Source organism: Podarcis liolepis, assembly GCF_965112155.1.
Source record: "Podarcis liolepis genome assembly, chromosome: 1".
Lineage (NCBI taxonomy): Eukaryota > Metazoa > Chordata > Lepidosauria > Squamata > Lacertidae > Podarcis > Podarcis liolepis.
In genome coordinates this window covers 14,803,460-14,947,638 of record NC_139554.1, presented here as the reverse complement: position 1 = coordinate 14,947,638, position 144,179 = coordinate 14,803,460, and the positions used below count along the sequence as shown (strand labels likewise).

Below are 144,179 nucleotides of genomic sequence, written 5' to 3'. Positions count from 1 at the left end.
TAAGATGAGGCGAAGGAGTGTATAATAAAGACGGTGGTCGCCGCTGCGCGTTTTATCCAGGGTTGTTCTCTTCTCTCCCCCCCCCCCCCCGTCGCGGGTTGCTCCACAAGATGGCGGCTGCCAGGTCTTCCGCGCCTCCCTCCCTCGTGATGCTGGGCGGAGGGAGGGGCGGCGAGGGAGACGCGGTGGTTGGGGAGAGTGCGCGCTCTGTGGCGCAGTTCCTAAACCCGCAGCGCCGGGAGGGTGGAGGAGGGCGAGGGCTCCTTTCTCTCTGTCCGTCGGTCTGTCTGTTTCTCTCCCGATGCCTCTCTTTTTCCCGGGTTCAGAGAGCGACGCGGGGCGGGGGAGAGGAGAGCGGAGGGAGGGGAAAGGAGGAGAAGCGCCTGCGCGGCACGCTGCCTCCCCTCGTATTTAAGGCTGACTCAGTGCTTAATTGCTGCATTTCTGAGTCATTCCGACGCCTGGGTGAAGGGGAGGTGGGGTTTTTTGGGCTTTTGGTTTTTGTTTTTTTATTAAACCAAAGGGAGGGAGGGAGCGGAAGTGCTCTTTATACGCGAAGGCCTCGTGGCGTGTGAATGGCTTTTCTCCCCAGCAGGTAAAAGCATCACGTTTTCTATTTCCTCCAGGTTCCAAAGTACTTAGTATAAGGGTTTTGTCCCCCGTCCCCCCCGTATTTTTCTTCCTTTTTTTTACTTCGGATATTTTTGGGGGGAGGGTCTTTTCATGCTTCTGCAGGCACGTGTTTAGGTCATGTGGTGGAAAGGGTGGGAGAGCAAAGTTCCATGCCTGAAACCGTATCTGCTGTGTTACTGGTTGTTTTGGCGTAAACAGCTTTGATTCGCTTAAATAAGCACAGGCAATTGTTCTTTATGGCAGGGGAGTTGTGTAATGAGGTGGTTCAGATAAATTTTAGTGGTGCTGATTAAGTAGGTATGGCCCCACTCCAACATTCGCTTACTAGCACAGTATACCCTTGAGGATACAAGAGACTTAAAATATGTAGGAGGTGCCTTTCATATGAACTCCCACTGAGAGCAAGTGCAGGTTCAACGTTAACATTAACTGGTAAAGGTTTAATGAAAATATCCACCTGCTAAATAGGTGCAGAGTGACTATGCAATGGAATGTGACAAGTTATTACTGTTGCAAAGTAAACTTAAGAGTCAACGTGCAACATAAAAAGCTTATAATTGTACCAAGTTCACAAGCAGGCATAATTCATTCGTGTTACTTTTACAATTGTTTAGTTTTAATATTCTATCTGCCCATTTTTGTCAAGCAGCTTAACCAAATAGAGGATTTATATATATAACTTAGATAGTGTTTAATATTATAAAAAGTTGTTCTTCGCATATGATCGTTTAAAGATACAAAAGGTTCAGTGGACTATTTAGACTTGGCAATGCTGTGTTTTAAGAAAAAACAACAACAATGTAGCCTTTGCTCACACATACTTTTAATTCTGTCTTGGGTGTCAAATGGAAAAAGTTAACAAATGACATTTTGCTAAAGTTGACCTAGCCCCTAAAATGGTTTCCAAGCACTATCTATTGGCATTGACTGAGTTTTGCATGAATGTTATCCAAAGTGCTACAGAAACTAAATCTTGCTTTTTTAATTTGCAGAGCTGTTGCGCAGCCATTGGTACCTGTATTGGGGAAATATAGCATACAAGCAAGAACCTCACAGCCTCGGTGGCGAAAAATTTTTCATGTCAGAGACCGAGAACTCTTGCAGTCGTTTATGTCATCACGTCTTCTCCAGACAGAAGATACCAAAAAGTTGCAATCAAAGATCTCTCCATCTTATTGATAAAGCTACTAATAAGCCAAAATGTCTGTCAATGTCAACCGCAGTGTTTCAGATCAGTTCTATCGCTACAAAATGCCCCGTCTGATTGCCAAGGTAGTTGCTGCAATATTTAAATTTCTTAAGGCCTAGCTTGAATTTTACCTTATTTAAAACTCCTGAAACAAAAGAATTATTGCTTGAATTGAACTGGGTTGAATAAGTATGTTTAACAAATCTTCTCTTCCTAGGTTGAGGGCAAAGGAAATGGGATAAAGACAGTTATAGTCAACATGGTTGACGTTGCAAAGGCGCTTAATCGGCCTCCTACGTGTAAGTTGGTGCATAGACATTTTACTCTGCCATCCCTTCTTCTTCTACAAGACACTAAAAACTTGCATATGTCCTTTGTTCTAACACTGCACAAATTTGACTTGCACAGAAAAATCAGGCCTTGCTCAGATTGCTCCTGTCTCAAATTTGTACATTCCAAGTGTACTAGTAATTGCCATGCATCAGCCAACATACATAACCTTGTCTTTTTGTCTCATGAAGTCAGTAGAAGCCCCTAAGGCGAGAAGGCAACTGTAAGGAAACAATGTACCTTGACATAATGAACAGTACTTTTAAGATGACACAATGTTTAGTTTCGTGCTGCCTTATATTTAACAAATAGCAGTACTGAGCTGGTTATAAGCAGCGCTCCTAAATGATGCTGTTGTGGGGAGGGAATTTTGACACTGGTCTTCAGATTGATAGTGAAACATGCTGTGGTTAAAAAAGAGTTCCAACTTTTCTTACTGTTATTAATGTAGCAAGAGCCTGCTAATGTTTTAAACATAAATTGGGGTGGAAGAAAAGCCATTGCAGAGGCGTAATAACTTTTTTTCTTTTATTAGATCCCACCAAATTTTTTGGTTGTGAGCTGGGAGCGCAGACCCAGTTTGATGTTAAGAATGACCGTTACATTGTCAATGGATCTCATGAGGCGAATAAGCTACAAGACATGTTGGATGGGTTCATTAAAAAATTTGTTCTCTGTCCTGAGTGTGAGAATCCCGAAACTGATCTGGTAGGTACTACTTTTAGAATGTTCACAGGTGTCTTTTAAAGACTGACAATATCGTTTGCAATGCATTGTCTGAAAGTTGCTAATGCTGGAATGCCACACATTTGTCTAGTCAGTGCCAGGATAGGAGGCTGCCTGTAAATCCTATCTGCAGTGCCAATAAGTTATTTAATTAAAAATAAGAAATGAAGTAAATATACAGCTGAGCTTTCACTGGAGGTTTCCTTTCCTTGCATAGCTTATGCTTCAGCATTTGTACCAGGGGACACAGTAATGTGAAGTCATTGAATACATGACATTGCAATCGTATAGTTGCATATATAGAAGTCTTGCTGAACTCACTGGGCCTTTTGAATAGACATGTATTAGGATTGTACTGTCAGTTCTGAATTTTGAGTATGCTAGTTAAATTTTGTCAGATTTCTCCTCCTTAAGAATAGAAATCACACAAACCTAGCAAATTCTAAGTTAACTGAATTCCTTTGCATAGAACAATTGGTTTTAGCTTGCTGTACAAGGGGCCAGTCCAAATGGAGTAGGGGTTTGGGGGGCGTGTTTGCGTGCCTCATTCATGTCTTGTCCTGGAACATTGGGTGCTTGAAAAGTGAAATGCAGCACCTTGAACTGAACCTAAAACTGCATTGCCTTCCCCAACTTGAAGTTCTGCTGAGATGCCTCCTTCTTGGGGGGCAGGGGAGTACCAGCACTCCCAAAACTGTATCTCCCCATTGACTACTGCGCAAAGGAGCTTCTTCTGGTGTGTCACCATTTCAAGGTCTCGGAAACTTCCTGTTTCCTGAACCTCAAGACCTTGCTGGGGTTACTACACAAGAGGGAGAAGGGGCTCTTTTGGAAGGTAATAAGACCTTTTGAACGTTGAGTTTTCCTTCCCCTCCAGGCTTTTAGAGTAGCAATGAAAAATTCTTACTTTGCATTTAGCGCCAAGGTAATTGGGAAAATGGCAGGCATTAAAACTACTACTTTTTTTTGACAGCATGTCAATCCTAGGAAACAAACTATTGGTAACTCTTGCAAAGCCTGTGGCTATCGAGGCATGCTTGACACAAACCATAAACTCTGCACATTCATCCTCAAAAACCCACCTGGTAAGTGAATGAATTCCTCTGGCTTTGGTGCACCAAAGGACAGGTCATAAAATAAGCTGGCAGGCTACCATTCTTTGAATCTATTTTATGCAAGCAACACTCTGTGGCAGATAACTAGTGGTCTGCTTCAATTTAAGCTTGCTATAGTAAGCATAGTCTGACCTATTCCAGTGGCCTCTGTAGGTGAGGCCATCTGTTATATAGACTCTTGACATCCTAGCCATTGCTATTCTCCATGAGCAAATTCTGTACATCCTTGTCTACATGAGATGAGAGCACTGCCTTCTAGTTTTCTATATTGTCACACAGAGTACTTTTTCTGTAACTGCAAGTAGCTGGTCAACCATTGTCAACACTTCGGGTTATGCTGGATCTAGAAAAGTTTAGTTCTGTAACACACACAATTAGTAGCACTCTGAATGTTCACTTAGAGGTGATTGGTTTTGGTATTTCTTTTGGTGTCTGACTCAGAGTCAGGTGTTTTCCATGTGTCTTTTCTAAAAGGCAACCTCACAGTGTTGGCTTGAAAAAAGCTATTGCCCCAAAAGACATATTAAGCAGTCTTGTCAGCCCCTGGTTCAGATGAAACTAAGATTATGCTCACCTGAAAACAGTGAAGTAAAATTTCATAAGCTATATTTAGAGGTGTTGGGACAGCTGTGACTGAAACTGAAACGTCAGATGAAACTGTTTGAAAGCAGCTATTGAATGAAGACTTGTTAATGTTTGCAGAGAGCAGTGAGACTGGTACAGGCAAGAAAGAGAAAGAAAAGAAGAATAGAAAAGGCAAGGATAAAGAGAATGGTTCTGTGTCTAATACTGAGACACCATCCCCACAGTCAGCAGCACCAGAAGAGCTTAGTCCTCCACATGTGGTAAGTACACATGGTCAAATTGAATGAGAGAGAAATGTCTTGATCAGAACATATTCCAGGTCATTGCTTACCTATATGTGAGAGGTGTGTGTAAGTGTGTCAAAGTGGTTCTTTGTGTTACATTTATGTTCTCACTTGTTGCATTAACCACTTTTCAGGATGATGATGATGATGACTGGGGTGAAGACACAACCGAAGAAGCCCAGAGGCGCAGAATGGATGAAATCAGTGATCATGCAAAAGTTCTCACCCTGACTGATGACCTAGAAAGGACTATTGAAGAAAGAGTTAATATACTATTTGACTTTGTTAAGGTAAAAAAGGATATTAGTGTGCTCCTGTTGTGCTGAAATGACATAACCTTTTAACTAGAGTAGCTGGCTCATTCATTAAGTGAACTAACTATTAAGGAATGCAGGTATAGCCAGCATGGTTGCAAGTATAGTAGCATGTTTTTTATATTTTCAGAAAAAGAAGGAAGAAGGTGTCATAGAAACATCTGATAAAGATATAGTGGCTGAAGCAGAAAGACTGGATGTCAAAGCTATGGGACCCCTGGTATTGACTGAAGTCCTCTTTGATGAAAAGATCAGAGAGCAGATAAAGAAGTACAGGCGACATTTCTTGCGTGTAAGTTCTACCAGTGATTTATCATACGCCTAAAACATGGTGAAACGACAGCGTTTAGAACTCAAAATTAGAGTGACATACCATCAAGCTGCAAGTTGTATTCTGTTTCAACAATTGATTTATTTGCAAAACTCCAAAAAGTTAGTTACACATACCTTCCCTCGTTAGCCGTCTCGTGGTTTCTATGCTGGGCAATGGCCTGTGTGTCTGGTATGGAAATACTGTGGGTGGTTCAAATTGGATGGAGTATTCCATGCCTCTGCAAGCAGCCCACTGATTTTCATCACTGGATGTGGAGAAGGCAAAGCATCCTCCAGCCCCAAAGTAAAATTCAAGTGTTCTCTTGCTACAGCTTGCTGGTTGGTTTGGGTAAACCCTGAGTTGTGTATTGCAGTCTGGAAAGTGGCTAATAAGGCTTGTGTATGCAAATGGATTTCTGTTCCCTAATCCATCCCAATTCATTTCACAGTTCTGCCACAACAACAAGAAGGCTCAAAGATACCTTCTTCATGGCCTGGAGTGCGTGGTAGCCATGCATCAGTCTCAGCTGATTTCTAAAATTCCGCATATCCTGAAGGAAATGTATGATGCGGATCTTCTGGAAGAGGAGGTCATTCTGAGCTGGGCGGAAAAGGTCTGTATTATATAGCAAGATAAATCTCACAAATAATCAAACTTGTAAATATACACCTGTTTGAATGGCAGTGGTGGCCTTTATGAATTGTGTGATTATGCAGCAGGATTTTGCTCTTCAGTAGATATCCAAGAGTACAGAGGGAGGGAAGATGGTAGCCTGGGAAGGGGGATGAGAAAACTTGTACATTGGTACATTGGATCCTCCCTTGCAAAGTTTGGGGGTAATAATTCAAACATTAATATCTCATGCATGTAGAATTGTATGCACTGACTGACGCGCTCCTCTGTCACATTTCCAGCCCAACTGCCCTCCATAATATGGGGAGAAGCAAACCTCAGCAACATGAGGCCTACTGTATTCATAGATATTCTCCTTTCATCTGTTTGGCCCCCTAGCACATTTTTTGTATTCTTCCCCCTGTTTTTTTAAAGAACTGGTGAAGCTCCTACTTTGGATCCCATATGAACTTAAATACATTAAGTCCCAAGTTGTTCATTAAATGTTGAGGTAAGGAAACAATGCAGTGCATAGAATTGACATCAGTCTTCTCTTGTAGGCCTCGAAGAAATATGTCTCTAAAGAGCTTGCCAAAGAAATTCGTGTCAAAGCAGAACCCTTCATTAAATGGCTGAAAGAAGCTGAAGAGGAGTCATCTGGCAATGAGGAGGAAGAGGATGAAGATGAAAATATTGAAGTATGTGTTAAACTCAGCTTTGAAAAGTTGGTTAAATCTATCTTTAAAAAATATCTGTAGCAATAACCTAATGGCAACTAAGTCTTTGATTTGAGACAGGATTTTGTACTCCCATGCAGGTATATTTACTGTAGTAGCCAACTACATTTAGAATACCTCAAGCTTGTTGACTTCATTGCACTAATGAAACCTACCTCTTTGTGCAGGTGGTGTACTCCAAGACGGCCAGTGTACCTAAGGTTGAAACTGTGAAGCCTGCAAACAACAAGGAAGAGGACATTGATATTGATGCTATTTAAAGTGAATCAATCTAGTTTCCAGTGTTACAGTGCATATCTCTCTGCATCTCTTACCGGAAGTGCAACATGTGTCCACAAGCTGTAATAGCTAAACATCGTGCTACACTTCTTGAACTCAAAATGTATCTTACCATGACTGGTATTGTAACTAAGTTTAACAGATGAGAGGAGTTAATACACCAGCAAACTGATCAAAGTTTGCTGTACAGCATGTTTCTTTTAAACTTTGTCTTGGACATAAATACTTGGAGCACATTTATACAGTTGTGAAAAATAAAGGATTTGGTTTTGGAATCTTCAGTTATGACACATTCCTGGTAGTTCTTCACGGACAACATTGGGTTAATGTGGCAAAGAAACACATCTAGAATGGGACTCAGTGGGGTGGGCTTGATCTTGCTTGTTGTATCATTGGGTGAGGTTTGGTCTACCTGTACAACTCGTTACTTACATTTGCTGCCAAACCTGCTGTGGTGGAGGAGAACTACTGTTGTGGGTGGAACAAAATTTTCACCACCATCCTGACACTTGAGCACCCTTCCTCATGTCATCCTAATTTCAGTTATTGGGCCCATTCAAAATGAATACTTCCAGACTCTTGGAACATTATGTAAAAATGGATTGAAGATAAAAGGGATCAGTGGAAAGGATCACAACTGACATGTAGAAAAAAATATAGATCTCTTGAAATGTCTGTCATGTAGCCTGTAAGTAGCTATTGATTTCTCAGATTAGGCAAACAATCAGGCCTGCTACTGTTCCCTTTTTCTTTAAGAATGGGAATAGGTCCCTTTTTGAAATTATTTCCCCCCAAAACATTTCAATGTTAACTGAATAAGGACTCATTCTATGTTAGCAACACAAATCAAGGGTGCTTTTTTAAATGAGAAGAACACTAGTTTCCTGAAAAATATGAATGGAAAGCATAAACTACTTTGCAGCTGCTGCACTCCTAGGGATAGTATTTTGCCCTCTTGGGGAGTGCAAACTTGAGTGCCAGACCTCTTCCAAACATGTGGGATTAAAACTGGCTTCTGGGGAAATTCCTTGTTCTTTAAACAAGTCTGCACATGTCCATAAAACCAACACTCTACCTTGAAGTTTTGGTTGTCTCCATTTGTAGTGGGATGGATGCTAGTATTCAGTCAGAAAGAAGTTTGTCTTCCTCCTGTTCCCTTCATTGTTGTACAGGTGCTATTTTAAACCCAAATAGGTCACTACAATATGTCCACTAAGGAACACATTTTATGTACTACAAGTATCAGGTTCACATACATCAGAATATGTCTTATTAAAGCTTAAACTAATGTCAGTAGATTTATTTAGCATTGCACTGTTAAAAAACATTTGGAGATCCAGCAACTCCTTTACTAAATGTTCTTGCAATTATATATTTGCTCAAAAGTTTTGAGGAAACACTTCATTTAACAAATTGGCCAAAGGGCAATCGTAGAATTGTCCAGGTGGAAGGTACCTGAGGATCATCTAGTCCAACCTTCTGCAATGCAAGGAATCTCAACTAAAGCATCCATGACAGGTGGCCAGCCAACCTGCTTAAAAATAGGAGAGTCCACCATCTCTTAAGGGAGTATGAGCTCTTGCCATCAGAAAGTTCTTCCTGATGTTTAGAAACAAACTTTTGAAAATTATTTTTAGCCTCTTGCAAGCCTGAGCTCATTCTGAGTGTTGGCCCGTCTGACCTCTCTGAAACTTGGCTACTCGTGTACACCCTTCGTGATCTCTCAATTCTTCCATTTCTTATAATGCCTTTAAATCTCTGCTCATTTGTAAGCTGCTTGTGGAACCACACCAGTTTCTTTTAGATGCCTCTCACTTTTCTTTATGGAATTCTCTGCATTTGTGTCTTCGGTATTTCACCTTTAGGGATGCGGGTGGCGCTGTGGGTTAAACCACAGAGCCTAGGACTTGCTGATCAGAAGGTTGGCGGTTCGAATCCCCACGACGGCGGTTCGAATCCCTGCGACGGGGTGAGCTCCCGTTGCTCGGTCCCTGCTCCTGCCAACCTAGCAGTTCGAAAGCACGTCAAAGTGCAAGTAGATAAATAGGTACCGCTCCAGCCAATAAAGCGAGATGAACGCCACAACCCCAGAGTCGGCCACGACTGGACTTAACGGTCAGGGGTCCCTTTACCCTTATTTCACCTTTAAGAAACTAACTCCCTTCTCCTGAGCATTTACCATGGAATCTTGCCCAGTAGTTTCTTAAGCTTTTTGAAAGCAGCCTAAAAGTCCTGAGTGCGTGTTTGACTATACTCTGCTTTCCCTCGCCTGTGTATAATGAAAACGCATGACATGATCGCTTCCTCCCAAGGTTCCCAGTACAGTGTTACCTCGGGTTAAGAACTTAATTCATTCTGGAGGTCCGTTCTTAACCTGAAACTGTTCATAACCTGAAGCACCACTTTAGCTAATCGGGGCCTTCCACTGCCGCCGCTGCGTGATTTCTGTTCTCATCCTGAAGCAAAGTTCTTAACCCGAGGTACTATTTCTGGGTTAGCGGAGTCTGTAACCTGAAGCGTCTGTAACCCGAGATATCACTGTACTTCGTTGATCACTTCCTCCCCTTGTTGCTTCTTCCAGTTTTGGGGAAATTGACTAGCTCAGCCATACAAAGTTTCATCAAAATCAAGAAAAAGGACAATTAAAAATGCCTCAAATGAAAATTTCACTGTTCTGGGACTGTAGAACAGTGGCAGGATTCAGCATATATTTCTATCTTTTGCCAAAAGAAAAAAAGAGATCTGCATGAAATGTGCATGTGCCTATTAATAGATGCAGATTATTGGGAGGGGGGGTGTTAAAATAGCACTACAATGCTTACCATAGCACAGGGGTGCCCAAACCTTTTTCAAAGGGCCAGATTTGATGAAGTGAACATGTGCGTGAGGGCCAACCAAAGTCGCTGACCTTTTTTAGAACTGAAGTTGTTGAGCTTTTTGGGGATTTTACCCCAGGAAATAAACTGCCACAGGGGGTGGATTAGGCCCCCAAAACAGACTTTGGACATGCCTGCCATAGCAAGAAAAGCTGTGGCCAGGTGAGCTGTGTACCTGCTCAATCTGCTCTCCATATGCTCACTGTTGACGTGGAACTTTCTACATTTTTTTTTTACCAACACCCAAAACACAAACAGTGAAACCCCCCAGGCGGTTGATACATTGGGTATACATAATCAATGATAACATATTCAAATCAACTATATGTACAATTCTATATACCTTAACACTCGTACCTCCACAATATTTATTTAACTTTTAACATTTTTTTTAAGAATAATTTTTTATTAACCGACCAATCACATCAAATCAAACCAAATTACATAAATTCCAAATTACACAGCCAAATTTTAAATTTTTGTTGGGGGTACCCATATTTCAAGTTCCGAAGGGATCCAATCAACTTCTTGCTTCTTACTGCTGTTTTAATGTCCATAAATCTAACCTTATGATGTTCACAGTACTATCCAGTCCTTTCTTATTATTTTTCCACATCTCTTGTTGTTATTTTCATATATTTTTCCTTTCTCTTTGTGACCTCTGATAGTCTCCGCAAGCTGGTTAGAACAGTTTGTAATCCTGCGTGGATATTTTTTATTTTATCCAGTAGCCATATCCAGACGTTTTCCATATAACATCACTTCCATACATCAAAACAGTCTTAGCATCATTAATCTTCACCAATCTGCCTCCTTTCTCAAAACCTCTGAGGAGATTCACTAGGAATGCAGTCTGAAAACAAATCCGTTCTTCCTCCCGGCTGTATATCCTTTGGCAAGATGGCGACTCCGAATTAATTGCTGCGCCATTCCCAAAAGCTCTTATTGCTTCTTGGTCTCCATAAAGCATACTTTTGGTTAAAGTTTATCTCCACACAGACCTTAATCATCCTGCTTGGGTCAGTTCAACCGACGATTCTAATGAGGAGGGGTTCTTGTAAATCACATAGAAGGAAAGTAAAAAAGGTCGTCCCCCCCCCATTCAGCCCCGTTGTCAACATACCCCGCCTTTGGTGTATCTTCATCGTAAAATATTCCTGTTTCTCCAGCCCGTTGTCTTCTTTCGCAGAGGTCACTTAAATTAGCAGACTTCACTCCCCTTCTTCACTTGAAATATGTGCATTTGCTTCTTTTGCAATTAATTATTCCAAATTGCTGCAACTAGTGCGCAATCAGAGACAGCGTCCAGGAGAGCCGATGTCCACACAGGGACATTCTGCCTAGGGCCCTCACCCCCTTCTTTCGAATTAGGGGGTGATTTATGGGCACAGCAGGCAAGGGCAGTGTTCCCCATTTCCTTGGGGCAACAAGGGAGGCTGCCTACTCCCATAACAGCCTCTTAATTACCCCGTGTGGGTCGGAGAGATGGTATTGTCGGCCATCTTCCAATGCGCCCCCTAGTGGCCCCCCTAACTTTTAACATTTTAATTGTCCCAAATTGTTCAAACCTGCCCAAATAATTCAATATTTCTCAAACTAATCCTCCTCCTCCTCACTGACCTTAAACCCTTCCATTTTATGTATCTTCACAGATAGTCTAAGATTATAATATTTGTCTATTTTTCCCTCCATTGGTTCACCCCCTAGCTCTTCTCCATTTTCCCAATTACTCGCTATAACCTATCAGACAGGTTGATAGGGAACTTAAAGACCCATTTTCTCTCCCTTTTGAGGGTCCTTCAAACAGAGGACTGTCCCCCATAAAGCTGGATACATAGCCACTCCAGAGAAACTGTCAAACTAAGCTGCTACTTTTGCATCCTGAAAGAAGACAGGAAACTTCTACCTGACACAGATACACATTTCAAGACCCTCTTACCGCTTTTTGAAGTTCACTTCGGCTGCAAGATAGAATCTTCAGGCAGCTGAACAGCTTCAGATCCTATAAGTGACTGAAGCTTCAAAGAGACCTGGAAGGGGGGAAATCCAGCTGAGCAGATCTCTCTCCTGATTTTTTCCCCCCAGCTAAGCAGGTAACACAGCTATATTTAAATATGCTGCACAGAATTATTTAGACAGGTCTGCCTGAAGCACTAATTAGAACTGGATTTATAAAATGAACTGAGCTCCAGAGAGGCTGGAATAGGGATCTTACTGACCACAGTGAACAGTGGTATGGAGAGAGACTGTGTTGTCCAGTGGATAAAGCAGCCACCCCCAAACTGATGCTCTCCCATGTTTTGGATTGCAGTGCTCACTCCAAAACACCAGGAGAGATTGATGTTGGAGAAGACACCAGGAGAGATTGATGTCAGGAGTGCTCTGATGGTGTTTCCTGCTTGGCAGGGGGTTGGACTCGATGGCCCTTGTGGTCTCTTCCGATTCTATGATTCTATGATTCTAAGACGAAGCAGAGTATCAGTCAGACTAGTCTAAGAAGACCAGGAGGATTCATGTTCCGTTCCTAAGACATGAAGTTAACTACTGGCTTTTGGCTAATCACTCTATTTCAGTCTAATCTACCTCACAGGGTTGTTGTGAAGATAACATTCACAGGGTGTGGGTAGAGAGAGACACAAGATGTGCCAGCTTGAGCTTCTTAGAGGCAAGGCGGGACGTGGAAATAATAAAAATCATGCTGCCTGCTATTCAGCAAAGATGGAAATGCAATGCAAATACAGTGGTACCTCAGGTTAAGTACTTAATTCGTTCCGGAGGTCCGTTCTTAACCTGAAACTGTTCTTAACCTGAAGCACCACTTTAGCTAATGGGGCCTCCTGCTGCTGCCGGAGCATGATTTCTGTTCTCATCCTGAAGCAAAGTTCTTAATCTGAAGCACTATTTCTGGGTTAGCGGAGTCTGTAACCTGAAGCGTATGTAACCTGAAGCATATGTAACCCGAGGTACCACTGTAGAGTTTGTGATTAATCAAAGTGCATAATACTGGTTTGAGTGTTGATGGAATACATATCTACTCACAAGTAAGTGTCCAATCAAGGGATATCATAACACTGCTCTATTCTGCATTGGTTAGACCAAACCTGGAGTACTGTGTCCAGTTCTGGGCGCCTCAATTTAAGAAGGATATTGACAAGCTAGAACAGGGGTCAGCAACCTTTTTCAGCTGTGGGCCGGTCCACCATCCCTCAGCCCATGTGGTGGGCCGGAATATATATATTTTGGGGGGGGGGATGAACAAAATCCTATGCCCCACAAATAACCCAGAGATGCATTTTAAATAAAAGGACACTTTCTACTCATGTAAAAACACGCTGATTCCAGTACCGTCCATGGGCCAGATTTAGAAGGCGAATTGGCCAGATCTGGCCCCAGGGCTTTAGGCTGCCTACCCCTGAGCTGGAACACGTGCAAAGGAGGGCAACCAAGTTGGTCAGGGGTCTGGAAACCAAGCCTTTTAGGGAGCTGAGTATGTTTATAGCCTGGAGAAGAGGAGATTGAGAAGAGATACGAACATGATAAAGGTAAAGGGACCCCGGACCAATAGGTCCAGTTGTGACCGACTCTGGGGTTGCGGCACTCATCTTGCTATATTGGCCGAGGGAGCCGGTGTACAGCTTCTGGGTCATGTGGCCAGCATGACTAAGCCGCTTCTGGCGAACCACAGCAGCGCATGGAAATGCCGTTTACCTTCCCGCTGGAGTGGTACCTACTTGCACTTCAGTGTGCTTTCCAACTGCTAGGTTGGCAGCAGCTGGGACCGAACAACAGGCGCTCACCCCGTAGCGGGGATTTGAACTGCCGACCTTCTGATTGGTAAGCCCTAGGCTCTGTGGTTTAGACGACAGCGCCACCCGCATCCCTATGAATACGATAGCTATCTTCAAATATCTAAAAGGTTGTCACATGAAAGATGCAGCAAGTTTTTTTCTGCTGCTCTGAATTCAAGGCAATGGCTTCAAGTTACAAGAAAGGAGACTCCCACTAAACGTTCAGAAAAGCTTTCTGACAGTAGGAACTGTTCAGTAGTGGAACAGACTCCCACGAGAGGTGGTGGACTCTCCTTCATTGGAGGTTTTTAAACAGAGGTTGGGTTGGGTGGCCATCTGTCATGGATGCTTTAGCTGAGATTCGGGTTGGACTAGATGACCCTTGGGGTCCCTTTCCACTCTTACAATTCAATGCTTCTATGAGTCCAAAAGTGCTTACTCCTAGGGAAATGGGTTTAGGATTATTGAACGGTGATCATGTCTTTTGCCTGTCAGGATGGTGAGATACGTGTGTGGTGCATTTATGTTTGCGCAAAAATCTCTAGCTTTTGCTTTGCTCAATTATAGACCACTGTCAAAAGGTCACAGCCATTGCTCTTCCCCCCTTCAGCCTTTGGCCCTCGCCCCTTTGCTGCTGCCCCTTCCAACTCTGGCCTGCAGCTCCCAGAAGTTGCCCCCACTAGCGAGCAACCTTCAGACTGAAAATGATTTCTGTATCCTGCTTTGACCACCAGCTGCCAGAATTTAAAAACCTGGAGAAAATGCCAGCCCAGATTTCCTTCCCGCAGATGAATCACACCAAAGGTGTTAGAAATATAAGCTGAAAGGATGGAGAATTTTTACTTTGTACATCACGGCTTGTAAGCTCCACTACGAGGATGTTGGAAAGACTGAGAGTGATCACGCCTGAGCTACAGGGGAAAATAGTTGCACCTGGTGACTATCTCTTAAAGGCAGAGCTATTTTTCTAGAAAAAGAGGTACTGGAACTCACCATGAACGCCTCCCCTGTTCTCTTATAACGACAATGGCACCCACCTGAGTTGTGGTGAATTATGGCTAAAAAAAGAGGCCTTCTTAAAGGTATACAAGGAGGACAATGAGAAATTAGCAATACAAAAGCCAGCAGAAGACAGAGAAGGAAGAGTTGGTAAACATTTCATTGAGAAGAAAAGTCCTAATTAATATTGTTGAGAAATAATAATAATTGGTTTGTTTCCTTTGACTACTTTCCATAATAAACTGCTATAAGCCAAGAAGGCACTAGGGGGCGTGCGTATGGCAAGAGACTTTTATTTGAGTTTGGAAGATGCATTGGAAGCAAATTTGGGCTAGGGAGATGGGTTTTAAGGCTCACACTCTAGTCTGCTGTTTGTTTTTAAACAATTGTTTAATTCATTGTTTGAACTGCAGTTTCAAACTGCACTTTTCTCTGTACTTACCCTGCTTTTCCTCTCTTTCTTACACATACATAAAAATAATTCCAAGCCACCCTTCATCCAAAAGAATGGATTCCAGGGCAATGCACTAAGAAATTTAAAATGAAAGAATTGCAATAAGATTAAGAGGGATAAAAAGTATCCAGCCAGCTAAAAATACAGCAATATGAAACGCACAAGGGATGAGAAGGCATTTTATCCCATTGTTTAAAAGAATGCAGGGTCAGAGCCAAGCAAACCTCCCTTGAGAGGGCATTCCAGAGTCGGGGTGCCACCACAGACAAGGCCCTCCATTTTATATATGCACATTGTCCTTCTGCTAGAGAAGAGAAAGGCCTCCTGACAATCTTAGTATGCAGGCAGTTTAGTGCACGAGGTGTTATGTTCTGGTTCAATGCTGGATGCCATAGAAACAGGGTTCTTTGTTTCTTTTCCTTTTGTTTGCTTTTCTTTAATACAGTCATACCTCATGTTACGTTCTTTCAGGTTCCATCCCGTGGCGACCTGGAAGTACCGGAAAGGGTTACTTCCGGGTTTTGCTGCTCGCGCATGCGCAGAAGCGCAAAAATGACGTCATGCGCAGAAGCAGCGAATTGCAATCCGTGCGTGTGCAGATGCGCCACTGTGGGTTGTGTTTTTTTTGTGTTGCGAACAGGCCTCCAGAACGGATCCCGTTCGCAACCAGAGGTACCACTCTACATCTGTAAGTTTAAAAATCAGTTAAAAATAGCCTGCAGATTTATCCATCTTTATTTTTTGTAACAAACTGTGTATTCTGTGGGACAACTGGCCTCAGATAACCAACATGCTTAAGCCTAATTAATGCATTAAGGGGTTAATGCCATAGAGTAAGCTGTCCTGTCAGGCTTAACTCACCTTGGGAGGAACTAGGTAACCAAGCCTTTGTTCACAGTCTACCTGTGTAACGCAATGTGGCTCTCATCGGCCATTCTTGAGTTCATATACCAATAATTTAGGAACTTTCATCACATTGGAACTAGACTAAATTTTACTCCCTGTGCAACCTTTCTGACTGATGTGTGGGAAAGCACATGTCTCTGACCTTTAGAGAGTTTGTAAGTAAACTATTTTTAACTTACTAAATGTGTGGTCTTTTCCTATCCTGGGGGAAGAGGGGACTATTTTGGAATGATATAATTTAAAGGTTTAACAGCCTAGATTTCCATACTTTGCTTTGCTGCATATTTTGTGATGATAGATCTCTGGTAAGGTTCTCTTACCAAAGGTTACTTGCCCTTGAATCCTGGCATCCAGGGAATTTGCCTTTCTATATTTTTTTCCTTAAACCAACACATTATCTGATTCTTTAAAAAACAGCTTCCCTGTGACAGCCTGTGGCGTTTGCCCTCCTAGGTGTGTGACATCGTACTGGGTTCATAGGGAAAGGGTTAACTAATTGTAAAATGACTAACCAATGGGAACCCAGGGGGCAGAGTTAACTGTGTATAAGGTTTAAGCATAGAGGGTTTTTTTAGAGAGTTAGAGTTGTTGAGAAGACAGTCTGGAGTTAGAGACAGATAAGAAAAGTCTGTGGGTTGGGCTAGTCTGGTGGAAGAGAGTAAGAGAATTTGTTAAGAGGAGTCAGTCAAACAGTTGAGATAATCAGTCAGAAGGTATTAGGAAGGTATGAGGAGTCTCTATAGGAGTATATTGTATTTTAAAATGGGGTTTCAGAGTTTTTAGGGGTTTTTGAATGTCTTATGTAGATTTTTCAATTTCATTGTTCTGTATGGGAGAATGACAATAAAGATATTGTATCGTATAGGTAAAGAAACTAAAGTTAAGATACTGACAGGAATATTATCTGAGAAACCATCAACTTGTTAATGTTTGTAAAATAAACTTGGTTTTTTGGTTCACTCTTAACAATTGATTGGACTCAGTGTTTTACTAGAGAGTATCTGGTTGGTAGCAGCGGGGAAGCGAGCACAGTGGTGGCACAGGGATCAATATACCATTAAACATCCGGGGACCCTGTGTGATCGCCACACAGCCCTTCAGATATTTGAAGATGGCCTATCTCCTCTCATCTCCTCTTTTCCAGGTTAAACATACCCAGCTCCTTCAACCACTCTTCATAAGGCTTGGTTTCCAGACCCTGGATCTTCTTGGTTGCCCTCCTCTGCACACGTTCCAGCTTGTCAACATCCTTCTTAAATTGTGGTGCCCAGAATTGGAAACAGTATTCCAAGTGTGGTCTGGTGGGTGTGAATAACTTCTGGAATCTTCAAAGTCTTTGATCGGCAGCTAAAGCAGGCATTAGCAGCAAAATGTGTACACCTTTGTAAAACTGTGTATCCCAGTCTATAAGTTACTAGACTTGGCGCCGAAGCTCGATTTCCCTGCATCTTGTCTCATTTAACATCTAGATTACAGTATGGCTCATCACAGGCAACTAAAACAGATTGCTTCTCTGCACCATAAAACTGGAAATGAAAGACGGTGCCTTCGTTGTTTTAAAGTTCAGCTCTTGGCCTTCCGAATGGTGCCAAGTGTTAGTCATGGTTGAAGCGATTGCTTTTATGTGTCGATAATTCTGGAAGAACGGTGAATCGTCTGCTTCTTGGAAAGCAAGTCTGACATCTGCCAGAGGCTTTGATGATTTATGACACACTGGGAAAGGGGTGAGTCTCTCCGAGACGCTTTCTCCAGACCACATTGCCCTGGTTTTTCTGCTCCTGCTATGCAGTTTGCAAACCAGCAGTTTCCTTGCTGCCAGAGGTGGGGCCCCAGCAGAAGACCTTTTGCTCAGAGACCCCTCAGACCTGGAACCACCCCTGTAGATTTAAATGTCTGGTTGAATTTTTTTAATGTTTATTTTAAACATGGTCAGTGTCTGTTTGAAAGGAACAGGGAATCTCCACAAGGGGAACACCCAAAAGCCTACGCGCCCTGCCTACTCTGGGCCTCCCTTCTTCTTCCAACAGGTTTTTGGGAATTGACTGTTTTTCATGAAATAGCTCGTGCTATGCTGGTTTTATTGTAATCAGTTGTATGTTTTAAACAGGCTTTTTGGTGTACAGTCGTACCTTGGAAGTCAAACAGCTTGGTTCCCAAACCCGGAAGTGAGTGCAGGAGCTCCCTGCAGCCAATCAGAAGCCGTGCTTTGGTTTTCGAACGTTTTGGAAGTTGAACGGACTTCCGAAATGGATTCCGTTCGACTTCAAAGGTACGACTGTATATCGTTTTAATTCTATTAATTTTTGGTTGTTTTTCTAATGATTGTGGGGTTTTTTCTATGTTTTTAGAGATTTGTGTTTTTATCTGTAGGCTGCCTTGAGTCCCATAAAGGAAAAAGGTGGGACATTAATAATAATAATAATAATAATAATAATAATAATAATAATTAATACCCATATAATCATCCCTATCTACATTTTAGGTTGTGAACCGCCCTGAGATCTGCAGATGAAAGGAAGTATACTACTACTACTAATAATAATAATAATACATGACATATGGGCTCCATGATCACTGCAGATGGTGACAGCAGCCGTGAAATTAAAAGACGCCTGCTTCTTGGGAGAAAAGCAATGACAAACCTAAACAGCATCTTAAAAAGCAGAGACATCACCTTGCCAACAAAGGTCCGTATAGTTAAAGCTATGGTTTTCCCAGTAGTGATGTATGGAAGTGAGAGCTGGACCATAAAGAAGGCTGATCGCCAAAGAATTGATGCTTTTGAATTATGGTGCTGGAGGAGACTCTGGAGAGTCCCATGGACTGCAAGAAGATCAAACCTCTCCATTCTGAAGGAAATCAGCCCCGAGTGCTCACTAGAAGGACAGATCTTGAAGCTGAGGCTCCAATACTTTGGCCACCTCATGAGAAGAGAAGACTCCCTGGAAAAGACCCTGATGCTGGGAAAGATGGAGGGCACAAGGAGAAGGGGACGACAGAGAATGAGATGGCTGGACAGTGTTCTCTCGAAGCTACAAACATGAGTTTGACCAAACTGTGGGAGGCAGTGGAAGACCGGAGTGCCTGGCGTGCTCTGGTCCATGGGGTCACGAAGAGTCGGTCACGACTAAATGACTAAACAACAACAACATCAGGGATAGGAAACTTGTGGGCCTTCGAGATGTTGCTGGACTCCAGCTCCAATCAGCCCTAGCCACAGCTTCCCCAGGGAAGTGAATGTAAAAGGAGGGATTGAAGAAAATGGCATGTTTTCTGTGGTGGTGGCAGACAAAAGTTGGAAGTTAAGTGTGAAGGGGAGAAGAAATTACAGAAGATGAGTAAAATCTCCAGGTAGGCCTAGCAGCCTGACATCTTGGAGATCTGTTGCTTAGCTTCCCCGCTCCCTGTGGGATTAGATGTCATCAAATATTTTGAGAAGAAGTTGGAAGTTTCCATTTTGGAGAATCCAATGCATGGAGAGCTGAGGTAAACGCAAACCCACATTTTACATGTCCCCCAGCGGTGCAGTGGGTCTGGCTGTTAACCAGAAGGTTGCTGGTTCAAGCCCACCCAGGAACAGCTGTGGGCAGGATTCTGGCATCACAGGGGGTTGGACTAGATGATTCTCAGGGTCCCTTTCAATTCTGAAATTCTATAATCAAGCTTTTCCATCAAGACTCCTCCAGGACCGGCCCTGTCATTAGGCAAACTGAGGCAGGCACCTCCAGCAACTGGTTTTGGGTGCCTTGAAAGGGCAGAAAATGATGAGTTCTTTAATTTGTTATTGTTTAGTTGTATTGTTAGTTCTTTAGTTCTTTAGATTATTTTGATTATTTTTACTGCCAGGGAGGAAGAGAGGTACTTATGGCATTTTCTGCATTGGGTCATAATAAATTGGGCAGCTTTATATGACGGTACAGTGTGTCTTGCCTTCTTGCAAGGGGTGTGTTTGTGGGGGGGACGCACTGCCCTTTGCTCTTCCGCCTCAGGCAGCAACATGTCTTGGACCAGTTCTGCAGCCTTAGTGAGCTAGCAGATAAAAGAAGAAGGAGAAATCAAGTTATTCAGGTTCATGCTGAGCTCCATCTTCTCTCTAATATGGGGGCAGCAGAGGGGGATCACTGACTGAAGTTTCAGCAAACTAACTCCCTAAAGAAATTACCACAAAATATATAATCATATTTTGCTCGGGGCTGATTTTTTTATATATACTGTATAAAGAAAACAAACTTGCACTCTTGCAGGGATAAGTACCATGTTGGTCCAGGTGCAATGCAACTTTCTTCCATTCAAAAGCAGTAATAATGATTTATATAGCCTGGAAGCTGGTCTTAAATCACAAAGAATTTCCAATTTCATTGCAGAAAATGGGTTTCGGAGGTGGGAGGGGAGAGAAGTCCATTCCCAGAGGACTGATGGCAACACTGCAAAATTGCGAAGCTACTGGACTCTAACTTGTTCATTTTTATTTGTTTAAGAAAATCACCCTTCTCTCTCTCTCTCTCTCTCTCTCTCTCTCTTTCTCTTTCTCTCTCTCTCTCTCCCCCCGCCCAATGGAATAATGACTGTGATTCACTTCTGCTTTTAGAAAGAATCTTAACAGTCCAGAATAATTGCAGCAAACCTGCTTATTATCATCCCTAACTGTGTTTATCAGCCTTGCAATTAGATTGGACAAGTGGGACCTGCTGCAGCAAAATGTTGCAGCGTATCATCGCTTCCTAGCTGGAGTGTGCCTACTTGGTTTCCAGCCAGTCAGCTCTGCCCTCCTTCAGGATATTATAAATTATACGGAGATCAAACCCTGTACAGTATTCCCCTCCTTGCACATTTTCCGCTCCCTGCTTCCAAAGTTACATTCAGCATTCCAGGGCATACCCAGGGTGGATCCACACACAGGAAAAAATGCTATAAATAAGTCGTAAATTAAATTGTTATAATGAAAGGGGGGGAAATTGCTATGTAAAATCGCATATAAAAGTTCTGTGCTCTACAGCGCCATCTAGTAAATAAATAAAAATACTTAACTAAAAGTAGAAATAACCAGAATAATTGGCAGGGGAGCTATAAATGTGTGCAGAAAAACTGCATTTGGAAAAGGAGGAATTTGAGAAGAAAGGTTTTCAGCAAATTCAAGAAAACTTGTTTGAGTTTAGATTTCTTAAAACTAAGATGAAAAAGGCGTGTTATTTGTAATTTTGCAAAATAGACTCATTGACTGCCTGAAAGGTACTCCCCGATGTTAATTTTTTATATATATTTAACTTCCTAGTTTTCAATGACTGCAGATTTTTCCGAGCACTTGAGGTCAAAAGAAAGGTCTGTATTTAACTCGAATCTAATGCTCACCTGTTTCGGCCAAATAACATTCCGAAAATTGCGGTGTGCATTAGCTTTGATGGCACATTTACATTCGCCAGCAAATACTGTACTTCTTTTGGTTTCAAGGTCCTGAAAATTGAGGTGCATGTTAGATTTGATGGCATGTTAGACTCAAGTAAATACGGTAATTTAAAACAACTGTTGTTGCGACATTTCATTCCGAACCTGCTAGGCAGAGGAATATCAAGGATCAATATCCATGTGTATCCTGGGCCCCTCAGTGTGCTAGAGACCTCTGAATATGTGAGCACAGCTTGGAGACCCCACCCCTAGGGGGTGCTGGAGCCCTGCTTCATCTATTCAGAGGCCTCCAGCATGGCAAAGAGGTCCGTGAGGATAATAATAATAATAATAATAATAATAATAATAATAATAATAATTTATTTGTACCCTGCCCATCTGGCTGAGTTTCCCCAGCCACTCTGGGCAGCTTCCAATAAAGATTAAAAATACATTAAAATGCCACACACTAAAAACTTCCCTGAACAGGGCTGCCTTCAGATGTCTTCTAAATGTCAGGTGGTTGTTTTTCTCTTTGATATCTGGTGGGAGGGCATTCCACAGGGCTGGTGCCACTACCGAGAAGGCCCTCTGCCTGGTTCCCTGTAACTTGGCTTCTCGCAGTGAGGGAACTGCCAGAAGGCCCTTGGCGTTGGACCTCAGTGTCTGGGCAGAACGATGGGGGTGGAGACGCTCCTTCAGGTATACTGGGCCGGGGCCGTTTAGGGTTTTAAAGGTCAGCATCGATACTTTGAATTGTGCTCGGAAACGTACTGGGAGCCAGTGTAGGTCTTTCAAGAATGGTTTTATGTGGTCTCAGCGGCCGCTCCCAGTCACCAGTCTAGCTGCCGCATTCTGGATTAGTTGTAGTTTCCGGGTCACCTTCAAAGGTAGCCCCACGTAGAGCACCTTGCAGTAGTCCAAGTGAGAGATAACCAGAGCATGCACCACTATGGTACGCAGTCTGCGGGCAGGTAGGGTCTCAGCCTGCGTACCAGATGGAGCTGGTAAACAGCTGCCCTGGACACAGAATTAACCTGTGCCTCCATGGACAGCTGTGAGTCCAAAATGACTCCCAGGCTGCGCACCTGGTCCTTCAGGGGCACAGTTACCCCATTCAGGACCAGGGAGACCTCCACACCTGCCCTCCTCCTGTCCCCCAGAAACAATACTTCTGTCTTGGCAGGATTCAAACTTGATGCCAAACCTTTGCTATGTTGGGGACGGAACCAATGATCCCTATCTTTTTTGGGGGGGAATGCTTGTTTGACCTGGAGGTAGGCTGTATGAATTGTGCATTGCTTTGTAATTATTTTAGGGTCTCTGGACCATAATAAAAATTGATTGATTGATATTGGGGACCCGCAAGGAAGCCAGGCAGGCTTCATCGACCTAGGCTGTCCCCAGCCTGCACTCCTCGCATACTGGGAGCTGCCAGAATGCTTTAGGTCTGAAAAGCATTCCAGAAAGGCTTTCACCCCAACTGAACTTGGCCCCGGGAGCAGAGCTTTGCCACTTTTTAAAGAAATTGCAAGGCAGGCGTCAAGAGCTGGCATTCCTGGGCACCTGCTGAGGCCCGCAGACCTATTTCTCTGGAAAGGACTACGGTAAGAAAGGAAAGTGAATCAAGCTCTACATGAAGGAGCGAGCCTCCTGCACGCACTGCGCAGGTTTTGTTAAGGCACAGAACCGTGGAATTGTAGAGTTGGAGGGGACCCTGAGGATCATCTGGTCCAACCCCCTGCAAGGCAGGAATCTCAGCTAAAGCATCCATGACAAATGGCCATCCAACCTCTGCTTAAGAACCTCCAAGGAAGGAGAGTCTCAAAACATGTATTAGCAAAAAACCGGTCTGTAGGGGGAAACTATCAGTGCTCAAACGTCTTTTAAAGGGGGTGGTGGGAAACAGCTTGTTTTGGTCATAGTTGCATCTTGAATCGCAGGTAAATTTGAAGTGAAATTGACAGATTCATTTATCCCTAGGGCTGGCATTGGATAGAATTCAGAATAGAAGCTGCCCAGAGTGGCGGGGGCAATCCCATCTGGCTGGGTACAAATAATAATAATAATAATAATAATAATAATAATAATAATAATAATAATAATAGCAAAAAGTAAAGGCTATTGGGATAGGTTTATAGAAGCCAGAAAACATGTTTCACCAAGAACAATGCCCCCCATTGCTCAAGCTGCATTGAACTAAGTAGCACCCCAATATTGCAATTAAACTTCGCAACTGTGAGGACCAGATACTTTGTTGTTTTTGCTTAAAACTTTTTTTCAGAAGCCAAGTTCTGTTCTGGTACTCATGTCCCACAGAGTAGCTGAAATATAAGGCATTTTCACTGCCTTGCATTTCGGTTATCTGCATGGAGCAGTCCCATACCCTCCAATATTTATCCAATGAAAATAGGGACATCCTATTCCATCATGCGGACACAAGTGGCGCTGTGGTCTAAACCACTGAGCCTTGGGCTTGCCGATCAGAAGGTTGGCTGTTCAAATCCCTGCGATGGGGCGAGCTCCCGTTGCTCGGTCCCTGCTCCTGCCAACCTAACCCGAAGTACAAAAGGAAGTACTTCAACATAGCATAATAGCGTATAGCTACTAAATGGTATAATTTGCTGCCAGGGATGTGAGTGAAGACAACCAACACTAATAGCTGGTTGTGTACTACTTCCAGGATGGAAGGCTTCTGAATAGCCATTGCTAGGCAGAGACATCACCTTGCCAACAAAGGCCCCTATAGTTAAAGCTATGGTTTTCCCAGGAGTGATGTATGGAAGTGAGAGTTGGACCATGAAGAAGGCTGATTGTGAAGCTGAGGCTCCAATACTTTGGCCACCTCATGAGAAGAGAAGACTCCCTGGAAAAGACCCTGATGCTGTGAAAGATGGAGGGCACAAGGAGAAGGGGACGACAGAGGGCGAGATGGTTGGATAGTGTTCTTGAAGCTACCAGCATGAGTTTGACCAAACTGTGGGAGGCAGTGGAAGACAGGAGTGCTTGGCGTGCTCTGGTCCAGGGGGTCACGAAGAGTCGGACACGACTAAATGACTAAACAACAACAACAACAGGCAAACTAAGGCCCGGGGGCCGGATCTGGCCAATTCGCCTTCTAAATCTGGCCCATGGATGGTCCAGGAATCAGCATGTTTTTACATGAGTAGAATGTGTACTTTTATTTAAAATGCATCTCTGGGTTATTTGTGGGGCATAGGAATTCGTTCATATTTTTTAAAAAAATATAGTCTGGTGCCCCACAAGTATTGGAGCCTCAGCTTCAGGATCTGTCCTTCCAGTGAGCACTCAGGGCTGATTTCCTTCAGAATGGATAGGTTTGCAGGCTTCTTGCAGTCCATGGGACTCTCCAGAGTCTCCTCCAGCACCATAATTCAAAAGCATCAATTCTTCGGAGATCAGCCTTCTTTATGGTCCAGCTCTCACTTCCATACATCACTACTGGGAAAACCATAGCTTTTACTATACGGACCTTTGTTGGCAAGGTGATATCTCTGCTTTTTAAGATGCTGTTTAGGTTTGTCATCACTTTTCTCCCAAGAAGCAGGCGTGTTTTAATTTCATGGCTGCTGTCACCATCTGCAGTGATCATGAAGCCCAAGAAAGTAAAATCTCTCACTGCCTCCATTTCTTCCCCTTCTATTTGCCAGGAGGTGATGGGACTAGTTTGCCTACCCATTACCTAATCCAACAGGGCTCTTCTTATGTGACTCCCCCCCTCTAAAAATAGAGGTGATTCCTGCGAAAGGCTTAAATGCTTGGGGACTTCTATGCACTTTCTGCTCTTTGCTCCCTCATCGCCCCATAGAATTGTAGAGCTGGAAGGGACCCTGGGGGTCATCTAGTCCAACCCCCAGCAATGCAGGAAAATGCAGCTGTCCCATACGGGGATTGAACTTGTGACCTCGGTGTGATCAGCACCAGGCTCTAACCAACTGAGACAATCCAGACAAAAAGCCACACAAAAATCCCGCCAGAGTTCTACTATTCAACCCTTCAAAGGATGTGCAATTGCAATATATATATATATCAGAATAATTCTGTACAGATATTATTGCTACTGCAGTTTGTTTAAGAGTCACCCCCTTCATTCTCCTGTCAGCTGCGGGTTGTTGAACTCGGGTTTTCTTCTTCTCCTCCAAATAGTGACATTTGCAACATCCTAGGATAATTGCACGGTTTTAACTATAAGGTTCAGCTCCTGCCTGCCAGAAATAGCATTTTCTCCTTTCTGAGGGACACTGTTTACAGTGCTGGAGTTGCCCTCATGTGCTTCTAATTAACAGCCTGCCCCGTTAGCAGCTGCTGCTGCACAGCTAATAGCAAACCTCCCCCCCCCCCCCAATAGCAAGAGGCAGAAGCCTTGTGTCAACTTGCAGTGTGGGGGCCAACAGCCTTCCCCAAGAAATCCCTTGGCTCAGCAAGCACGTTGGTTTCAGATACATTTATTGCATTTATAAGTCTCACCTTGCCATTCAAGGGCCTCAAAGCGACTTGCACAGTCAAATAAAATACCAAAGGCATTAAGATTAAATTTTAAAAAATGCTCTTCTGGCAATGTATTTAAAAGGAGCAAGCCCTGCCCACACCACAGCAAAGGTCACTAGCATGTCTAATTACCTGCCCAATTAAAGAAGAATGGATAAAGAATGTTTTAACCTAAAACCAACCAGCAATGGCACCAGGTGTGCTTCCCTGGGGAGAACGTTGAACAAATGAGGAGCCACCACTGAAAAGGCCCTTTCTCATGTTGTCACCCTTTGCACCTCTCTTGGAGAGGGCATGCTTAGAAGGACGTCAGATAATGCCTACAGAGTCCAGTTTGGTTCATGTGGGCAGATAATAATAAAAAAAGTTCATTTTCAATATTTTAAAAACCAACTTTCAGGGATACCAGGTGTGCCCTGTTCAAACTCTAAATTAAAATAAATAAATATGAAAGACACACAAATGCAGCTGGAAAGAATAATACCTTAAAGAATTAGAGGCGCAGCAGCTGAAACAATATCAGCAGGGTAAAACAATATGCATGCAAAACATGCAACAGAAAACAATTTAATAACCAGCAACAGTAAAATCCCAGCTTTGCCTAGGAAATACCTAGTGAGGCAACAAAGATTAAGAAGTGAAATCAAATCCCGTTATTATATTTCACAGATCCTGATATTCTTTACAGAATGTATTTCGTTGTATATGGTATTGTATTGTGCAGTTTATTGTATTGTAAAGGTAAAAGGTAAAAGACCTCTGGAGGTTAAATCCAGTCAAATTCGGCTTTGGAGGGCAGTACTCCTCTCCGCTTTCAGGCTGAGTGAGCCAGGGTTTGTCCACAGACAGTTTTCCGGGTCATGTGACCAGCATGACTAAACCGCTTCTGATGCAACAGGACACTGTGACGAGTAGCAGAGCGTGGCATTTACCTTCCCACCGCAGTGGTACTGCTTTATCTACCTGTACTGGTATGCTTTCGAACTGCTAGGTTGGCAGAAGCTCGTACCCGCCATCATTTCTCTGATGAAAATAGGGACATCCCATTCCATAGGGACATCCCATTCCATAAGGATAATTTGACTGTTTATACCCGACACCTTACTGGGTTGCCCCAGCCTCTCTGGGCAGCTTCCAACATATATAAAAACATAATAAAACATTAAACATTTAAAAAAAACCCATTCCTATACAGGATTGCTTTCAGACAGCTTGGGGGTAAGATAGCTCCATACACTCCAACATTTATCCAATAAAAATAGGGACATCCCCAAAATTGGGGACGCGGGTGGTGCTGTGGGTTAAACCACAGAGCCTAGGGCTTGCCAATCAGAAGGTCGGCGGTTCGAATCTCCACGACGGGGTGAGCTCCCGTTGTTCGGTCCCTGCTCCTGCCAACCTAGCAGTTCGAAAGCACATCAAAGTACAAGTAGATAAATAGGTACCGCTCCGGCAGGAAGGTAAACGGCATTTCCGTGCACTGCTCTGGTTCACCAGAAGTGGCTTAGTCATGCTGGCCACATGACCCAGAAGCTGTACGCCAGCTCCCCTGGCCAATAAAGCGAGCTGAGCACCGCAACCCCAGAGTCGGCCACGACTGGACCTAATGGTCAGGGGTCCCTTTACCTTTAAGGAAAATGTGGACATTCCGGGATCAAATCAGAAACCAGGACAGCTTCTCTAAATCAGGGATGTCCTTGGAAAATAGAGACACTTGGAGGGTTTGGGAGCTGGGACAGAGCAACGGGATCTCACCCCGTCATGCAGATGTGAACTGCTGACCTTGCAATCGAGGCTGGATGGTTTAAAGCACAGCGCTTTATGGTATGGGATTGTATTGTATATGGTCTTTTTGTTACGATGATTGCTTGTACGCTGCCCTGAAATTCAAGAAAAAGGATGGAGGGTGGTATAAACAGGGTTTGGGGAGTGAATTAAATAGGGAAAAGCACAGGACATTTTGCCGAAGGCCTTTTCTAACCTGGAGTTGGCCCTGTTTCTATGTTGCCATCTTTCATGCGAAAGAACAGCTCTTTAAACTCAGTGCACCCTGAGTACAGGCAGCTGGGAGGCCTGATCTTAAAACGTAACCTACAGGGCATCCAGACCGAGTCCTTGATGGGACCCCAAGACACCTGCCCACCAATCCATGAGCCTATTCTGGTGCTGCGAACAGCTGTGTGGATGCCAAACAACCCCCAGGGACTCGTACAATAGCCAAAGCCAAGTGTAATTAGATGTTGCTTGTTGCTTAAGATTAAACAGTAAGACTAAGCTGTTTTGGTACAGAGCAGATTCCGACCCAAAACATTCGCGCAGACCTGCAGGTTTAAATGAAAAATGGACAGGCCTGCTAATCCCCATGAGAAAAAGCCAAGGGCAGCTCCACGCTAGGAGTCATTGTTGCGGGTGTGCAAGTGTCGCCTGAGCATTTTGCAGAAAGATCTGCACATATTTCGCCGCACATTGAGAGGAAAACGTTTATTTTTAGCACAGTTTTGTGGTCGCAGGAAGATTCCAGGGGAAATCCTCCATCGATATAGAATCGAGAAAAGTGAAGGGGGAGTTTCCTGATTGTGTTACATATACAGTGGTACCTCAGGTTAAGTACTTAATTCGTTTCGGAGGTCCATTCTTAACCTGAAACTGTTCTTAACCTGAAGCACCACTTTAGCTAATGGGGCCTCCTGCTGGTGCCGTGCTGCTGGGGGACAATTTCTGTTCTCATCCTGAAGCAAAGTTCTTAACCTGAAGCACTATTTCTGGGTTAACAGAGTCTGTAACCTGAAGCGTATGTAACCCGAGGTACCACTGTATTAACAGAGATATGATCTATAAGCTGTTGTTTTTTTAAAAAAATAAAAATACAGCAACTATAAATACTTGCTCCAGCTGTACCAATATCCCCTCATCCCTCTTCCCTTGAAGGCACCTGTTGACGCTAATGCCCTAAGTTAAGATTAGCTCCACAGCAGCGAAGGGGAGGCTCTGAATCCGCAGGCACTTGTAGCTGCCAGCAAGACAATCTGTGCTGAGACAGACACTTGGCTGCCTCATTTCAGAAGATCATGTAAAAGCTACAAAGCAAATGCAAGCTTCTGGCATTGCAACTCCCAAGTTGAAGCAAAGTCCTAAAGTGCTCCTCATGATCTACTCAAACCTGTGCCATTTCAGTCTGTGGAGGGAAGGTCATATATTTGACATTTTTCCTCGTGGGGGTGAGGGTGGGGGGACAAGGCTTTTATATAAGAAACAGCTTGTCACAGACCCTCCCTGTGGAATGCCCTCCTTTCAGATGTCAAGGAGATAAAGGACTACATGACTTTTAGAAGACATTTAGAAGGCAGCCCTGTATCAGGAACTTTGAAACGTTTGATGTTTTATAAATGTTGTAAGCCGCCCAGAGTAGCTGGGGAAACCCAACCAGATGGGCGGGGTTTTAATTAATAATTTTAATAAATAATAATACAATAATATAATTTTATTATTATTCAAGTGTCCCTATTTTCCAGAGATAGTTCTGGATGGACAGAAGCTTTCCCGGTTTCTACTCCCATGTATCATATGTGGTAGACATGTAGAAAGATCAAAGTGTTCTGGGGCTTAATTTACGAGGAGTTGAAAAAAATGTTTGGAATAACTTTTTTAAAAAGACCAGAGGCATTTCTATTAAGCATTGTTGGCAGGGACATCCCGAAGGCCTTTAGTAAGGTATTCTTATGTGCAACGGCCGCAGCTCGGACTTTGGTGGTAAAGGGGTGGAAGGAACAAGAAGCCCCGACAATAATGGACTGGCATTACAAGCTACAAGAATTTGCTGAAATGGCTCAGTTAACAAATACCCTGAGAGGCAATTCAAAACAAAAAATTATGGAAAAGTGGGATAGATATAAAACATGTGTTCAAAAATACAGTTAAGGTTTGCTATCTATGCTAGCATTTCATTGACGTTGGAGTGAGACTGAGTTGAGAAATAAGATTAACACATATTGATATAGGAATGTATTAGATAATATGTAAAGAAATATACAATAATAAGAGTACATTCATTTGTAAAAAAGGAATATACAACGGGAAAAACAGGAAGTCTAGTGTGTTGGTATGTATAAGATTTTTGAGGGAATTTGTTTTTTCTTTCTTTCTTTCTTTCTTTCTTTCTTTCTTTCTTTCTTTCTTTCATTTTCTTTCTAGGTACAGTGGTACCTCGGGTTAAGTACATAATTTGTTCCCGAGGTCCATTCTTAACCTGAAACTGTTCTTAACCTGAAGCACCACTTTAGCTAATGGGGCCTCCTGCTGCCGCTGCACCGCTGGAGCATGGTTTCTGTTCTCATCCTGAAGCAAAGTTCTTAACCCGAGGTAATATTTCTGGGTTAGCGGAGTCTGTAACCTGAAGCGTCTGTAACCTGAGGCATATGTAACCTGAGGTACCACTGTATATAAAATTTGTATATAATTTTTGTATACATGTTGGAAATTATAGTAAGTCCGGTAATGTAATATGACAACGTTTATCGATATAATATAAGCATGTTAACAAATAAATAAAATGCAATTTCAAAAAAAAAGAAAAGAAAAAAAAGAAGCCATCCCAGTTTCTGATTTGATCTCGCAACGTCCCGCTTTTCCTAAGGACGTCCCTATTTTCATCAGACAAATGTTGGAGGGTATGGAATTCTGAGACTCCTGAGCCAAGGAAATAAGTAACTATACAACCTTTAGAAGACATCTGAAAGCAGGCCTTTATAGCGAAGTTTTTAAAAGATTATTATTATTATTATTATTAAATGGGACATTCCTATTTTCATCAAGTGTACACCTATCTCCTTTCGCACCCACACGGCACATTTAAAGCACACCAGCACATATTTAAAGCCATGGCTTCCTCCCCCCCCCCCCCGTAACCCTGAGAATTGTAGTTTGTTAAGGGTGCTGAAAATAGCTCTATGGGGGTATACTACAGTTCCCATAGTTCTTTGGGGGAAGTCGTGCCTCTTAAATGTGCGAGGTGGGTGTGACTGGATGCAAATGCCTCATGTCTGATGTCACCGGACACATATGCATGTTTGAAAACGTGTACGCATCTCAAGTCCAAAGGCCCAAATCGCATACTCCATTCCCAGGATATTGACTGCACAGTGTGGACCCACGGCCCATGGATTTTACATATATGCATCCCTTTGAAGATTATTCCAAATATGGGTGGCATCAGAAACAGGACAGGCATACCAGGGAGCCATGGAATGGGACTCGCTTTTCCCACACACCCAAAAGGTTCAGAAGGTTCTACCAACCCTCTGGGGCAGATTTTGAGGGTGTGAAAGAGGCGGCAGAGGAGAGGAAAGGGAAGTTCCATTGTGCAAGCACAGGGGTAGGCAACCTAAGGCCTGGGGGCCAGATGCGGCCCAATCGCCTTCTAAATCCGGCCCACGGACCGACCAGGAATCAGCGTGTTTTTACATGAGTAGAATGTGTCCTTTTATTTAAAATGCATCTCTGGGTTATTTGTGGGACCTGATGTTTCTACATGAGTAGAATGTGTGCTTCTATTTAAAATGCATCTCTCAGTTATTTGTGGGGCATAGGAATTCATTCATATTTTTTTTCAAAATTTAGTCCGGCCCCCCACATGGTCTGAGGGACTGTGGACCGGCCCACAGCTGAAAAAGGTTGCTGACCCCTGTGCAAGCAGAAGTGTGTTGCGGCAGTGGAACAGCCACACTGAATCCCACCCCCCACCCCACCCTCCATTGTGGGCGAACATATCAGACGACACAGCAATTCTTCCAAAGCAGCTCTTTATTTGTAAGCTGGAACAGAACTAACTGAGGAGCTCAGTCAGCCTGCTTATATAGAGCTCCAGAACAATGTAACTGTTGCCATTTTCTAAAACTATCCAATCACTGAACGTCACTTTCGATCCTTCATTTGCATACAAACTATCCAATCACTGAACGTCACTTTCGATCCTTCATTTGCATAACTATCTACAGTATCCCCCTGCCGGCCCAGGGTGAGAACTTCAGTACATAACATGGTTCCCCCTCCACCCCACCCTCCATTGCAGATTCGGTTTTTATTATGATGATTTGCAATACAGTGGTACCTTGGGTTAAGTACTTAGTTCGTTCCGGAGGTCCGTTCTTAACCTGAAACTGTTCTTAACCTGAAGCACCACTTTAGCTAATGGGACCTCCTGCTGCTGCCGTGCTGCCGGAGCACAATTTCTGTTCTCATCCTGAAACAAAGTTCTTAACTTGAAGTACTATTTCTGGGTTAGTGGAGTGTGTAACCTGAAGCGTATGTAACCTGAAGCGTATGTAACCCAAGGCACCACTGTACTGATCTTACTGTTGCTTATTTTAATGGTTTGGGTTGCTTTGAGTTTGCGTCACAAGCACAGGATTTATTTTATAATTCGTAAACTGCCTTACGAATGCCCAGTTGAAGTGCAAACAAAATAAACTGAAAAAAGTTCCAAGTTAAGGAGAGGTTAGATGGACCTCTGTCCTGGATGCTTTCGCTGAGATTCCTGCATTGCAAGAGGTTGGACTAGATGACTCTCGAGGTCCCTTCCAACTCTACGATTATATGATTCTTATCACTGGAATTGTGATTGTTTATTTATTTATTTATTTTGCAGGTGGATGACGATAACAGTAACCTCAGGGTTGCTTTAGGACCTCAGGACAAGGAGAGCAGAAAGAACGTTTTATTGTTATTAAATAAAGGAGGCATATTGGAGGGGTGGGAAAGCATTTCCCTACAGGTTTTTCCTGTTTGTTCTACAACACCACTTTTATGCATTGACATTCAGCAGATCTGAAAACATAAGAACAATCTCTCCCTTAACCTTTCCTGTCTCAAGATGCTTCGTCTTTCTCTCAAATTCTCTTTTAATGGTACCTAGGCAGAACCGATTCTGTTGTTGTTGTTTAGTCGTTTAGTTGTGTCTGACTCTTCGTGACCCCATGGACCAGAGCACGCCAAGCACTCCGGTCTTCCACTGCCTCCCGGAGTTTGGTCAAACCCATGCTGGTAGCTTCGAGAACACTGTCCAACCATCTCGTCCTCTGTCGTCCCCTTCTCCTTGTGCCCTCAATCTTTCCCAACATCAGGGTCCTTTCCAGGGAGTCTTCTCTTCTCATGAGGTGGCCAAAGTATTGGAGCCTCAGCTTCACAATCTGTCCTTCCAGTGAGCATTCACTGCTGATTTCCTTCAGAATGGATCGGTTTGATCTTCTTGCAGTCCATGGGACTCTCAAGAGTCTCCTCCAGCATCGTAATTCAAAAGCATCAATTCTTCGGCGATCAGCCTTCTTTCTGGTCCAGCTCTCACTTCCATACATCACTACTGGGGAAACCATAGCTTTAACTATACGGACCTTTGTTGGCAAGGTGATGTCTCTGCTTTTTAAGATGCTGTCTAGGTTTGTCATTGCTGCACAATTTGTCAACCGACTCTGTTACATGAACCAAATTAGGGCATCTCTCGCTCTGCTGTTGAGCTTGTTATTTTTTTTCTCCTAAGGTTGCCTTTTCTTGTTAGGACTCCTGTTATCTGTCAGCCAAAATATATGCTAAATAATTATGTTAATTCTATAAGTACACTTTCCCTTTGTGAGTCACACACCTTGTTACTGCAAGCCATTCCTTGCAGCAGTTGTGCAATCAAGTGGGGGAAAAGATAGGTCGATTGACACAGAGGCATCTATTTTCAAGCCAAGGAGAAAATGATTTTATTTTAGAACCGTGGACCATGGAACAGAAGAGGTAGCATGAGAAGTGTGAGGAGGGCCACATACAACTCAGGGTTTTATGTAACCATAAAGAGATGTGGGCAGACAATTGCCAGAGTTTTTTTGAAAGAACCAGGCAGAGAGGTGTGAACAGCAAAGAAACTCCTCAGAGCTCTGCAAAGCCTTTCTGTTTTAAAGATTTTACCAGGGAAGCTAAAATTGCTCACCCATGTAGTGTTCCCCATGACTGCCTTCATGTTTAAATCGGGTCCTCAGCTGCTATGCCTTCAGTAAGGTCACATAAGAGCTGTGGCCCTGGCAGGTGACACTCTGACAGTGGTATATTTTGGATTTGGCAAAGGGAAACCAAAATGACCAGATGGGTGGAACACCACTCCTCCAACATTTGCGGCTTTTTAATATAGAGAAAGGAAAGGGGACTGAGGAAGGACATAATCAAGGTTTATAAAATTATGCTCAGTGGCGTAGCGTGGGTTGTCAGCACCCGGGGCAAGGCAAGTAATTTGTGCCCCCTAACCCATGGATTTTCACCCCCTAACCCGTGGATTTGCGCCCCCTAACCCCCAGGTGTTGCACCCGGTGCAGCCGGGGCCCCCTGCACCCCCCACGCTACGCCACTGATTATGCTTTTAATGTTTGAGGTTTTATTGTGTTTTTAATATTTTCCTGGGGCAACACAGGCAGATGGGCAGCATAGAATCATCCACATCATCATTAAACAGGACGTCCCTATTTTCATCAGAGTAATATTGAAGGGTATATTGTTATTCAGATTTTTCTCAATTTTTCAAAGCACAGCTGTCCAGGGACAGATTCAAACACATACAGTACTGGAAATTTGGGTTTGTGCTGTAGATTAAAGTGCTCAGTTGCCCTAGTGAAACAAACATCCTTTTAAAAAAATTTAAAAAATGAAGATTGGCTTTTGCAGTTAGGAACGTTACAGGGGAATTCACTGAAAGGTATGATGCACAGAAAAACATATAAATGCTATGCAAACAAATAAAAGTCAACTTTTAATTGCATTCTGACAATAGAATATTATGGTAGAGCAGGAAAGCTGTCTTCTACATGCTTAAGTAATTAGAAAGTCAATACCATAATGATCCAAAGCTGCATGAATATTCCCTCATTTTAACCACACATACCTTCTAGCATGTGGGCACATTATGTCTTCCACCGGTCTGTCTGGTATAAATAGTACTTAATATTCTATTCCTTTTTTGTGTCTTTGAAAAACACAGCTATTCTTCCCTGCATTATTTTCCATTTTCCTTGTTTTGACAGATGCACAAGTCTTTCTTCTCATTTTTCCTTTGCTGCTATAACTTGCTGCCATAAAATATTTAAAGACTAAATACGTCAGACGACAGTCGATGAAGCATAATAAACTATAACATTTCCAGAAAACATTACCTGTTCCTTTTTAGGGAAGACAGGGACCTGACCATTCGGTTTCTGGAGGCTCGTTTGATTGAACAATACTTTCATGTTTTCACTCTCCTTTGTCCATCCATAACAGGTAGGGCTGCAAAAAAAAATTAATAATCAACTTTCAGGGTGTCCTGGTTTTTACTTTTTGAAATATGGCAACCCTAACAGGGCTCCTCAGGTTTGGGGGGGCCTGGGGAGACATTTTGAAATCTAAAACATGGTTGTGGGTGCTGCAAAATACTGTTGCACACCAATCTCTGAGCAGTGAGAGGTTCCAGGAGCTTATGCAGGCTCCATGTCTCCTTTTGGAAATGAGGCACAGCAGGGACTGTGGTGCCTTTATATGGTTTATTTACACATATAGAATCATAGGATTGTAGAGTTGGAAGCGTCATCTAGTTCAACTCCCTGCAATGCAGGAATCTCAGCTAAAGCATCCACAAGAGATGGCCATCTAACCTCTGCATAAAAACCTCCAAGGAAGTAGAGTCCACCACCTCCTGAGAGAGACCATTCCACTGTTGAACAGCCTTTACTGTCAGAAAGTTCTTCCTGAAGTTTAGTCGCAATCTCCTTTCCTGAACTTGAAGCCATTGGTCCAAGTCCTACCCTCTAGGAGCAGGAGAAAACAAGCTTGCTCCATCTTCCATGTGACAGCCCTTCAGATATTTGAAGATGGCTATCATAAATACAAAGATGGATAAATACAATGATGTTGGGAAAGATGGAGGGCACAAGGAGAAGGGGACGACAGAGGACGAGATGGCTGGACAGTGTTCTCGAAGCTACCAGCATGAGTTTGACCAAACTGCTGGAGGCAGTGGAAGACAGGAGTGCCTGGCGTGCTCTGGTCCATGGGGTCACGAAGAGTCGGACATGACTAAACAACTAAACAACAACAACAACAATCATAAATACAACCAGAGTCTATGATAAAGGGCCTCACAGCATTTAGCCCAAAGAGGTCTTGATTCTCCCACAGTCACAGCCATAGTCACATAATCAAGTCCCATAGTCACATAATCAAGCAGAAATCAGGTATGGTTTTCACACGCTGTCTTCTTCCTGCTTCTAGCCCAGCTCTTACATACTCAGCTGCCCTGACTTTTGCTTGTCTCACTAAAGACAAAGGATCCAAGTTCTATAAGTGAACTTCAGAGCTGTCATCTAACTAAAGTAATCTCAGCTAATAGATAAATGAGTTATAATCTGTGCTCACATTATTTGGGAGTAAACTCAGTTGAGCTCGATGGGATTCATTTCATTCAGAAGAGCATGCAAATGGTTGATTTTGATGGTCTTGTTTATTACTTGTGTTATGCACTGGGTTCCGAGTATATTTCAACTTGTATGGGGACTCTAAGAGATATTTTATAGTTTGTTTGTTTTCAATGTTTTAATTTTTTTTAATGTTAATACTATGGTGATAGCCAATGATAGGCGTAGTTACTCAACTCCTTTAAGTGCATCTACCCCAATGATGACTAACACTGGAGATTATCCTCTAAGTATTAGACCACTGTTCTGTTACTACAACCAGAGCTTCAGACAAAGATGTGCTTTTCCAAGCCGACATGTCTGCACTCCTGGCTCAGCAACACCTATGCTGGCTTGGTCATGTCCACAGAACAGAAGATGGAAGGATCTCAAGGATGTGCTCTATGGGGAGCTGGCTTCAGGCACCAGGCCAGTTAGCAGACCAACTCTGTGCTACAAATAAGTCTGCAAGCATGACATGAAGGCTGGCAATATCAATCCTGCTGTGTGGGAATCCCTTGCAAACGACTGCAATGCCTGGAGACAGACAGTCAGGTTGTGCATCCGCAGCAGTGACCAGAGGAGGAATGACCACTGGGAGAAACGCCATGGTGCATCTGAAGCAGCCCAACAGGATGCCTTCATCTACCCCAGCTGCAACTAAACATGTCTCTCCCGCATCTGTCTCTACAGCCCCAGCAGGTGCTGTAACTCTCCAACGCTTTGACTTCACCTCTAAAGGCGCACTCCTCCATTGTCTCCCAAGACAGATGGGTGCCAACACCTGCTACTACAAAGCAACATACAGAACAGCTCAGGTTGTCTCTCTTGCTGCCGCAGAATTGGTTCCTTCCTGCTAATGTTCAGGTCCATCCATTATTAATTTGCACTTGAAAACATCACACGGACTGGAGTCATCTATTTTCCTTTCCCATCCCTGTGAATGGAGTCTTTGATTCAATATTAACCGCACAGGAAATACAGTGTAGGTGGAACAGTTACATGCCTGACTCAGAAGGCAAAGCATCCTAAAGGAGATGAATCTCCACGGGGGACGTGCTGAGATATGAATAGAAGGCTTCTATAAAACAAGCTTGTTGGTTTTAAAACATGTTGGGCAAAATTTAATTATTAGCATCACTGCACTGGCTTCAAAGAAAGAATACCGGGGGAAGTTTGATCTTCTGCCCTTAGCAGCTTTTGCTTCACAAATTACAAGTGTTTGCAGATTTATAGTACACTAAACGTAAAGCATGTTAAACTTATAGCCCAGTCCTAAGCACATTCAGCTGGAAATATGACCCCTTCCTTTCCTACCATAAATGTGCTTACGGCTGTCAGCTGAGGCTGCTAGCAACAAAAAAACACAGCACAGTCCTCTATGCATGTTTGCTCTAAAGCAGATCCGTTCAAATAATTCCAATGCAGATGTACACTGGGGAAGTTCTTAAAAGGTTTTGAACGGCTTGTTGGAGGCTAGATGATGTAATTTATCCCACTTGTTTTCATAGAAGTTAGACAATGTTGCCTCAATCAAATGTTATCCCAGCTTTCCAGTGAATCTGCCCATCACTTTCCTTATCACAAGAAGTCCTATTTGGGGAAAGTCAATTCAAGTAGAATCAGAATGATAGAGTTGGAAGGTACCACTAGGGGTCATCTAGTCCAACCCCCTGATTTGTTGTGCAAAAGTTCCAAGTCAACTTTAATTGGACATCCTGAATTTGCCAGGATGTGATGGTAAAAGGTAAAGGTAAAGGACCCCTGACTGTTAAGTCCAGTCGCAAACGACTCTAGGGTTGTGGCGCTCATCTCGCTTTACTGGCCAAGGGAGCCGACGTTTGTCCACAGACAGTTTTTCTGGCTCATGTGGCCAGCATGACTAAGCCGCTTCTGGCAAAACCAGAGCAGCGCATGGAAACACCGTTTACCTTCCCGCCGGAGCGGTACCTATTTATCTACTTGCACTTTGACGGGCTTTCGAACTAATAGCCATAATCTGGAGACACCCTCAATGTACAAACCCAGCATAAGATTTGGTTAAAAGTACAAGAAGAAAAAACACAAAATGCACAATAAAAGAAGAACAAAAGAAACCAATAACACCGCTTCCCCTACCCACTCCCACAAACTCAAAAGCCTAGTTCAGGAATGTTTTTGCCTGTAGCTGTTGCTAAAGCTTCTTTTTTAAGAACAGAAGAAGAGAGAAATGGAGAAAAGAGAAGGAGAAACACAAAGGATGATAGTCAACTAAGTTTTACTCATAGCAGACCCACTGAAATTAACATTGCAAAGAGTTCAATGTTCAGTAGGTGTATTATGAGTAAAACTGAGTTGAATACCACCCAAAAACACATTATCATACTCCATCCTAATGAACTTTACTTCTCCTAGATGGGATACCTTCCCAGTTCGATGAGCCCCACCTGCCTTTCACTTCCCTCTATGGTAGGAGCAGAAACTGTCTTCTTGACCTTTGGACCCATGATTGGTCTCGTCAGCTCAAGCTGCCGGAGCCCATCTTTATATGCAGGGGAAGTACCTCACTCACCGAGGGTTTGAGACCCATCGACTACCCTCACCTGGTTTAGCCAGTCAGTTGAAGCCATTTCCTGGGGTATGGCCATTGTTGCATGTTGGCAGCTTCTAGGAGCTTCAGGTAAGAGCTGAGTGCAGAGTGGAGACGAAAGGTGGACAACCTACCCTGGAAGGAGCATGACATGTCCCCCACCTGAAGTACTACCTGTCCCAAAACACCCCATAGACCCCCAAATAAGTAAATAAATGGTGGGATTAAAGTATTTAAGATAAGCAAGCAAGTAATATATTCTTCCTGATATAAGATGAAGGAGATGAAACCTCCCAGTAACACATATTGCTCTGGCTGTTGAATAGGGCCCAATGTCCTTCCCTTTGCATCTACAGGCACAAGGCAACTCGGCAGATATCAAAAGCAATTAACAAAGGGTGCCATACTGCAGGTGGAGGTTAAAAGTGAACACTAGCTTTGAAAAAGCTGAAGACAAATTAATTAGATTGTGTATTCTATTTTCAAATGCCTGTTTTGCACCCTTTAACAATATTCATGTGTTCATACAAACAACAGGTTCAAAGAAAAGGTGTTTTCAGTTTCCCATGAAAGCACCAGATACTGTGAGGATAAAGATAGAGTAGAATTGCAAAATTATTTGCATAATAAAGGGCTGTTTTGTGGAGTTGAAAAACAATATATCTAGACAGGGCAGTGCTCATATGCTATATGTTAGAGTCTCATGGTGAGGAAAGAAAGTCAAATGGAAATTATTCCCTACAGATCATTTTCATTTATCTTTCTTTCCCTCACCATGTGAGCCTAGAAGCCAAAGAACACTGCCAGAGTTTGAACATGCAGCAAAACTAGATGACAAATGCATAGTGTGCAGGTTTTTCCAGATTTTTTTCTGGAACAAAATCACTTGCCCTGCCTGTTTGTTATCTACACTTGCCAGGTTTTCCCAGGTCCCAAACTTTCAGGTAGTCTGCCACATGAAAAACCGGTATGAACTTTGGGTTGTATCCAATGTAAGTCATACTTAGAGTAGACCCGTTGAAATTAATGGGTGTAACTGAAATAGGTCCATTAATTTCAAGAGGTCTGCTATGACTAGAACTTTCCTTCGTATGGGTAAAATCTGAACTGGCATCAGAAGCCTTATACCAAGTCAAACCATTGGCTCATTTTGCCCAATATGGGCCACACTGGCTGGGAATGGCTTTCCAGGGTTTCAGGTGGGCATCTCTCCCGGTCCTAGCCTTACCTGAGACCGAACCTGTGACCTTCTGTACCCAATATAGATGCTCTACCACTGAGCTACAGCCGTTCTAAGATGAGACCAGCTGCATTGTCCCCCATTTAGTCCAGCATTTCTGATAATTGCCCTATAGATACCTCCAGGAAGCCCAGTCGCTGCAGCTAAAGGCAACTGACCACTGCCACTGCTGACCTCCAGCAGCTCATACTTGTGGCTGAACCCACCATGGTCAAACAGCCTTATTGTGTGTTAATTTGTCTAATCCTCTCTTAAAGCCACCTAGGCTGGTACACATCACCATAGCTTGTGGCAGTGAATTCTATAAAGGAATTGTGCATGATGTGAAATCCTTACTTTTTTGTTCTAAATCTACTGCCAACAGATTTTTTGAGATGATCCCTGAGGTATAGTATTATGTCAGAGGAAGGAATATTCTATTCACTTCGTCCACACCATGCAGAAATTTAAATATCTCTATCATGCCCACCTCCACTATTGATTTGTTAATCATATAATATGACTTTTGCTTTAGTTGTGATGCTTAGCTTATTTTTTTGCTGTCGCTTTGTCAACAGTGTTCTATGGATTGTAGTTGTTTTACTGATGATCTGTTAATTATGATTTACGCTGTATTTGTGATGTTCTATCATGTTATTGTTATTTATTGTTTGCAAGCCGCTTTGGGATTCATTTGAATGAAAAGCAGCACAGAAATACAATGAAGCAAATCAAATCAAATCCTGCAAATAGTGCCATGGTGGGGCAGTAAGCTGCTTTAATGATTATTAAACCATCTAAATCAGTATTGCCTTCACCAGTCTTCCCTAACTTGGCATTCTTCAGATGTTTTGGACTACACATCCCATCAGGCTACACAGGTATGGCTGGCTGAGGCTAATAGGACATGTAGTCCACAGCCAGTGGAGGGCACCAGGTTGGGGAAGAGTAGTGCACACCGACTTGCAGTGACTCTCCAGAATTTCAGACAAGAGGCTCTCTCAGACCTTAAATCCTAACCTTCATGTTCCCGCTTCCCTAAGCAGTAGGAACTTCCAAGGACAGCCTTTCCCCAAGTAAATTTCATTATGATAAAAAAAAAATAGTGGAGGAGCACTCACCCATCTGATAGACACATAGTGCTAGTGTTTATCAAAAAGAACATATTACTGAAGCCCAGTTCTCCCACGTTGTTGCTTTCTTGCCAGGTAACTGAAAAATGCAGTATTATTTCTCATTCACTAGCTACCTTCCAGCTGATAAATTGCTCCTTTAAAGCCCACCTCAAGCAGGTGGGGTGGCTCAATAGCTCATAGCCCTGAAAGGCTTTCTTCATTAAGGAAGATGCTCACATAGCAAACTGTACAAAAACCATGACATAGTGTTTTGGAAAATTCAGACAGGATGCTTTCAAAAAATACTTCCATGGTGTGTTAAGACAAATGCCAATATCAGCTTTGCAACTGTCAAGGTTAAATGAAAGGGGGAAGTGAAAGAACACTCAAGTTCCCTAAGGGCTAATTCAAAGACCACTTTTAGCAGGTATTTCAGTTCCTAGAATCACTCACATATTTGCATAGTGGCATGTGTGTGTGTGTCTTTGTGTCTTTATATACCACATTTATATATACATGCAGGACCTTCTTGCCCGTGGACATATCTGTAGACTTCATAGAATTGTAGAGATGAAAGAGACCCCAAGGCTCATCTAGCCCAACCCCCTACAATTCAGGAACCACAGCTAAAAAAATCACTAGAAGGTGGCCATCCAAACTCTGTTTAAAAACTTCCAGTGAAGAAGAGTCCACCAGCTTCTAGGTGGTCAGAAACTTCTTCCTTATGTTTGGTTGGAATCTCCTGTCTTGTAATTTGAACCCATTGGTTCAGGTACTACTCTCTGGAGCAGCGGAAAAACAATCTTGCTCTGTATTTCATGTGACATCCAAGTCATTTATATAAATATTGAACACCACTGGTTCGGGAGGTGCCACAGCTTCTTCGACATCAGCCAGCTTCTTACCATAGCTGTCAACTTTCAGATTTGAAAATAAGGGACCAGCAGCCTCAAAAATAAGGGATCAGCAACCTCAGCTTTTCCGGGGACAGTCTACGGGATATCTAACAATCCGGGATAGCAGCGGGAAGCAGCGGGAAACAGCGCTGGAATAAGGGAATTTCCTGCAAAAAAAAGGGGAAGGTTGACAGCTATGCTTCTTACACATTGGAACATAAGAGAATCTGCCTTGCACCAGGTCAGACCATTAGTCTATCTAGCTCAGTATTGCCTACACTGACTGGCAGCAGCTCTCCAGGATTTCACACAGGGGTTCCTCCCAGCCTCTACCTGGAGATACCACTGGGGACTGAACCTTTTGCATGCCAGGCAGAAGCTCTGCTCCAGACCACAAAAGCTTTTGCCAGAATAAATCTGATTTAGGGAATTTGGTTTTGAGGTGCCACAAGCAAGCCTTTCTTTTTCTTGACTGCGACAACCCCACACTTTAAGCATGCCCTACTCTGAGAGGAAATGGATTTCTTTTATTATTATCATCAATATGTATGACTACTGCTGGGAGGTATAATATATTATTAGCTGTGTGTGAAAGGAGGGCAGACTCTTCACTATTATTGCCATCTATTAAATTTCCATTCTGAGGATCACAGGGCGGTTCAAATATGAAAATACAAAAATAGATGCTCTTCCTCAGCAGCCTATCAGAAACATTTCCCTATAACCAGGCCTTTGGCTGATTATCATTCTGTGGCCCTTTAAATGTGTTTGTCAGAGGAGGGTTATGGGTTTGTTTTTATTTTCTTATGTATTTTGTGTTCTCATTTTGTATTTTTATGTTGTCATCTGTGTTGTGGTCTTCGGATGGAAGGTGGTATACAAATTTAATAAATAATAATAATAATGTTCTGAGGTGCTTACCCAGCTTCCATCCCTTTGATCTTCGGATGACGGGTGGTATGCACGTTTAATAAATAAGATTATTAATAATCTTGTGAGGTGATAACCCAGCCTCCAGTCCTATCTTTGATTAATAATAATAATCTTCTGAGGCAAGAACAGATCCTCCAAGTGTCCCTATTTTCCAGGGATGTCCCTGATTTACAGAAGCCGTCCTGGTTTCTGATTTGACCCCAGAATATCCTGCTTTTCCTTAGGATGTCCCTATTTTCTCCCTGTTGGATAAATGTTGGAGGGTATGGAGTTATCTGACCCGCAAGCTGTATGAAGGCAATCCTGTATAGGGAAGTTTTTGGTTTTTTAATGCTTAATGTTTTAGTATGTTTTTAATATGTTGGAAGCTGCTCAGATGTGTGAGGTATAAATAGTCAAATTATGCTTATGGAATGGGATGTCCCTATTTTCAACAGAGAAAAGTTGGGAGTGTATCTAATAATAATATAATAACAATCTTCTGAGGCACCACACCAACCCAGCTTCCAGCCTTCTGATCTTTGGATGGAGGGTGGCACACAAATTTAATAAATAATAATCTTCTGAGGCACTAACCCAGCTTCCAGCCCTGTGATCTTTGAATAAATCGTGGTATACAAATCTAATAAATAATAATATTAATAATCCTCTGAGGCGATAACTCTGCTTCCACCCCTGTAATCTTCGGATAAACAGTGGTATACAATTTTAATACATAATAATATTAATAATCTTCTGAGGCGCTAACTCCACTTCCACCCCTGTGATCTTCGGATAAACAGTGGTATACAATTTTAATAAATAATAATATTAACAATCTTCTGAGGCGATAACCCAGCTTCCAGGATAAAAAGTGGTATACAATTTTAAACAACAACAACAACAACAACAACAACAACAACAATAATAATAATAATATATTCTGAGGCGAGAATACCCCTCCCCCCACCTCACGGCGCCCCCCCCCCGCGAGAAAGCCAGAGCGCGCGCCCAAATCAAAGCTCCTCCCCCTCCCTTCCTTCCAGGGGACCTTAGCAACAAGGGAGGAGGGGAGGGCTGGGAAACGCAGCACGCGCGCCTGCGCCTGCGCCCTCTTCCACAGTCTCCCTGCCTCTCTCCCCGCAGCCCCAGCATTAGGAGCCGCGGCCTCTCTCCGTGCAGGGGGTGGTCTCTTCCGGTTCACGCCGGAGCAGAGGAAGCCGGGCGGCCATCTTGGATCATCCGGGAGCGGCGGCGCTGCTGCTGCTGCTGTTGCTTGTGGCTGAAGCGGGCTGGGTGGTGGGGAGGAAGGAGGAAGCCCGCTCGGTGGCGGTGGAGGTGGCGGCGGGTCTCCTCCGCGCTCGGTGTTGTCGGAGAAGGGAAGGCTCGGCGCCAGACCCCTCAGGCTGAGGAAGGAGGGCCCGCTCTTGTTAGCATAGCGGCGGCAGGAGGAACCGGGACTTTCTCTGGAGGAGGAGGAGGAGGAGTCGGGGCGGGGGGCGAAAGGCATGAGCGCCGAGGGCCGGTGAAGCGGGTCTTGGGGTCCTTTGAGGCGGACAGAAGCCTCCTCTGGGCAGCTCTGAGAGGGGGTTCATCTTCCCCGACTCCGGTTTATCCCCCCCTGTCTCACTTGGACTCCGTCTCTGCAGCGCCCCGAAACACCCCCCGCCCTTGCTCGCCCGCAGCCCCGTCCCCCCCCCTCCTCAGAAGCGGCTCTGGTCTCTCCTTGTCTCCCTCCCTGCCCCCCCTAACCCAGGCACACACTTCTCTTTCTCCCCCACCCCTCTTTTTTGTGCTCCGTGAGAATCCCCGTCTTCTTTAATCCGCCGCCGCCGCCGCCTTCGAAGGATCCTAATCTGGTCTGTAGGATGATCCCTGAAGACTCCCGGGAGGATACAATGCTCCATTCTCAGACTGGAATATAGATGAGAAACGGGGGTCGTGGTGGAGAAGGGGGAAGCAAACCGGATTTCCCTCCCCACACTCCCCTTCTTTTCCCACCCACCCCCACCCTTGATGGTGGTGCTTCTTAACCACTATCATGCAGTAAAAATGCGATTTTTTTTGTAAATATATATATATACATATACATATACATATATATATATATATATATTCGGAGGGGGGGAGGGTGTTAGGATTTTCTATATCTGTATACACCATACGTTAGCTGGATTTTGCCATTGCAAACGGTGCTTCAGTGCAAGTGGATGAAAATGTCCACTAGAACTCCGCTGCCCACAGTGAATGAACTGCCCACCGTGAATGAAAACGTGAGTGTACTTCAGGATTGTCCATTGTTGTAATTAGAATTTTATAGTAAGCTGAATGCCTTTTTTTAATGCCTGGTGTTAAATTTCACAGTATGCAGCACAGTATATTTTGCCTCCATCTTAAAAGATGTATCATGACATGGGTTATTAAATAGTGGGTGGAAATGGGCTGTTATCTATGAAAATACGGATGTTTGAAGTTCGGATGAAATTGATAATAGGGGGTCAAATTGTGATAATTGAAATCCTTTCAGAGGACATCTTGACATCACCTAGGGCATCCATTGCTCTACTGTTATGACATTCATTGTCTGGCAGCTGGACATCTGGTGACAGATGTTGTACAGGTTGTTGTGAAGAATGTTATCAGTAGGGAAGCTCTTATCAAGGCCTGTCTTCAATAACCTTCTCTTTAAACTTGGGATCCCTCTCACTTCTACTTCTCTTTCTAAGTCCCTCACACTTTAGTCTTATGTCTTTAGAATGTAACATAATCAGAACAAATGTTCTTGGGCATAATATATGCTAATCATTACAAGTGGATCATGTATAAACTTAGAATGGTAAAAAATGGTTCTTTTCCTCTGACAAAGATTGGATTGAGTGACCTAGATAACATATATTTCAAATCTGATTTGTATATCTCATAAGTGACCGAGTAAGCCCTTGTGTTGGCAGTCACTTAGGTGATTTTAAAAGACCCCCCTCCTTTTGATCTAGATGTTATATTTACCTTCATATATAGCATTTGAGGTTGGTTGCATAAATGCTAAAGAAAACTGAATTTTCAAATGAAATATGTGAATTGAGAGGTATTTATGCTGTATTACAATAAAGGTTTGGACGTTTGGTGTCTCTGGAATTTGGAGAGAAAAAGTTGAATATTTTCTTTAACTTTTGGAACACCAGGTTTGCTATCAATATGATTCCAAATGCAAATTCCTTCTGTCAAAGCAATTGGCAGCATGTCCATTGATACAGGACTGAAGACACAAGTGACAAATCTGTGTGTGCTGCTTATCAGATAGCCAGTTTTACTGTAAACTTAAGAATCTCTGATAGGCTTCAAGAAAGAAGGCATTTTATTTGTCTCATTTATGAATTGCCTCCCACAAAAGATCCCAAAGCAGTTAAACAATTAAAAATATATCAAAACAATTTCAAGTTCAGTACACCTATCTAGATGGGAATAAAAATCTCCATTTAAAGGAAACAGGTTTGACTGTGGTCAAGAAGGTTAAATACCTAGGGGTTTATTTAACATCTAAGAATCAGAATTTGTATAAGGACAACTATGAAAAATGCTGGTCAGAAATTAAAAAAGACTTAGAAATATGGTCAAATTTGAAACTGTCAATGTTAGGCCGAATTGCAGTAATTAAAATGAATGTATTGCCTAGAATGTTATTTTTGTTTCAGACCTTGCAGATTATTGATAAGATGGAATGTTTTAAGAGGTGGCACAAAGATATCTCGAAATTTGTCTGGCAGGGCAAAAAGCCCCGAATTAAATTTAAAATATTGACAGACGTTAAGGAAAGAGGGGGTTTTGCCCTGCCGGACCTAAAATTGTACTATGAGGCAGCAGCTTTTTGCTGGCTCAAAGAATGGATGCTCCTCGAGAACACGGACATCTTGGATCTGGAAGGTTTCAATAACACTTTTGGTTGGCATGCATATCTTTGGTATGGTAAAGTTAACAGTGCCTTTAAAAATCACATTGTCAGAAAAGCATTGTTTAATGTTTGGATAAGATATAAAGATCTATTGGAAAACAAAACCCCTAGATGGGTGTCGCCAGTGGAGGCTAAAGCAGTGAAGAAACTCAATATGGAGGTCGGATGGCCGAAGTATTGGGAAATTTTAGAACAGGATGGAGATAAGTTTAAACTACAAAGTCAGGAGAAATTGAAGTATAAAGTAGAAAATTGGTTCCAATACCGCCAAATAATGGAATTTTTTAAACAGGACAGGAAAGTCGGTTTCCAGGTGGAAAAATCAAAATTAGAAACTGAACTGTTAGAACCCAACACTAAGAATTTATCTAGAATGTACAACTTGTTGTTGAAATGGAATACACAGGATGAAACAGTTAAATCGGCAATGATTAAGTGGGCTCAGGATGTTGGACACAATATTATGTCAGCTGACTGGGAATGGTTATGGAACACCGGTATAAAATTTACGGCATGTAATGCCTTAAAGGAAAACATTATGAAAATGGTATACAGGTGGTACATGACCCCAGTCAAGCTGGCAAAAATCTATCATTTGCCCGATAACAAATGTTGGAAGTGTAAAGAGACTGAAGGTACCTTTTATCACCTTTGGTGGACATGCCCGAAGATTAAGGCCTTCTGGGAAACGATCTATAATGAAATGAAAAAGGTACTTAAATGTACCTTTCCTAAAAAACCAGAGGCCTTTCTCTTGGGCATTGTCGGCCAACTGGTGACAAAGAAAGATAGAGCTTTTTTCATGTATGCCACAACAGCAGCAAGAATACTCATCGCAAAGTATTGGAAGACACAAGATTTACCCACTTTGGAAGAATGGCAGATGAAAGTGATGGACTATATGACACTGGCCGAGATGACAGGCAGAATCCGTGATCAACGTAAAGAGACGGTGGAAGAAGAATGGAGAAAATTTAAAAGCTACCTTAAGGACTACTATAAACTTAATGAATGCTAAAATGTCGTGGTTTTCAGAGACAAAGGGGTACAGGGATACAAGGTTAGACTATAAAAGAGGACTAAGATGATTGAGATTGGAAAGTAACAATTGGGAGTTGCTAGTTGAACTACGGACATTGGGATGCAGAGAGGGGGGGTATGGGGAAGTCCAAGAAAAGAGGTTTATGAAAATATGTTTGAAACTATACGTGTATGTTTGTCATTTTTAATGTTTGTTTGTTTTTCTTAAAAATGTTGTAAAACCAATAAAAATTTTATAAAAAAAAAAAAAAAAAAATCTCCATTTAAAAGGCTTGTTGGAAAAGGAAGATCTTCAATAGGCTCCATCCACTGTTGAGAAAAATATACTTAGATGCATATTTTTGGTTGTATGTGTGTTAGCTGGCCTATTCATTGTGATTGACTGAGGATACTTGCAACAAGCTTAGATACAGAGGTGGAAAATATGCTTAGCGGAACAATTGTTGCATTGTCAAGTCTCTGGATTTATTGACATAGTAGATAAAACTTCTCTATTCTTTGTTTACTTTAATTTACAGATTATAAAAAGAACTAAAGACTATATTCAGCCAGAGTTAATTAAGTAATTCAATTATAGAATCTTTGTGGACTTCATTCCAGGCCTCCAGAGTTGTCTTTCAGGGAAAATTGTCCTGTGTTGGACACTTCTGTAGTTCATTGTCAGTCTTGAGGTTTATTCAGTAGGTTTGATCCCTTAACTCTTTTACTAACTGGATCACTCTAGTATCAGCAAGTTCATCAGGCTTAGAAGTATTTGGTGGGAAACTGTCTTAATACCATTTTCCAGTGTGTATATTCAAGTTCTAGATTAGATAAATTCTTAAACTTATTGTGGATAGCCCATTTGTTAAAAATATAAAATTAAAGCAGTATGCTGTTAGATTTTTTGCTTAGTTGCATTGCCTCTTTGATCATGTCCCAGCTTGCAAACTAAGCTGAATTGGGTTGGTTGGTTTCGGAGGATGCATGTGGGTAGTAGTGAGTTTTAAAGTATCATTTATATTGAGGTCACTTGACCATGCAAGTACTAGTTTGCAGGAGGATCCTTAGCGTTAGATTACACAGCTCAGTGCTTCCTGGTTGCATTTTAAATTTGATAATTTAAATTTTACACCTGTAATTTCTTCAGGTTGAAAGAGTCTTCCATTACAAGTGTGGTGACAGTGCTTAGTGGGGGAACAGGTAGGTCATTGGTTCTCAAAGGATGTGGTGCACCACACTGGTGTGGCAGGATAGGATAGGAAGTGTGGCAGGAAGATTCAGTGACAATCATGAGTGATTCATGTTCTAATGTAGCTGCATTGTTTTATACATTCTGGATCTTCCATCATCATATTATAACAGTGTTTATCAAGCTTGAGTCCTCAGCTGTTGTTGGGCTATCACTCCCATCATCCCTGATCACTGGTCCTGCTAGTAAGGGATGATGGTAGTTGCAGTCCCAGGACCCAGGTTTCAGAAACACTGCATTATAAAGTAGTTGTGCACTTTGTTATTAATCAAGCACTGATAGGAGTTGTGTCTTCTTTTATCTCCAATGTATTTTTTACCAATAAAAAATTAGGTGTGGCATGAGCAAATTTTCATTCTGAAAGTGTGTCCTAAAGAAAGAAAGAATGAAAACGGGGGCTTAGGACTGCCTGCTCTCCTATATGTTTACCCCCCACCAATCTTTGAGGTCAGGTAGGACAACAGAGCTGTACTTGCTGATGGTGTGTTATGTAGCAACATGTGAGAAGGTGTCTTTTATAGTAGCACTCTGATGGTGGAAAGCCCTCGTCTTGCAGATTTGGGTCGTAAGTATTAGACACCATGTAAATACATTTTTAATTACTCAGGCATTTGTTTTGTTGACTGCAAGAGATTTTTGTTGCTCCCAAAGTGCTATAACAGAATTTGATCTATTTTTGTGCTTTACTTTTTTCTGTTGCTTTGTTTTCGTATGTCCTTTACTCTAGGATTGATTTTAATGAAGAACAGATTATAAGCCACCTAAATAAATTATGAAATTGCTCTTTGGTTTAGTCATGCGACTGCCATCTGAATTTCTTTATACTAAATTTTTAAAGCTTATTTCTGTTACCTGGGAGGGATGTAATTGAGCCAATGCTGAACTTTCCAAGGTAGCAATCTACAACATTTATTGGCAAAGACAGATAATGTTTACTACAGTTTCGTATTAGTTTCTAGAAAAATGCTGAATGAGCATTGTTCTTGCCTGTGCTTGAAGTTGAACTATATTTAATTTTGAAGACATATCCTACAAGTCAGTGCAGAAGCCCATTTTTCTTTTGTAAAACCATTAGGCACAATGACATGCTCCAAAATCAATTTAAGCTTTACAAATATATATGAATGTCCAAAGACAGCCTTTGTGCTCTGAACTCAGATAGCTGATTCTGAATCTCATCTTGATTCTTGAATTCTGACATTTATGGCTACTTCATGTGAACTTAAGCCTTCAGTTTCTGCTTAGAGTTTATCTAGCTCTGATGTTGGGAACATTTGGCCCTCCAAATGTTGCTGAATGATAACTCCCATAAGCCCCAGCAAATATTAGCAGTAGCCAGAGATGATGGGACTTATGGTTCAGCAACAACTGGAGGCCCAAAGGTTCCCCACATCTGATACAGTTGCAGCTCTGAGATGTTGTGTGCTCCACTGTTAACGCTTCTTCACATACCAGCAACAGCCTGTCCCACATGTCCCGTCCTGTCAGAGACTGTAGCCTCTTGGGAATGTTCACACTTGGAGCTGGTTCACACATCATATTATCCCATAGTTGCATGCTGATGCATGCTGCTCAGAAGTCCCTGAGTTGCCCTTCTCCTGCTTCTTCTACCATGCTAGGGAGGCAACACCCCAGAGGCTAGCTTTGTTATGTGTGAACTAGCACTTGTAGTTTGCTTCTGTTGAAGGATTGAGAGGCCAACTTTTGTCCTTGGTTTAATGTAATCTTTGAGCCAGGCCTTCCTACAAGCAGTAGCTTTGAGACAAGGAAATGGGCATCTTCATGGTTTTAACACATGATGTAGTGCATGGGTGTATGTAACTTGTGTGAAGTGATTATTGAGTTTTGTAGGTTAGATAATGTTAGAGTGTTAGAAACTCAGATATATAATCTAATCACCAAATGGCACCTTAAACCTGGTTTATAATCATCGCCACAATGGAATCTCTAGGTACATCCCCCCCCCCTGTGAAGTTTGTTGTTGTTGTTCCTCATTTCATTTTTATATCACTCTATATTTTAAAGAACAAATCTCAAAACAGTTTACAACACATTCAAACATAAAATAAAACAATCCAAAATAAAACAAGTTCAAGCTTCAAGGAAAATATTTCAGATCCTTTCTAGGTGCTTTCCCCAGTCACCAACCTGGCATCCAGAGATCTCTGTGTGGTCGCTATTGGACCTGCACCAGTCGCAAAATGTGCATGGTACCTAGCTAATTTCTGACACTTTTTGCAAGACTGGCTTTATTTAATGCTGAAAATTAACGCTCAGTGGCATTTGAAGCTGTCTTTACACTACTTCTCCAGCAGAAAATTGGATTACTTTAATTTAAAAAATAATAATAATATTGAGGTAGTTCAGGAGTGGCTCTGAAAGCTGACTTGGAAAGCATTGTTCTAAGGGGGAGGAACTCCTAATGCTTTCTGTTTGAATTGCATTTTTCTGGGTGCTATTTATTTAGTAACACAGGAAACAGCCATAGCAAGTCAGACCACTGGTCTATGTAGCTCAGAAGAATCTCTGCTTCCTGGTAGTGTCTCTCTAGGATTTCAAGTGGGGTCCTCTCTCAGCATTACTCAGAGATGCCAGGGATTGATCTTGGGAACTTCTTCACACAAAGCAGATTCTTTACCCAGAGCTACAGTCCATCCTTTGTTTGTATTTCTAGACTACCCATCATCCCATAGGAAGTACTATCAAGGTTCCTGGAAGATATTACACATTTTGTTCAGTCATTTTGAAGGCATATTTATGGTGTGAAATGAAACCCATTTTCTGTACGGTCCGCCTGTACAGTGGCCTTGAGGATGTCATAGTGAATTCTGCTATAATAGCTGATCAATGAAAAGATACTGCATTGCCTTTGCTAATAGGTCTGTTTATATAGCCTGTTCCGTTCTGTAGTAACACTTTTTACATCAGCAGTGGGCATTGCTATGAAGTCTGGTCCACATATCTGCTGCTGGGCTGTGCATCGCTACTGTTTTCACAGTATGGTCTTACACATTTTTATGTGGAGGTAAATTCCACTGTGTTCATTATTCCCTGGTTAGTTTGCACAGTATTGTGCCATCAGTCAGAGACATATACAGTGGTACCCCGCAAGACGAACGCCTCGCAAGACGGAAAACCCGCTAGACGAAAGGGTTTTCCGTTTTGGAGGCGCTTCGCAAAACGAATTTCCCTATGGGCTTGCTTCACAAGACGACAGCCCATAGGGAAATCTCCGGGACAGCGGGGAAGCGCAGCACGTCTTCCCCACTGTCCTCGGACCTCCTCCCGCCGCCCGGCTTCGGAACGAATCTCCGATGCTGGGCGGGGAGGGAACGCCTCCTCCCGCCGCCCGGCATCGGAACGAATCTCCGATGCCAGGCAGGGGGAGAACGCCTCCTCCCGCCGCCCGGCATCGGAATGAATCTCCGATGCCGGGCGGGGGGAGTACGCCTCCTCCCGTCGCCCAGCTTCGGATGGCTTTTCTGAAGACTTGGGGTGGGAGGAGGGTTTTCCTTCCCACCGCCAACATTCAGAATGCTGTTCTGAATGTTGGCGGTGGGGAGGAAAAACCCTCCTCCCACGCAAGCCCCGGGAACAGAGGGAAAGCGCTGTGCGCCTTCCCCTCTGTTCCCGTACCTGTCCTGAAGGCTTGCGGTGGGGAGAAAAGCCCTTCTCCGCACCGCCAGCCTGGCAAGCGGTTTCCCTAGGAACGCATTAATTGATTTTCAATGCATTCCTATGGGAAACCGTGCTTCGCAAGACGAAAAACTCGCAAGAAGAAAAAACTTGCGGAACCAATTAATTTCGTCTTGCGAGGCACCACTGTACCTGGAAGTGCACTGTGGAATCAGAGATTGTGGCCATTCTTATCTTACAAAATATGCATACTTTGATAATCTGAATATGGATCTGCACATTTTAGATCACTTGGTATGTATATCCTTGGTTATTTCAAGGCAACGGAATAATTGAGGTGGTATTATGTATCCCTCTTAGATTTGGAGTTTGACCTTTACGATACTGAACTCCCAAAGCTCCTATTATAGCTAGCCTTGGGGATCAAATCTGTAAGTGAACTTTTTGGCCAAAAATTGACTATTTAAAAATAGCACGACACTGAATCACAGGATAAAAAACTGAACAGGGGCTTTCCAACATCAATCTCAGATCTTTGACCATTGGGTGTCCTTCTGGCTTCATACATAATTACTAACAATAGCTATATGGGAATCGGACTTAGTATGCAGTTTTATTGATGATTCAGGCTTGACTACATCTTGCTCTTCAGCTGCTATATTTACACTTCAGTGCTGAGGTCAGTAAAAACTTCTTTTGATCAGTGAACAAAGTCAGTGTGACTTGGATGATATAGTAAATCTCAGATGCATGCTACAGATTCTTCCTTTTCTTAAAAACAGAATCCATTCTGAATGTTCCTGCACTACAATAAAGCTGTTGTGCTATTGCTGGATAATTCCTTATTCTGGATGTGTCACTTCTTTCTAGTCCACCCCACCCCCCACACACTTTATGCACCTTTATCTTTTTATTTTGTGATTAAATCTAATGCCACCTTCATATAGGCACCCATATATTTGGGGTTATGCTGTTGCATGGCTCTAGCATTAAATTTGTGTCTTCCATAACTAATAGCAGCTAGGTTGTACTCATTATTAATAACATCACATTAATACAGCATTCTTGTGGCCCAAACTAATGATTACTTCTGCTTACGTAACTAAGCAGGAGCTGAGAAAATAATAGTGCAAGTGAGAGGCTGAATTTTGGCATTTTAATAGTCCTTGGCCTTAAAGGCCTTAAACTCTTTTGGCTGCCAGGCTGTTCCCATTTCTAGCTCCTTGGCATGACGATGCCCGGCTTTGTCAGTCTTCCCCAGTCTGCAGGTTGGATGCAGATGGGATTCTATATTTAGAGTATGTGTGCTTGCCTTTGACCTACACGGTTAAACTGTATGTGAAATGCAGTTACACTGACACATGAAAATGTTACAGTAAGAAGAACTCTGTTGATCACATATGCTGGTGATCCAGTGAGTCATGTAGGCCTTGACAGAGCAATATTGTTAGCTTTCTATTGGCTACTTAATGCACTACTGTCCTTGAATTATGCCCTTCTTGTAGGTTTAATAATTTCGCACTAGTTGCCTTTGAAGGCTTGATTTGTTAGGGTGTACTTTTTAATGTGGAGGAAAAATTGGGATATGTTTTAAGGTGGTCATGGTATTGCTTGTAAAGATTATACTTTGTCTGCTGTCAACTTTTAAAACTGATTATTATTTGGCAGGTATACCTGGCCAATCAGTTTAACAGTCTTAGGAGCTGTATGATTGGGAAGGAGAAGAAGCTAGTAGCCAAGAGAACATAAAGGATTGCCTTTGCACAATGAAATATTTTATCATTTAAATTGGAGTGTGACTTTTGGTTACAATCTTCTGGCTGTCCTGTTGTCTAGCTCTTATACAAAATCGACCTTGCATTCAGTTCCCATTGAAGTAGAGCACAGTTGCTCAAGGTGTTTAACTGCAAAATATGTTCCCTTGAATCTATTTTTAGGGACTGGTTTGTTTACAAAAGAACACTTGCCCCATCCCCAGGATTTAACACCATATGAAAGTGATTTTGTATAAAATAATGGAAATTGTAAAATAATTTAATGTGTGTAAAAGAGCAAAGGCTGCACAGATTCTCTATTAGTAAAAGTTTTCACTGTGATACATGATTATGGTAGACATGTTGCACTTGATGTCTAATATATTCATAACAAACCAAGTGCTTTGTGGATTCTGTGTTAATTCACTTGCAGAAGTCCCACATGGTTAAAATAACCTTGCAGAAAATGAGCATGTGAAAATGAGTATAGGAACAGAAATATAAATTTGGGCAAAGCCACAGTCCACAGAAGGCCACAAGTTCTTTACTTACAAAATCTTTACAAAATGCTTTATCCATAAGTTTTTGCTGACCTCTTAAAAACTATCCACAGCCTTCCCCAAACCTTTTGGAGGAACCTTGCATAGACTGAAATCAGTGTTCAGAATTAGCCAGGCGCCAGGCACATTTTGCGACTGGCACAGGTCCAATTGCAACCATATGGAAATGGATGCTGGGTTGGCGACTGGGGAAAGCATGATGTCACTTAGAGAAGGATCTGAAATATTTTCCTTGAAGCTTGAATTTGTTTTGTTCTGCATTGTTGTATTTGATGTTTTAATGTGTTGTCGTCCACTTTGAGATTTGTTCTTTAAAATATAAAGCGGTATAGAAAATAATAATAATAATAATAATAATAATAATAATAATAATAATAATAATAATAATAATAATGTAGTCCATTACAAAAACAAACAAACAAATGAAAACAGTGCCTAGACATTCCATTGTGGAGACTGTAACCCAGGTTTAAGGCACCATTTGGCAATTAGATTATATATCTAATATATATATAGAGAGAGAGAGAGAGAGTGTGTGTGTGTGTGTGTCCCCTTGAATTCAGTACATCTTGCTTCTGTCTGCACTAGCCATAGGCTGAGCTGCTCTAAATTCATAGAAGCCAAGAGGATGAGTTGGGGACTTCAAGGGTAAGTGGATGAAATAAGATAGAGGGTGAGGCTGAGTGTCAAGGCCTTAAGGACAAAAGGCAGCCTGAAAGAATATCAAAGCTGTAACAGTACTACTGAGATTGAATTTTTCTATACAGTATAGCAAAGACCCTGTTCAAGGACAGTTTGTATCATTTTATGAACTTGTTCTACTATCCCAGCATCACTGTGTATTCATGATATGAAGTGAAAATAGGTTTCCTTTAGCTGTTCTATAACTAGCTACATTAGGAAACAGAATTCTAAAAAAGGTTGGGATTTCAAATACATTTGTAATTTTGCAAGTTTTTAAAAAATAGTTTTGGCAAGAATGTAACAGATTACACCTAATTGTATTTGGTGCACCCGAGAGTGATTATTTGCATTCTTTGTTGCCCAGCAAATTCTAAATAGCAACTGTTGAAACTAGGAAGAGTTGAACAATTTGCACTCTGAAGTAGGTTTTCTTTTCTTTAAGTGAAGAAAATGCATTTAAAACATTAGGGTTTGTTGAACATAAGAAAATAGTTCTGTAACTATTGTTGAATATAGTTGACAGTTCTCAGTTATGTGTACACTTCCATTCACACTCCAAACACTATGGAGCACTGTGTTGTGAATAATACATAGACTGAAATGCAGCTCACAGTGTTAGAAGTTGAGCTCAGGCTGGTTTAGGACAGGGCTCCCAAGTTTGAGTCTCCAACTGTTTTTGGACTACAACTCCCATTATCGCTAGCTAGTAGGATGAAGTAGTCAGGGGTGATGGGAACTGTAGTCCAAAAACAGCTGGAGACCATGGTCCAGAGCTTAACAGTAGTGTTTATTTTATTCTCCTAATGACCTGCCATGCCATATCATTTTTTGAAAGTTAAATTATAAATTTGAAAATGCCATTAGGCTGACCTAGAAAAATCTCGTACTGATCTGAGTCACCTCCAAAACCCATGAGCCAGGGCCAGCAGTTGAAGGAGGTATACAACCTTCAAGATAGCATGTTCTCTCTCAGGATCAGTTAAACAATCACAATCTTTCTCTCCCCACCCCCAAAGTATTTACCCAGGCTCTTATTCCACCAGTTAGTGCACTTAATCCTTACCAGTGCTTGGTCTGGCATGAAACTTGTACGGTAGCTATGCATTATTTCCAAGTTATGGAATTATTATGGGAAGAGGGGGAACTACAAACAAGCTGTTACCTGCATACATTTTGTTATTATTATTATTAATTATTTAAAATGTGTGCAGATGAACAGATATGGCCCTCTTTTGTTCAGAAAGGCTTCTGAGTATTCTGACACAGGATTGCACTATATTCTTTAACTTCCGTATCCTCCTTGATGAATGATAACCTTCTGGTAGGCAGACTCCCTTAAGCCTCAAAAATTACTCTTGCTTCAGATGTTACTTTGTTCCTATCTCCCCCTCAACATGAGATTGACAACAATAAATATATGGTGGGGGGAAACGGGTTCCCATTTGGCTTAATGGAGCAGATGGGGGGCATGGGGATTAAATAGGAGATGGAGGAGAAATTCCATTGCATAAGTGGAAATCTTTTTGCTAACGGAACTGCTTTGTTGGATATCACTCAGGGTGTTCATGTGTTAAATTATGTGGGTTTGCGGGGGGGTGTGTGTGTGTGTGTGGAGGTTTTAATGTGGAGCAGGAGTCAGTATGGGCAGGGTGTTTGCGGGTCTTGCTGCATGGGATGGGGCTCTGTAGTGCACGTGGCAGTGTTTAAAATTAGCCAGGCGTATTTTGCACCTATTGGCCACTTGCAACCAAGTGAAGATGCCTGGGTGCCAAGATGGCACATGACATCTCAACCCATCTGGAGGTGCGTGTCTGGAGATCATTGGATCTTGACTATTTTCACACACTAATACAACATCCTGTAGAGTTCTATCAGTTATATTTTATCTGCACAATCAGAATGAATTTCAGGAACCAAAATGCTTTTTTTGTGCAGTTGTTATAGTTATGAACAATTTTATAATTAATTGTTGTAGCTTGACTTCACTTACCCACCCCACTGCCCAGGAATATTCCTATATTATGAATGGTCTGTGTCACCATTAAGAGAGGTAGGAATAGGCCAATATATATGTGGACTGTCCCTGGATAAAGTGACTTTCCTTATTTAAATTCTCAAAGTTCTTAACCTAACTCAAGGTTGCCATATGAACTAACCAGATGTTTAACCAATCACAGGCAGGCATTCCTTTGAAAAATAGGACCTTAGAGCGGCTTTGCCCCAAAATGGCAACTAGACATTCTGCTTTGGCGATAAATGTGAAAAATAATGTATGCAAAGTTTCAAGTTAAGTAGCCCAACAGATGTCATTTCTGTATGCTGTGGAATGACAGAACCTTGTTTTTGATGCTCCTGTAATAGAGATGCTTGACTACTCGAATGCTGTTGAGCACAAATACTTGGGTGTGTCTGATCTGAAGTTTAACATATTCCCTTTATTGTGTTCTATTTCCAAATCAAACAAATTTAAAGAATTCCCAAGAAATAGTGATGTTGTTGGTTGGATGGGGGGGGGCACAATTCCCTTTTCTAGAGAGATCACTTCCCACCTATTGACTCACGACAGCATCTCTCTGGATGGAGCAGGTTGCTGCCTACACAACTCCCTGTTTAGACTACAGAACATGGGTGTAGCCAGGCTTTTTATTGTGGGGGCATGCTTGGGGGGGGGCAGAACCTTATATTTGTATTGATTTAGGGGAGGAGCAGCTGCCCCTACCCGCTCCCCCCCCCCCCGGCTATGCCCATGCTACAGAAGTGTGTTCATGCAGTTAGGGAAGGGAATTGTGTAGAGTGCAAATACAGATTATGTGGTAGGGTAAAACTGAAGGCATGTAAAATGTATCCTCAATTACTCCTGCACACTTGCTCTTAAGGTTTATTGCTTTATAATTTAATTATGTACTGCTATCCGCTATCTGGGATCCAGAGATATATCTTAATGATGATTCTTTTTACTATAGCTGAAATATTTCATAGATAGGTTTAGGCTGCTGTGCATTATTCAACTTGAACATAGGAATTATTTCTGTTGCCTTTCGTGCTTAGGTAAGCATTTGCACTTACAACTTCCCTGCAGATACAATAAATAGAGGTTTCCTCAAATAAACTAATTCTTCTAAGCATGCACACGGTTTATATTATAAGATTTTTCCCCCTTCAGTGGGTGTAAAATTTCATATGACAGGTTTTTCATTTTCAGGTTACTTTTTTAGAATAGTCAGTCATGAAATTTTTAACCGGTTGTTCTTTGAGTTGCTGCTAATGTTTGCAATGTGTTAACTTTTTTGCAATATGTACAAATTGAAAGTTGGCACAAGTATCTCCTTAAAATTCCAACACCACACTTCCCAGGTTTTATTTTTGTTCATTTTTCTTTTCTTTTCTTGCTTTCCTTCATGCTTATTTCTTAATGGGAAAGGATGCCGGAACATCAGTAGGGGAAAGCTTTTCTGAAAAGGTGGGTTATAAATTTTGTTCAAAAAGCTGGCTTGTTTCTGCCTTTTTTCTATGTATGCATGTGACGCAATTTATTTCTCTCTCCTTAGTTTGCTGCTTTATTCCTGTCCTTCCAGAAGATAAGATCTTGCTCAGTCGCTGACAAGGAAGTAGCTTGTGAAATCACAAACCCTGTCCATAAGCATTTTGTAGACTTTTAAAAGTTTTTTAAACTGGAGAAGGCAGTGACTCCCATCACAAGGACAAAATCTACGCCCCTTCTTGCTTTGTCAGGATAGTTTCGTTCAAGCAGGGCTTGTCAGCTTTTATCTGTGCTACTTTCTTCCTGTATACTGCTGACTTCTCAGTGGCTGCCAGCTCTTAAATCAGATTCTGGATCAATTTTCCACAATGAAGGATTTGAATACACATAAATGAAGGCTTGACTATTTCTATTAAAAAATAAAAAGGTTTCCTCTTCTTGTTTTCTGACCTGTACTGTGCCCTGTTCTGTATTTTGACTTTGAGCACTGCAGAAGTTTTGGTGGGATATCCAAATGGCACCACCATTATCTTATGTGGTAGGCAGCTTTTGCCTATTTAATGGTACCCCAAAATCTGTTACTTGAGAAGTAAATCCTAAGCTGCCTCATTGTGTCTATTGGTAGGGAGCCCTGAAGTGGGCTGCCCAGGAACACAACATAGTCTTCATGCAATGATGTTTCTAGGGTTTACTTTTCCACTAGCTTTTGATCCATTGGCTTCTTCACTTGGCACTGAAATACAGAGATCTCAACACAGAGTTTCAGCCTCTGAACAAAGACTGCTGATTATATTGCACACATTATGTAACACTCTGTGTTGGTTTTTTTTATTAGTTCTTGAGGCCCTCCCACTGTTTCCATCAGTAATTAAAAACCAAAGCTCTGCATCTGATGGAAGGATAAGCTGGTTGGGTCAGGGCCCATCAGGTTGGAAGTGATGGATAAAATGATGTAAGGATAATGGGGAGAAAAGATAAATGAGATGGGGTGGCATTTGGATATAAATTGTGAAGTATGTTGGAAAAGATAGAAGAAAAATGAAAATAGGAGAATGGCTGAAGACTGAAGCGAGGAAATGAGAAAATGTGGTTTCTAAAGGGAAGTGAACTCTTCGCATGGTTTTACATTTTATCACCTTTATGTGCTAGTTTACCATATTTTTCCACAGAGCCTTTCACCTTGTTGAGGCATTCTCAAGCACAGGACTAAAGAAAAAATGCTGTAAAAGTCTCAAAACAACACATTATTTTCCCTTTATGAACAGTGTAGGAGAACCTGTTGTGTGTGCACAACCTAAAGCTGCTTGTCTAGGTTATTTAGAATCTTGTAAAATAATTATTTCGAATTCAGAAGGAATGCTACTGTTCATGCACAACATACTTGATGTTTAGAATGAGAGGGATTAAATTCATCTTACATTGGCTGCAAGTTCTTTTTCACTTTGTTTTGCCAGCTGATAGTCTTTGAGGTGTTTTTGGCAAGTTGCCACAACTACTAAACTAAAATGAAGTCTCTACAGTTGTCTTGGTGGCCAATATTTACTGCCAATGAGATGATCCTTAACATAGTAGAAACTAGAAGTGCATCAGATTTGAATGAATCCCAAAGCAGTAACTGAAATAGGGCACCCCAGACAGATTTGTGGCTTGTCCAGGACAAAGCAAGAGCTTTCAGAAGCATCTTGAGCTAAAATATGGATCTTGAAGTGATCTGGGGCAATTCAGAGATACAGATGTGTAAAAAAGCCGTGCATTGTATCTGCAAAGTTTTAAACATTTCGACCCAAGCTTGCCGTATTAAGAAAAGCAGGTGGGTGGTAGGAGGGAGAGCTCTTTTGTCAATGACAGGACTAATTTAAGGGGGTTAGGTTTTATTCAATGAAAATATCCCATTGGCACAAGGACTTACACACAAAAGCTTCCTCTCTGCTCTCCCTGTGCCTCATGGCCCTCCAGATCTTCTTTGAGTGGCGGAACCTCCAGAACAGATTGGTGGGGGGAGGTTGAGAGGGAGGCAAGCAGTGCTGTGCAAGATAAGTGTGAATGGGCTGGCTTCTCTACTCTAGATACAATAGCCAATGATTTTACCAAAGCTTTTTAATCACAGCTCTTTAGCAAAGGGCTTTTGGTTAGTGCACACCCTTAGTAGAAAGTGCTGTGCACTTTGAGTGTAGAGAAACAATTTAGGTAACCATATCACAGTTTGCTTATTTTGTCTAGCTACTTGGACCAGAATGTCTTCTCAATGACCTGGTCATTTTTCTCGTCTTCTTTTTCCCTTCCTCTCTGTGTGTGTGTGTGTGTGTGTGTACACAGATGCACATCCCATAAATGTCAGAGCAAATAGGCCAGTTTAGGCTTTGCCAAGCGCTACATCATCCTGTACATTTGCCACTTCCCCTTTAAAAACAAATAGAACACGACACACCATTTCAGTTGTCTTGCCATTCAAAACCTTCTGCTACTTTGTTTGTGCGTCAGTCACTTCATACATTTTCACACACTTCTTCAGTACTTAATTTCCCTTTCTTTGGGACTTAATAGTGAAAAAGGCAGAATGAAGAAGCTTTTGTTATCACTGTAGGTGTGGCTATTCTATGCATTTCTACGTGTTACTCAGTTGGCTTTTTATAGCAGTTGGCTTACGTTATTATATTTCTTTATCATTTCTTATATGTTAGCACTTCTGCTACTTCAGATTAAGCAATTTTAGTGGCAAGACCTTTAAAAATTGTGATAGAATTAGATAATTCAGCTATGGTCCTCTGGATGAAGAATATAGTTGGCATCATTGATGTTACTGAGTTTGTCTAAAACTATTGCCTGCAGTTCATCATGTCCTTGTCTTGCAGTTAACAATGTAGAAAATTCTAGGGAACTCTTTTTATACCCTAAGCAATGTTTTTGTAGATATTATTAGTAACATATTTTAAAGAAGATTAGAAAAGAGATTTGGTGAAAAATGTAGGAAGTTGCTCACTACTGCATCAGGCCCTTGATTCACCTAGCAATTGTCTTCTCCAGGTTTAGCCAACATGTCAATGTCCTCCAGCAGTTGTTTGACTCCCAGCACTCTGCCAGTGGTCAGGGATGATGGGTGTTGTAGTCCAACAGCATCTGGAGAGCATGATGTTGGCTACCTCTGGTCTACACAGGCTCTCTAGGTTGTCAAATAGATGTTTTGCAGCCATATCAGGAGATACCAGGAATTGAACCTGGAACTTCCTGCATTTGAGAGATGTGCTCTGCTACCGAGCTACAGCCCTTGTTGAAAGAGGAACAATGATTCACTTCCATTTTGTTATGTTCTACAGCTTCATCAGTGTGCACTGTGAAATACAAGGAAAATATAAGAAAAGCAGGTCTCTGCCTCAATGAGGTTACCACCTGCATTTGGACAGTGTGGAGAGGGGTGGGTGGAGAGGCCAGAATAGCTGAACAAATGGAAACAGGAAAAATGTATTAGAAGAGCTGGGGAAGTGAAGGAGGTGTGAGCAAATAGATTTACACATGCTTGGGCTCTGTTTCTATTGGATTTTGTGGACCAAAACAAAGCCTAACAGTGCAGTTATATACACATCTACTCAGAAGACAGTTTGGTGGAGTTCAGTGAGGTTTACTCCTAAGTAAGTGGGTATGGACTGTAGCCTATATGTACGTGGCTGCATCTGCACACATTTGTTCTATGTTAATGCCAACTCTCCTATTTGATGATTCCTTAAGACACATTTGCCAAATCCTGAAATGCACTGTTTAGAGGGTGGAGCTAATAATCAGTTCCTTGGATGCCACAAGAGCACTACTGATCTAATACAGTGGTACCTTGGGTTACAAACACTTTGGGTTACAAACTCCGCTAACCCGGAAGTAGTACCTCGGGTTGAAAACTTTGCCCCGGGATGAGAATGGAAATTGCGTGCCAGTGGCAGCAGGAGGCCCCATTAGCAAAAGCATGCCTGGGGTTAAGAACGGACTTCTGAAACAAATTAAGTTTGTAACCCGAGGTACTACTGTACTTGGATAATACTGAGGAACTGTTGATGGGCAAGCATATTATTATGTATCATGGTTTGTATCCCTCCATGAATTTGTTCATTTCCCTTTTATGATGACAAAAGTCACTGTGTGAAACACTGTTCGTCTGCCCTGATCTACTGCCCCATTAATTTAATTGTGATCGCCAAGTTCTAGTTCATTGGAGTCTGTTCTCTCTTTGATTTGGAACAATGTTTTCCAAAGTACATTGTCTTAAATATCTGTGTTTCTTTGTTACAGCACACCTCTCATGGCGAAGGACGGCAGGAAGCTCCCCCTCGACCTAGTCGGTCTGGTGCCCGCTGTAGGAATTCTATAGCTTCCTGTGCAGATGAACAACCCCATATTGGGAATTACCGGCTTCTTAAAACGATTGGAAAGGGGAATTTTGCAAAAGTCAAACTGGCCAGACACATTCTTACTGGCAGAGAGGTACAGTGTTGTTCATGTTTCGCAAACAAAAAGCTATTTTAAATATGCCTAAGCATAAAAGAGCAGCCAATATATTGTAAACCTCCCTGTGATCTTCGGATGAAGAGCAATATACAAATTTAATTACCATAATTAATGCTGCTACTACTCATATTTTGGCTTTATCAATAAGTCCCTAACACAGCAATTTCCAGCAAATGCAGTAATAGTGTGAACTTAGCACATAATCATGTTACCTCAAAACTGTGCATGAATACTCCATCTTTATATTGAATAAAACCCCCCAAAGGTTTGATCCAAAGAAGATACTTTTCCAGATTGAAATGTGTGTAAACCAGAATAGAGAGAATAACATTTATTGCAAACATAAAAGAAATAAATAGCAGTCCATGGGTTTCCCACCTCCTGACTCAAATGAATTTCTGTGCTTCATAGGTATTCCTAGCAATATTTTGCCAACACTATTTAAAAAATCTTTTTTTAGGAATAGAATTGAATCATCAGTTTTGAATCATCAGTTTTGTAGATTAGTGTCACCTGGAAAAACCAGCTAGCTAAATATAGTAGTGGTTCAGCTGGCTCTGTTCTGTGGAATAGTATTTCTGCTGAGATGTAACAGGTGCTCACTATCTGTACTTTCCAGTTCTAATCGAAGACATTTTTGTTTTGACAGGCTTTCCCAGCTGAGTAAATGGGTCTTTGCCCTGAGTGTCTATTTTGTATTGTTTTAGTTTTGTTTTAAATGTATTGACTGTTGTTGTGCCTTTTTAAAAGGTCTAGGACCAATTGTAGTCCAGCTTAGTTTTCAGTTTTGATAATTAATCTAAAATTGAGGTTATGTTCCTTTGGTTAACCTGGATCTGCCATGCTTGAGTAGGTTCGTGTCATACATTCTTTCATCATAAACAAAAAATGCATCACTTTACATTTTGTATAAACTCATGATCTGGGCTTCATTTATGCAGTATGCTAATGTTACTGTAATCCTACATGGGTGTAAGTTGCATTAAATTCAGACAAACTTGCTTCCAAATTCATTCAGGATCACGTTCCAAGAATAAGAAGTAGCCGGCATGTGTGGAATGTAGTTTTATTTTTGAACTGAAGTGTGAGGCAGACCTTAATAACGGGGGAGCACAGAAACCATTCAAAGCTAGTATGTAATTTTGGACAATTGGGAGAAATGAAGGCTCTGTTTCCCTTGCAAATGGACTGGACTGAAGTCTGGACTGAATGCTGACATTTTTTTGGAGCAGGGAGCAGGCTTAGCAAAAAAATCACTCAGGTTGTTGCTTTGTGCTAGTCACCAGCACCCTGGGAACTGGTGATTATGTGTCTCTAAGCCACCTTGAACTTGTACCTGATTAAAAGATGCAGACTGCTTAAAAGATGGCCATTCCTTAATCTCTCTTGCATTTGCAAATCTGGGTGGCTTGGTGGCTCACTTTTTGATAACTTCTGGAGTTTTTGCTGCTTATGGTGCTGCCACTTTGACTTGGCATCATTGTGAAATTCATTTATTTTTATTTTATTTATGTACTGAATAAAATACCAATTCCCATAGACAAAAATAAAGGAACTCAAATATGCAGACATCCTCTTGATCCAGCTGTGTCCCACAATTTTACATTCTCCACATGCACTTAACAGTGAATATTCTATTCTGTCACGTATTTGCTTTCATATTCATGGAAATGTGCTGCCTTCATCTCCAGATACTTTTTAGAAAGCTACTTCAGAAGTAGATGGATGACTTAATCTGATAAATTCAAGGAGTGTCTGTCCAGAGGGTACTCGAGATAATATAATATAAAATACATTTGCAAACGTATTGTTTTAAAGAAAAGATAGGGTTAGATAATAGGCATGACCTATTGTTTCTGTTCAACTGCTGGTCTTCACTTGTGAGGATTTCTAGCATTTGAAAAGTTACCTTTTGAAATGAGCACCTAGAAGTGCAGCGGAATTCAGTGTGGATCGCAGGCAAGTGTGATAACACTAGTTACAAAAGGAAGGCCAATCTGCCAACAGACAGCTGTCTTATACTAGCTGATGTTTGTGAGTAGCTTTGCAGCATCCCCCTAGTATACGGTGCTACAGTTAATCTGGTCTGGAGGTGATAAAGCTATGGATCAATGTGCATCTGGTGAGTCGCAGAAGGGGCTTGCAGCATTGTGTCGTCTTTACCAGGATTGGCTGGCGCTGCTGTGTATAGGGATGATCTGTGTTGAACACATTGTTGAAAGTTGAATCAAGGCAAAGAGGCTTATAGCTCAGTGTAACGCTTGTGTAGAAACTTCTGTTAAAGTTGATTGTCTGAGATGCAGCAGCCGCTTAGAAAGGAAGGAAGGAAATTGAAATTTCATCATCTGCAGATAGAAAGTTCAGTGTACACTGTGAGAAGCTTTTAAATCTTCCCTGGTATTAAAACTTTCATATTTGGTGTATGCCAAGGGGTTTAACAACTCTTCTTGATGAAGAGCACTGTAAAAATGCTTTAAATGATTGAGATGTGTGAATAAAGAAAATTTTTCTTCCTCTCTCATATGCTGAGCTGATCCACAGATTTCTTCTTACATGCGGGACAACAGGCTGAATTTCTATCTATTAGGAGTAGCAGTCACTAAACATGGTTAACTGAACACCTCATAAATTTGCTGAGGTGACATGCCCTTGGGACAAAACTGAATTGCCTTAAATTGCCTTAAGGGTACCTTTGAGACTTTGGCATTCTTTCAAAGGCTGGATTCATATTTTTTTCCCCCTGTTTGAGAATTATACCTGCTCTACCAGTGCTGTTGCCTCTAGTATATAGAATAGTCATATGATTTGTCACCTCCCTAGCTGCTGCTGCTGCTGTACCCATTGCTCTTTCTCTTTTGCTGCTACTGAGGCTGAAATATTGAACAGAGCTTCTGAAAGTTGCGTGAACTGGCACCAGGAATTAAATATAACTCAAAACGTCTTCTGAAAAAATTTGATCTTTTATTAGTTTTGTAAACATGGCTTTTCTCATTTGCCCCTCTTTTCCTAATGTAACTATGTCTTTCTGAGTATGTGTAGCAATTTCATTTGATTGGATCCAGTGTTCCATTCATGGCTCAGTCCTTGAAAGACAGGGATTTGTTCATTCCTGTTATTTGCAAATCACCATATTGCACTATATCATCATTCTGTCTATATCAGATGTCAGGTGTAAGTGCTATTGCTTATGATGCCAGAATTGACCTATGCACACAGAGGAGGGAAATAATAATAATAATAATAATAATAATAATAATAATAATAATAATAATAATGGTATTTACTTATACCCTGCCCTTCAGACTGGGTTGCTCCAGGCATTCTGGGTGGCTTAGGTATGAGCAGGCTTAGGGAAACCCCTGTTTTGCAGAAATACAAGAAATCTTTAGGGTTTAGAGAGATATTATATTTAATAGATAAAATATAAAATAAAATACCATGGAGATTATTGTTTTCATTTGTTACTACGTTATGTATTTTTGTGTTTTTATATTGTAAACCGGCCTGTGATGCTCAGATGAAGGGCAGCAGAATAAAACACAAGATATTCCCAGTGGGGTCTGACCATGTTTAGTGACCATGGAATAATGGCTGTTAAAGAGGGAGGGAATGGCGTGTCATAGAGGGCTTGATGGACAGATGTGAGCAGTGAACAGGAACACAACACTGCTACATATTTTTGTGCAGGTCCCAAGCAGCAATATTTAGAACCTCTTTCAGATCTCATTAATGATAAACTAATGTGAGCCCTGAATTATTTTCTATCCAGTTTATTTCTGTTTTGTTTTGGTGGCCAAGTCGCATGTTTGCTTTTTGAGCACCAACTCCATTTTATAGGATGCTGATGTCTGCTTTCAGGTTAGGTTCTCACAAATACAGGTGCCACATAAGTTGCATGTGATGGAATGCAGCTTGTGATTGATTTTGGATAAAGATTGTGTGATACTCCTATGGAAGCTCATGATAGATTCACAGCATCCCCGATCCACAGGTTTTAAGTGCTAATGCTTGAATTTCCAGATCATGTCAGATGTGTTTGTCATTTTGTATTGTGCAGTCTGTGCTCAAAGGGTGGTGCACTTAACATCACCAATATCTCTGAACTGCAATACGAAATCATTTGTTAACAAATATTAACTGTGAACCATTTTCTCTCTAGGTTGCAATAAAAATAATCGACAAAACACAGTTGAACCCAACTAGTCTACAGAAGGTAGGTTCACTTAGCTGTTTAGCCATTCAGGTATTTTAGTTCATATCCCTTTGTAGTATTTTTCATGTTAGCCCTGACTTAGTTATAACTTTTTGTTGGCATTTTTCGGTGAAGTCCACAGTTCATGGCGGTTTCAACTTAATGCTGACTTTTTCCTGCATTTTGCAGGGGGTGGGAGAAAGTGCACAGTCTTATCTGATGAATTTGATCCCATTTGAACTAGGAATTTACATACGAAAAAAGTCTGAAATAACACCTATCCATCTTATTTCCTTATTCTGGTACTCCAAACTGCTGCATAAACTGAACAAGAGCCTCTGTTTCTTCTGCTGTTTTGTCTCATGGGCAAAATGTATTAAACATTAAGCATTTACTGGGATGCACTTTCTTAGACTGGAGCTGCACATTTGTTTATTTATTTTACTAGACGTCTTTCCTGCCCTGCACCATGTTTCAGGGCAGTTTACAACTGTGGAATGTGCAATTATAAAACCGTTGTTACCATAAAACATGTCTAAAAACAATTTAAAACATTTCCATATAAAAACAATACAAACATTTTGAAAACAGTTCCACATATAAAACCAGTTAAAAATAGTACCAATACAGAGACAAAGTGAAGTGACAGATTCAAGTCTGGGAACCCAACTCCTGTGGAAAAACTGAAAAGCAGCAGGATGGAGTTGGGGCTTAACCTATCCCCTTCCCTCACTGCAGCCCTTCTCAATCCAATTGGATTTTTCTTGAAATGCTGCAAGCCCAAGACAGGAATCTCTACTGGGGAAAGCAACCTGGGTGTGGCCTTCAGGTGAAAAGTGGGGAGGACTTAGTACTCCACCCTCCCCATGGTTTCTCTCTTGGATATGGTGCACTTTTCCCGGCTTCCTTTCAGCTATTCGTGGTAACCTGGATTGTTGCTAGACTTTCAGACTATAAAATTATGCTGCTTTCCTGTGGGTTAAACTGCAGAGCCTAGGACTTGCCGATCAGAAGGTCGGTGGTTCGAATCCCCGTGACGGGGTGAGCTCCCGTTGCTCGGTTCCTGCTCCTGCCAACCTAGCAGTTCGAAAGCACGTCAAAGTGCAAGTAGATAAATAGGTACTTCTCCAGCGGGAAGGTAAACGGTGTTTCTGTATGCTGAAGCAGCTTAGTCATGCTGGCCACATGACCCAGAAGCTGTACGCTGGCTCCCTTGGCCAATAAAGTGAGATGAGCGCCGCAACCCCAGAGTCAGTCACGACTGGACCTAATGGTCAGGGCTCCCTTTACTTTTACCTAGTTTGTATGCTGACTCACCATATTTTTCCACCATACTATTCTAGCAATGCTCTAATATATCTCTAAGGAGAGTCGTTGGTTTAATACAAAACCACTTGATTGCTCTCCCTCCTTTAGCATTAAGGGCAGCTTTTAGAAAATAATCAAGAAAATGCTTGAGAGTACCAGCCATCTGGAATCCTGGGTTTCTTGAAAGGATGTGAGAGCAGAGCACTCCTTTGCAGAGAATTGCAAGATTACTGCACTTCCCAGGAAGCAGACTTTTCATTCTTGGGGAGCCTTCAAAAGCTGGACACCCACACCCTCCAAATTATACGTGCTGTCTATCATGTACTTTATTTGTCAATGCTTCAATGGAAGTTGCATTGTTTGTGAGGCAAGAACTAAAAATATTTAAACATGGATTCAGATTTGCTAATTAATGGATGTGCATTTAGTATAAGGCAAATGGCCTAGCAGCATAATGCAATAATAGACTTTTTACACAGAAAGGAAAGGAAAGGAACGACAGATGGATAAACTTGTAGGTCCCACTATTTCTTCTGTGTAGGCATCTCTGGAAACTTAAGAGGACCAGAGTTTTCTCCTCCTCCTTGATATAATTTTAAACTCCAAAGGAATCCTTTTGTGATGTTGCCCTCTGAGTGATTGGCTACCATCAGTCTCAGGAACAGATGGAGCAATTTGCTAAATATATACATGAGGAGTTTTTATTCAATGTTATCTCAGACTTCGAAAAAGAGAAGTTTTAATATAGTATATATATTTTAAATCCCTTACATCTGCCAGGTATCCCAGGAAGTGCCCCATACAGCTGACATTTGATTTAATCCGCTGCCAACTCTTATGATTGCTTTTTGTTTATCTTGCAATATGAAAAAGCAGATTACTGTTAGAGGTCTTGAGCTGCACTGTTAAATCTGTAGTGTTCTGGGAGGTTTTATTACAACCTTTTTTAAAAAAAGCAGTATTTGTGGGAAGGAATTGCACAGCCCTTGTTTAGAGCATAAGCAACTAAATTTTGGGGAGTTGTCTTAATTAATTAGCAAGACCTGTGGGTTTTATTCAGACATACACAGATCATACAGTCTCATTTGAACACTGTAAACTGGGCCATTCTTCTATACCTTGGATGTCACCACTAGGAAAGCATATAGCAATGAAATTTCTCCTTCGCATCTGCCCACTATTCTTATTAGATACTTGTTCTAGCTTGTTGGCACAGTCACAAAAATCATTGTGAAACCTTTTGAGGTAAACATTTTATTTTGACCCAGAACTGGACAGATTCCAGATACATATCAAACTGTATAATTATTCCTGGAATGTTCATCCTTTGGCACTTGGAGCACAAAAGTATTTCTAGAGTTCAGATTAAGAAGACATGCAAAGAAGCTTGAATGTCCTTCTGAAATCTCTTTAGCATCAGCTTGTTACAGCTTTGTGTCCCAATATGTGTGACTTCCTTTTTGCTGGGTGGGGTGTTTCTTAAACCTTTTTCAGATATAAGAACCCTTTTCCAAGTTCCTAAAATGTGATTATACACCCTTTAAAATAAAAAGAAACGGCTGATTTTTTAAAAATCATAAACGGTTGTATTTTTTTCTCTCCGTTCCAGCTGTTCAGGGAAGTGAGGATAATGAAGATTTTAAACCATCCCAATATAGGTAAGGCATGTGTTAAAGGCTTTTACTTTTGAGGGCTGAGAAGTGGGAATAACTATATTTATAAATATATATTCATTAGTTAATTGACTAAAAGTATGTGTGTGTTTATAAAATATGAGCGGCATCCAATGCTCCCATTCCACTAATATAAGGCATGTGTGCTAGTGGAACAGAAATCTCTCCTCTCTCATGCGGTTCCCTGCTCACCCTCAAAATTCAGCTCTGAAGGATGGGGGACCAGCTGAAGAAGATTTTGGGGGTAGGCAGGGGATGGAGGAAGTAGGTGTGCCCCTGTCTCAGTACAACTCTGCTAGTGCTACTTTTGATGCATCCCTCAGAGATAGAGAGAATATGAAGGTTTTCCATTATCCCAGTAATTTTTGACGGGGTTCATGTTTTTGCTTTAGGTGAACTTAACTAGCTTTGTGTATTACTTACACGTTTCCCCATGTGATAAAATATGTGAAGGCTTCTGTTTCTATTATTCCATACATGTACATGTCAATCACAGAGGTGTTGCTCTAAATTTATATTTGAGTGTCCTCCAACTGAAATTAATGGCTTTTTAAAAATTATTTAAAAAATACATTATGGCTCTTCAGCCTATGGGGCTTTTGTACACAATACAAGATTTCAGTGGCTGTCCCCTGTGCCACATTCAAACTGCTTTTGCAAATCCCACCTTTCCACAAAGTTGTGCAAGAAACTCCTCAGGTCCAATTAAAAAGAGGGGGGAAATCAAAAACCCTGCTGGCAAGATGGACTTGATCACAACAACATCTGTGTAGTATTTATTTAGTTTATTTGCTTGTTGCTTTCTACAGAAGTCGTAAATTGATGTACAACAGTAAAGCCCATCACTTGTTGCTTAAACTTGCCTTCATTGAATGCCTCTCCCTTGCTGCTAGGCAAAATAATGTATTCATCATATGAACCCTCAGGATATAGTGTACCACAAGCAGAGAGCCTGAATAACAAGTTGGTTCTTGATAACTCAAGAAATAGAGACAGTTGTTTGCATGGTTACTAGCCAAGCTTGTCCTATATGATTGCCTATCCATTGCTACATATTTGGGCACAATAAGTCCAGCAGCTTCCTCTCAGAGGACATTTTTGGGCAACAAACCCAGTCCAGTTGATGTTCTAGATGTCTTGTTCTGGAGAATGTTAAAGAGGAACATTAAATTACAATATTTTACTTAATTTTGTCGTATTAAGGGGTATATTGGTTTAGAGATACATTTCAGTTTTGAAGTTCCCTTTTGCTTTTCCTGAAGAGAATGGGGATAGTCAGGGTTTAAAACAATGCATGCTGTTGCTCAAACATGTTTCTAAGCTTATAAAATAAATCCCATGTCTCCTAAATAAATATTCCCTGACTCGGCACTTTAAATCTCCAGTCGACTCAGGTTTCTCTTACAGCTTCTACATAATCCCCAATACCTCTATCACATTTACTATGAAAATTCAAGTCAACCTAAAATTAAGCTCAGTGTAAAAATAAGTGGTAATTGATACTGTCATTTATAAGTGTGGTTTCTGAGGGAATTCCATTCCTATGCAGTTCAATATTCTTGATACAAAGTTCAGACTTAATATACAGTATAGAAAACTAGTATCAGAACTTGGTAGCATTTATAGTTCATGCAGAACCCAGTGACACATTCACATGCTGTATCTAAAATTGAAGCAAACATATCTTTTGCAATAGTGTTTTAATTGTGCTACCTGCATCTAGCATTCAGAAGTAGCCAAGATCTCTTCCAATTAACATCGCTTAGATTCTGCTGTGTACATTGGGTAGGCGTTGTAGCTTTGACACCTATCCATCAGGGAGAAGAAAATAAAGAGAAAGCTAGTCTTCAACTGCCAGGAAATAACTGTTCTTAGATTAAATCTGAAGTCCAGTCAATACTGATCACATTAAACTTCTGGAATCCTTTAGGACTATACTGTAATAGTTTGAAAGAGTTCTGTTTTTTTAAATGCTTTTGACTGTCTTCACATAATGCTAGCCTATTTCTCCAAGATGCCTGTTATTACTTTACGTGTATGTATGTGAGGGGACAACTAATTAAAAATCTAATTAAAAACAAAAATAGACAGCCGCCTTCAGATCATCTTGGTTTGCAATAATTTGCCACTTTCAGGCACAATTGGCTGCATTCAGATGTTGCATTGAAACGGTAGTTTAGCGCAAAGTGAATGAGCTTGGCCTTCTTGCAGGCTTTCTCTATCTAGTTGCTCCCCTTGCATAGCAAGTAAGAGGAGCTTGAATGCTTTTACATTTGGTTTCCCTTGAACAGGATTTCTTTGTGTCATGGTTTATGAGTAATTCTGCTCAGTTTCAAAATATTCCTTCTTCAGAACAAGGGATATGGACCTTTCTTATTAAACTTCTTATAGTTAGTGACAAACCATTATCCAGATAGCATATCAAATGGCATTTAAGGGAAATGGAAAGTAAAGGCTTCTGTCATCCTCTCCCCAGTGGATGATGATGATGATGATGATGATGAATTCAATTTCTATACTGCCTTTCATTGGAGGATCACAGAGCGGTTTACAATATAAAAACACAAAAATACATACCATAATAACAAATGAACAATACCACCCCCCACAGTTGAAAAGACCATAGATTAATTTGCCAAAGGTCTAGGACAGGGATGTCCAACTGGTCGACCGCGATCAACATGTCAATCCCCATACGATCGTGGTTGATCGCGGAATCCCTGTCGATCGGAGAAAGAGAAAAACAATGGAGTGAAAGTCCCAGTCCCCCACCACCCTTGCTCTGTTCCTCCGTCATGTCAAATGGGTGGTCTTTAATTGGTTTTTGCTGATGAGTTTGGATACGGAAGTAGTCGTTTCTGCTGCGTTGTTGTTTTAGGTGAGCCCCTAAAAAAAGCTAAACCCCTGTGGCTCTCCCCCCCTAAAAAAGCTCTACAACTTTGCTCCCCCCAAAAAACAGTAAACAACTTAGACTCCCCCCTCCAAGAAAAGCGCAACAACTTTGGCTCCCCCCCATTGGTAGATCACTTCCAGCATTTTTATACTGGGAGTAGATCACAGTCTCCTGGGAGTTGGACATGCCTGATCTAGGGGAAGAGGAATATTTTCACCTGGCATCTAAAGATATTTAATGAAGGTGCCAACTGAGCCTCCCTGAGCAGAGCAATAAACAAGTGGGGAGCCACAACAGAAAGGCCCTCTGAACCTCATGGAGGAAGCACACAAAGAAGAGCCTCAGACTATGATTGCCTGGTCTGGGTTGGTTCATATGAGGAGTTGCAGTTCTTGAGGTATTATAGGGAACACACGAGACTGGGGAAGAAGGCTAGTCTTGTTCATGTCATGCTAAACTATGTTTTAGTGTTACGTCTGAATGTTGCCAGTGACAAACTGGTTGATCAAAGCAGGAAGTAATTAAGCTGTGCATATTGTGACGTGGCTATGCAGAAGATTGAAGCTAATTCTTGAGTCTCCACACAGTGGTTTGACAATTACAATATGAAGTGTAATTTACTATCAGTTTCTGCATTATCAGGTTTGTAGAGGGACGCGGGTGGCGCTGTGGGTAAAACCTCAGCGCCTAGGACTTGCCAATCGCATGGTCGGCGGTTCGAATCCCTGCGGCGGGGTGCGCTCCCGTCGTTCGGTCCCAGCGCCTGCCAACCTAGCAGTTCGAAAGCACCTCCGGGTGCAAGTAGATAAATAGGGACCGCTTACCAGCGGGAAGGTAAACGGCGTTCCGTGTGCTGCGCTGGCTCGCCAGATGCAGCTTGTTATGCTGGCCACGTGACCCGGAAGTGTCTGCGGACAGCGCTGGCTCCCGGCCTATAAAGTGAGATGAACGCACAACCCTAGAGTCTGGCAAACTGGCCCGAACGGGCAGGGGTACCTTTACCTTTTACCTTAGAGGGAATTTCAGACTGATAAGCATGGGAATTTTTTATATATATAAAAATGCAATCCAGAGATAAGTGCTAACTTATAAAGGGAGATGTCAAGATAGGACTTGGAAGTGATTAGTGACTCTACTGTAACACTGAAAGTCAATGTAGCTTATTCCCATAAATCTCTTCCAACAGCTAGATGAGCACTTTTCATCCAACTCAATCTATAAATACCCACCACTTAGGATTTAAGCACAAATCATACCCTAGCATGAATAATTGAATAATGATGTATGCATGTATTATGAAGCTGAGAGCTTCTTCATAGTTCTTCATGTTCTGTAAGAAAATGATTGGCAATTGGAAATAATTTTTAAAATATTAGCGACAACGAGCTCTTGTCTTATATTACGTTATTACATAATTGAGTGCTGGATTATCACAACCATAGGAACATGAGAATCTGCTTTATACTGAGTCAAATCATTGGTTCATCTAGCCCAGTATTTGTGTACACAGACTGATAGTGGCTCTCCAGACTGGAATATCTCTCCCAGCACTGACTTTCTGAATGGAAAACAGATGTGTGATTGCCAGGCTGCAGCCCTTTCCCTAAACGTTGTGCCCTTTGAAACAAGGGGCACTTTCTGGTAAACTTTTCAGAAGCAATGTCCTGGGAACAACCAAGCTATGCTTATCATACACGAAGCAAACTATTTCCTTGTGAAGAAATATATTACATGCCTTATAAGTATGATACTTTGGGAGCAGGTCTGGTAGTTTCATAGATGATGTAAATGGCTTATTTCAGATTCTATTATTAAATAATTATTTATCAGATATGGTTATTTTATGCCTTTATCCAGTTACATTTGAAGAGCTGTTGTTTTTTTATTCTTCAGTTCTTAAATACTATTACTTTAATGTCTAGTGTAGATAGCCATATGAAAAAGCAGGATGTTTTTGCATTAGTCTTTGATGTGTGTGCCTAGGAAAAATGTGATTTGTCAGTTTTCTAAAACACAATCAATTGATGCTTCCTGAAAGCACTTAGAGGACCTGCTTCATTGATTTTGTAAGTGGTCTCAATACTGCAAAATTAGTCCTGCATCAACAAATACATAGCAAATACTTACAGCAGCAGTCCAGGGAGCTCCCCTTAGGTTGATGTTCATTGCTGCTTCTGGTATTTCTATTTTAATACTTATTCCTTACTATATACTGCTTTAAAATCCCCCTATGTTTCTGTTGCGGCTTATCATGCGGTTTGGGGTCTGAGTTGCTCAAGGGGGAAATCAAAAGCTTTGTTGTATATTGCAGCGCTAGGCAAACAGTTCTCTGGGTTGTGACTCAGGGCTTCAGCTTGGGGAGAGATTGTGGCAGAGGACATGTTTTGCAGATTCAGCCTTTAGCTGTTCCAGTAAAAGGATATTTGGTAGACACTTGACCTGAGTGTCTATAAGGCACCAGTGTGTAATGTTCATGTGCCTGGCAGGGAAAAATAGATTAAAAATATGTATTGACCCTGCCTCCCCATGGTGTTTAAGGTCACTATTTGAAATGGTAAATAAAACTGAAGTCCAGTAACAAATATTGTCTATATAGGTAAGACTGATGTTAATCTCTAAATCAGTTCTTGTCTCTTCCAGTTAAATTATTCGAGGTAATTGAAACCGAAAAAACACTCTACTTAATCATGGAGTATGCAAGTGGAGGTAAGTACAAAACTATTTCAAACCAAATAGGATTTTTAAAAAAATCAAGTGATAAACTGTATATAATGTCTATGTTTGGAAAAAATAATAATAACATTTCAAAACCACCACTTATACTCTCCCATAATAAATGTAAGAGCATGTAAATATTTGCAGACTTCAGCAAGAGCTTACTGCCCTTGTTGTTATCTTGAAGCAGTAAGTTAGTCATACGGTCAGACTCCAAAAATTCCAGTTAGTTGCCTTGTACCTTCAGTGGACACTTGTACTATTGATTTGCTTTTCTCAATCTAAGTGTGTGTGTGTGTCTGTATCCATGTTTTATAATCTGGAAGGCCCTCAGAGTGGTGTACAAAATAAAGCAACCCAAAGTGTTCCACATTGAAGGCAGATGTATCAGTTTTCTTTTAACATAAGGTATACATTTTCCAAAAATATAATCTACATATGCAAAACTACATGGACCATAGTGCTAACTTTACCAGCTGCAGACATGTTAATGTCAATATATATTTTTTCAGCATTTCTTTCACTGTTGCATAATTAAACAATATGAAAGGGAAAACAAATCCAGATCCCTTTATATTCCCTGGATGCATGTATCAGTGTAAAGTAGAGACTAGCACTTTAAAACAACCAGGTGAAAAATACAAAGGTTTTAAGCGAACAGAAAATGCAGAGCACTGCTGCACAACATGTGACCTACCGAGCCAAACACAGCCCTCCAGCCATATGATGTGACCTTCCAAGTGCTTAACAATTGTACTATTTTTGCCACAGCAAAATGGGAGGTGGGCTATGGCTGATGGGCTGTATTTAGCTCAATGGATTGTGAGTTAAAGAAACTTGACATAGAGTTTCTCTCTTTCTCCTCCCCCCAAAAGAGAGGAAAAAACAAGTGAAGCTTCTGTGCAGCATTTCACTGTTGATTCAAAGCAGGCCTTTTGGCATCTAGGGAATCCTGGAACTGTTAGCCTTTCCCAGCCTTTCATTCATGCCATCTCTGTAATTTTTAAAGGCAATTTTGACTTACCTTTGGCACTGGAGAGGAATTATGTAGTGAATAGGTGTGCAAACTTCTGCCCCCTCAGTTTGATGGAACTACCGGTAGACTAAATAGTGAGATCTTATTGCATGAAGCAATCCAAAGACCTTTAAAAAACCATTGGAGAAACTGCACTTGGTCCAAAATGTGCTGACGAGATCAGACCGTATACCTCCAATCTTTTACCAGCTACATTGGTGCTTGTTTCTGGACTCAACTTTAAGTGTTGTTGCAGACCTTTAAAGTATTTAATGACCTTTAAAGTATTTAATGACAAATTATCCCAAGGTTGGCCTCTATAGGAACCTGTGTAAGTCATGAGGTCAGCTTTAGAGGAGGAAGGATGGACAAGAGAGAGAAAGAGTGTGTTCTTCATTATGGTGCCAAAACTGAGGAATATTATTGCTGCCTGGTGGAGATCTATCAGGCCCCTTCTCTTCTCGTGTCTAAGATGGGTTTTGAAAACCTATTTTAAAAGGTGTTCAGTGCTTTATGCTCTGCTTAAGTTTTGTTTTAGTCATGCTGAAATTACAGTTTTTAAAATTAGATTGTTTTTACATTTGCTATGTTGGTTGTTTTACATTTTGTTCTGAATTATTTGTGAACAAACAGTTATTTGATACATGATGCAAAAACTGAGTGTAAATGATAAAATCATGTGATGATATAAGCAGAGTATAAATGGTACAATTATTTTTTATCATATCAAATTAATAATAATAATCATATGCTGCCTGCTCTCGATCAGGTTACACTCCCTCTGAAGGAGTGGGTTCGCAGCTTGGGGGTGCTTCAGGATCCTATGCTGTCACTTACGGGTCCGGTAGCCTCAGTGGTGCAGAGTGCTTTCCATCAGCTTCCGCTGGTGGCCCAGTTGCACCCCTACCTGGAAAGGGATAGCCTAATCTGTGTTGTCTCTGCTCTGGTAACCTCTAGGTTAGATTACTGCAATGCAGTATACATAGGGCTGCCTCTGAAGACGGTTCAGAAACTTCAGCTGGTGCAGAATTTGATGGCCAGGTTGCTCACAGGGGCAAGGTGGTTAGAGCATGTTGTTGTTTAGTCGTTTAGTCATGTCCGACTCTTCATGACCCCATGGACCAGAGCACGCCAGGCACTCCTGTCTTCCACTGCCTCCCGCAGCTTGGTCAAACTCATATTGGTAGCTTTGAGAACACTGTCCAACCATCTCGTCTTCTGTCGTCCCCTTCTCCTTGAGCCCGCAATCTTTCCCAACATCAGGGTCTTTTCCAGGGAGTCTTCTCTTCTCACGAGGTGGTCAAAGTATTGGAGCCTCAGCTTCAGGATCTGTCCTTCCAGTGAGCACTCAGGGCTGATTTCCTTCAGAATGGATGGGTTTGATCTTCTTGCAGTCCATGGGACTCTCAAGAGTTTCCTCCAACACCATAATTCAAAAGCATCAATTCTTCGGCGATCAGCCTTCTTTCTGGTCCAGCTCTCACTTCCATACATCACTCCTGGGAAAACCATAGCTTTAACTATACAGACCTTTGTTGGCAAGGTGATGTCTCTGCTTTTTAAGATGCTTTCTAGGTTTGTCATTGCTTTTCTTCCAAGAAGCAAGCGTCTTTTAATTTCATGACTGCTGTCACCATCTGCAGTGATCATGGAGCCCAAGAAAGTAAAATCTCTCATTGCCTCCATTTCTTCCCCTTCTATTTGCCAGGAGGTGATGGAACCAGTGGCCATGATCTTAGTGTTTTTTTATGTTGAGCTTCAGACCATATTTTGCACTCCCCTCTTTCACCCTCATTAAAAGGTTCTTTAATTCCTCCTCACTTTCTGCCATCAAGGTTGTCATCTGCATATCTGAGGTTGTTGATATTTCTTCCGGCAATCTTAATTCCAGTTTGGGATTCACCCAGCCCAGCCTTTTCTCATGATGAATTCTGCATATAAGTTAAATAAGCAGGGAGACAGATGGAGTGATCAGGCACTCCCATTTCTTTAAGAACTTGCCATAGTTTGCTGTGGTCAACACAGTCAAAGGCTTTTGCATAGTCAATGAAGCAGAAGTAGATGTTTTTCTGGAGCTCTCTAGCTTTCTCCATAATCCAGCGCATGTTTGCAATTTGGTCTCTGGTTCCTCTGCCTCCTCTAAATCCAGCTTGCATTTCTGGGAGTTCTCGGTCCACATACTGCTTGAGCCTTCCTTGTAGAATTTTAAGCATAACCTTGCTAGCATGTAAAATGAGTGCAATGAGTGTAGCTGGAGCATTCTTTGGCACTGCTCTTCTTTGGGATTGGGATGTAGACTGATCTTCTCCAATCCTCTGGCCACTGCTGAGTTTTCCAAACTTGCTGGCATGTTGTATGTAGCACCTTAACAGCATCATCTTTTAAAATTTTAAATAGTTCAGCTGGAATATCATCACTTCCACTGGCCTTGTTATTAGCAGTGCTTTTAAGGCCCATTTGACTTCACTCTCCAGGATGTCTGGCTCAAGGTCAGCAACCACACTGCCTGGGGTGTATGAGACATCCATATCTTTCTGGTATAATTCCTCTGTGTATTCTTGCCACCTCTTCGTGATATCTTCTGCTTCTGTTAGGTCCTTACCACTTTTGTCCTTTATCATGGTATAATAAAGGTTTGAGCATATCACACCGATACTGGCCTGGCTGCCAATTAATTTCTGGGCTCAATTCAAAGTGCTGTTTTGACCTATAAAGCCTTAAATGGTTCAGGACCACAATACCGCAATGTCCGCCTCTCCCCAAATGAACTGACCCAGATCTTGTGATCATCATTGGAGGATTCCTCTTTGTGTGCCTACCCCATGAGAGATTGGAGGGTGGCAAAATGAGAACGGGCCTTTTCTGCAGTGGCTATATATTTGTGGGATACTCTTCTGGTGCCTTCTCTCTCTCTCTCTTACACACACACACACACACAGAGAGAGAGAGAGAGAGAGAGAGAGAGAAAGAAACATGGTACTTGGTGAAACATGCCTATTCAACTAGGCTTTGGGCTGATTAACATTCTGTATCCTTTTAAATGTGTGTGGGAGTCAGAGTTATTAGTTTGTTTTTGTTTTATTATGTATTCTTGTGTTCTCATTTTGGATTTTTGTTTGTGAACTGCTTGTGATTTTCGGAGAAATGGCGGCATACAATTATTTATTTAGTAAGTAAACAGTAGAGCATAGAATCTGTGTAAGGGCTCATATTCACAAATGGTCTTATAAGTTGTTTCTATGCCAAAGTACACCAAATTCCCATTTCTACCACCACCCCAGTTTACACTGTTTTGATTATACCCATTTAAATCACATGAAGAGATTGAAATGCTGGCACAGAGTTATATATTCCATGAGCATTATAGGTGTGTGGATGGAACCAGTGTAGTGTTATATCTAATTCCCATGCCATGTCACTATTGCAAAAGAGCTAAAATCATTCTGTAGAGATGCTGAAAGACAAGTCTGCAGGGTGAGTTGTCAGGGGCTACATCTAATATCACTGTCTGAGAATTTCCTGCCTTGGTTGTCTGATTCGGAATGAATCACTTACTGTGTACTGTGACTGTCTTTTAGCATGTATTTTTAATTGGTTCCTCTGACTGGTTTCATTAATTAAAAGCCTTAGAAATAGAATGTGTGATGGTTGTGTGTCACTGATAAAAGCTTTTAAAAAATTCTTTCTGAAAGTAATAATATTTATCATATGTTTGTTCCTACAAATCATCAAGCAGTAAGGAAGCCCTCCCTGTCAAACAAGATTTTAATAAGATAATATTTTTCTTCCCTGGAAAAACACATGCTACTCTGTTGACTACTTGATTAAAATTTCAAAACTTGGCTGCTACATTAATCTTGTAATTTGCATATATCTGTTGGGATGCACACACCAAATTCTTTTTTTCCAAATTCTTGTATGTTTTGTTTCCTCTCATAAACTGCTGCTGCTATTAAGGTTCTGTTGTTCACAGTTGGGTAATGTTGTCATTAGGGCCAGCCTAAAAGTCACAAAAATATGGCAAGCTTTTGAATTCTCCAGAACGTGAAAATCCAGTTGTCACAGTCAGAAATAAATTAGTTATTACTTAAATGCTCAAAAGATTTCACCATTCATATATCTCAATTACAGGGGAGGTGTTTGACTATCTAGTTGCACATGGAAGAATGAAGGAAAAGGAAGCAAGAGCTAAATTTAGACAGGTATGTATGGGCTATTCTGTACTAGACTTTTAAATGTTTTAAGTTAATTAGCATTTTCCCCAGTCACTGATTGCTCTCCCTCCTGGAAGGAGTGTTGATGTTGGGAAATACTAGCAAAATTGGCCCAATCAGCAAATACTTTCACATTCATGCTGAAGCGACATTGGATTATCTATCACTACAGGGAAGTCGCACCTACATTATTCAGTGTGTGTATGAAAATGAAGCCCTTGACAATTTTATTGTGACACACACACACACACTTCCTGGGAAGTAAGTTGCATTGAAATCAATAAGGATAAACTCCAAGTAAAGGTGTTAAGATAGAGGTGCTAAGCTTTAGTCTCAATCTTGGTTTCGAGGGCAAGCACAAACCATAGTTTGCTGGCTAGTATGTAACAACAGACTATGGTTTGCACAAAAGGAAGGAATTTAATCAGACTGTGTAAGGGTAGGTACATGAAAACGAGGGTAATTCACATAGTTCCAAGCCATGGTTTGGTGTTATGTCTGAAGCCATTATTTTTTATAACAAGTTTGCAGTGGAATAAAGGGTCATGAATTGGAAACTGCTCAAAGAAAGCAAGTATTGGCTGCAGAACAGCTTGTCCTTGATTTGAGTTCCTCCTGTTTCAAACTGCAAGTCTGCTGTTCCTCTTTCTCATCCGCCCCCTGCTCCTATTCTCTGTTGTGATTCTCACTGTTCATCTTGCAAACCAATCTGCTGTGAAAGCGCAGAGGGAAAGTAGCTTAACTTTTGATCTATTACTCAGACAGTTGGAAGTAGAAGAGATACCTGTTACAGTTAGAAATGAATCGTTTCTTAAAGAGATTTGAGATTCTTGTGAGATTGGCTGTCTGGATGTTAACTTGCCTGTCTGTGTCATTATGTGTGTTCTGAACCCTGATGTTGAGAACAGGCTTCTGATTTGGTGAAATTTCTTGGTGAAATTTACCTTTCATTCTGTTTGTGTCTGGCGGCACTCTTATAATATCTTCAAGTTGCATAGCGGAGTTTTGGCATATGTTTTGGCCCATTTGGAAATGGGCAATAATTGAGTGCTGCGGGTAAGCAATAGGGCATGCCATGTTTTGAGTCAACAGTAAGAGCTGGAAAAATCTTAGGGATTTTTATAAGCATCACTTATAAGATGTCTATAACTTGTCGCATACTGTCTGACTGACTGTTAATCTTGTTTACCATACAGAGAAACCATAACAATCTGCTTGAAGGGTAACAGTAGCCTAAGTAAGTAATAGGCTTGCCTTCAATTGTCACTTTGACTCTTATCCTAAATGCACTTTTTTGAATAATTCTTATTGATTTCAGTAAGAGTTACCCACAATTAAGTGTGCTTAGGCTTGGAGCTTTTGGTAATTTTGTTACTCATAATGGGCATTATATTGACTTTATAATTGCGTCCCAATTTTAGCAACTCCTACTAAAACCTATTATTGCAATACTGTTTGTCTGATATATGTCACTTTATATAATTGAGCCTGTTTTCTATCCAGATAGTATCTGCAGTGCAGTATTGCCACCAAAAGCATATTGTTCACAGAGATCTCAAGGTAAGAAGAGAAACACAAGATTTTGTATTTGAACATTATTAAATATTTTTATACTCTGTTTTGTTCCCAGATTAATACCAATTTTCCTTGTTCTTTACTGGAAAAGTAAAGGATGAATTTCTGTGATGAATTTTGACTACTAGTTGGCATGTGAAGAGTAAAATACCTACCATGTTAGTTACTGCAGGCTAGTATATTATTAAGGCTGAGGGTAATAGTTTGAGAAGTAGAAATGATTTATGGTAGTAAATAGACTCTGCTGTAAGTACAGATTTTGCTAGCTCAATTCTCACTTTCAGGTTTGCATGGGTCATGGTGAAAGAGAGAATTATTATTATTTTATTATTATTTATTAAATTTGTACACTGCCCTTCTTCTGAAGATCACAGGGCGGTTCACAACATAAAAATGCAAAATGAGAACACAAAATACATAATAAAAACAAAAATCAAATCAATAACCCTCCTGCCAGAAACACACTTACCGTAAAATGACATAGAATGACTCAGGACTGCAAGGACCGCCTCTCTCCATATGAACCCACCCAGACCCTGAGATCATCCTCTGAGTCCCTTCTTTGTGTGCCTCCTCCGTGAGAGGTCCGGAGAGTGGCAGCACGAGAACAGGCCTTTTCTGCAGTAGCTCCCTGCTTGTGGAATGCTCTCCCCAGGGAAGCTTGCCTGGCACCTTCATTATGTATCTTTAGGTGTCAGGCCAAAACATTCTTCTTCTCCCTGGCCTTTGGCTGATTGACTTATAATGCCCTTTTAAAATATGTTGTGGAAGGAGGGATTATTTGGTTGTCTTTTTAATTTTAATTTTGTATTTTATATTTTATATTGTGAACCGCCCTGAGATGAACCCCCATTTCATGGGATTATGTTAGTTGCTTACTTCCCTTGGTTCACAGCTCCACCTTCTTTGGGGCTTGCACCCATTCTTGGTGTATCACAAAATCTGTTTATTTGTATATTTGAACCAGTTTGAACCCACTTTTCATTAAAATGAATCCCAAGAACAGGTTGCAAGGAAAAGTCATAAAACACACCCAATGATTCAAATCTAAAAACTAATCAAAATTATCACAGATTGATCAAAATGAGGGAGGACAGGCGCTACTTCCAACCAATTTAACCAAATTCCAGATCGAATAGAATAGAATTGTTAAAAGGCACCCCAAATCCACCAGAACCTGCACTGATTAAATATGTGAGCGTAGCCTATTGTGGCTCCCCTTCCCTTTTTCAAAGGTTGCTTTTCAAAAGTTGCCTTGGCTGTTTCACTTAATCTCTCCCTGCCGAATGCCTCCATCACTTCTGTCTGCCCTACACATTTAGTTTCCTCCCCACTGCCAAACACCTTTGCCATCATGAACAGTAAACCCAATTTCTACAACTGGAGCAGGTTGAACTGTCTAGAATAATTTTGTATAACTCACTGTCAATTTTCTACTTAAAAAAAGAAAAAGAGCTCTGCTTACTATATTACAATAAACTGGGTTCCTTACTAAAGGGAAGGATCTGTTATAAACAAACAATTTTTTTTGGTCTCTTCTGAAAAGCTGGCTGTACTTAATGTAAGTGAGCAAATCAGCAAACTCTTTAAGACACATGCTAGTATGCCCGACTATATGAATTGGATCTTGAAGGACTTAGACTAGAAGAAACTGTTCGTTTCCAGGGAGGGAAATCTCATGTCTTACTCTGTTGTTCCCCTCCAGGCTGAAAATCTGTTGCTTGATGCAGACATGAACATTAAAATAGCCGATTTTGGTTTTAGCAATGAGTTTACAGTTGGAAATAAACTGGACACATTTTGTGGCAGTCCTCCATATGCTGCTCCGGAACTCTTCCAAGGCAAGAAGTATGATGGACCTGAAGTAGATGTTTGGAGCTTAGGCGTCATTCTTTACACTCTTGTGAGCGGTTCTCTGCCTTTTGATGGGCAGAATCTAAAGGTACGCCCCTGATTTATGCTTAAAGGGTGGGAGGAGGATGGGGAGTTCCTGGACTGTCATTTTTTTTATGGCAATACTTAATAGCACACCTGTAATTTCCTATTTGGTGTGTGTTTTGATTAAAGGAACTGAGAGAAAGAGTCCTGAGAGGGAAATACAGGATTCCATTCTACATGTCAACGGACTGTGAAAACCTACTGAAACGTTTCCTGGTGCTAAACCCAACTAAAAGAGGCACTCTTGAGGTAGTATTATCTTCCTCACCATTATAATATCGTTTCTCCCCTCCTGCTTCATTGAAAGGAATTTACACATTTTGAATTTTAAAATTGCTTGTGCATCCAGGTAATTTTGGCCTTGTTGTTGTTGTTTTAAATAAATTCTACGCCACTTTATACAATAATTTCTAAGCAGTGTACAATTAGGGGTTTGCGAGGGACATAATAGGGATAGTTATGCCTTTTACAGATGAATTGTTTCCTCTTGGTCCTCTCTAATGGTTTCCCCCAGTTGAAAGAACGGTACATTTTGGAATTGCAGGGAAATGGTGCATTAAGCATGGTGCATCATTCCAAGTGCATTAAGCCTCATCTGTGGTGGCCAGACAGTGACTTGCTCAAACCCACACACAAAAGCTACCTCGACATTGCCATTGGTCTAAATGGAAGTGTTCATAGCATCATCCCATTGTATTGTACTGAAGAAGCACGTCATGCTACTCTTCAGTTGGATAGAAGTCAGGATATTGTAATGACTCATGATCTCTTCTCTTGGGGCAGCTCGAGGCTGCTGTGATTGTTATGGAGGTGTGGTGCTCCACCTAGAGGGCGTTCTTCACATTAAGTAGAACTTGGAAGTCCCACTAGCTCTCTTTCATTAGACCTACCTAACGTTGGCAGATCATGAAACGTACGTCGGTGTCAGTACACACTTTATGAACTGACGTTTTGGCTACCAACCACATTCTGGGATTTCTGATGCTGCCTTTTGTTACCCAAATTATATATAAAGGTAAAGGGACCCCTGACCATTAGGTCCAGTCGTGACCAACTCAGGGGTTGCGGCGCTCATCTCGCTTTACTGGCCGAGGGAACCGGCGTACAGCTTCCGGGTCATGTGGCCAGCATGACCTAAGCTGCTTCTGGCGAACCAGAGCAGCGCACGGAAATGCCGTTTACCTTCCCGCCAGAGCGGTACCGATTTATCTACTTGCACTTTGACGTGCTTCTGAACTGCTAGGTTGGCAGGAGCAGGGACCGAGCAACAGGAGCTCACCCTGTGCGGGGATTAGAACCGCCAACCTTCTGATCAGCACGCCCTAGGCTCTGTGGTTTAACCCACATACATATATTTATATTTGAGAAAATAAATTTTATTAATTAAAAGTATTTATATGCCCCCTTTGGGGGCCTAGTCAACCCATGGTGACTCCCATACAAAGCATCATATCAAGTGGTTGAATAAAAGCCATATCCTTTAAAGCTGGGTTATTAAGATGAAGAACAGTTTAGTATGGGCTGTTGACTGAATAATAGTTAATATTAAGTTAGTAATATTCAGTATTAGGTATAGAAACGCTTTAAACATGTTACTCCTTTTAGTGTGTGTGTTTTCTCATCTATGGCTTCTTTTGTTAAACATTTTTACATTTTCATTTTTTTGAGCACTTTTCCTAGTCCTGGTCCCAGTGGAGCACTCCCCTCCATCCTCATATGTCCCCTAGAGTTGTTTTTGCCCAGGCTGACAGCAAATAGGACGGCTTACACAGCACTTGTTATTCGCTTAGTTATTCCTTTTTTAAAAACAAACAAACATAAATTATCTTTTTGCATACTGCTCTTCATCAGAAAAAAACATCAGTTTTCAAAAGAATTTTTTAAAAAGGAAAGAAGGAAAAAAAGAAATATGAAATGTTGTATTTAGTATTAAACTAAATTCTTGCTCTAATGCAAGAGCACTTCTGTGGCCTCTCCTGCCACCGTACACATGCGTCCTGTGTTGTTCCCAACTCTTCTCCTGGGGGGGGCGTGGAGCAACCCCCAGAACAGATTTAGGCATGTGCAGAGGGAGCGGAGAACCTTCCGTTGCACAAGGTGAAATCTCTGCATTGATCACTGTAGCACTACATTTGAGTACAAACCCAATAAAAACAAAATGCAGTATATGAAACATCAAAGTCTGTAACACGGGATTCCACTCAATATCCACATGAATTCCACATCTGCTAGCACACCTGTTCCTCAGTCAACCTGCACATGCACACTGTCACCCAGGCACAGCACACAGACTTCACGGGTACCAGTCCTAACAATCTCTCAAGTACATATACAAGAAACCACACTAGGCCACTGACAACCTAACACTGTGAGGCTAAAACCAAACTTAATCCAGGACTCCACCAACCCCAATAAAACCTCACACTTTTCACCCAAACACTCATCCACAATCAAGCTCTCTCCAGCCACCAGCTCCTACCCGTGAAGTAGTCAGAATTAACCTCTCTACCAGCTGTCCAACACAGTTATCCTGAACAGCATCAAGCATCACCATACTCAGTCAGCACAACCATAATATGAGAGAAATTATATTAGAGGGGTTTTAACAAACAAACCCCCCCTTTGGTAGAGGCAGGGTGTAAAAGGTAGGTGTCTTTTTTATACAAGGTAGTTTATTTGCCTTCACTTAAGCAGCTCAAAAATCTTAAGCTTTGGCCTTGACTACAGATCTCTGTTACTGGTAATACTCATTCAAAACCTATCTTTGCAGCAAATTATGAAGGACAGATGGATCAATGCAGGGCATGAGGACGATGAACTTAAGCCTTTTGTTGAACCAGAGCTAGACATCTCGGACCAGAAGAGAATAGGTAAGCAGAAGATCACCAGCATACATACTTAATAATGACAAGCGGTGTGGGTATTGTGGCTCAACACCTTATTGCTTGCTTAAATGCTCAAATTTAGATCTCGGTTAACAACGTCTCCCATAGCAAGGTGTTCAATTTGTCCCATTATTAAGTAGTAATTTTGTATGACTACTCAAGCTAGTAAAACATTTAAGAAAACTTTCAATTTATTCTAGACATTATGGTTGGAATGGGATATTCTCAAGAAGAAATACAAGAATCTCTTAGTAAAATGAAATATGATGAAATCACTGCTACATACTTGCTACTGGGGAGAAAATCATCAGAGGTGAGTAAAATGCTCAAACCATGGCTGAGAACTGGCTTGTACTTATGATAACCAATGCTCTATCATGTTGGGAATGAGTTGATAGCAAGCATTGAGCCTCACCTTCCCCTTTCTTCGTTCATCACAGATGCAAGGAGGAAGTTAGAAGTAGAAGCTTCTAATCTCCTTGCAGCTGCACTGGAGGATGAGAGGAGCAAGCATCTGAGGTTTATTGTGGCCCACTCCCATCATAGTAAACCATGGTTTATTATTATGTCCACATTTGCCCACAGACCTAGATGTAAAGAAGAAACCTGGTTTGGTTCTTCAAGCATCTTGATATACATGAGGTAGCTTATTATTGACTCTTGCAGTCATCTTACCTCTCTCATCAAGCTGCCAGGTGCTTAATATTTTCCCATTCTTCTATTTTTGACCCAGGACCATTCTTAATGCTTCCGTTCTATTTTAAGACTGACCTAGAACCTAGTTGAACAAGAACTTCTCGCCTCTAGGTTTGGCAAGGTTAGGGCAGCTCTTAGACTTGCACCATAAGTGTGGGTCCTCCGAATTTATGGAACTCCCATCAAGCATGTTGCTGGCAAACTGAAGATAATTGCAGTGTCTGTGGAAGGAAATGTTCAGACTTCCGATAATACATACAGTCTTGGGCCTGGAGTGACTGGGTCCAGATTCAGCAAGCTGCATTGTCAACTTAGGTCAGAGGCAGTGAATATATTTAACATATTTCTGCCCCATGTTTTAGCATAACTCCAGTGAGGTGCTTTACATGCTTTCTCAAATTGTATTTACTTCAACTTACTGCTCTTGCATTCTTAGGTTTGAAGAGAGTTGTTGCCACAGGGTAACCACTATAGTAATATTTTAGTTAACGTGATTTGTAGACCTGTGAATAATGGCAATAAATGACACATGCTCCTTATTGGCGTTCATGCTGTTATGGCCAGTTGAAAGTTACACATCATTTAAGTGAGTAGTGTGCATGACTTGCAATATTTTGTTAGTGGTGACTTGACTGCAAGACAAAGCACTCTGACAGATGGTTCTTTAGAAGCATCCTTTTATTGATTAAGTTTCAGCCAGTTGGAGAAAAATGCAGTACATCACACTTGATCTTAGCCAAAAGGCTTTCAGGCTAAAGCACTGCCACATACTTTGCCTTGTTCTTCAGTACAGTGAAAACATGGTCTCCAAGTTCTGAAAACCAACCCTATTTTTTAAACCTTTTTATTTTGTTTCTCTTGGTGAGTTAGCAAACTCTGAAGAATGTCAGGTTGACTACGTCTAGAGAGAGCTACTTTATTCTGAATGCCCCATTGCTGTCAACCCCTAAGTGCAGCATCTCTCCAGGGTGTCAAGGAAAGGAATTTCCTATCCATGCTCTTGAAATTCTTTAATGGGAGGTGCTAGGAGGTTAGCCTGAGACACCTGAGAGGCACACAGTTCTCATCAGTGCTGCTATGATGCTGCCCCCTATGCTTCATGGGCAGGGAATGGTCAGTTGCCTCCTGTTACGAGAAGTTTTAAAAGAATCTGTTTGTTCATGCCTTTAGCTTTTCCCTCTCATGTGTTGACTAATTTCCTCTGCTCATTCATCTTCCCATTCAAATCCTCAAAGCAGGTAACTTGGTTGTACTTTGCCCTGTAGACACAAGGAGTGTTGGATTTCAAGCTCCCTTTGTTATGTTTGGGGCCACAGAACTAACAATGCAAACTTTCCCCCTGTCTGCTTCTGTTCAGTTGGATGCCAGCGACTCAAGTTCCAGCAGCAACCTTTCGCTTGCAAAAGTCAGGCCAAGTAGTGATCTCAACAACAGTACTGGACAATCTCCCCATCACAAAGTGCAGAGAAGTATATCTTCCAGCCAGAAGCAGCGACGGTACAGTGACCATGGTGAGCGGCCTTCTCATTATTTGGGAACTCTTGCTGCAGAAAGACGATTGCAAGCTACCTTTTCAGAGAGTCTCTCTAAAACAGCCTTTCCCAAGCTTGGATGTCCCATGATTGAGGAAGGCTTCTTGAAAAGCTAAAGAGAAGATTGTGTTGAGGATAAAGAGTTCAGCATATGCTGAACCATGAGAAGTTTTAATTTGGGATTGAGAGACCAATTCTATGCTCCAACTGCTGTTATTGCGGATCTTGGTAATGCTTTGAGATAACCAGTTTCAAACATTCTCACCGTGTAAATTCTAAAGTGAGACAAAGGGTAGCCAGATACTTGGTGTGGTCCTGTTCTACTGTGATAAGTATTTTGGCTAGTGCATGTTAGTTATGCCACCGCCACTTGATCAAATACTCATGGCAAATCGAAAGGACAGTTGTTACAGAGAGTGATGGTTCTTTCAGAAGTTAAGCTATCAGTCCTCTCCCAATTGCCCATGTCATCTCTAGTTTCACTTCAGAGTTTTCCCCTGCCAGTAAATGGCTATCAATGAAAATGTCTACATTGTATTTACAGAGATATTTCACAGAACTGTAAAGAGATGCTAGATATATATTTCAAATGTCTAGGAGCTATCTTCAGATACTTCAGCAACTTCATATGTGGGACTTATCCAGATGTATTTGTATGGGATTTGACCCACCCAGAAATACTTAAACCCTTTCTCCCCTCACCCTCCCGCAAATTGAAGATCCCTAAAGACTGCCTAGCATCTCCAATTCTCACTAACTTTTTGAGTGTCCTGGTAAAAGGGAGACCCTATTACTTCTCATAGGTTTGGTTTCTGTTGGCGATACTGACCAAGAAACTTCTTTGGCAGGCAGTAATTTATTCCAGAAGAAATTATTTTGTTCTGCCATGTGGATCAGTTTCATTGAGACCTTTAACTAGGTGGTTTCAGTATGTGTGGTTTTTTTTTACATAGAAGGCTCCCTCACCTTGATAGCAGCCTATCATTAATAAGTTACTTTTAGCCAGCTGCAGGAGGTTTTTCTGGAATGCTTAGCTTTGTATTGTAGATTGGTGGCAAAGATGACACCCAAAATTTGTGGTAATCTACAAACTACAAACCTACTTAAGGGATAGTTTGTAAATCTTCCCCCCCCCCCAAAAAAAATCAGAATGTGGAATGTCACAAATAAACATGTTAAATTATTCCTAAGTATGTAGTGTTAAAATACTCATTTTACACTTTTCATTTCTCATTGCTCAGTGCTTTCTGGCAAAAATATTTATATCACACAACTACAGGTTTGGTTGGCTCATGGGTTGCTTTTCCTTATCAGTTTAATCACGTGTGCTTGCTTTGCCAGTACACCGCCTGGCATTCATAGTTGTTCTAGAGAAGACTTAATTAAGTATCTTGTGAAATTTCTTAGAAAAAGCACAAAAGCCCCTTCTTTCTATCCTACTGTGTTTGTGTGTGTTTGTCTTTGTTTTCTTTTTGACACTATTAGGTCAGCCTGTATTTAAAAGAACTTGGGGGACTGGGTGTTCAACAGTATTTCTTTGAATTTCCTCTCTCCTGAGCGGCTGTCATCTCTTCAACAAAGTCTACTAGTTATGCAGAGCAGCAACACACAGGCGTTTGCCTTGTATGACCTAGTAAATGCAACCTTCTACTGAGCTGAATGCACTGCAAAGTTTAACTGCAACCTGAAAAGGGGCAGCTTTTTCTCATGGAGTCTGGCTTGAAGTAGGCAAGCAAAAGTTTAAAGTTTCAGCTTTTTATGTTAGTGCAAAGATAAAAGCTAGCAATGTGGACCTGGGTGACGCTGAGCCTAGGGCTTGCTGATCGGAAGGTCGGCGGTTCAAATCCCCGTGACGGGGTGAGCTCCCATTGCTTGGTCCCAGCTCTTGCCAACCTAGCAGTTCCCAGCGGGAAGGTAAACAGTGTTTCCGTGTGCTGCTCTGGTTTCGCCAGAAGCGACTTAGTCATGCTGGCCACGTGACCCGGAAAAACTGTCTGCGGACAAACATCGGCTCCCTCGGCTAGTAAAGCGAGATGAGCGCTGCAACCCCAGAGTTGTTTGCGACTGGACTTAAGTCCTTTACCTTTTTTAAAGGCTAGCAAAGAGAACCAGAACTAAAACAGCCATCAAATGTACTAAAACATCATACGCAGAGACTCAAAATCAAATATTAAAAAGCCTGGGAGAACAAAAAAAAATCTTAACTTGGCACCAGAAGCACAACAATGTTGGTGACACATGAACTTCTCTAGAAAGAGCATTGCATACCTACAGGGATTTCTCTCTTGTAGACACCCTCTGAGCTTTAGGTAGAGGGGACCACATGATGAAGAGCCTCCATAGATCACCTTTGGGTATGGATAGGTACACCCAAGAGGAGGTGTTTCATTTGCTATAAGCCATATAGAACTTTATACTCAATACCAGTATCTTGAATTGGACATGGGAGCTAACTTGAAGCCAGTGCAGGTCAGGACAGACCAATGAGATGTGTTCATAACAACTGCTTTCCATTTAAAACTTGCTGCCTTACTTTGCACCAGCTGAAATTTCTGGACTTCCAGCCCTGTGTTCAGCTCACTACAGCAATCTGAACGCCAATCATGGATCATTGCAGCTAGTTTATCCAACTCCAGATAAGTTGGTAAAAGACACTCTGAGCCCTCAAGGCCACTTGAGCCTCCAATGAAAAATGATGGATTCAAGGGCACCCAAAGCTACATGCCAGATCACTCAGAGGGAATATGACCTTTACTATAGCTTGAATCTCATGCATCTGGACAGCAGAACCACCTACTAATAGTGTCTCCAGCCATATTCAGGCATTCTTCTGAAAACATCAGAATTCCTCCTCGCGGGAGGGTTTCTATGTGTAATCAGTCATACATACTTTAAAACCCTCTTCAGACTTTGCACTACTTGTGCAAAGGCCTGAAGAGCAGCCCACGTTCTCTTTACTCTTTATACTGTCAACGTTTGTATAAAACCGTATCTGTTAAACACTTTTGATCATCACCACTGAGCTTCTTCATTATTCTTTTTCATAGGTGGATCAAGGACACATACTGTTACTACTTTGCCTTAAGACAGTGTTTTTCAACCACTGTTCCGCGGCACACTAGTGTGCCGCGAGGTGTTGCCTGGTGTGCCGTGGGAAAAATTAAAAAATTCGAAAGATTTTTTTTTTTAAGTCAAATTTTTGATTGGGGCGCCGTCCCCGGAGGGAGGCGGGCGAGTCGGGCGGCGAGAGGCGGGGCGGCGGCGGCGAGGAGAGGCCGCCCAGCGCGGGGCTCTCGCTGTCTGCCTGCCTGGCTGCCTGCGAGCTCGGCGGGCAGCGCCTCCGTCCGCAGCGCCCGCCTCGCGGCTCTCATTCCCTGCCCCTGCCAAAGCTCACCCAGCCAAGCCGCGCTCTCCTTCCTGCCTCGCTTTGCTGCCTCCTCCCCCCCCCCACCCCCAAAGCTTGGAGGTTCCCCGGCAAGGGGGAGGGAAAAAATTTGAAACTTACACTTTCGTGCGTCCCTCCCGGTGTGACGCTGCGCGCTGACGTCACGGGGCTGTAATGGTGGTGTGCCTCGAGATTTTTTTCATGAAACAAGTGTGCCTTTGCCCAAAAAAGGTTGGGAAACACTGCCTTAAGATATCTTGGAATCAAAACGTCTAATCCATTCTCTGTGTTTTTCAGCTGGTCCATCTGTACCTCCAGTAGTGGCATATCCAAAAAGAAGTCAAACTAGCACTACAGACAGTGACCTCAAAGAAGAAGGTATCCAGTCTCGGAAATCCAGCAGCAGCACTGCTGGAGGAAGAGGAGTCGCTCCTGCCAGCCCTATGCTTGGGAATGCCAGCAATCCAAATAAGGCTGATATTCCTGAGCGTAAGAGAAGCTCTGCTGCGCCCAATGTAAGTCATGGGATTCAAAAAAACCCAAACCATAAAGAGCTTGTTTGCATGCACATCTTTCTCTTAGCTATCTCTTAGGCTTAATGTATCAAGTAGTTTATGGCAATTTACAAGGTGTCCAACCGTCAACTGTTCACTGAGCATTTTGGAAGCGCTGCACAGTGGGCTTTGCAAAGTGCCTTTTGGCCTAGCCCCACCCTTACCTGCCTCGCACCTGATATCAGGTGCAGAACGAGTGGATGCACCTTGCCTGCACTGGCCTCGTGCTTGAAATGGAGAGGTCTGGCAGCTGAGATATTTTGCCCTCAGAATGGTATCTTGGGAGAGACTGGAATCAAGCTTCTAGCTTGCACACTCCCTTGCCTTCCGACCTCACCGTGGAGGGAAGTGAGCAATGTAATGGGAGGTCTCTCATTCGGATAGTTGTGGTCCCCCATTTCTCCCTGCAGTGGCGAGAGTTTGTGAACCATTCTGATTCCTGGTCTTTGTATGTCCCTCGGAAAGGTCCAGGAGGGAAAGTAACACCCAGAGAAGCACAGTATGTTCTCCCAGAGGCTCCTGAGGACAGCCTTCCATGTGGGATGAGTCTTCTCTCTTACTGGATAGGCAGGGTCACATGCTCAAAGATCCTTGCTTGGGGGAGGAGCCATCCTCCGATCTCCAGTTTAGCCATGCCTTCCGTTGGGAAAGGAGAGTCCTAGATACTCAACGCACACACATGTCCCTTTGTTTTCTTTTTCTGTGTTTTTTTCCTGTGTTTTTTACCTTATTTTCCTTGCTTGGATTTATCGTTGAGATCTCAGCAGAAGCATCTGGAAAGTAACCCACCCAGAGAAGCACAGTATGTTTCCCTGAGTCTTTTCTGACTCAAACAGTCACCGCTATAAAGATACACGACAGCAAAAGTATTTTTCTTCCTTTTGAATCTGGCATAGTTTTGCGGATTGTAAATTCTGCAAGATGTCTGGGATCCTGATAAATTTAGTCAGGGGAAGTTGTTTAACAAGCCATTGCTTGTGCCATATTGCAGGCAGTGGAAGATCCTATCATGCCTGAATTCCCACCCCCACCCCCCACCCCGGTCTAAAACAAATAAATTACTTTCTACCACCATATGCCCCATACCAGTTTTTATCTAGTTGCATTTTATATATGTGTGTGTGTGTATGTATGTACATACACGTGTGTCCACTACTATAGTTAATGGTGTATATCCGTTATATTTTCCTTTTCTGTTGTAGTACTAAATCTTCAAAGAACATGCACAGGATAATTGAGCATGCCCCATCTGTTTTTCTTTACACTTTTAATTAGCCAGCTTTTTATCAAGGTGTTTTGCTTAGCCCTAGGACTTAGACAGAGACAACAGCTTTTGCAAGATTTCCCTCGCCAGTGAATGCTAGACTCAGTGACCTCCTTTCTTCTTGCAGCATTCCTTGAAACTTAGAGTGGGGGGAGGGGGGATGGTAATGGAATTGCCTGTTGCGTTACTAGTCCTTATTGGGATTTACCCCACTCTTGATTCACCGCACTATTCAGGAGGGAGAGAGATCAACCCTTTCAAGCTCTCCCTGTTCCCTCTAAAGCCTTTCTCCTGATCATATGCTTTGTCTGTTTTCAGTGCTTCTTAACACTTTTAAAAAACCATTCTGTTATCCACTAGCTCTTCTGTCATTCCTGGAAAATTGACCACCGGCTTGGGCATATCTCCACACTCTTTCTCTGTAAAGACAGAGGCAAAGTAATTATTTAACTTTCTTTGTGCTCCTGCCCCCAAACAAAATGTCATTTTTGAGTGGGCTTGTGGTTCTCTTCCTCTGTGCGTATGTGTACATATTTGAAAACGTTTTGTCCAACTCTTCTGCTGTATATCCTTTCTATTCTTTGTTTTAACTGTGCTTTCCTTCCAGCCTTGCTTTTTTGTGTTAAGTTTTTGTTTTGTGTTGTTTTTTTACTTCCCAGTGAACCTAATAATAATATTTAAGAGTTGTGCCTCGGCGTCTGTTAGCCTCTGAATTGTATTCTTATTTGGCACATAGTTTAGTTGAAAAATCCTTTATTTCGGAAGAACCATAAGATGTATATAAATAATGTGTATTTCCTTGAGTTCCAGTTTCCACATGAGTTGAGAGTTTATTCTAGTAAAAAGCTAAATTTGAACTGACCCTGTTCAAATTCGTAATAATACGTAGCAGCTGAAATATGAACACTGGAACATCTTACATTCACAAGTAAGATAACTTGAAGCCTAAGCATAATCAAATAAACCTGCTTTTTTCTAATAAGATCCTGGGTGACCCTTTCTTTTCTTTTTGGAAATGGACAAATGTGTTCTTTCTTTTTTAGAACAACACTGCACCTGGGGCCATGACGCGGCGAAATACATATGTTTGTAGCGAAAGAACAACCGCAGACAGACATTCAGTCATTCAAAATGGCAAAGAGAGCAGGTAAGGGTATTTTAGGGAGGAAGCTTTCCGTACTACAAAAGCCAGTTTTTCTCTTTATGGTACTTTTAAACAAGCCTTCATCCTGCAGGATATCAAAGAGGCGCAGAGATAATAAAAGCAAAGGCAGCTACATAAATGTTAACCTGCGTTGAATTTTTTCCGGGTGCCATTTAACACTGGGAGCATATATGCAACTGTTTTTCTTCTGCAAATAGTAAGCAGAAGCTAAAAGAGATGCGGTGAACCTTTGGCCCCTGAGATGTTTCTGAACTACAGTGCCCATCAGCTAGAGCATTCACCAGATAAGCTCACTGCTTGACCTTAGAATTACCTTGGTAAATCCTAACTTGACGTCCCTGAAAATAAAATGCAAAATGCATGATCCAGCCAATGTGAAGCACTTTAAATTCAGCAGATGTCAATAGAGATTTACACTGCAACCCTATTCATGTCTATTCAGAAGTAGGTCCCGCTGAGCTGAATGGAACTTATTCCTGGGTAAGATTAAATTTGACTGGATTATGCTGATGATTGTTTGTGAAGTCTGCAGAATCTATATGTAATATTGGTATGCTTGCTTCTGTTCAAAGCTCCCACTTGAGCTTTCTTTTAGTGTTGAGGCTTTTCCTGAAGCGGAAGGAAAGGAGGACAGCACCAAATATATATACAGTGGTACCTCGGGTTACGTATGCTTCAGGTTACAGACTCCGCTAACCCAGAAATATTACCTCAGGTTAAGAACTTTGCTTCAGGGTGAGAACAGAAATTGTGCAGCGGCGGCGCAGTAGCAGCAGGAGGCCCCATTAGCTAAAGTGGTGCTTCAGGTTAAGAACAGACCTCCGCAACAAATTAAGTACTTAATCCGAGGTACCACTGTAATTTTAGCTTTCAGCACTTGTCCATGCTGAGAGATTTCTCTCCTGGCCTACAAGTCCTAAAGTACGGTAGAGATCTAGATTCAGTATCAATGAAAGCGAAAATTACTTCTATGGAAGCGAGTCAAAGCATGGAAGATGCTGGAAGAAAATGACATGTTTTATTTCTGAAAGCACTCAGGTGTGTATTTCAGCTGCATCCACTATTGGGAGAGGCAGTAATTCATTATTTGTGTCCCGAGTAAGAAATGCATTTGTCTTCTAGAACAGCAACATACAATATGTCATGTGTGTTGTCTGCAACATGTGCTAAGTGCGTTGCTGCAATAAAGCGGGAATTAAGACTAAGGGGTGGGGGTTTTTTGCCTCCAAAGAAGAAACACATGGGATATCTTCCACATTGCAGTAATTTTTTTAAGGACTAATTTATTTAATAGCTATTTTGGTGTGTTTTTTTGCATTGAACCTAAAGAAACATCTGTGTATATTGTGCATGTGTGAATGCACACACGCACACACTCTATGTGCTGCATTCTTAAATCCATGTTTCTTTGGCATCTCACACCCCACAATAAATTCCAGTTTAAACCATATTCACCTGCAAGTCTGGTAAATACTCACAGTACTTCTGCCCTGGAAACAAAGGGTTGTATCCAGTGGAGTCATCCCATTCACACAAAGATATCCATTTGCACAACAGAAATCATGCATTAGATCTGATCTAAAGGGTTGGGGGGACTGAAAACACTTTGGAGGGGGGGATTGGTTTCCACTGCACAAACAGATGAAGCCTGGGTGCTCTGGTCCATGGGGTCTCGAAGAGTCGGACACGACTAAACGACTAAACAAGCACAAACAGATGTCCTTGCGCAAATAGGGCAACTTTGTCAGAAACAGCACAAAATGCATTTCTGATTAGTCTCTGATTGCAGGCAGCCTCTCGGTTTTCTCAGCTTGGGATTCACTGCTTTTCCCCCACCAAGCATTTATTATTATTATTATTTTTAAAAAGGCTGAGTTGTTGCTCTGCAGTGCAGTAAGACACCAGCATGACATGAAGAAACATTATAGGAAACAAATTAGCTCATTCTTGTGGATGACTAAATTGCCTGTCGTCTCCCACCAGGGCCTGTAATCCACTGGAGAATATGCAGCTCAGACAAAGGAGGCGGTGGCAGAAAAGAAGCAAGAAGGGCAGTTCACTATGACAGCACAGTGAGAACTAGATTTTAAGATTCCTGGGAAGGCCTGTAGTTTCAGCCACACCCGTGGAGGATTTTGTGTGTGCATGTTTAACGGCACAACTGCTTTGAGTGTCAGTTGTGAATGTTCATATAAAATCCAGTGTGCAGAGTAGTTCAAGGTAAACTACTTACATTGTGGCAAAGGTTAACAGAATCCTGCAGGGTAATAATTTGTGCAGGACCTGTATAGTCACATAAGACCCCTGGAATTTGATATTTTACTTTACTAGTTCCGAATTGTGCAGCTTCGAACCTCTCAAAAGAATGATATCTGCCCTGTAATTTTTCAAATTGGAAAAAAAGTCAAAGTGGATGGAATACAACTGGTTGTGTTTGAACTGGCTTTGGCAGGTCACTAGGTAGTTCAGTAACGGAGGTTATTTGGAGGAGAAAAGCCTGGTATATTTTTGTCTCTGAGGCTGTGCAAAGTAGGTCGTCTTTTCAAATTGGACACACTTGTCATTGGTTGTGTATGCCAGAGACAGAATGTTTTATTCCAGTGAATAAGGATAGGAAGACTGGTCAGTATTTGAAAGATCTGCAAATGACCACTTCCTCTACTGGCACAACTGGAAGAGCCTGCTTTTTAGACTCGCTCTTGTCTCTGGCCCACCCATAACCTTTTTGTTTCTGTAGTTCTTGGCTACCTAAAACACCTGGTGTTTTACATGAAGAACGATTCATATTGCTAAGGCATAAAAAACTTAGGCGAGTCCTGCTGGATTAGACCAAAGGCCTATCTGGTCCAGCATTCTTTTTCGGCACCCAGATGCCTAAGGGAAGCCTATAAGTGGAGTAAAAACGCAATAGCACTGCCCTACTCATGATTCCCAGGAATGGGTATTCAGAAACTTAGTACCTTTGATACTGGAGGTAATATAACCATCATGACAGTAAGAGCTGTTTGACAGTAGAACAGACTCCCTCAGGAGGTAGTGGACTCTCCTTCCTTGGAGGTTTTTAAACAGAGGTTGGACGGCCATCCATCATGGATGCTTTAGCTGAGATTCCTGCATTGCAGGGGGTTGGACCAGATGACCCCCCAGGAAGCCTTCCAACTCTACAATTCTGTGATTCTCTGACTCTATTACTACTACCCATCAGTAGTCTTTATCTGCATGAATTTGTCCAATCCCCAAGTTGGTTGCCATCTTTCAGTAGTGAATTCCATAATAAGAAGAGTCTAGTGGGACGTGGGTGGCGCTGTGGGTTAAACCACAGAGCCTAGGACTTGCCGATCAGAAGGTCGGCGGTTCAAATCCCCGCAACGGGGTGAGCTCCCGTTGCTCGGTCCCTGCTCCTGCCAACCTAGCAGTTCGAAAGCCCGTCAAAGTTCAAGTAGATAAATAGGTACCGCTCTGGCGGGAATGTAAACTGTGTTTCTGTGTGCTGCTCTGGTTCACCAGAAGCGGCTTAGTCATGCTGGCCACATGACCCGAAAGCTGTACGCCGGCTCCCTCGGCCAGTAAAGCGGGATGAGCACCGCAACCCCAGAGTCAGTCATGACTGGACCTAATGGTCAGGGGTCCCTTTACCTTTAAGAAGAGTCTGTCCTTCTAATTAATCACCGTAAAAGGCAGTAACTAATTTAGAACATGAACTATGAACTGGAAGTTCTTGGGTGGAATCTTAGCTATCCATGAACCTGGCAGGAAGTCCCATGCTATCCGTCCTCCTCCGCAGTTCTACACTTGTAATATGGCCCTGGATGAACATGCCTTAGTCAGGATGTATTTTGTCCTCTGCTGTTAAGGATCATAAACAACTCCTTTCTGTGACAAGCTAATTAAAGAAGAATTGAGCTTTCATATCTTTTTGAAGACCATGTGCTATTTCGGGTAGCAATGGGGTGCCGCCCCCCCCCCCCACTATCTCAAGCCCTGCCATCTGAATTCCAACCTCCCTTCAGGTGCAGGGTAGGAGGAAGGGAGCAAGAGCATTGCAGAATATGGGACTGAAGTGAGCAGTGCTTGATTGATTGTGAGTAACGCAAGAAGTGAGGGATATGTGTGCAGTTATAAAATACATAACTTGTGGGGTGTGAAGATTTGGCCGGAAACACTTGGTCTAGTACTTTCCCCCCAATCGGGGTACTCATAAACAGCATTTTCAGTCTTGTTGTAGTCTCCTTTGTCTTGCACCGTCAGGAGAAGACGGCGTAGAGACTACAGTTGCATGTAACAGTAAGCCATCGTTTAGCAGTGTGTGTATTAAGGAACAAAGTGAATGCTAACCACAGTTCCAGTTCTGTTACTTGAACATAGCCGGAAAAGCTTCCAATCCACTCCTTGTTCTAAACGGTTTAGTTTCAGCATTGCATGCAAAAGTGGTCAATGAGTTCCCTTTTGACTGGAAAAACTATAGCAGATTGCATAATTTTTAATTGGCATAGGATAAGTATTTGCTTAGGTTTCACTACTGCAGTAGTGAAATGGCCTTATTGTTGCTGTTGTTGTTAATAATTTATACCCCACCTTTTCTCTGTTTACTCAAGGCTGCTGACAGATTAAAAACAAGAACTGCTAAAAACATAAAAAAGCAATAACGAAAAACAGTTAAACATTGGTAAAACTAAAACTATATACATATATGAATCCTGTTTAAAACATGCAAATAATTACAGTAAGAACAGTACGGGACCAGCCATTTGTATAGTCGAAAGTAACTTAGAGAAGGAAAGAGGCTAATTGTTCAGAGGTAGAGCACATGTTCGCAGGCACAAGATCCCAGATTGAAGCCCTTCCATCTCTAGTTAAAGGTTTTGGGTAGTAGGGCTAGGCATGAGTTCTGCTTGAGACCTTAGAGAGATTCTTGACATTCCGAGTAGACTGTACTAAGTTGGATAGACGAATAGCCTGCCTCTCAATAGAAAGCAGCTTCGTGTGTTTGTGACCAGCAAGGAAATGTTTCCCTAACCCGTTGTGGACTTGATTGTGCATATGAGCGTTCAGTCCAAGTTGGAAGATGTTTGTGGCAGAAAAGGTGTTTGCTTTTGAGTTTGCATCTTTGTCATTGGTCCATCATGCTATTCTTTCTGCCTCTGCCTGAACCCAAACCCCTCTCGCAGCCTGGCTGAAATGTTCGCTTGTGCAGCTAGCCCTGATACAGTTTATACTACATCCTCCACCAGTGTTCGGCTGCGATACCAGAAGTCGATGTCCATGTCGGCTTCTGTGCACGCGAAGATGATGTTACCTCCAGTAAACAATGGTGCAGATAACTTCAGGTCTATGTAAGAAATGCTGGCATTGTTGTGAAACTAACTGGCATCCGTTGTTGCTTAACTCTGCGCTAAGGAAATTCTAGTTCTAGATAGTGCTAGAAATTGATGCTACCTAGAAGGCGTGTTCTCTCCCTGCCCTCCCTTTATCTTTTGGTGGTCAAGGTTGTTTGTGCTGTGATCCCTTAATGAACATCTTGAGTGTTCTTTACTGCTGTCCAAATTCCTTCAGATAATGTAATATATGTTGTGATTTTGTATAGCTTCGGAAAATATTAAGAATTAATATTTTCGATTAGAGTGATATTCTGGAAATCTGTTCTCAGATTATCAACATAGAAAACGCTCAGTTCTTTTCTTGCAGTAGGGGTTTTCTTTTTGCCTTTCAAACCCAGGTTTTTAGATCTCCTGTTTGCTTCTAGAGTGTTTGTGGGTTGTTGTTGTTTTTTAATGAATCATTTATGTGCTGCAGTAATGTTACCTCTAGATTGTATTCTATAAACCTTGCTCTATACCGTATTGTAGCGGTACCTAATGCTCCTTGTAAACATGTACAGGCAACTCTTCATTTACTTGTGATCTATTTGTGTGCAAGACTCACCCCAGGGTCTCCTCATGAGGTGGAGGGCTTCTCTGTGTGAGCTGGAGGGGCAGTGGGGCTGTCTCAGCTGACTCTTGGGAAGCATTGATTGCTGCTGTGCTACCCTGCACGCCAGCTGTTAGGCAGTGAAGCTGAGCAGCTCAACAAAGTCCTGCTGCCCCTCTGGCTCATGATGAGACCTCTTCAGGCTCTGGGGTGGGTCTCCTCGCAAGCCATTAGGACTCTCCAGGGTGCTCCCCATTTTATGCGATTTTGCGTATGCACACAGGAGTCTGGCCCGGAACGTAAATGGGGAGTCACTTGTATTGTATTAGCCTTGTAGAGATTGGAGTTTCTGTGGTGGAATTTTTAACTTAACCCATGATCTTATTCCAGCGCTATTCCTGATCAGAGAACTCCAGTTGCTTCAACTCACAGCATTAGCAGCGCAACAACACCTGACCGTATCCGTTTCCCAAGAGGAACTGCCAGTCGCAGCACTTTCCATGGCCAGCTCAGAGAACGGCGCACTGCCACTTACAATGGGCCCCCTGCATCACCCAGCCTGTCTCATGAAGCAACCCCACTTTCGCAGACACGAAGCAGGGGCTCCACTAACCTGTTCAGTAAATTGACTTCAAAGCTAACAAGGAGGTATGTATTTTTTATTTTTTAAAAAAACATAATTTTAGCAGAAATTTGCTTGGCACAGTTATTCTCCATATCCAAGAACTTAATCTAACCATGCGCTGCAGTTCAGCTTTTACAAGTTTAATATTCACCTTCCTAGTAGTGGGAGTTTCAAGTGACATACATAGAACTTAGCTTTTAGTATTTGCCTTTTCTTTTATCAAACCTATATACACACTTCTCCAAAAAGCAATGTGGCTGCTCTGGTGCTGCAGAGAGGATTATGGTTTGCATCGGTAATCTCCAAGACTGTTTACTTAAATTGTGAGGGGCGGGAAAGCTAGCTTAAATCGGCCCGTCTTTAGAAGGCTAGACATGTCAAGAATAGTAGCCTGCAGTAATGATGAACAATGTAATTGGCTAATAACTAAAGTTTTCCCTTGGGAAATCTAATCAACAGAAGCTCACTTCAGCCCTTTGCAAGAAGTGAAATTTTCTGTCTCACCCACTTGCTAGTATAAGCTAGCTGAACTTTTCAGGAATCCTGACACTTTGAAAGCTTAGCTACTCTGTAGCTTCACATACTGTTGGTTAACCGCTGAAGTACACCCAGGAAAATGATTAGTCAGTATTCCATAGGAAAAAACCCTAAAACCCTAGCTTTAGACACCTCAGGATTTAGTGATGCAAAGCTTCCTAAAGAAAACAGAAGCAGATGGATAGCCTAGGTACTGGTGTGCAGGGTTGCGACTGCTAGTCCCAAAACGGGAAACTGAGAAATGTAAAATATAGTTCCAAACTTAATCAGATTTGTATTTTGCAAGTAAGCTTTCACTTGCTTAAGAGTTACAACTTGGCTCTTTCCAGGACATGCTCCGAAAGCAGGAATGGCCTCATAGACACCTGTCTGTGCTCAGAACAATGTTCTTAACTTGGGTCTTTTAGATGCAGTTTCCTATAACAGATTTATTCATACCACTAATTAACTGAAGGGTGCAGAAAGCCTTGTGGTTGATCCAGAAGCTGCAGCTGGTGCAGAACCTAGCAGCTAGGTTGCTTGTGAGTGCAAACTACGGTCAGCACGTAACACCTTGCTTGTGGGATTTGCACTGGCTGCCAATTTGCTACCAGGCCAAGTTCATGGTGTTGGTACCCACATATAAGTCCCTGTACAGCTTGGGACCCAGTTATTTGAGTGACAGTGTTATACACCCAGTACATCACTGCAGTCTGCAAGTTCCGAAGATCTCAGAAGCCCACTCTGCAGTAACTTGGAGCAGGGCTTTTTGCGTGCCAGCCCCTCTCCTGTGCAATACCATTCCTGTCGAAATACGATATGCACCCACTATCCGGAAAGAGTGGAAGGCATTTTCATTGCAGTAGGCTTTACCGGTAGGAAAAATTGATCTTTTACAGTGCGTGTCCACTTGTTAAAGAGTTTTAATCTTGTTTTAAATATATATATTCTATTTTTCAGCTGTTTTTAATTATGTATAAATCCCATTGGGGCAGTGGTTTAGAAGGCATTAATAAATTAATTATAGTAGTAGTAGTAGTAGTAGTAGTAGTAGTAGTAATAGTTTGGTTTCAGAGGACATCGTTTTTATGTAGAGAACCCCAGTCCTCAGCATCTCTAGCTAAAAGGGGTCTCAAATAGCAGGACTGGGAAAGAGATTGAATGGAGAAGTTCTCCAGGCTCTCAGGCCAGATGATGCGACAATGTCGAATAACTTTTGTGTGTGCTTTGTTGTGACACTGCGCTCATTCAGGAAAAGGAGATAAACACTGAGCTGTCTTTCCGTAAGCCACTGTTGTTGGACCACTGAGATATATATTTTGCTCAGCCTATTTCAGTTAATGTCGTTTTACCATTTATTAATACAGCCATATATATTTCATCCTTGTCCACGCTTCACAGATCTTGCAGCCTTTGCAGGTCTAGTGTCTGTGTGTCATCTGTCATGCATTTTTTTTTGGGGGGGGGGGTTTCCATGAACTCTTAAGCCTCACTACCCAGCGTCACAGACTTTCCACAACATTCAGAAACTTCACTTTAGAAGCAACTTAGCTGTTTCAACTTAAAATGATTTTTGTAAGGGACTTCAAGTGTTACAGTGCCTTGCCTGGTTTGTCAGTATTTCCTTTTGCACTTAAGACACGTAAGCGATAATTGGCGCTGTAATTATTTGCTTTTCACACCTTGAATAAGCTGTTTTGTTGCATCAGCAGTTCGCAGTATTTGTGTCCTTTCACAATGTGATTATAGACTGAAGTTTTCAAACTTCCATTCTAGTTCCACTGGAAGTTTTGTTGTCACTAATAGTTCTGTTTTAGGGGCTTCTGGCTGCTGTGGAAATTAAGCATTTTCCTTGTCTGTGAGCACAAGGTCTTGCATTCCTGTTTTTCCTGTGTGCATTAATTGGAAAGGGTTATGAAGTCACATTCAGCTTAAGTTCTGAGTCCTGTTCCTAGAAGATACTCTATTTCTGTTCTGTTTTTGTTTCTTGGTAACCCCAAGGGCTTTAAAAGTCACCCTTTGCGCACAATGCTAAACAATGGTTTAGTGTAACTTGCTGGATAGTAGAGATTTGTTGCAAGCCTCAGGCTTGGGTACTCCATTTCCTCCTATGCAGCTGGGAAAAAGGAACTTAGTCGGAATTTAATTTAACATCCCACGAAACCTAGTTTGCTGCACTAGTCAGTTTCTTTTTAAAAACTATAAGCCAATTTAAAGCCATAGGTTATGAAGTAGGCTTGCTTAACTACAGTTTGCTTTAAACCATTTCCACTAGTTCGTACATAACAATATCAAGTTTTATGGAAAGCAAAGCTAAACTTTACTGAAGTTCTTCCCACTGTCCAGGAGGGGAAGAGGAGAGCATGCATGCCCAACACAACTCTTACTCGTGAACATACAGTGGAACCTCGTGTTATGGACGGGATCCGTTCTGGAGACCCATCTGTAACATGAAACTGACGCAAGCCGAAGTGCCGCGTCTGCACATGCACGCTGTGAAACCCGGAAGTAACCTGTTCCTGTACTTCCGGGTTGCCGCAGGACACAACACGAAAATACATAACCTGAAGCGGACGCGACATGAGGTATGACTGTAGTACTAAACCATGTGTCTACTGTACATAGACAACTGTAATATAATTTGCCTTTGCTTGGCTATCAAATTCAGAAAGCAGAAATGATGTGAAGGATTTATCATATGTGCAGGGGAGTGACTGAGGAAGAAAGTGTTGAATTCTCCTTAACACTGAATATCCATCCATCCATTCCAATAATCATCATGTATTTCCAGAGTGAATTTGAAACTGTTTCCGTATTTCATTGAGTTAGTCTTATGTGTCTCGCTTGTTGAATGGATTTTCAAATTTCATACCAACACATTTTAATTATTATTTTGGCTTAATTTCTTTTAGAAACATGTCATTCAGGTTTATCAAAAGGTAGGATTTTACTTCTATTTTCAGAACCAGCTCTCGCAATTAACATTGAATTTGGCTTTCTAGCCTTGGTTTTTCTTTAAAACAAATTGAAACAAAACTAAACTTTCCGCTGAGAACTAAATACTCTTCACATACCCAAGATAAGTAAAGAAATTCATTAACCAATGAATAATCCCTATGGATCTCTGGCACCTGAATAATAATGAAATGCAAAGCATGTCTTATGCGCTCTACTTACTTTGATAGTACCAAAAAATAATTTTGTTCTTTATACTAATACACTTAGCATGCTTATGGTTGAAAAATGATATGTACAGTAATATTGATTAAAAGTGTAATACAAAGGTAAGTAATTCTCTACTTGCTTTATCAATCTTAATTTCAGCTTAAGAGCCATTTTAGTTTATTTGCCACTCACTGGTGATAATATATTTGGAACCTAGTCCTGGGTTTTTACTTTTTAAAAAATACAAATAATACCCTGAAGATCTATTGAGACATAGTCAGAACTATAAACGCCTCTCTTGTTAGCAACATGCTTGGTTGAGTTTGCATTCATGGTTCTGGAATGGAAATACGCTTCTCAGCTGTTTGATGAAAAGAGCATTGTTAGGCAGCATTGGAGGTAAGGATCTCCACTGTTTGCTTGGTATTCATAGAAAAAGTAAAAGTAGTTAAATTTGGCCTGCCACATTTGAGAACCAGCTAAACAAGAGAAAGACGTTTGTATGTTAAGATAACAGTAGACCAGGCAGTTTGAAAGAAATTGAAGTGCAAGAAATGGGTAAGTTTCAAGCCATCCTGCAGAGATAGCATTGCGCTTGCCACACATGGCTTTTGGCATGTGAATTCATAGCTTGTGGCAAGGAGGGAAAAAATGGTCCTGTCCCCCCCCCCCATAGTTTTTGGTTTCTAAAAGATTAACGCACACCCCACTATGCTTACGAGTGTTGGTCAATTCAGAGTGTCTCTGCTATTCACAGCGCTGCTGGCATTAGAGAAATGGCACAGCTCAGGGGTAGAGAACTGGGCCCAAAGTAACAAAAGGAATTTCAGTAGGGGCAAAGCTAAGGTTCTGCACTGTAAGCTTTGGCAGCACAATTTAACAAAGATATTGACAAACTGAAAAGTGTGCAGATGATGAAGGGTCTGTAAAGCGAGCCTTATGAGGAACGGTTGAAGGAGTTGGGAGTGTTGAGCCTGGAAAAGAGGAGACTGAGAGGAGATATGGTAGCCATCTTCAAAGAGCTTAAGGGCTGTCACATGAAGGATGAAACAAGCTTGTTTTCTCCTGCTTTGGGGAGGTAGGACTCAAACAGTTACAAGAAGGGAGATTCCAGCTGGAATCTGTCAGAAGAACTTTCTGACAGTAAGAGCTGTTTGACAGTAGAACAGACTCCTTGAAAGGTTGTGAACTCTCCTTCTTTGGAGGTTTTTAAGCAGAGGTTGGATGCTCATCTGTCTTGGATGCTTTAGTTGAGATTCCTGTATTGCAGGGGGTTGTACGTGATGACCCTTGGGGTCCCTTCCAACTCCACCAGCCCATGAATCTAAGGAACACAAAAATATGTTTGCCCGCATCTGGAGTGGAGCCTTTAACCAGGGCGCAGTAGTTTTCCAGATTAAGCTAGAGTTAAAGTGTAAGATCTTTGGGACACGTTAATAGGTTACCCAATGGCAAAAAACGAGCTAGAGTCCAGGCAGTTTCCGTAAAACCTGTTGCTGTATCGTTGATTTTAAGTGTCTGGTTGCGTGTTTCATCAGCAGTTCCTAAAGTGTGTTGATTATTATTCAGAGCTTTGAAAGTACAGAAGTGTATTGTGATGTCTCTAAATAGATAAAATCCTATTTTGTCCTCTAAGGCTAGGTAAGACACAATGTCAATGCATTTTCAGATGTATGGTCACTTATGGAACTTCTTTAAGTTGGACTGTCTCCAGTGACCACCTGTGGTTGCTCCCATGCTTTTAGGCCTTTCCCCCCTGCGATACCTGCTTTTTCTGTAATGGATACATAACATTTGTGGTACCCTGGTTTGTGATATGGCTGCATTGAATGTTTTATCACTTCACTTATTTATGTGCATTTAACCTGTTCCGTTAAATATTTTGAATCTCCTGAAAGCACAACCTTAGCTGGACTGCTCGACATCCTTAATTTAATTTTGCAGTGCAAATCTGATATTAGTGCACTTTGTCAAATTTTCTCAAGCAAGCACATGTCCCCATCCCAATAGCTAGCAGATTATGAAACCAGCAGTTTGTTTACAGTACAGTAGACCTGCAACATATGGGGGGGTTATGTTCTGAGGATAGTACATAAAGCCAAAATAGTGTATCGTCAAAACACATTGGGTGCTAATGGCAGGTAGGGTGCCAAAGTTTTTTTTCCCCAGATGACCACCCCCTTTCCACTCCCTTTTTAATTTTTTGAAGAATAGTTTTGCCAAGTCCATAATGCTGAATGCACACAAATGCTCATCACTTGTAGGCCTACTGCATTGCTCTTTTTAATTTTGAAATATTTATATTGTGCCTTCCCAAAGAGTGCCAGATAGCTAACAAAGAAGAATGCAATATGTAAATAAAAAAAATACAATCTGCCAGTCAAATTACGGTGAAACACAAAGGTATCATCATAACAGGGCACCAAAGGTATTGTTATAACAGGGCACCAAAACCATCAGGATAGGATAACAAAATCAGTAAAAAAACAAAGTTCACTAAAACCCCTTCCACCACCATCCTAAGGATGTCCATCTGCTTGTGCAATGGAAACCCACTTGCATGGATTTTGATTTTTCTTTACTTCTCAGCAGGATCCCTAACCTTCCAGAGGGCATCTGGGGTGGGGTGGGGGGCTGCAGGGACAAGAGAAAAGGAAGCACAAGTAGATGCCCACTCTCACTAGGTTGGCTTTCACCCTGTATGGCCCAAATGTGACATTCACTTTTTGAATTCTTCAAGAATCCTTTTTATTTCAGAACGTTACCATGCATATGACACTCTCACACTTTCATGCATGCAAGGAAATAATTGTACTGTATAGGTGAATCACAACTGAATTATCAGATGAACTTCATTCTGTAGCCCTCTCTTTCTTGAAGCCATCCTGTTTGTGCAACTAGGAAATGTCTCATGAAAGCCATATGTTCTTCTGGGGACTCATTGCAAATATTTATGTGCCATGAGTTCTGCCATTTTAAGAACGTCTCAATCACTCTTAATCAAGTGGACAGGGAAGGGCCTTAGCTCAGTGACGGATAATCTGCTTTGCATGTGGAAGGACGCAGGTTCAATCGCTGGCATCTCCTGACACCCGTCTAAAATCCTGGAGAGGTGCTGCTGCCAGTTGGTATAGATAATACTGAGCTGAATGGACCAGCGGTCTGACTCAGTAAAAAGCAGCCTCCTACATTTCTGTGATTGGGTGCTTAATTTTTATCTTGAAGCATGGTCAGTTCTTGCTGTTATGAAAAGATTTTGAACAGTTGGTGCATTTACTGGTACAAATTCCCTTTCTATAACTGGTTTGACAAATCAATGGATTGTGGGATAAGATGACAATTCAGTTTTTCTTACTGGATTCTGACTGTTTCTGGTATACCTCGACTTTCTCCATGCATTCGTATTGCCATTCAGAAAGTTCATTCTGTGTTCTTCCCCTCCATTAGAGTTCAGTAGCTCTATTGCTCCAATCTGAAGTAGTCGGTGAAGCTCATTTGGGGATTGCAGCCAAATTCAACATACCACATAGTCGTTTAAATCCCTTGAATCCGAGTTTGTTCCAGTTGCTTTCTGTGCAGTGGTGGAGAAAAAGGAATAAAATAGAATCCCTTGCAGATTCTTTCCTCCGTTCAGCATGTTCTGCTGAACAGATGAAACTACAAATTGCAGAGATGAGCAGTAAACTTTTTACAGAGGTGTGGATATACTGCAATTTGCTGGATTTATAGACGGCTTATTATGAATATCCCTGGGCAGAAGTTTTTGCAGAACTTCTGCATTCCAAGCTAATCAAAAGTCTGTATCAAATTAACACAAAACTCTGTAGAGGGCAACAATGGAGGTGCTGAAATTGAGGGTTGGGGTAAGGTCTGTGTGAAGCATTTCCATTCCTTCTAAGTGCTTTCAGTTCAGCATTTGTGATCAAAGCTAAGGTGTTAAATGGAGCAGAGCAGTGTATAGGAAGGATTTCCCATTCTTCTGTTGCATACCTACCCAACTGCTGAAAATCATATGTATCGACAGAAGTTGGTTTTAAAGGTCTTCACATTTTCTTCCCACCCTTCTCTGCAGCAGTTCAAAAGTGCCTTGCACTATTTCTGTTTCTTTCTAAAGGTTTATTCTTGACAGGTAAGGCAGAGGAATGCTAAGTGAATGGAATTATACAGTGGTGAAATTTCTAGCTGGAAATTTTCTTAATATAGGGAAAACAGTTACCAGCTGATCATGAAATTTGTCCATTTATATATAAACTGAGAGATGACAGGCTGGAGAGTCCTGAAAATATATTATGATGGGCCTTGTCTGGTATATCTGAACTGAATTTCTAGTGTTTGTAATTTATTCTTTCTGCCTGCCTAACAGTTATGTGAGCAGCCCAATGCTTAATCGAGCACCATTGTTGCAAGTCCTTTCTTTTGAGGATCTTCTTTTGAGGATCACACATAGCTGTCTTCTTGTAGATCAATGTACAGCCCTAAAAGCAAACGTTTGAGGCTTCCAAATATATTTTATTTGGACAAAGGCATGTTTGATATTCTGAGTCTACTAATCATTTGAATGTTTAAAGCCAAGCATCTAATTGCAAATGTAAATTGTTAAGTGAGATGTTGCTATGCAGTGTTCTGCCAACTTTTACCCATACTAGTGTAAGATTTGTCTTCTCTTTCCTGCTTTCTTTGTGCTTCGGCATTGTTTTCATTGAGGCTCCCAACTGAATATGAGAGGAACGGGAGATTTGAGGGCTCAAGGTGAGGGTAACTATTTTTTTGCTTAAAATGTTAACCTTAGATGTTTTACACTCTTTCCCCCCCTCCACTCCTTCGAGGGATGTAAGCAGTAGGACACTGGTGGTGGTATCTGTCCAACTTAACGAATATGTAAAACTAAGATTGCCTCCTATACTCAAAGCTGTGATTAAATCACTTATATTACATGATTCTGACTTTTCATGCATACACCCTGACCAAAATCTAGCCTCTCGGAGCTATGCAGCGACTATTAGATTGTAGCTGAGAGAGCCAGCAGATTACGGGATAGTTCAAAAAGGAGACTTCCCCAATTAGCCTGAAATTGTCATTGAAAACTCTCTGCCATTGTCAAGTAGAGAGTGGGAAAATATAAGAAGAAATGTTTTTTGCCTACAGTAGAAGGCTTTTCTTTTTTTTTATTACCTTTTAGCACAAAGGCCAGATTCATGTGACTAAGAATTAATCACAGAAATGTCTATAAGAGAGCCTTGGTGTTGAATGGTGGGCTCGTTTCCCTACAGAAGTTCTGGGATTTCATTAACAGATATGAAAACCTGGATTGAATTATGCTGAGATCCTGTTAGAAAGACTCAAATACCGGATTACGGAATAAAGTGCTGCTCCTGTCTTTGGACACCACTTGGAACAATTACCTCTGGAAGTGTCTTTATTGTGTCTGGTTCTGATTCCATACACAAAGCTTAACACTACCAGACGCCTTTCCCCCCTAAAACTTGATATCTTCCTGCCTTCAAGGCGGCAGGGCTGCTAATTCACAGGTTGAAGTAGATATGAAATTCTAGAAATGCCTGTGACTTCTAATTTTTTTCATAGCCCTTCCAAAAAGGATAGGGGAAATTGGGACGGGAAGGCATCAATATGGGGAATTTGTCTTTTTTGTATATTTGATACAAGCGTGTTTTCACCCAGAAGTGTGCAGCCCAGGGAACTGCTGGCAGCATTCATTCAATGGCTGCTGGCGGAGTCATGCTTGCTGCTTTCACTACATCACCAGGTTTGATAGTATGCTTCAATTCTAATCACCGTAGTTGAACATTTTCCCGTCACTTACAATCCCTTCCAGTTTTGTCTGCAGGGTTTATTCATTTTAAAACAAAAGTAGAGGTTAATTCTATGATCCTTCCTGGAACTAAACTTAAAGGGCAGTTTTTAAACCATCGTTATTACTACTTGAATGTGATAGTTTAAAAAAAACTGCTCTCAACTTGTAGGAAAGTGGGAAGTCAGTCTGAAAGTCCCCACCTGCTTCCAGCAAAGTTAGGGGGCAAAGGGGACCTAAGGGATCTTTCACATGTAATTGATAGTGCCCCATGTTGGGAAGACTTAAATCGTGACATGCAGAGTTCTGCATTAAAAGTCCCCAGCACCAAATTCTACATTTAGTGTATTATGCATATTTGGCATTCCCTGATGATGGGAAGTGGAAGATGATTTGCAGCAGAGAGAATCTGTGTCCTGGGAAAAGGTTGCATCACACCCACACATGTGCGACTTCTCTTTTTCACATCTCCCCCTCCTGTTTTTGTAAGGGGAGGGGAAGGAAACCTTGGAGGTGAGCGACACGTATTTTCAAATAACACCCCGTTGGCTTGAGCTCTGTTGGGCTTTCCCCCTAATTCAGATGTTGCTAGGCACTAACGGGAGCTTTTAATCGCAGCGGGGCTTGGTAAGCAGTTGCCGAGAGAGCATGCTTAATAATGCATGCTGCAAAGCCTTTTACTAACATAATGGCTTTCACTGACATAACGACTCGGAAAGGAAATGGGCTCATCTGGTATGAATACTAAGGCTTTGTTTCCTTTCAGCCGCAACGTGTCCGTTGACCAGAAGGATGACAACAAAGAAGCCAAGCCCCGTTCTCTACGATTCACCTGGAGCATGAAGACCACCAGCTCCATGGACCCTAACGATATGATGAGGGAAATCCGCAAGGTCCTGGACGCCAATAACTGTGACTATGAACAGAGAGAGCGTTTCTTGCTTTTCTGTGTCCATGGAGACGGCCACGCAGAGAACCTCGTGCAATGGGAGATGGAGGTGTGTAAGCTGCCAAGACTGTCGCTGAACGGAGTTCGCTTCAAAAGGATATCGGGAACATCCATAGCTTTTAAAAACATTGCTTCCAAAATTGCCAATGAATTAAAGCTGTAATGGGAAGAGCAATCAAGTTTGTAAATTTAAAAGTAGCAAATTTCAAGTGGTTTTTTTCCGTTTTGTTTTTTTGAGAACACCAATGGAAATGTATAGAATAATATTTAGGGCAATAATTTCTGCATCTTCTGAATCATGATATTAAAACTGTTGAGACAAGCTGCTGAGCTGGGAGGGAGAATTGGACTTTTTATATATATACATATATATATATATATATATGCACTACAGCATTAAAGTTGCCTACTATGTAAAATATTATTCCCTTCTGCTTTATTTCCATTGCTCCGAGTCTTGGCGAACAATCTGAAACACACAAATATATACCTTTGAATATTCCTCTTGTTTGTGTGGATGTGTGAATGTACCGTATGTGTGTATAATTATAATATAAAAAGTATTATATGTAAACCATTTAAAGCATTAGAGCTGTACTGGTACCTCTTTTTTGGGTTACTTTTGGTGCTAAAATTGAAATGGCCAAGATGGAGACACTTAAGAATACGTTAAACAAAGCTCACCAGTAAATTCAGGCTTTACAATTCACTGCTGTGTTTAAGAATAGTATGAAGGGTTTGGGTTTATGGCTGTGAACAGTATTCCTGTGGTTTCTTATTTGCTCTCATGAGGTAACTTAAAACTCGTGTTTTTTTTTCCTTCAAGTCTTGCAATCTTTCTCCCACCTATTTATTATTATTTAAGTCTGGAATCAAAATTAAAACTACACATTTGTGATAATTAAAACTGTGGGGAAATGCTTCAAGTTTTTATTTTTTCCTTGCCAAGCAAAAGTTGAGCATTTTATCTTCTTGATCCTTTCTCCTCAAGGTTTTTACTAGAACAAATTGCAATTTTTTGTCGTTTTATTTTGGGCCACTTTGCTCTTGCATTGCTCCTGTTCACTCCAGTGGGGCCAGTTCAGGGAACTTTCCCGGGGAATTGTGCACTTAACGTCTCCTCTTTAACGCAGATGGGCATTATCCAGCACTCCCCTTCTGCTACCGCAAGACAGTTGTGCTAGCAGAACAGAACTTTCCCCACCTCTCCTGCTCAGTCCCCCACGCACCCTCGAAATCAGCTCTGGAAAGTTGGGAAACCCTTCAAAAAGATCTGGGGGGTATGCACAGGGATAGGAGAGGAAATGGAATAGCCACTGTTCCAGAGGAATTCCACTGGCACTGTTTTGGATGCAACCCTTTATGTTGAGGTATGTCAGGGAACTGCCATCAGAGGCACGGGAGAAGGAGAGGGTCTCTGATGCTGCAGGGGAAGGTCCAAGCGCTAGAGGTAGACTCAGCCGGGAAGAAGGGGAAGAGAATGAGTGTAACACCAGGGATCTAGGAGAGCAACAGGACAGGGAGGTGCAGGGGCTCCAGGACTCTTCGTTGGAAGTTAGCGAGGAGAGCCCAAGCACCCCGCTGCCCACGCCCACCCTGCGCAGGAGACTCCTGCGCAGTGAGAGGCGGAAACGATTGGGCGTCAAACAACTCTTATGTTGGCAACGCTTTAAGAAACGCCCACAGACAGATTCTTTGAGTGACTAAGGGCAGCCACGCTGAGATGGGCTGTGCAGTCCGGAGGGTTTAACCAGGCAATCTAATGCTCAAACGGAGCAGGATTACGCACGAGTAACTCCCAACCCATTATAAGGTAGAAATGTGTTTATCAGCAGACTTACTGGAACATGTCTTTCGTTGGGTGTTATCCTGTGGTGGCTTTGTGTTATAGAAGCTCTTTCATTAGCACAAGGCGAAACACCCCGATTTCATCAACCTCCCTACCAATTGCAGTCCTCTATACCATAACCCGTACTATTCAGGGGTTTCCTCCAGTGTTAGAAACTGAGATATGAAAGCTAGGAGCTAAATGGCACCTTAAACCTAGGTTATGGGCACAATAACGGAATGGCACGCTAATTATTATTTATTTATACATACATACATACATACCCCGCCCATCTGGCTGGGTTTCCCCAGCCACTCTGGGCGGCTTCCAACAAAACACTAAAATACAATAACCTATTAAACATTAAAAGCTTCCCTAAACAGGGCTGCCTTCAGATGTCTTCTAAAAGTTTGGTAGCTATTTTTCTCTTTGACATCTGGTGGGAGGGCGTTCCACAGGGTGGGTGCCACTACTGAGAAGGCCCTCTGCCTAGTTCCCTGTAACTTGGCTTCCCCCCAGCAAAGCCAAGTTACAACAAGAATACAAAGCTGAAAATGAATGAACTGCAGCTAAAACATTATGTTCATTTTTCACATGCTCTAGCCCTTCCCCTGCCTGCCCGCCCACCCTAATATTCTTAAGAGGGTCTCTTCTCTAGCCTTCAGAGAGTAGCTGGAAGTGAAGAGGCAGAAAAGGGTCCTCTTTTCCTTCCCGTCTGTAGTTTTATTCTGAAATCTTAGGTGCAGTACTGCGCCCAGAGCTGAGAAAAGGCTCACACTAATGAAGTTCCCTGTCGCAAAATGAGCCTAAAGCAATGGGAGTTTCGAACACTGGTTACCCCAACCCTCAGGGGGAGCTTTTGGGGGACAGAGGGTAGGAGGGACCAGAAAAAAATCAGCTACCCTTCCTTGCACAAGCTGAATCATCTCTGCTAGCAGAAAGTCACCATGGGATGGAACCCATTTTCTATAGCAGTGTTTCCCAACCGGTGTTCCGCGGCACACTACTGTGCCGTGAGACATCGGCTGGTGTGCCGTGGGAGGGAGGCGGGCGAGAGGCGGCGGCGGCGAGGATCCGGCGGGGGTGGGGGGAGCAGGGGCCGTCGCGCGCAACCGAACTCACTTGGCGCGCTGCCGGCTTGTCCTCCTTCAACCCGGGTCGGGCCAGGCCTGCTCACGTCCCCGGATCCCCTAGCAGCAGCCGCACGCTCTCCAAAAGCGCAACGCTGCGCGCAACCGCTCGGCCAGCTGGTGCTCTGCGACTCCGCCCTTTCCCCTCCCAGCGCCGGAGGGTTCGCGCGACCGCAGCTGTTCCCTTTCGCAGCGCGCGGGAAACAATTCCAGGCCGATTGCCTTGTGCCGAAAAGCACCGCCTCTCCTTCTCCAGCTCAGGCCCGGGCCGCCGGCTCCCCGAATGACGTCACGGGGGCGGGGCTTTAATGGTGGTGTGCCGCGAGATTTTTTTCCGGTAAACAGGTGTGCCGTTGCCCAAAAACGTTTGGGAAACACTGTTCTATAGGACAGAAGCCAGCCAAGAAAGGACAAGAGCCGGAGAAGTCTTGAATTCCAGTTAATGGGAGAATTGTCCCATGACTAAAATGCTGACTGTCTTGACCATTAATGCTGGCCATGGGGGAGGAGGAGGATTACCAGTGGTTGCAAAAATAAGTGAGGAAAGTACAGTGGTACCTCAGGTTACAGATGCTTCAGTTTACATACGCTTCATGTTACAGACTCCGCTAACCCAGAAATAGTACCTTGGGTTAAGAACTTTGCTTCAGGATGAGAACAGAAATCGTGCTCCGGCGGCAGCGGGAGACCCTATTAGCTGAAGTGGTACCTCAGGTCAAGAACAGTTTCAGGTTAAGAACAGACCTCCAGAACGAATTAAGTTCTTAACTCGAGGTACCACTGTACTTTCTTTCCCTGTCAATTTTTCTATTCTAAATTAGCCTTCCACAACCCTCCAGGTAATTTGGACTCCCATCAGCTCCAGCTAGAATATTTAATGATAAAGGTAGGTAGCCGTGTTGGTCTGCCATAGTCAAAATAAAGAAATTCCTTCCAGTAGCACCTTAAAGACCAACTAAGTTAGTTCTTGGTATGAGCTTTCGTGTGCATGCACACTTCTTCAGATACACTGAAACAGAAGTTGCCAGATCCTTCTATATAGTGAGAAGGTGGGGAGGGGTATTACTCAGAAGGGTGGTGGGAATGGGAGATTGACAGATAGCTGAGATGAGCCTGTTGACGACTCTTAACGACTGCAATAGGTCTTACAGGAAAAGGCAAGGGGTGAGAAGGTGAGAAATGGCTTAGTCATGTATAATGAGATAAGAATCCAATGTCTCTGTTCTGACCTGGTCTCATCTCAGCTATCTTGTCAATCTCCCATTCCCACCACCCTTCTGAGTAATACCCCTCCCCACCTTCTCACTATATAGAAGGATCTGGCGACTTCTGTTTCAGTGTATCTGAAGAAGTGTGCATGCACACGAAAGCTCATACCAAGAACTAACTTAGTTGGTCTTTAAGGTGCTACTGGAAGGAATTTTTTTATTTTAATGATAAAGGAAGATGGTAGATGTAGTTTTGTGTTTGTTTTGTTTTTGCTGGAAGCTACCCAGAGTGGCTGGGGCAACCCAGTCAAGTGGGTAAGGTACAGAAGTTATCATTATCATTTATTGCAAAACAACTGGAAGGATATCAGTTTGTTCTAAATCTACCTAATAGTGGCCAGAGCAAAAGCCAGTGGCCACTCTTCCTTTGCAAACTGTTAACTTGTATACAGGAGATTTTGTCCTTAAAGCAAAAAAAAAAAAGTGATTAAAAGAGGGCTGCCATTTTGCCTGCAAGTGTAAAGGCAGTTGAGGCCCTCTTCTTGATACATATCTAAACTACTAAAAAGATTCTGCACATGCAGACACAGACACAAACACCAAGCATATTCTGAGACATGGAAGCAATTGGAACAAACCTGTGTGCTCACAGAATCGGGGTTTGCAGGCTTCGTATCTGAAACTTTTTCCGTTCCACTGAATCAGGAAAAGGGACAGCGTGAGACAGTGGTTGCAAGGTTGTCAGTATGAACTGTCACACTGAGTAGCTAAGTCTGGTTCCTGGGCCTTTATCCATACCTCTCTTTTCTTAGTCATTACCAAAGAATTGCACACCATCTGTGAAATCATCATCACTAAAAATAAAAAACCTGTTGGGATCACTGCATTGCAGAGTATATTTTATGATTTGCATTGTATAGATTCTCCATATCTGGTGGTCTTAAGAACCCAGAAGTGACCAACCTTTTCTATGAGACAACACTTCTAGCGACAGCTACCAAAATGGATATGTCTTCTTTGCAACAAAGCACAGAACAGCATCATCTTGTTCACTCTTCTGGTTATATGAAATGTCCTTCAATACCTAGATTTGATATGGGCTTAATTACCTAACATAATTTTCATGTGGGTCCTCTTGTGTGATTTAGTGCTTGTGGCCCCCAGTCCAGCAAAGCAGAAGCATGGAAAGAGCTTTATTTTACATTCTTTTAAAACATACTTGATGCACCCGTCTTGAGTTCAGCCTAGGAGGCCAATACTGAATGTTTCACATCCAATTTTACATCAGTGTAAAACTTCCTTGCAAACATTCTATACTAGTTAAAAGCGCTGTGGTCTAAACCACTGAGCCTCTTGGGCTTGTGGATCAGAAGGTTGGCGGTTCGAATCCCCACAGTGGGGTGAGCTCCCATTGCTCTGTCCCAGCTCCTGCCAACCTAGCAGTTCAAAAGCTCACCAGTGCAAGTAGATAAATAGGTACTGCTGCGGCGGGAAGGTAAATAGCATTTCCATGCACTCTGTTTTCCGTCACAGTGTTCCATTGTGCCAGAAGTGGTTTAGTCATGCTGGCCACATGACCTGGAAAGCTGCCTGTGGACAAACGCTAGCTCCCTCAGCCTGAAAGCAAGATGAGCGCCACATCCCATAGTCACCTTTGACTGGACTCTTTACCTATTGGTTAAAAGCATCCTAAGCCAGCCTTAGTGTTTTCTATAATCAACTCCAGTTGCTGGTGGCTGAGATAAAGGTTATCATGACTGTAGAAGAAAGTATAAAATGTCTGGTTTTTGAAACTGCTTGGTATGTATAGATATTTGATTGTTGAACAACAGCTGTAATGGGCATTGCTTCTCCCATTTTGTTAAAGCAGTAAACATTTCAAGGCACAAACTCTTAGGTGAGTATCTAGATCTCTAGTTTAGAATTTTTTAAAAACTATTTAGGCCTTTTTTGTGCAGCTACAATAGGTTATGAGAATTCCTTGTAGAAGCACATAAAGTGTGACCAAACCAAAGGTCTAAATAATTGGTGCTTTTTCATCATAAATTATTTTCTATTGTGTTTTGGGTCTCGCTTGTGTGCTCTCTCTCTCTCTCTCTCACACACACACACACACACACAAACACAGAGAGAAAGACTCAAAATACAAGTTATAGAAAATACTTTGCGATGACAAGAGCACCATTTATTTAGAATGTACAATAAGTTTGCTGAATGGTATTTTTCCATATTTATGGTCGCTGGTACGGTTATTCTAAAACACACTTTCTATAAGACATTTGATGAAAGCTTCTTAGTAAAGTTGCACTCTGCTTCTGTTTGCCAATTCCTTCAAAACATGACATTATCGTAAGTACAGGAGAAGAGCCCGGCTGGATCCAACCAAAGGTCCATCCTGTTCCTCACTGTGGAAACTTGCAAGCATGACGTGAGAGCAACTGCCCTCTTCCCACTTGTGATTCTCAGCAACTGGTATCCAGAGCCTTTTTGCTTGCCGATACTGCAGGTGTTATGTAACCTTCATGGCTACCAATAATAGCCTTGTTCTCAGTTGAATTTGTCCTGCATATTTTTAAGGTGATCCAAGTTGGTGGTCACTGTGTGATGAAGTGCTTTCTTTCCCCTCCTGAAACTTCCCTACATTCATGTTGTGAACCGCCCTGAGATCTACACATGAAATGGCCGTATGCACGTTTAATAAACAATAAAAAAATAAATAGCATTCAGTTTCATTGGTCAGCCCAGAGTATTATTATGAGAGAGGCTGAAAAACATCTTGCTCTCTGCTTCCTCCTCACCATGTGTAGTTTTCTACGTTTCTAGCATGTCTCCCTCCCCCCCCCCCAACTAAAATGTCACAAATGTCATAACCTTTCTAGCTGACCTGCCATTGTGGTTTTGAATACCACCTGCAGCATTCTGGAGAGCTTTCACCCTCTTGACTTGAACTTTCCGATGTCCTTTTTGCCAGTTCCCTCATTTTGGGAAATTTTTCTCTCTTGAAGTCAAATGTGTTGGAACTCACCCACTTACATATTGTGTCAAACCTGTTTGGTCATGATCCCAACCAATCGATTCCAGTCAGTTCCAACACAACATTTTGCATTACACTAAAGACAAAGTCCAGGGTAATGTCTTCTCTGGTCAATTCCATGACCGACTGTTCTAGGATACAGACATTAGGGTATCTAGAAATTTTGCCTCTTTGTTGTTACTTTGGATCTGTGTGCTGGCCTGATTTTAAATCAACTATTTGAAATAAGATGGGACTTCCTGACCTCCTTTGTGAAAGTACCTCACCACCTGCTCCCCCACCCCAATTTATTTATTTTTCAGATTTATAAACCAGAAGTTGCCAAAGTAGCATACACTAAGATAAAATACAAAAAGAATGCACTCTAAAAATAATAAAACTATTTCTAACAATTCCTAAAGCAATAAAAACCCTTTTTATGGTTGTGCAATTATGGTTCTGCTGCTCCAGAGAAGCGGACACGGAGCAATGGATCCAAACTACAAGAAAGAAGATTCCACCTAAACCTTAGGAAGAACTTCCTGACAGTAAGAGCTGTTCGACAGTGGAATTTGCTGCCAAGGAGTGTGGTGGAGTCTCCTTTTTTGGAGGTCTTTAAGCAGAGGCTTGACAACCATATGTCATGAGTGCTCTGATGGTGTTTCCTGCTTGGCAGGGGGTTGGACTCGATGGCCCTTGTGGTCTCTTCCAACTCTATGATTCTATGATTCTAATTAATATTCCCGAAGTTGACTGGGTCCCACTTCAGGGAAAGGCTTCTTAAACTAAAAAATCTACAATCTACAACATAGCAACGCTTGGCACCTGTTAATTTCATCTGGTGACTGATTCCAGAGGGCTGGAGCTGCAACACTAAAAATCCATTTCTTCCATTGGTGGTTACATGGAGAACTCTTCCCACAGTCTCATGCATGCAGCCCACCGCTATTTGTGCAAAGGCTCAGTGCCCGGACACATCCAGTGATGCCCTCATATTTGTTTTATAAAAAATATTTATATGCCGCTATATCATAGAAAGCCAAAACTGTTTACCCACAAGAATGTTTATATACAATAAAATAACTTTTAATATTGGAGATACAGGCTGTTGTTTTTTTTACTGCTTTCTGCTACCAGCGCCCAAACCCAAGCGTTGCACAAAAACTTCCCTGGGCCCCTGCCATAGTTTCACTTTCAGGGCTCTCAGTTTCAAATTTTGACTCCTAACTCTACTGTATTTAGCTGATGATCTCACACCACTGAACCTTTTTCCTGATTATGAGGATGTGCTAATGTTCAGTACACTCTTGAGTGACTTTTTGCTGTTCCCCCCTCCCTTCTGCACCCCAGTGCCCCCCTCCAAGGCTCCAGAGAATTGGGGGAACCTCGCAAACAGGCTGGAAGCTAGTGTGGAGGACTTTAGGGGAAACGGAAAGCTTTCAACTATTGCTGCCTCCTCTCTTCCATTTGCAGAGGTTCTCCACTCCCTAAGCTCGCCGGTTCCCTGTTGGCACTCACAAAGATCTCAACTACAGATAGGTAGCCGTGTTGGTCTGCCATAGTCAAAATAAAATTTTTTTTCTTTCCAGTAGCACCTTAAAGACCAACTAAGTTTGTTCTTGGTATGAGCTTTCGTGTGCATGCACACTTCTTTTTATCTGAAAAAGATCTCAACTGTATAGCTAGCTCAGTTGGGTAAAGCATGGCACTGATAACACGAAGGTTGCAGGTTTGATCCCCGTATGGGACAGCTGCATGTTCCTGCATTGCAGGGGATTGATCAGAGGGTGGGTGGGTGTGGGGGGCTCCCTGGTCCTGAATGGGACAGCTGTGCCCCTGAAGGAGCAGGTGTGCAGCTTGGGAGTCATTTTGGACTCACAGCTGTCCATGGAGGCACAGGTCAGTTCTGTGTCCAGGGCAGCTGTCTACCAGCTCCATCTGGAATGCAGGCTGAGACAACTACCTACTCGTAGACTGTCTTGCCAGAGTGGTGCATGCTCTGGTTATCTCCTGCTTGGACTACTGCAACGTGCTCTGTATACCTAAAGGAGCGTCTCCACCCCCATCGTTCTGCCCAGACACTGAGATCCAGCGCTGTGGGCCTTCTGGCAGTTCCTTCATTGTGAGGTTACAGGGAACCAGGCAGAGGGGCTTCTCGGTAGTGGCGCCCGCCCTGTGGAATGCCCTCCCATCAGATTTCAAGGAAGTAAACAACTATCTGATGTTTAGAAGACATCTGAAGGTTTAGGGAAGTTTTTAATGACTGATATTTTAATGTATTTTTAATCTTTTGTTGGAAGCTGCCCAGAGTGACTGGGGAAACCCAGCCAGATGGGTGGGGTATAAATAAATTATTATTATTATTATTATTATTATTATTATTATTATTATTAATCCTCAGGGTCCCTTCCAGCTCTACAATTCCGTGACTTGAAGGAGACGATTCTCCTGCTGTGCCTTACATATAGCTTTAATGTTGTTTCCAACAGCATAGCTGAGACAAACTTGGGCAAGGGAAAATTGAACAACCTGTTCTACTAAAGTTTCTGTTTCACACTCAAGAGATAAACCTCTTAGAGCTCAGTAGGACTTGCTTCCAGGGAAGTGTGCACGGGATTGCTGCCTAAAAATTTCATCTGAAACTCTGAATTTCCAAGCTGTGTTACCATGACGCCCTAGAATCCTCAAATTTACCTGCATGGCAAGTAACTTCCCCTGAAGGGGTTCTGTAAATGTGGTGTGTGTTTTCATTTGGGGGGCAAGGGCTTTCCAACCCTACTCCTGCCCTATGGCAATTGGTCAGACCTCTGCTCTGGTCAGACCTCACCTGGAGTACTGTGTCCAGTTCTGGGCACCACAGTTCAAGAAGGACACTGACAAACTGGAACGTGTCCAGAGGAGGGCAACCAAAATGGTCAAAGGTCTGGAAACGATGCCTTATGAGGAACGGCTAAGGGAGCTGGGCATGTTTAGCCTGGAGAAGAGGAGGTTAAGGGGTGATATGATAGCCATGTTCAAATATATAAAAGGATGTCACATAGAGGAGGGAGAAAAGTTGTTTTCTGCTGCTCCAGAGAAGCGGACACGGAGCAATGGATCCAAACTACAAGAAAGAAGATTCCACCTAAACATTAGGAAGAACTTCCTGACAGTAAGAGCTGTTCGACAGTGGAATTTGCTGCCAAGGAGTGTGGTGGAGTCTCCTACTTTGGAGGTCTTTAAGCAGAGGCTTGACAACCATATGTCAGGAGTGCTCTGATGGTGTTTCCTGCTTGGCAGGGGGTTGGACTCGATGGCCCTTGTGGTCTCTTCCAACTCTATGATTCTATGATTCTATGCATGCAGAGAAAGAAGAAGAGTTTGGATTTGATATCCCACTTTATCACTACCCGAAGGAGTCTCAAAGCGGCTAACATTCTCCTTTCCCTTCCTCCCCCACAACAAACACTCTGTGAGGTGAGTGGGGCTGAGAGACTTCAGAGAAGTGTGACTGGCCCAAGGTCACCCAGCAGCTGCATGTGGAGGAGTGGGGAATCGAACCCGGTTCACCAGATTACGAGTCCACCGCTCTTAACCACTGCACCACACTGGCTTCCTCAACCTCAAGGTTGAGCAAGCAGCTCAACCTTCAGCAATCTAATGCCCTCCATTGCTGGTTGGTGGCTGACGGAGGTTGTTATCTAGATCACCTGGAGGGCAGCAGCTTCGTGAAGTGCCTTCTGCAGCATGCAGGGCTCTGGGCAGAAAAATTGGCGCAGAAGGGTTTTCCCGAGGGCAGGAAGCTCTGGGAAACATTGCTTGCCCTTAGGACGCACATGGATTCTCTGCAATACAAAGTGGCTGTGTTAACAGTTGCTCTGGAAACCAAAGCACTGGCCGTTCCGAGTCCAGCAGCTTAATGTCACAACCACAGAGCGGTTTGTTCACTGCTGAATGCCACCAAGCAATCACACAGTAACAAGTGCAGCCTTTAGTGACCAGATTTGGTCACACATTTCTTTGAAACCATTGGGACCCAGGGCCGCATGTTTCCCCCCCCTGGTGATGGAGCACACAGGGTCTTATTCATAGCGAGCTGCTAGGAAGAGCGAGGCCATCTCTTCCCACTGCCCGTTTTGGGTGGGAGGGGGAGAAAATTTACTACAGCTAAATTGCCATTTTAATTTTACAAATTGTCTTCATCTGCCCGCATTTGAAAAGATAGGAAACATGCAAACACCCTTTTAATTTATCCCTTCTTCCTTGGCGATCTCTTGTAGCCGAGTAAGATTGTCTTCCATAAATACGGTTTTAACAATGAGTCCGTAAGTGATTGTGGGGGCCATATATCACCGGTTGGATCCCGCCTCCTCCAAGACCATGCGTAGAAATAGGACTAACACGTGGGTTCTGCAACAAAATGCTGCAGCGTGGGCTGTTCCTGTGTTCTTTTGTTAAGGGCTTTTGGTATTTTTGCGAACCTTGGGCTGCAGCTTGGTGGTAGAGCAGCTGTTTGGCATGCATAAGGTCCCAGATTCTATCCTCGGTATCTTCAGGCAGGGAGTGTTCTGAGTCTGAAACATCGGAGTTTTACTGCCACTCAGGCTTGGTTTCCGGACCCTTGATCATCTTGGTAGCCCTCTCTGCAAACGTTACAGCTTGTCAACATCCTTCTTAAACTGTGGTGCCCAGAATTGGACACAGTATTCCAGGGATTGATTGTTTTGATGCTGCTCTGTAGCTCCTCTACACAGCATTCATGTGGCAGCAATGGAGAATGACGCTTTGCAAGAGAACCCCAAACTGGAGCCTCCCCCCCCACCAGTTAACAGGACTAAAGATAAAGGTAAAGGGACCCCTGACCATTAGGTCCAGTCGTGGCTGACTCTGGGGTTGCCGGCGCTCATCTTGCTTTATTGGCCGAGGGAGCCAGCGTACAGCTTCCGGGTCATGTAGCCAGCATGACTAAGCTGCTTCTGGTGAACCAGAGCAGCGCACGGAAACGCCATTTACCTTCCCACTGGAGCGGTACTTATTTATCTACTTGCACTTTGACGTGCTTTCGAACTGCTAGGTTGGCAGGAGCAGGGACCGAGCAATGGGAGCTCACCCCGTCACAGGGATTCGAACCGCAGACCTTCTGATCGGCAAGTCCTAGGCTCTGTGGTTTAACCCACAGCACCACCCACATCCCTATAGTTAACAGCACTACCACTTTGGAATTTATAGCAGGGCTAAAAACTAGCACAAAGTGAAGGCTAGGAACTGGTAATGACTGCAGTGGCCACAAGGTGGCGCTCAGATGCAAAGACGCAAAGAAAGATGCTGCTTTTTTTGTCTTGCCATAGACAGCTCCTCAAAAAGCCGCAGCAATTTAGTAACAAGGGAGGGAATGCCAGGATTTAATTTGGTTTGCTGATGAAAGTGTTGGTTGGTTTAGGTTTTTTGTTTTTAAAAAATATTTTTAGCCTTTCCTTTTTCCTGGCAAAGCCCCAGAACAGCATTCTGCTATGTTTTAAACACAGCAAAATGCAAATTAGCAGTCAAGTAAATATTAAATGATCTGTGAAATCAAAACAATCCTGAGAATGAAAGCAGCAACAATAAATGGCACTGCTGTCGGCATCGGTGGCTTCAGATAGCTGGGGAAGAACAGTGCTGGTGGAGAGACAACAATGGCTGAAGCCAGCCAGCCAGCCAGCCCCCAAACTAGTGCTTTAGCCAGCCTTTGCCTGGGGCTCTCCAGAGGTTTCAGACTATGGCTGTGTCCGTACTACAGTGTTAATGCATTCATGGGTTGCTGGTTCGATGTGGGTGTTTCTCTGCCTTCATCCGCACATGAGTGTTTTTAATTTCATGCCTCTAAAATTTCTCGCTTCCTGGCCAAAGGTGCCTGATTGCGTTCGTGCCGATGTGGTGTCCAAACTTTTTTCAAAGAGGGCCAGATTTGATGAAGTGAAGGGCCGTGAGGGCCAACCAAGGGTTGTTGAGGGTTTTTTTTACGATTGGAGTTGTTGAGGTTTTTTAGGATTTTACCTCAGAAAATAAACTGCCACAGGGGCCAGATTAAACCAACTGGCGGACCGGATTAGGCCCCCAAAATGGACTTTGGACATGCCTGACAAGAGTTAAGACCTGGTCACCAAGGGAACAGACTGCCGTGAGAGATGGTGGGCTTTCTTTCGCCTGAAGTATTTTCACAGAGCTAAGACAGTATCTCTTTTTGCAACTTCCAGCTCTAAAACTCTGTACTATTCCAGGAAGTGTCCCTTCAGGTCTCTATAGGTCAGTGGTTCTCGGACATTTTTTTCTCTGGGCCGCACTTTCAGAATAAAAATTTGCTCATGTGCCGCACTGATTGATTGATTGATTGATTGATTTTGCTAAGAAACATGTTGGAAAACAAAAAGAAACTACCGTCCTCCTGGCAGCATTTGATTTATAACTCAGAACACAACTGCTTTCAAATATGATCAAGGGACACGCAGAAATTATTAAACAATGCAGCTACAGAGGAGCATGGATCATTCCCAAAATATAATTATAAATGAGACTCTTACATGCCTTATACAAACTCAGTGAGAGGTGTGAGCTTGCTGTGGCCAGGTAATCTCATTTATACAGTGGTACCTCTGGATGTGAACGGGATCCTTTCCGGAGCCCTGTTCGCATCCTGAGTAGAACGTAACATGCAACTGCACGTCTGCGTGTGCACGGGTCGCAGGTCGCCGCTTCTGCACATGCGCGTGGCATCATTTTGAGCGTCTGCGCATGCACAAGTGGCGAAACCCGGAAGGAACACGCTCTGTTCCTTCCGGGTCGCCGCGGAGTGCAACTCGAACACGCTCAACCCAAAGCTCATTCAACCCGAGGTATGACTGTATTGGGTCTGGTTGGAGACAAACTAACTCTCATCTCATCAACACAAAGAAGCCTTTCTCTTTTTTCTGATCTTGATCCTATACTATACTGCGCTGAAACGTTGAACTGTTTCTTTGTCCTTGAATCTTCCTGATGCACTTGTCATCCTCTTGACATCCTCAAGAGAACCACTGGTATAGGCAAAGGCCAGCATTTTGGATTGAAAGCGTAGCAAGTTTATTATAATGTAAAATGTTAAAAAGTGACCATCTCCCCAGCCACAAGGATGGAGAAGGACTGTAGGGGAGTAGGAGACGATCGGCCTTGCATGCAGGTGGTCCCAGCCTAAACCTCCAGCTACTCAAGGTAGTGCTCAAAATAAAAAAATTCCTTCCAGTAGCACCTTAAAGACCAACTAAGTTAGTTCTTGGTATGAGCTTTCGTGTGCATGCACACTTCTTCAGATACACTGAAACAGAAGTTGCCAGATCCTTCTATATAGTGAGAAGGTGGGGAGGGGTATTACTCAGAAGGGTGGTGGGAATGGGTGATTGGCAGATAGCTGAGATGAGCCTGTTGACGACTCTTAACGACTGCAATAGGTCTTACAGGAAAAGGCAAGGGGTGAGAAGGTGAAAAATGGCTTAGTCATGTATAATGAGATAAGAATCCAATGTCTCTGTTCAGACCAGGTCTCTCCATGGTTTTAAGTTTGGTAATGAGTTGCAATTCAGCAGCTTCTCTTTCCAGTCTATTTCTGAAATTCCTTTGTAGTAAAACAGCTACTTTGAGATCTTGTATAGAATGTCCTGGGAGATTGAAGTGTTCTCCTACTGGTTTCTCTGTTTTGTGATTCTTGATGTCTGATTTATGTCCGTTTATTCTTTGGCGTAAGGTTTGGTAGTGCTGAGAGACTCCTAGAAGAGAGCTGTGCCAATCACTGTAGACAATACTGGGCTAGATGGACCAATGGACTGCCTCGGTATAAGGCGGGTTCCTATGTCCCTATAGCAGCTCTTTTATGAGAGCATGGAGATATGGGGCTAGTTTGGGGCTAGGTAACACTAAGAGGGGCAAGCATTGTTCCTGCACAAACAAAGCCTTGCTTGACACGGCACTTATTTGCCTCGTTCCCATGGAAACAAAAGCTGTGCCCTTTGCTGTTCCTTGCAGCTGACTTTTTTAAATTTTATTTTTAAGTCGAGCTGCTGTTTACGACTGGCAGCAACGAGCCAGTCAAATGAGAGTCGCCCTGGCAGTGCCCGTGTGTCAGATCCATGCCCCTCCTGCTGCTGGGCTGAGGAGGAAGTGCAAAAGCACAACGGGGTGCTCATTGCTCCAGAAGCTGGGTCTATATTTTGCATATATCAGAAAGCAGAACAGAAAGCCATACATGGAAGCAAAATAAAGTCTAGGCCAGCAGCACACTGTAAAAGGAGCCATAAATAAGGGAGTTGGAGGCAGCCCTGAATCAGGAAGCTTTTAGCATTGACATTTTATTTTATTTTTATGTTTTGCTGGAAGCCACCCAGAGTCAGATGGGGGAGGAGTGTTGTTGTTGTTGTTGTTGTTGTTGTTGTTGTTGTTGTAGTAGTAACTTCAAGAGTAGGCTACTTTGGCTGTGATCCTTGAAGACCTGCTCCCTGCCTTGCGGGCCTTTTTCCACCTGGTTAGGAGGGCGGGGCCTGGACTGACTCCAGCTACAAAAGTTTTTGCTATTAATTCTTTTGCTAGATCTTAATTCTGTAAGATCTCCCTCTGATTTACGTGGAAATTGTCTAATTTGGTGGTGGGCTTTTTGATGTCTTATTTATTTATTGTGATGTTGTTGTAAACAAAATCTGCCCTTTTCCCTTATGGAGTATCCAAGAGCCCATATAGAGTCCTTACGTGGGTTCCCTATTGGTAGGAAAAATAACAGAAGGCAACCAGATAATATTGAGAAGCAAAGTAGCTAGTAAGCCTGATCTTTATTGATCTGCTGCAACAGGGTGCTCCCCTTACACGCAGGAAAGGAGGAGGACCTCAAACAATGGTGCACAAGGCCTTATATAGACATTTTAAATTCCCTGCCCTGGAGCTCAAGACCACCCCTCCATACATCACAGAAGGGGTGTAACCCAAGACCACCCCCCACAAACATCATACCTACACCACAGAAAAGGTGGTCTGCAACAGAAATTTGAATGTTGTTGTTTTTCCTGTCTGCCAGGTTATTTGATAATGCCTTATCTAATTGCCTTTCCTGGTAGTCTGCCCATTCCATTGAGATGGTGATTTCTCAATTCCCGAGACAATGGGAGAGCTCCCTGACCCTTTGCAGAGAAAACATTTGGTCAGTTTGGGAGTCAAAATGGTTTCAGGTCGGTCTTCCTGTGCCGATCTATGTACGTGCTTGGTTGGTACATTTATGAACATTTATTTTATATATATATAAGACCTTAAATTTTATTATTACAGTGTTGAAAACCAGATATCGCCTAGCCATGGTAGCCATGTGGCGCCCTTCAAATATCACTCAGCTTCAACTCCCATTGTGCCTGACCGTTGGTCATGCTGCCTGAAGAGGATGGGAGTTGGAGTCCAGCCATACTTGGAGAGCACCAGGTTGGCTACCGCAGACTGTTAGGGGCAGGGGACCCCTGTTTTGTTGTCATTTAGTCATGTCCAACTCTTCGTGACCCCATGGACCAGAGCACGCCAGGCACTCCTGTCTTCCACTGCCTCCCACAGTTTGGTCAAACTCATGCTGGTAGCTTCGAGAACACCATCCAACCATCTCATCCTCTGTCGCCCCCTTCTCCTTGTGCCCTCCATCTTTCCCAACATCAGGGTCTTTTCCAGGGAGTCTTCTCTTCTCATGAGGTGGCCAAAATATTGGAATCTCAGCTTCACGATCTGTCCTTCCAATGAGCACTCAGGGCTGATTTCCTTCAGAATGAATAGGTTTGATCTTCTTGCAGTCCATGGGACTCTCAAGAGTCTCCTCCAGCACCAGAATTCAAAAGCATCAATTCTTTGGTGATCAGCCTTCTTTCTGGTCCAGCTCTCACTTCCATACATCACTACTGGGAAAACCATAGCTTTAACTATACGGACTTTGTTGTCTTTGTCCATGGAGTTTTCTTGGCAGGGATACTGGAGTGGGTTGCCGGTTCCTCCTCCAGGTGGATCACGTTTGGTCAAAACTCTCCACTATGACTTGTCCATCTTGGGTGCCCTGCTCGGCATAGTTCATAGCTTCTCTGAGTTATTCAAGCCCCTTCGCCACGGCTTGTACAGCTGAAACAGACTCCAAGGATCATCTAGTCCAACTCCTTGCAATTCAGAGAACACAGCTAAATAATTCCCGGCAGATGGCCATCCAATCTCTGTTTAAAAGCCTCCAATGAAGGGGAGTCCGCAACATCTCCCCCTGCTGGCAGTAAAGGGGGAAACTACTGTCAAATGCTCTCTGTTTATGTAAACAGGCACGTGCGAAGGTGCAGAGATCGCAGAGGAATGTGGTCGGTTTGCCTCTGTGTTTTCCAATGCTGTGAATCACTGTGGATTTTGATGTTCATCGCAAGTGGGGGGAAGTCACTGCGCCCAAGGGGCCTCCTGAATTATTAGTGCCCCCATTAGTTTTAATTTAGTCCTGATTAATTTCATATGTGAACTCAAGCATTATTATTTTTCCCTCAGTGGGGTAGGAAGACAAGAAGGAACATGTTGAGAATTAGCAAAGGAGGGATTATGAGCCAAGATCAAAGCATAGCTGCAGCTGCCTAGCAAGGAAAGCTCTCCGTTGTGCCAAATGTCCCATAGCTGGGAACTAAGAGGCAATAAAGATTTCTGAGTATGTTTTGAAAGCTAGATAAGCTGGGCAAAAATAGTACTTTCATTCCAGAGTGGAGCGTGCCTTATCCATTCCAAGTCATCATTTGTTTCATGTAGTCAACACGCATCCTTTACTTTCTTGTGGTAGGAAACCCAGACAGTGTCCTTCAGAGTACAGTCATACTTTGGTTTTCAAACAGCTTAGTTCTCGAACATTTTGGCTCCTGAATGCCGCAAACCCCGAAGGGACTGTTCCAGTTTGCGAACTATTTTTGGAAGCTGAACATCCGACGGGGCTCCCACGGCTTCCGATTGGCTACAGGAACTTCCTGCAGCCAATCAGAAGTCACGCTTTGGTTTACAAACATTTTGGAAGTTGAACGGACTTCCAAAATGGATTCCATTCGACTTCCAAGGTGCAACTATAAGGGTTGTTTTGTATTTTTTTTGCAGGGAGTAGGAACAGGAGAATCTGTCCATTTTCGTTCCTCTCCATTTTTAATTTCCCAGTCTTAGGTTCATGTCTTCACATTTCCACACCGGTTTGTGATCCCCCCCCCCCCGCCCTGCATAAAGGTCCTCATGATAATTAATAAGTATTTTATTGCAAAATTATCCTAATGCACACAATTTTCTATTTTGCCAGATATACACATTTCGGTGAAACTTCTCCTAATTGAATGCATTGTGTATGTTGTTATAATATATAACATAATGCACAAGGTATGCTATTTTCACTAATGTATTCATTTTTGTGCACATTAACTGCATTTTGAGAAGTGCAAATTTTGAAGATTGGTGTATTTCAGTTCTCGTATTGTTCCTAAAAGGGGTGAATTAAATAAATTCCCCTTGAAATGGCAACTGAATTGAATCTCTCTCCCCAACCCTAGCAGGCAGTCAGTGCACATTATTTCTTCCACTAAAACCCCCCCGCATGATTGCCATATCCAGAGCCTTTTCCTTAAATGAGTGTGTGTGCGCGCGCACCCCCCCAATGATTATATGGTTACATCTGGCTTTGGCTAGTGCACATCAGATTTCTAATTTAAAGCACAGCTCTCATAAGCCTGAAGTTTGCCGACCCCTGGCTTAATGCATTCAGCAACAAATTGCACTCCCTGACATCTATCTACGTCATTTATAAGACCTTCCTCCAGACACACACAGTGACAAAGATTTTGCTAGCATCGCAATAATACACAGTAAGAATAATTGCTCGTGTCAGAACACCTCGATTTATTCATAGCAGCCACCGTGTTCTGTTCTGTTCTGCACTTTCATAATTCCTCATTCATATATATATATATGAATGATCTAAATCAATTTAGGGTATGTATCTACTTTGTAGTAGGGAACACTCATCCCTCCTATTTAGTATATACCCGTTTGATATTTCTCCTTCATGGAAGCAAGGAAAGGTTGAATCACGTTTGCCAAGCCACTCACCGAAGCAAGAGGATTTCTTGTCTTAACAAGCTGCCTAGACTTCATTCTCTGGGCAATTGTTGCATCTGTGGGGTCCTTACAAAATGTACAGTGGTGCCCCGCAAGACGAATGCCTCGCAAGACGGAAAACTCGCTAGACGAAAGAGTTTTCCGTTTTGGAGGTGCTTCACAAAACGAATCTCCTATGGGCTTGCTTCGCAAGACGAAAATGTCTTGCAAGTTCCTGCGGGGTTTTTTTCCTCCCCCCCCCCTTTTTCTAAGCCACTAAGCCGCTTATCAGATGATCCGATAAGCTGATAAAACGCTAAAAGCCGCTAATAGCGCTAATCCGCTAATCCGTCAATGGGCTTGCTAGACAAAGAGAATCACAGAACGGATTATTTTCGTCTTGCGAGGCACCACTGTACAACCTAAAGCTGATAAGGCAGGAATATAAAAACATATGAAAGCAAATGCAGCAGGAATTTGGGAGGCATCAGGCACATCATTAGTCCCAAGACCCTTAGGTGGTCCTGAGTTGTTCAGAATGCTTCACTAACTTCAGCGTCACAAGGAAAGCCTCAGGTAGAGAGTATTAGAGTGGTCCTGTTATGAGGTCACCAGCCCGTGAAGCATCCCTGTCCAGGAAAGGGCACAGTTTGTCCCGTTATCAACCCAAGCTGATAATAGGTGTTCCTTTCCACAGAGGTCACCTGAGCCTCTGGTGACAAAGGTGGCTCTGAGAGCATCCCCCAAACTACAGTGGTACCTCGGATTAAGTACTTAATTCGTTCCAGAGGTCTGTTCTTAACCTGAAACTGTTCTTAACCTGAAGCACCACTTTAGCTAATGGGGCCTCCCGCTGTCGCCGCGCCGCCGGAGCACGATTTCTGTTCTCATCCTGAAGCAAAGTTCTTAACCTGAGGTAATATTTCTGGGTTAGCGGAGTCTGTAACCTGAAGCGTATGTAACCTGAAGTGTATGTAACCCGAGGTTACCACTGTACAAGCTTGTTCCTGCAGAGGGAGTGTGACGCTGCCCAGAACCCGACTTGAATTCCCCGACTTCCAGGCCTGGGAACCACTCACCTACAGAATCTCCATCTTACCTGGATTCAGTTTGTTGGCCTTCATCCATAAGAACACAAGAAGAGTCTGCTGGATCAGGCCCAATGGCCCACCTAGTCTGGCCTCCTTTTCTCACGGTGGCCAGCCAGATGCCTGTGGCAAACTCACAAGCAGGATTGAAGTATATGAGCACGATCCACTCCTGTAGTTTCCGGCACACGGTGTCCAGAAGCATTGCTTGCCTCCACCACTGTGTCCAGGAAAAGGCTTAAGCCAGTCTCACAGTCTCTCCTGATTCAGAAGTAACTGAGAAATAGAGCTGGGTGTCAACAGTGTTATGTACTGAAGTTCTCACCCTGGGCCAGCAGGGGGATACTGTAGATAGTTATGCAAATGAAGGATCGAAAGTGACGTTCAGTGATTGGATAGTTTTAGAAAGTTGCAACAGTTACGTTGTTCTGGAGCTCTATATAAGCAGGCTGACTGAGCCCTTCAGCTCAGTTCTGTTCTGGCATCTGAATAAAGAAGAGCTGTTTGAAGAATCGCTGTGTCGTCTTATATGTTCGCCCACAACTTAACAAACGGCATGTCAACAGCAGGAGTGCCAACTTGGCCCTGCAACTGTGGGTACCAGGGGCCGGAGGTGCCATGCAGCGTGACACTGAAATTTGTGGGGAATTTTGTGGGTGGTCAGGCACCCAGTTCCCCAGGAAGTTGGCACCTATGGCCCCAAATCTCCTTTTGAAATGTTGAACAGTTCTCGATTCTCCTGGTTTACCTGCAAAGCACATATCACACTGAGGGGAATTAAAATATTCTCTGCTTGCAAATTGATAGAGATAAGTATCAACAGTCTGTTTGCAGTCTCAACGAGCCGTGTGAGAATCAGTCCCCGGACCCCCATTAGACTTCTGAATATAATTCTCAAGGTGTTGCAGTGTTTGTAAATGAAAGAACATTCAGCTCTCTCTCAGGCGCAAGTATAGTTATGGGTGAATAACTTACTTACTGAGGCCATACCTGCAACATACATTTAAAGCACTTTTGTCCTACTTTAAGAGTCATGGCTTCTCACAAAGAATCCTGGGCAGTGCGGTTCATTCATGGTGCTGAGGAGGTCTCCTGGAAACTCTCAGCACCCTTGACAAACTACAGTTCCCAGAATTCTTTGCAAGGAAGCCATGACAGTCATGAAATGTATGATGCAGGTGTGGTCCAAGTGAAAACAGCATGGTGGTTGTGCAATCACTTAGCAAGGCGGTTGTTTGAGTGTTCAGGGTAGGCTAGCCATCTGTGCCATCCTCCTGACAAGTGGGCAAGAGGGTCAGTGGTTAGAGCAAAAGCATTTCAGCCTTCTCAGTAGTGGCACCTGCCCTGTGGAATGCCCTCCCAGCAGATGTCATGGCAATAAACAACTATATTACTTTTAAAAGACAACTGAAGGCGGCCCTGTTTAGGGAAGTTTTTTATGTCTGATGCTGTATTGTTTTTAATATACGGTTGGAAGCCGCCCAGAGTGGCTGGGGAAACCCGCCAGATGGGCGGGATATAAATATTATTATTATTATTATTATTATTATTATTATTATTATTATTATTATTCTATGCAACAGTAAGGTCACCCCTTTTCCTTCATATTATAGTCTTTGGGAACAACAAACCCTTTGTTACCGCACTGAGTTGTTGCAGAAGAAGATGACCTAGCACAATTTTGGAAAGTCGAAAGAGAAGTTATAAATGGAGTCTACATCTGTGAAAAATTCTCCCTTTCATTCTGATGAAGCATCAGTTGGGATGCAGCCCAGGAGATCTTGCTATAACAATTTGAAGTGCTTGGAGAATTTGTTGTAACTGTTACACTCTCATATATATTTTTTAATCTGTATGTTCATTTGACACTCAGTCTTGTTTTGTATACCTGAAGGTCACTTGCAGGATTGTAGAGTTAAAAGGAGATCTTATAGTCTAACCCTCCTGCTGAATGTAGGATCTAACTTTAGCATATGCCCAACTTCTACCTAAATGCCTGTTTAGGTAGGAGAGCATGGCCCAAGGCAATCTGTTCCACTGTTTAAAAAGCTGCTCCAATGTCCTTGCAATTTCCACCCATTAGTTTGAGACCTCTGGAACCACAGGAGAACAAGCCTGACAGGCCCTTCAGGTATTTCAAGACACATGAACCCTCAAAGCCACTGTAGTCCACTCCTTGCAGCATTGGGACCAACACGGTAGAAACACAATGTTGAAATCTCTATGTAGCCATAGATTTGGGTGGTTTGCGGCCTGTTGCTACCCCTCAACTCAATCTACCTCAAAGGGCTGCTGTATGAATAAAATGGTGATGATGAAGGCCCGGCATGAAGGCAGAAGAAGAGACCATGGAAACCCTGGGCTTTTGGTCTTTGCCTGCATTTCTCAGCCATACCACACTGCCTTTGTGGTCCGTAACAAAGAAAGGGCACTGGACTTCCCAACCATAAAATGCAGCGGCTGTTTTGATCAGGAGGAGGGATGCCCAGAGCTGTGACTTGGAACTCCTACAAAGCAGGAGCAGCAGCGAAGAAAGGTGCCGGCACACATCTGGCACCACTGTTGCACACCTGTGCAATGCAAGGGCAGGGCAAAGGTCCAGGGTTGTAAAGACTGCGGAGAGAATAATTGGGTGCACTCTTCCCACCTTGGATCAAATCTATGCTTCCAGGTGTCATAAGAAAGCTGCAGAGATAGTGCAGGATAGTGCGCACCCCAGAAATGATCTCTTTCAGCTTCTGCCTTTTGGAAGAAGGTACAGGGTTATAAAGACTAGGACTAGCTGCCTGAGAAACAGTTTCTATCCAAATGTGATTTTGGTTTTAAACACAGTGTAAGGTAGTCTCTATGGGAGTACAGTGGTACCTCGGGTTAAGAACTTCCGGAGGTCTGTTCTTAACCTGAAACTGTTCTTAACCTGAGGTACCACTTTAGCTAATGGGGCCTCCCGCTGCTGCTGCCATGCCGCTGCCACCACACAATTTCTGTTCTCATCCTGAAGCAAAGTTCTTAACCCAAGGTACTATTTTTGGGTTAGCAGAGTCTGTAACCTGAAGCGTCTGTAACCTGAAGGATCTGTAACCCAAGGTACCACTATATAGTGGTACCTCATCTGGGGTTGCCTGCCATTCCTCATGCTGCAGTCTGTCTCCTTGACCATAGGGAACCAACTCCTAGGGGCTGTGGTGCTTTGACCCCCACAATAAAATATTTGAGGGGGCTGGGCCCCCACAAAGTTGATGGGCATTCCCATTCACTTCATCATGTGATCGATTATGTAGGCTGGGCCCCCACAATATTTTATTCAAGTTGGCACCCCTTCCCTTGACATCTGATGGGAGGGTGTTCAGCTGGGAGGCATGCAAATCTTACATGTTTCTTTATATAGGAAGATACATAAATATGGGAGAGAGTGAGTTCTGAGTATATATCAATTCAGGATTTGCATAATGGCCCTAGAATAATGATGGTGAAGCAAACTAGAGTCAAAGGATAAATTATCTTATAATCTTAGTTCATCCCCAATTCCCACTACGCCCTGAGGAGCCAGAAGCCACTAAATGCCCTTGAAAAACAGAAGGCAACAAATCAATCATTTGTCAGGCCAAACAATGGTTTTTATTTCATTTTCTCCGTGACATTTCAGCCATCAAAAAAATAAACTCTAACACATATGGATGGAAGACTTTCTACAAGTGTTACTAAGTGGGAATTTCTCTTTCGACTCCAGGATTTTGATTGGAGCATCATTTTGTTTTTTTTAATTAATTATCCAATAAGTTAGGAAGAAGCATGGGGGAGAGCTGGGGTGTTAAAGTGCTTTTCATTTCTGAGCTGGGATGAGGTCGTCAATACACTGGCCTTTCTCAAGGCGCTTCTCCATTTCGATCAGCAGCTTCACCCCATCAACCACCATCTGTACCAGCTCCACCTCAGAGAACCCAAGACGGTCGGCGTTGGAGACATCAAACACGCCTCCCACCGCAGCCGTGTCCACTCCACCTGAGGAAAACCAAACAGGAAAAGGGGATCAAATTGAGGATCATCTACTCCATAGGGAGCCAAGAACCCAAGTTGGCCCTGCAGATAATAATAATTATTTATTATTTGTACCCCGCGCCCATCTGACCGGCTTGTCCCAGCCACTCTGGGTGGCTCCCAACATACCGTATCTTTCCATGTATAAGACGACCCCTATTTTTTGAGCACAAAAATAATAAATAAATAATAGCAACATTCCTTGCGTAAGACAACCCCCAATTTTAAAAATGGGGGAAAATATAGTCTTATACAGGCACCCCCAAACTAAGGCCCGTGGGCCGGATAAGGCCTGAGGGACTCATTTATCCGGTCCACAGCGACCCCTGCCGCCCGCTCTTACCGGCGCAGCTGCCCACTTCTGGGTCAGAGCTGCACCAGAAAAAGCTTGTGCGCATGCGCAGACGTTATTTCCGGTGCACATTCGGGTTGGAGGAGGCCCGTGCACATACGCACAAGCTATTTCCGTTGCTCATCCAAGCCGGAGGTGCGCTGGAAATAGCGTGGGCACACGCTCCCCTGGAGACACCGGCCCGAGGCACAGTACGTTTGCTGAGCCCTGGTCTTATACATGGGAAAATATAGTATATAAAAAGATAATAAAACATTAAATAGCTTCCCTATACAGTGGTACCTCAGGTTAAGTACTTAATTCGTTCCGGAGGTCCGTTCTTAACCTGAAACTGTTCTTAACCTGAAGCACCACTTTAGCTAATGGGGCCTCCTGCTGCCGCCGCACCGCCGGAGCACAATTTCTGTTCTCATCCTGAAGCAAAGATCTTAACCTGAAGCACTATTTCTGGGTTAGCGGAGTCTGTAACCTGAAGCGTATGTAACCCGAGGTACCACTGTACAGGGCTGCCTTCAAATGTCTTCTAGAGGTTAAGAGTAAGGATTTGCTGGGAAAAATTTGAAAATAGAATGCAGAAAGGGGATGTATGGGGAAGTCAGAGAAAGAAGTTACAAGAAAATAAGGATCTGAAATTATACTTGTTATTTGTTTTTGTGTGTGTTTGTGTTATTCGTATTTGTTTAAAAATTTGTGAAAAGTGAATAAAAATATATATATATATATATATATATATATATATATATATATATATATATATATATATATATAAAATCAAATGTCTTCTAGAGGTTATCTAGTTCCTCGTCTCCTTGACCATAGGGAGCCAACTGCCGAACTCTGATTTAAATATTTTATATTGTTTCTACTGTATGGGGGGTTTTTTAATGTACAATTGTTGTCAGCTGCTCTGATATTTATGAATTGTGGGATATATATATATACAGTGGTACCTCGGGTTAAGAACTTAATTCGTTCCGGAGGTCCGTTCTTAACCTGGAACTGTTCTTAACCTGAAGCACCACTTTAGCTAATGGGGCCTCCTGCTGCCGCCGTGCCGCCGGAGCACAATTTCTGTTCTCATCCTGAAGCAAAGTTCTTAACCCGAGGTACTATTTCTGGGTTAGCGGAGTCTGTAACCTGAAGCGTATGTACCCCGAGGTACCACTGTATATATATATTCCTAAATAAGCAGGCCGCTCTCTTCTCCCAACAGTCTCCAGAAAGAAACCATCTTTAATGGTGATGAATGATAGGGAGACGCCAACGAGAATTGGCAGATGATCTCTAGCCTCTTTCTCCTAATAAAAGTCAGGATCCTCAGTAATGGTTGTTTTAGTACCATAGCCAGGCCTGAAGCCAGACAGAAATGGGTCTGTTTTTAACTTTTTAATATTCTTTTTGTTATATGTTTTTATGTGTTGCTGTAACCCACTTTGATATTTTTATATATTAGCAGCACATAAAGGTTAGCCTGAAGGGATGAAAGACGTTCCCCACAGCCAGGCTAGTACAATAAAGCGAACAATGGGATCCAAATTCATGACTTATTTTATTGCACCAGAGGTTGTATTGCTGTGTTATTTCTAATTATTTTGACTTATGAGGCTGGCTTTGGGGTGGTCCTTCAAATAAGGAGATATAAATTCCAAAACACGAGTAGCATGCTGCGGCTCTAAGAAATTTAGGAATACAGAGTCCATCTATGGTAGGCATGGCCAAACTTAGCCCTCCAGATGTTTTGGGACTACAATTCCCATCATCCCTGACCACTGGTCCTGTTAACTAGGGATGATGGGAGTTGTAGTCCCAAAAACATCTGGAGGGCCAAGTTTGGCCATACCTGATCTATGCTTCCCTGCACCAAATCCTAAAACAGATTTTTCTCCACTACATTGGTCTTTAGGAATCAGCCTCTTAGGTTCACAGGATGCCATTTGCAAATGGCTATCTAACATCACATTTATCTCAACTTAATAACCAAGTGTTGTCTAGGGTTGCCATATGTCTGGGAAAACCAGGACATGCCCTCTTTTTGGGAGCCAACATGCTCATCCAGGCAGATATTTTTACATTTTAAAGTAAATGTCTGGGTTTGGGGGGTTCCTTAAATATTGGGGGGAGGCTGGAGGGGCACACATATGCTTTGGAGGGCGCTGTGCCCTGGAAGTGGAAGCACCACAACAGAGTGAGGCCATCATAACAAATATCAGGTAGGAGCTGGGATCCTGCCTCTGCTCAGGCTCTGTACACCGTGGCCACTGCCAACCCGAGCCCGGGAAAGAGGTGCATGGGTGTGGCTACGACCCCATGCGCCCCTTTCTCGGGCTGGCAGCAGCTCAAGGTCTCCTATTTTTTGCCCTTCAAGATATGGCAACCCTAGTGTTATCCTGATGAATTTCAAAGGGTGCCCCGCCTCGGCTGCACTGCCTAATAGGCACCACTGCCTGACTATATACTTTTTTTAGCACTATCAAGAGCAGAAGTGGGTAAGGCCAGATACAGCCTCCCTTCCACTGACTTGTCTGTCAACCAATGTTGCATTGCACCAGGCACTTTCAACTTCAAAGGTGCATGTCTGAATTCTTCCTTTCCATTGTTCTGCCCAGACGCTGAGGTCCAGCGCCAAGGGCCTTCAGGCGGTTCCTGCAAAGCTACAGGGAACCAGGCAGAGGGCCTTCTCGGTAGTGGCACCCGCCCCGTGGAACACCCTCCCACCAGATGTCAAAGAGATAAACAACTACCTGACATTTAGAAGACATCTGAAGGCAGCCCTGTTCAGGGAAGTTTTTAATGTGTGACATTTTAATGTACAGTGGTGCCCCGCAAGACGAATGCCTCGCAAGACGGAAAACTCGCTAGACGAAAGAGTTTTCCGTTTTGGAGGTGCTTCACAAAACGAATTTCCTATGGGCTTGCTTCGCAAGACGAAAATGTCTTGCGAGTTCCTGCGGGGTCCCCCCCCCCTTTTCTAAGCCGCTAAGCCGCTTATCAGCTGATCCGATCAGCAGATAAGCCGCTAAAAGCCGCTAATAGCGCTAATCCGCTAATCTGTCAATGGGCTTGCTTTGCAAGATGAAAAAACCGCTAGACGAAGAGAATCACAGAACGGATTCTTTTCGTCTTGCGAGGCACCACTGTATTTTTAATCTTTGTTGGAAGCTGCCCAGAGTGGCTGGGGAAACCCAGCCAGACGGGCGGGCTACAAATAATAAATTTATTATTATTATTATTATTATTATTATTATTATTATTATTATTATTATTCAAACCGTGGCTGGAAAGATTCCTGCGGAAAGCAGGAAGGGTGATGAACAGCAGGAATTGACTATACTCAAGAGCACCTGAGTAACACCAAGCCCAGCAGGGCTTGCTTTTGGTGCTGAAGGCAAAGCCCTGCTTGCAAAGGAATCAGGAATGGACTCCAAGGCCCCTTTGCAGCCACAGCTTTGCCATATGTTCTTGGCTGAGGGTTTACAGGCCGATTCAGCACTCCGGCAAGCATCATTTGCTTGAAGGTTCCCTGTGCCTGACCTAGAGCCTAACAGCTGGACCTGCAGGCTGGGCATAAACCTAAAGCAGCAAGAAGCTGCGTTATATATATTTTTTCCCAAATATGGGACTACATACAAGGGAACAGCAGTACATGGAGCACTCTGTTTGCAAGCAGAAGGTTCCAGGTTTGATCCCAGGCATCTCCAGGTAGCTCAGGAAAAGAGTGCTATCTGTAATCCTAGAGAGCAGCTGCCAGCCAGTGCATGTAATATGAAGCCAAATGAATCAGTTTTCTGACTTGATATAGAGCCACTTCCAATATTTTGCTGCACCTGTGGTTTTCGCTATAGGGTAAAGCTTTTGCCTGGTTTTTACCGATTCGTACTGAGTGTTATAATTGGGCTATTATTGGGAAATAGTGGGAAACTAATAAAATTTATTTGTGGGAGGAAACTAATAGAAAGCTTTGTCTTCTCCCAATGTTTGTGCTGAAGAACACCGCTCCTTTTGGGCACCTGGTGAAAAAGTGTCCGCTGCCCTGCCCTGCCCTGATTGGTTTCCCTTATGGTTGTTAACACTGGATCACAGACTGAATTGAGGTGACCCAGTCCAGGGCTGTCGGTGGGGCAGGCGCCAACAGTGGAGTGCCTGCTTGCTTCTGAGAGGGAAGAGCTGAGGGCCTTCTCGGTAGTGGCACCCACCCTGTGGAATGCCCTCCCATCAGATGTCAAGGAAATAAACACCTATCTGATTTTCAGAAGACACCTGTGCAGGGAGGTTAGCAATGTTTGAGGGCTTTTTTGTGTTTTAATATTTTGTTGGAAGCCACCCAGAGTGGCTGAAGCAACGCGGTCAGATGGGTGGCATATAAATAAAGTTATTGTCATCACCTCATCTTCCCCCTGTATGCTTAATCAGGGCTCTCCCCTGATCTCAAAAAAAAACCCTGCACATGATTCCCCAGCTCCAACTGCATGAAGTGGGTTCATTGCTTTGACCGTGTCTGGCTGCCCTCAGGGTTATATCAGGGCCATTCCAAAGTGCTGGATCTGGACTCTGGATCTGGAAGAGTCCGTGACCAGAAGGAGGAGGAGTATCAGGAAGCGTGGAATAAATTTAATGATTATTTAGTTAAATTTGTTAAGTTAAACTAACTGAAAATAGCTTGCAGATACTTAATGGGTTTAGGATTTTATTTATGTTAAATGATGAATTAATATGTTTAATTCCATAAGGTGAAGATCTAAGGATGTTAATGTTTAAGTTAAATTTCACAAAAATTGGGATTTGGAAAACCGTTAAAAGGACATGCAATGAAATTCAACCAAGGGGAAGCGAGGAAGTCTCTTAACAAAGTTAATAACTCTAATTTTCAATAAGGTTATGATTTACGTTTGTTCGTCTTGTTTGTTTGTTTATAATATTGTGAAAACTAATAATTTTTTTGAAAAAAAAACAAAACAAAACCAAAGTGCTGGATCCGGCCACCAAATCAAGAGAACAGCCATACGTAGCCCTAATTTTCAATGTTCACTTTTTAAAATGCCTGCTGTGATCATTTCGCATATTTTGATGGCTTGGTCTGGGGGGGACAGCCGGAGTACCACTTGCTCTTGCCAAAAGAGCAAGGAGTAAATTTGATACAAAGCCCCAAGTCCAGGCTTTGGGTTCCTCACCTGTGCCCCGTTTCTGCAGCCTCAGCTTCTTAAGGATGTCGCCAAATTTCTCGTGCTTGCCAAGGTGGGGTAGCTTAATGTGCACTCCGGCACGGAGCCCTGTCCCGAGGTTGGATGGACAGGTCAAGATGTAGCCCAGGTGAGGGTTCCACATGAATTCGTAGTTTTTGGATTTGAAGAGGTTTTCAATCTAGGTGGGGGAAAAGACAGGCCATTATGAAGAAACGCCTTCCTCTCTCAAGATTAAGGAGCTACAAGGCCCC

General features: G+C 42.4%; 3 protein-coding genes and 1 long non-coding RNA gene across 16 annotated transcripts in view; 2 read left to right on the top strand and 2 right to left on the bottom strand.

The window, feature by feature from the left end:
- Positions 1-7,398, top strand: part of EIF5 (eukaryotic translation initiation factor 5) — an 8,736-nt gene extending 1,338 nt beyond the window's left edge. For 3 of the 4 annotated variants that reach the window (XM_083519652.1, XM_083519650.1, XM_083519651.1), the window contains 10 exons: positions 1,626-1,905; positions 2,040-2,121; positions 2,688-2,860; positions 3,852-3,963; positions 4,696-4,838; positions 4,997-5,152; positions 5,307-5,468; positions 5,938-6,102; positions 6,662-6,799; positions 7,006-7,398. In XM_083519652.1, the coding sequence (XP_083375778.1) occupies positions 1,834-1,905; positions 2,040-2,121; positions 2,688-2,860; positions 3,852-3,963; positions 4,696-4,838; positions 4,997-5,152; positions 5,307-5,468; positions 5,938-6,102; positions 6,662-6,799; positions 7,006-7,098 (1,296 nt within the window). In that variant the 5' untranslated portion in view covers positions 1,626-1,833 and the 3' untranslated portion in view covers positions 7,099-7,398. Of the gene's footprint in view, positions 1-178; positions 596-1,625; positions 1,906-2,039; positions 2,122-2,687; positions 2,861-3,851; positions 3,964-4,695; positions 4,839-4,996; positions 5,153-5,306; positions 5,469-5,937; positions 6,103-6,661; positions 6,800-7,005 lie in introns of those variants that run through there. The other variant, XM_083519653.1, reaches the window with a different exon arrangement.
- A 24,414-nt stretch (positions 7,399-31,812) lies between these two features.
- Positions 31,813-38,514, bottom strand: LOC310686078. Its single transcript, XR_014515709.1, has 2 exons — positions 35,208-38,514; positions 31,813-33,382 (listed from the first exon to the last, which is right to left on the bottom strand). It is a non-coding gene; the product is annotated as an uncharacterized lncRNA (long non-coding RNA).
- Positions 38,515-44,392: 5,878 nt separating this feature from the next.
- On the top strand, positions 44,393-114,414 carry MARK3 (microtubule affinity regulating kinase 3). Of its 8 annotated transcripts, XM_083517940.1 has the most exons (19): positions 44,394-45,466; positions 59,470-59,508; positions 63,805-63,996; positions 68,180-68,233; positions 71,130-71,178; positions 76,727-76,792; positions 81,948-82,018; positions 83,534-83,590; positions 85,311-85,547; positions 85,673-85,792; positions 88,314-88,413; positions 88,629-88,741; positions 90,482-90,635; positions 94,339-94,556; positions 96,903-97,006; positions 103,322-103,579; positions 106,985-107,011; positions 111,942-111,986; positions 113,813-114,414. In XM_083517940.1, the coding sequence occupies exons 1-19, from the start codon at positions 45,404-45,406 to the stop codon at positions 114,156-114,158; spliced, it is 2,313 nt and encodes a 770-aa protein (XP_083374066.1). In that variant the 5' UTR covers positions 44,394-45,403; the 3' UTR covers positions 114,159-114,414. The 8 variants fall into 8 exon arrangements, with proteins under 8 accessions (XP_083374071.1, XP_083374066.1, XP_083374067.1 ...); XM_083517941.1 differs by lacking the exon at positions 106,985-107,011; XM_083517943.1 differs by lacking the exon at positions 111,942-111,986.
- A 23,539-nt stretch (positions 114,415-137,953) lies between these two features.
- The window catches only part of CKB (creatine kinase B), a 19,687-nt gene continuing 13,461 nt past the window's right edge, over positions 137,954-144,179 (bottom strand). For all 3 annotated transcript variants that reach the window (XM_083519800.1, XM_083519802.1, XM_083519801.1), the window contains exons 7-8: positions 143,917-144,106; positions 137,954-138,360 (exon numbers count right to left, since the gene is read on the bottom strand). In XM_083519800.1, the coding sequence (XP_083375926.1) occupies positions 138,182-138,360; positions 143,917-144,106 (369 nt within the window). In that variant the 3' untranslated portion in view covers positions 137,954-138,181. The remainder of the gene's footprint in view (positions 138,361-143,916; positions 144,107-144,179) is intronic.

Coding starts and splice junctions, on each gene's coding strand:
- MARK3 (XM_083517940.1), top strand. CDS start 45,404: ATGAAAATGTCCACTAGAACTCCGCTGCCCACAGTGAATGAACTGCCC. Junction 85,548..85,672: donor TTGATGGGCAGAATCTAAAG/GTACGCCCCTGA, acceptor TTTTGATTAAAG/GAACTGAGAGAAAGAGTCCT. Junction 94,557..96,902: donor GAAGCTCTGCTGCGCCCAAT/GTAAGTCATGGG, acceptor TTTCTTTTTTAG/AACAACACTGCACCTGGGGC.